General features: G+C 28.3%; 2 protein-coding genes across 4 annotated transcripts; both read left to right on the top strand.

Moving 5' to 3' along the window:
• Positions 1-14,176: 14,176 nt before the first annotated feature.
• On the top strand, positions 14,177-91,432 carry LOC111638395 (PAN2-PAN3 deadenylation complex catalytic subunit PAN2-like). Its single transcript, XM_023384099.1, has 34 exons — positions 14,177-14,420; positions 16,560-16,807; positions 22,975-23,144; positions 26,019-26,217; positions 29,236-29,354; positions 29,617-29,761; positions 29,837-29,975; positions 30,058-30,134; positions 31,788-31,912; positions 36,100-36,274; positions 40,479-40,546; positions 43,639-43,808; positions 56,734-56,894; positions 56,973-57,101; positions 57,174-57,323; positions 60,327-60,379; positions 63,901-64,052; positions 65,403-65,509; positions 65,577-65,675; positions 65,768-65,904; positions 65,988-66,093; positions 66,163-66,360; positions 66,451-66,541; positions 66,626-66,783; positions 66,859-66,944; positions 67,007-67,064; positions 67,344-67,523; positions 69,363-69,456; positions 76,800-76,957; positions 77,033-77,118; positions 77,181-77,238; positions 77,518-77,697; positions 80,107-80,200; positions 91,181-91,432. The coding sequence occupies exons 2-34, from the start codon at positions 16,589-16,591 to the stop codon at positions 91,351-91,353; spliced, it is 4,314 nt and encodes a 1,437-aa protein (XP_023239867.1). The 5' UTR covers positions 14,177-14,420; positions 16,560-16,588; the 3' UTR covers positions 91,354-91,432.
• A 1,101-nt stretch (positions 91,433-92,533) lies between these two features.
• LOC111638394 (dopamine D2-like receptor) lies at positions 92,534-109,149 on the top strand. Of its 3 annotated transcripts, XM_023384096.1 has the most exons (7): positions 92,534-93,208; positions 93,294-93,459; positions 94,342-94,494; positions 97,901-98,783; positions 100,183-100,309; positions 106,685-106,759; positions 106,939-109,149. In XM_023384096.1, the coding sequence occupies exons 4-7, from the start codon at positions 97,944-97,946 to the stop codon at positions 107,373-107,375; spliced, it is 1,479 nt and encodes a 492-aa protein (XP_023239864.1). In that variant the 5' UTR covers positions 92,534-93,208; positions 93,294-93,459; positions 94,342-94,494; positions 97,901-97,943; the 3' UTR covers positions 107,376-109,149. The 3 variants fall into 3 exon arrangements, with proteins under 3 accessions (XP_023239864.1, XP_023239863.1, XP_023239865.1); XM_023384095.1 differs by having other exon boundaries at positions 92,534-93,459; XM_023384097.1 differs by lacking the exons at positions 92,534-93,208; positions 93,294-93,459 and adding an exon at positions 93,744-93,967.
• The last annotated feature ends 7,038 nt before the right edge of the window (positions 109,150-116,187 follow it).

Consider the following 116,187-nt stretch of genomic DNA (forward strand, 5'->3'; position numbering starts at 1 on the left):
TTTAAAATTTGTTTCAAAGAAACCCATAAAAATATTTAAAAATAATGAATTTCAAGGCGAGAAGTACTGTACCTCGTTTTTTATAAAAATTATTCTTTGTAGACGATTCAAAAATTTTCGTGACGTGACGTCAGACCATCGACGTTTATGACGTCAGAAGAGGGTTTAGGAAGGTCGAGTCGAGATTAAACAAGTTATTAAGTTAAGAAAAGATTGAAGATTGGGTGGAGTGGTGTAAAGTTATCAATCTGTATAATTATCATATCAATATAAAAGGTAGTATCGTTTATAGCATGAACTGGTTTTAAAAGTGTTTTTAATCAAACGGACTCTCACACAAGTGTCTTTTATATGACAAATGCTAACAATTGTAAATGGTTTTCAAACGTAAAATGTAATTTATATACAGATATCTCAAGAACGTTTTTAATTTAAGATAACATACTTGACAGACAGTTTGAATAGTTTTGACTACACAGAGGTTGACAAAAGTTTTGACAGATTGTTGAAGATATTTTGTGTGTTAAAATATTATCTAAAAACTATTTTGTTCTTTTAGTACATCTTGAAAATTTCAAAAATATAAAGCATTTTTATTGTTGAGTAGTGTAATTTTTATAATTAAAGTGAATGAACTTTTAACAAAAAATGAACATTAAACATTGGATTCAGTTATTTTGATTCAAGATAATTTTTATTTGAAATGTCTTCAATTGAAAATATTTCAATTATATTCGTTATATTTTAATTAACAACAAATTAAATTAATAAATGAAATAATTTAATTTAATTAATTCTAAGTTTTTAATGTATTTTAGAACATTATATTTGAAATTTAACAATTGAATTTATAAAAAAAACAAAAAAGTTTTTTCTAACAAATTAATTCACTAAAGCAGAAAATATTTTTCCTCAATTTTTATATTTTATTACAGAATTATTCAATTTTATAATAAATAAGCTTATTTAAAAACAATTCAGTTTTATAAATTTGATAATATAAATTAATAATTATAAAATTTAAAATTGCATTCAACACAATAGGACATAGTTGTTTAGCTTTGTGTGAGAAAGGGATAAACTTTTATTCTTCTATTGTTTCTTTGTACAGTGTGCAGAACTCTACCCGACATACACATATAATAATTTTCGCACTGTGAGAACTTATCCGTATTCTAATAATAGAACATTTTATAATTTTGCTTAACATAATAAAGTTCTTCGAAGTTATTTTATGTACAGACAGGTGTATATATTTTTAATAATTATTTTTCTTTACATAATTATTTGGGTGTGGATGCTTTTTTTCTGGTTCAGAATTCTAACAATAACGAAATAATGCCACATAAATATCCCGTCCTTGTTTCATTGTAGAAAAAAAAAGAACATTCTTTTCATAAAAACATAACAAAATTATTATCGTCATAATATTTAATTATAAAATAATTATATTTATGATTAAATGGCATATAAAAAGCTTCATCTTTTAAGTTTTGCTTGTTTTATTGTTAGATTTGGCCATTAAAATATTTTTCATTATTAATTAAAATAATAAAAGAAAAATTTATTTTATTTAAAACTCACTAACTGGATTATAAGCTCAAATATTTGTAGAAAGGTAACAAGATTATAACTTAATAATAATAATATAAAATGAAATTAAACACAGTAAATTAATTCCATTATATAATTAAACTTTTATAATAGAATTTAAAGAGAAATAAACAAAGTTGGAAGTAATTTGTTTATCAAATAATAATGAATGAATACTTTGAGTCAAAATGATATATCAAAATTGACAAACATATTCTATACTTAATGATAGCATAACTAGGCTACATCAATATTGGGGAAAAGGGTACACAACTGCATTAAATACTATGGATGTAATTTATGGATAAAGGGTAGACTCTTGGATATTGTATATACAGTATCTAAGTGAGTTGTCAAATACAAATCTTTTTCCTGCACTTAGTTCATTTTTCTTAATTTATTTAAAATGAGTAATACTAGTATGTATAGTATATACTGTATATATATATAGTCTATATATACATACACAAATCCTTTAAAATTTTATTTTAAGTATAGAGTATATTTATCAATTTTGATATATAATTTATAAATTTTGACTTTTTAGTATAATTACTTTAAGTTATACATATCTACGTATATTCAGAAATCATTTTAAAACTTACATCCACTTTAAATGTTGGTTGTATTTACAAATAAATCAGCAACGAGTTGCTCAACTTTCCAGGCAACATTTAAAATTTTAGTGGCGCCATCTGTTATCATATTTTATTTGAAAACATTTTTGCATTTTTAACTATTATAAAATGATAAAAAGTTTAATTTTGTGGGTAGGATGAGTTTTATAATATATATATATATTATATATGCCTGTATACACAAAGGANTCCTCGACTTTTAACCACCAAACTTTAATAGCATCAGTCTCTCTATAAACAAACCTCCGTGCAAAATTTCAGAAATTTTTGTTAAAAGATACAGGAGTTATTAGGCTTCAAAGAGAGTGAACAAAATCGTGCCCCACATACATACACTAACACGCACATACACGCACTAACATCCATACATACAGAAATTATCTCCGAATTTTTTTGCATTTCTCGACATTTCAAAGTGTCCTAAGTCCAAAAATGTAAAAATCTGGAGGGTCATTTTTTGCCGGATTGCCATACTTTCCCTCTGTTATAACAGTTGGGAAAGTAAAAGACCTACGAGGTATCATCAAACGTACAGTACAGTCTGATCGCAAGGAAGATAGTAAAATTTATTAATTTGAGAAGTTAACAAAACTTAATTTACAAAATTAAAATTTACAAGTTCAGAGGAAACACTAAATTAGAGTAAAATTGTCTTCACAGTTCGTTCCCTCTGGATTGCGTAATGTAGCCTTCCTGAGACTACATTATGCAATCCTGAGATATGAAAAGGAATGAATTGTAAAGACACTTTTACTGTAATTTAGTGTTTCTTCTGAACTTGTAAATTTTAATTATTGTCGTCCTAAAGTTTAATAATTATTACAAAATAAATTTAAAAGTATAAAAACTGATTAAGTCATTATACTCTTGTATACACAAAATAAAGATTTTTCAAACATTGATCAAGAATTAANGTAGAGAAAAGTTACTGGTTGCAACAAGGTTGACCATTTTTAAATGTAAATGTGTTGTTTTCTCTTATAAATATATTATTATCAAATTGATAATTCTTGTATTTTGTTTAAAATAATATTAACATAAAACATCGTAAATTCGGTCATATAAAGTAGCATTATTTACAATAGGATCTAATTAAAAACAAAACATGATTTTATGATTAATACCCCATAAAAAAGTTTTGTAATTTTAGTAACCTGAATATATTTTACACGTGTGTAATTACATGCTTAACATGCTTTTTAAAAAGATTTGAAAATTAAAATTTAAAATGTCTAATGAACCTAATTTATTAATAATATACACGAACTTCTAAAAAAATTACGTAACATGCATCAATAATCTAAGCATACACTCATTTTCAAAGAAATGACTGAAGGCTATTCACTAGTTCTTGTTATTAACTATTGCTTGGTAATTACTGTAGGTATATCACATTCGAAAATATATTTTATGAACTAAAATTTTCAATATGATTTTATTCATGTCGAAAAATCCCAAAATTTTTTGAGAAGTCCATCCGGATATGTCTGGCCCATTCCATACCACTTGGCTGCATGATGAAGTTGGCAATGGACAACCTTCCATTACTAATCCGGCATAACAAGTTATTCTCATATTAGTGTTAATACTTTTTAAGCTTCTTATATAATACTGTACTCAGTATTAACACCTATATTTTTCATTATAATTTACTTTATGCTACTGTTTTAATTTACATTTAAGTTACTGTTATAGTAAATCATTATATATATAATTTTTCAGTAAATCTATTATGTTTTTCTTATACAATAAAACATCATATTGTAAAATGAAAATGATTTCTAAGTATCAACTGTTGATAGAGGTGTATCTATATATATAACCCATTCAACAGGTGTCCGTCCTTCCTTCCGTCCGTCCGTCCCGTAACCGTTTGATAACCGACACTAGAGGCGCCCCTATCGTGTGTCATATTTCAAACATTCAAATTAAATTAACAATTTTAATTATTATTTAAATCAACAATATAAATTATTATTATTCATTTGGCCAATAAATTATTATTTGGTCAATATAACAATATAAATAATTCAGTATATTTGTAATAGGAATTTATTATTGTCACGGAATGCCTGTAATGTTCACTAGGGGGCGAATAACGAAAAACCGGATAGATTTGAACCGCTACGATAAAACGATAAGTGAAATAGTTAAGCTAATATTTTAATATAATAATAGAAACCTTTCATGGCACGACCAAAGAAATACGCCACTGTGGGGGAACGTAAAGCTGCCACTGCTGCGAGACAAAGGGAGAGACGTGCGCAGGAAACATTACAGAGAATAGCACAATCAACACGTGGAGGCTTGCAGAATGAAACTCATGAGCTCAGATCTGCAATGTTGCACAGGCAGGCAGAAGCAAAACGACACAGAAGACAAAATGTCACAACAAGGCAAATTGATTCCAAATAATTATACTTTTTTTTACCAACAATGTTGTGTATACAGAAGTTTTATGATGGGATAAATGATGGAATACAGAACACAGCTAAAGAATATCTTCAGTCTGTAATACAGAAATACTATTTGCTGTGTATTGATCTGTTAACATTACTTTTTAACATGAACATTTGTATATATTTATACTTGATTTTTTAATCATATTAATTCTATTTATTTGAACAATTTTGAGTAAAGAATAGATTCACTTTCTCATGTACAAATACTGTTGGCTGTTTGTGTATTGATATTTTAAGTTTAGTTTCTAAGATGAAGAATTGTATACATTTATATATATTAACTGCATCAAACTTTTAAACATTAAGCGCACACAACTTTCATATATTAAGTGCATTAAACATGCCTCAGGAATTTGTAATGCTGCTGGAACGCCTACTAGGGGGCGTCCCGGGCTACTAGTAGGCTATAACCTCAATGCAACGATGGATTTAGCCAATAGCCTATTCTTATATCTTTTCTATACAACATTATTCTTTAGTAAAGTTTTGTACCCAAAATTTTTAAAACTAAGCTTTAAAATTGTTCAAGTAATAACTTTCTTTTTTGTTCCGAGAATTTGTGACAACCATTCTTGAACTGTTGATAAGTCCAATTTGTTTAATGAGTGTCGGTTCCTGAACTTCTAAATTTTTAATGATTTCACTAAGAAAATCCAGCAACGAATTACTTAACTTTCCCGGCAACATTTAAAATTGCATGTGTCGCGCTCTGTTTTGCTATTTTTTTTTTTTAAATTTTTTATTTTTAATTATTATAAAATGGCAAAAAACTTAATTTTGAGGGTAGGGATGGATTTTAAAAAATTGTAAATGCTAATAACAAGTAAAATAATCATTACCGACTCTACTTGAGATATGACACACAACTCCTTTATCTTCCAACCCCGTAGACCTTGACGGCCAGATAGCCGAGCGGTCGAGGTGGCGGCCTATCGCTCTGGGAGACCCGGGATCGAAAAATCTTCAGGAATTTTTCGGGGTGATCCGTCCGCACATGTCAGGGCCCCGTTCTTCACCACCCAGCAGCCCATTGTGGGCCTGACCGAACTCATAATGGGCTTGCTTAAAAGAGACCTTCTTAGCGCCCACAGGGCGGAAAGCGTTTTAAAAAACCCGTAGACCCTTAATCACCAAAATTTAATTGCATGAATCGTCCCCTAATATACAAACTCCCTGCAAAATTTTTCAGAAATTTTTGACAAAAGCACTGGAATTATTAAGCTTAAAGAGGATGAACGAAATCTTGCCCACCACACAAAACTCCAATTTTTTGCATTTATAGACGTTTCAAGGTCCCCTGAGTCCAAAAATGTAAAATTCTTGGAGGGTTAATTTTTTAGCCGATCCCCTACTTTCTTTCTGTTATATACAGTAAGTTACTGTAAAAGTCCAGTAAATCCGGGCATTTACCGGTATTGACTTGTTAAAGTCTGGAATCTTTGATAAAATGTTTACATTTCGAACTTTTATCAAAAGATACTCTTACTGGTAAATGTCCGAATTTATCGTCAACTCGAGTGAAAAATGTATTCATGTGTATCTGTTGTTTTGTAATATACTTAAAAATATAAATATAAAACTAAAAAACTTTTTTATTTTGTTTATTACAATATATTTTAGGTTTTTTTTACTTATATGGCTGTTGGGTTTCGCCTTCCGGTTAACAAATCTAGTGGCCATTGGCGAAAAATACTCCGATGTGTCGAGCTTTGGTTATAATAAACACTAGGTCATAGTAAAATAGGAAAAAAATTTATAATTTCAAACAAATTTATACGAACGATAATTGTTGTAGTGGTAGAGAAAAGTTACTGGTTGCAACAAGGTTGACCATTATGGCATTTAGAACTGCGCAACAAAAAAGATGATTTAGGCTGTGTACACACTAGGCGTTTTTAAACGAGCGTTTAGCGGAGCGTGCGCACTGGCTCGGTTTGGAAATGGATGTGGAAGTGATTGCTTGTGTGTGGCTCCTCTATCGTCGCTATAAAAGACGACGGCAGAGGCAAAGAGAATTTTGGGTGCACCCAATATTACGAGATAGACTGACGCATGAAATGTTTGCGACGTTGTATCCAAAACTAAGACAAAATAAATTCAAGTTTTTTAATTCTTTTAAAATATCTATAAAATCCTTTGACGATGGTTGGTCNAAAATGGCGGCGTAAATCTAGAAGCGCCCGTAAAGCGCCGGGAAATCGCGCGATCGCATGTACGGTAACATGGCAGCACATATATCTCAAAGCGCTCGGCTAACGCCCGCAAAACGCGCGTTTTAACAAAAATCTATAAACGCGCGCTTAGCCAAAAGCGCGCATTTGAGTCTGTACGGCTACATAGGTTCTCTACATAGGTTCTCTACATAGGTACTCTTGGTTCTTTTAAACGCGCGTTGAAAAACGCCTAGTGTGTACAGGCTCTTACACAACCATTTTTTTTTTTTTTTGTTGAACACATTTTTAAACACTTGTTCTTTTTGAACCCTTTGCCTCCAACAAAAGCTGGTTTGCGAAAACTTCCCGTACACTAACTTGTTTTCCTAATTCTTCGATGCTGATAAAATTTTCTTTACACGATGTAAAGTGGTTCCTATAAAAAAAAAGTCTATTTATCGTAACTTGGCACCTATTATAAACAAAGATTTTGTCGTATTAATCCGCCGGAGATTTTCATTGGTCAAATCACAATAGGAAATGGGTAGACACGTGTTGACCAGTTAAGCCCTTTTCTCGTGTTAATTAAAGTAGGTCAGAGTGGTCACAACGATTTAAAAATTACCGAGATAATACTTAGAAAAGTTATTATAGCCTACTTTAACATTTTTACGTAGCTGTTTAAATTATTTCCATCGTTTAAATATAGTTTTTCAAAAATTATTATTAAATATATATTACAGGTAACCCCGTATAACACGGGAGTTACGTTCCAAAAACTTGCCGTGTTATGCGAATCCGTGTTATACGGGAGTTACCTGTATTAAGATTTACACAAAACATATTTATAATTATGTAATTGAACATACTTCAGAATTTTTATCTACACAACTACTGTATTTTATTAAATACTGTAGATATAAAACAAAACAAAAAAAAAAATTCTCCGGCAATCCTTAAAAATCATACGCAAATCTCTGAAGGAAAACGTTACTGTAATGTATGAATTAATCTTTGTGATATTTATATAATTAAAAATTTTTTAAAATAATTATAGTGTAAACTTACCTTATTAATCATCTGTACCATAAGATAGTTGCAGAAAGTATGTAATCATTTATATCGCTTTCGTCACTACTTGTGTTCGACTGAATAATCATTTTTTCTACAACAGTTTCCGAAATCTCATTAAGTTTTGGCATTCATTGTTCTTTTTCTATATGTTCGATACATTTTCGATACATTTTGAAATAATGATAGTTATTGGAATGAATGGAAAACGAAACCAAAACATCATAGTGTGCATGACCGAAAACGTTTATTTTTAGTGATTCAGAGTGTGTAAATATTCATTAAAATAGCAATTTAACAAATATGAAATAATTACATTTATAATCATTGCTAAGTGACTAGAATTTCATTAATGATTTTATAAATAACGAAGAACTATTTTCTGCGGACGAATGAGAATGCAACGCGGTTTCTAATTGATGGACTTGGGTTTAAACCAATAAACAAAGGAAGGTGTGTCTTAGTTTGTTTACAATAGGTGCCAAGTTACGATAAATAGACTTGTATGATGACTTCAGTTTTCCGACCTTAGTGCTAAGCTGATAAAATTCATCATTTTCAATATTTATGACAACAGTTATTATTGATTTTCGATCGATCTTTGCTCGGTATAAGATACATCCAATACTTTGATTTTTATATCCTGTCCAAATGACGGTTTTTGAATTTTGTTACAAGAGGCTGTTTTTATTTTCTTCTCTTGTATTTCGACGCCTTTTTTTGGCAGTCTTTCGAAACAGCATCATTTTTTAGACCTGTTAGAAGATGTCGGAGTCACGCCAAAGCTCTCAAAAGATAAAGGTGGGTGGGCTTCTCAGTTTCAACTAGTGTAAAATGCTGCCTCCTTGCTGCTTTGTCTGCTCCAACTGTATTTTCTTGCTGAACTCCTGCGGCTTTATTCTCTGCTAAAATTTTACTTTCTATCTGCGTTCCTCAATTTTTCAGAGTTTAACTTTTTTCCATATGTTCAGTTTCTACGTTGTTCAGTTTCACCACAGGACATTACTACAACGTTGTTCAGGAATTCACAAAAAGAACTTCACCTATAGATAAAGAACATGATAACCAGAGCATTTTTAGTGATAGAAGTAATATTGCAATCATGAGCAAACATGCTTTTATTGTCAGAAAGTTACAGCGAATAAAATCTTATGTATAATTCACATTACATATTCTGCCCAATTTTTGAGGTTACATTCTTTATTATTCATTTCTTAGGTTACATTCTTTGTGGGCTTTTTGTTGTTTTTCAAATAAAATTTATGTTCCTGTAATTCATTTTTATTTATGTGCAATGTGTATGAAATGAAATTTGATAACATGCAAAAAAAATTCTAAGAAGATATTTTATATAGTTTATTTCATTACTTTCGTTGATTTCTTAGGTCCGTAACCAATATTCCATATATACAATGTATTTTTTACACGATTTTTTTACACGTAATTTCCGGGAACCAATCTATCGTGTAAAAACAGAATTGGGTGTGTATATATATATATATATATTGATATTTAAGTGTAAATAAAAGATATATATACATACTGTATATCTTTTCTTTACACTTTAAATTTCTCCGTAGTCTATCTATGGAGATTTCAGCGTAAATATTACTAGAGACGGTGAGATAGCAGTCCGCCATGAATCGAGGTCAAAATACAAGATGTCCGTTCAGTGAGGTCATCGCTTAGACACTGCAGTGCAACTTTAATAATAGATCTCGTAAACTGGTATTTTGCGTTCAATGATAATGTTGCAATTATAAACAAAATTTTGAATAATTTATTTATTTAAGCAGTTTCAGAGGTCGTTTTTATCATTGTACGTTTTCGTTATGAGTCTATTAGAATAGTGAGTAAAAGTGTATTTTGCATATTCAATATGAGTCTATGCTATTTTGCTTTTTAAAAAAATTTGTCCATCTGTACGTTTTAAGATCATATTGGATTCTTGGGCAAATTCGTGGCGATGCAACACAAAGGAATGAAGAATGGCATCAATATTCTTTACTCTAAGGAAGATATTTGTAGACTCTGTACTAAGACTAGTGAAATTAGTGTTATCAGTTGTAAGCTTCTGCAGGAAGCTTAGGTCTACAACTGATACAAAGATTTACGGACTTCTTACAGAAAAGTTCAACAAAATGAATCTAAACGATCAAAATTAGAAACAAAGTAGCAAAAAGTAGCATAAGATTTATTCCGAAGGGTTCTAGACTCAAATCCGGTAAAAATATGTTATCAGGAGTCTCTGAGCAGAAAAAAAATAACAATTGCTATCAAAACCAATTTCTAGTTATTCGTTTATAATAACACAAATTTCGATTTTAATCTAATATTAAAAACTAATGATGCAATTCGAATATTCGGTTACTATTCGGTATTCGGCTTATTCGGCCTATGTTCGCTATTCGGCCGAATAGCGAATACCTAAAAAAGGAGTAAGAAATAACAAAAACACAGTAAATTAATCATTTTGGTAACTTTTATTAATGCTGAACATACATTTCAAGTTCGAGAAAGCGCAATTTTTTGCTTATTTATGTAAAAGATCAAAGGAAAAGTAATATAACTAAGTTATTTTTTTAAGAGATCAAAAAAAGGTAACTAATCAAATGAAAACTACCCACTTATTATGTAGTTTAGTCATCTATATACTCGTATAGGCTATAAAAGAACAAATCCTGATAGGATAATTAACGCAGAGCCAAAACTACTGGTGCTAGAAACTTAAAAATTTGAGGGTGTATTCCTTTTGTAAAATTTATGCGTGTTAAGAAAAGATTTTACGAAATTCAACTCTAAAGGAGTGAAAAGGATAAAAAATTTGTATGAAAATTTTTACTGCGTAGGCACATTAGATCGAAACTTAGGTCATAAAATGGGGAAAAAAATAATTAATGATCTGTAAAGCGTTTTTATGAAATCATCCCTTATTATAAACTTGAAAATTAAATTAACTTTTTTGTTTCATTGTAAAAAGTTATTCATCATAACTGAAGTTCCAGACAGCTTGGTAGCCTAAACGGCCCCAGACTTTCGCCCGTGCACGCTGAGTGAGTTTCATTACAAGCGTTTGGCTTTCCGAAATCTATGAGAACAATTATTTGGCATTGGCGCCAATAAGCTGCCTCGACTTGTTTGATTATGTTATCAACTCAATTTCATATTTATTTTCACATTTTCACTTTGTGATCCTTCTCTGTTCTTTTTCCGTTATTTACACGTGTAGGTCATTTCATTGTTATCACATTTGATATCATCATTTATCACATACTGCCATGACGCTCATGTCTGTCCGCTACAACTATCAAGAATTAACGCGACTGGCGAAGCGTAGTGACAGCGGGCCAATAGAGAACAGAGTGCGCGATCTTTGCCATAACGCGGTTTGCGCGCCAATTTTAGTACATGCGTTAATCAAGCCTAATAGTTTAGCTGAATATTCGGTATTCGGCCTGAGGCCGAATATACTATTCGTTGCATCACTATTAATTAAAAACATTTAAGATAACTGGATGTTGGCGAGATTAAATGGATTAAAAGTGGCTTGTGTATTTGGAGAATTTGACAATGCTTTGATTAACAAATAAAAGTCCTTTTTCGTTTTAATGTGTGATTTAGAGGCTTCACTAGTCTCTCATTTCTATTCAATTAACAGCTTATTAGCGATAACCATAAATTTTGTGGTATTTTCTGGTTATAGTTACATATTGTGAATATTTTATTCGTAATTTCTATTAGTTAAAAATGAAAATAAGTTAAATTTTTAGATTACTTATAAATGAACGATTGTTTTCCATACGCATCGTCAGCCTTTTCGCTTGATCCGAAGAGTAAAATAGCACGTTTATTATTTCTTTATGGTACTGTCAACGTTGTTGAACTCGTTATAAATTAAATAAAATAATAGTAATGAGTGTGGTTTAAAATATAGTTTGGTTTTGTTATGGCAACGCAACAAAATTCAGCGGTCTGCCTAGGGAGATCTTTCTAAGGAAAACTAGCCCCTATTTAGGCGTTACAGACGCAGACTCCACGTGGCCAGCCCATCTGAGCGAGGCGCGAACCCACGACCGAACTCCCAGTGTTCAGGGAACGAAGACCGCTTGGCCACTTATGGGCCTAAATCAGAGTTAAAAAACATTTATTTGTGAAATGGTGTTGAATTACAAACTTTACATCTTATATTAAAAAATTAAGAAACAAATAAATATTATTAATAAAAAGAATTCAATTTTGTGGGCCCTTGGCACTTAGGGCCCACAGCTTAAGCTCTATTAGTTCCTATGTAAATCCGTCCCAGGATACATGATAAAATCCGGAAAACTCTACCTGGTCAACCCGTTGGTCGGGGACAAACCTCAAGGACTATATACTAGTTTAAAGTCCTTGGACAAACCTGCTACCAGTGTGCAGTAATTTTATCCACTCGGGCACTGGTGACCCGTTTCTTTTTATTTTTTATACTATAAATTATTATTTTACATATAAATTGACTAATTATTGAATATAAAATAGAACGATATTTGAAAATCGTCCTAAACGAATTTTCAATATTCGAATGTTCCAAAAATAGAAAAAATAAGTTAATGTAAGAGTAGACCTGAATTTGATCTATAAAGCAGTTCGAAAACATTTGTCCAATTATTAAATTTGTGCTGAAAAGTGGAAAGGTTGTTTGCATGATATTGTTTGATTATTTTTCTAATTTGAATTTCTTTTTTTTTATATGAGTATTTTTTAGACTTTTTACTAATCATATACTGTATGCAGTATAACAAATTAAGATTTTTTTTAACGAGTTAACGGGATGCCAGTTGTAACTTTAATTTGATGCGACAAAACCATCGTCCGCGAGGCCGGATGGCCCTAAGCGTCAAGGTGGCAGCCCACCTTGACAGGTCAAATAATCCCCAGGAATTTTTCGGGGAGGTGGTCTGTTCGGATACGTCGGGCCCCGTCCCTCACCACCCGGTCGCTCCATTGTGGGCCTGGCCGAATCCATAATGAGCCTACTATAAGAGGTCCTCTTAGTGCTCACAGGTCGGAAAGAGTATTAAAAAAAAAACATCGTCCGCGTCGCTCTGCGACTGTACCAGCTTCGAGTAGTCCATTTTGACTGTTTATGGAGTACAGTACTTGATGTTAAAACGTTTTAGGGGATGTGGGGACTAGCCAAGTTTTTAAGTTTAGAAATTCAAAGTGGGCACCTTTGTAGCTTGACAGATGTCAAAAAGAAACAATTTTCCAAGTGTTTTCCAGAATCTGAGACGTTGTTACAGAAACTTCTGTAAATCGTTCAAATCCGGAATTTTTCTATGATACATACAGTTTTTAATAAAGTTTCATAAAAAAATTCCAATGGTGTTACGTCTGTAGATCTAATTAGCCAGGCAGTTGGGCCTCCTCCGTCAATCTAACGTTCAGGAAAGTCTCTATCATCAAACTTCCATCGAAATGAAAGTGTGATGGAGCGTCATCTTGCCGAAATGTAAAAGTTAATGAAATTTTTGAAATAGTAAAGATCTGCAACATGTTAAGGTAAGTATGTCCTATCACTATGAGGTCTATTTAAAAAATGGCCAGATGATACCATTTTTGCGCATTCTTAACCGCTACATTGACTTTTAGTGGTTTTCTTTCATTTTCGATCAAAGATAAATAGATTTTGTTAGCTAGAATTCTCAGTATTCCAAATAAAAGTCAATTGTGTCTGTTAATTTTCCCACATAAATAAAAGATTAATTCATCATTTACGAACAACAGCTTAAGATAATTGGGATTGTCCGATCATCTCGGCAACAAAATCAGCACAGATTTCCTATCGGCCGCGATTAGTTTGCAAAAATACAATTAGTGGTCCTTTTTCCTTTTTAACTTTTTTCGCCCTGTGGAGGTACTAAGAAGGCCTCTTTTAGCAAGCCCATTATAAATTCGGCCATGCTCACAATGGGGCAACCGGGTGATGAGAGACGGGGCCCGGCGTATCCGGAGGTACCACCCTCGAAAAATTCCTGGGCATTATTTGACCCGTCCGGATTCCATCCCGTCTCCCAGAGCGGTAGGTTCCCACCTTGACCTCCCAGCCATGGTCAGAGTCGGTAGATTAACTGGTCTTTCGACTAATAGTTCAAACTTAGCTAGAGACAATATTTGCCGCTAGTCGGCGCCACTGTTAGCAGGAGATCGTTGTTCTTGCTAGGTATATACTGAAGTCAGTGANTTTCATTTAATATCATTTTCGAAATATAATAATCTCGACCTCGGAACAAAACTGCCGATAGGTGACATTTTCGGTACGAACTCAAAATTGTTTTTCTTGTGTTAATAAACATAGCGATTGGAATATGTTTTCGACATCACCTTTAACTAATTCAATGTTAAGAAATTGCAACTAAAAACAATCAGCTGGATAGAAAAATGAAACGGTGGAAACAATATTTTCATCGCGATTATATCTTTATTACGTGCTTTGTTAATAAAAACAATAATGATTTTTAATGGTAAGATCCTAAGATTCACATGTTTTGCTACAATATAAAATTGTCATATAAATTAAACACGTGTTTAATCACGTGTAAATATGTTAGTTTCAGAATATGTTCATGTATATATTGATAACTAGGGCATTGCTTTTATCTCAATCAAACAGATGAAATCAAACAATCTCAAGTTTTAAGTAAATTAAACATTATTGATTTAAATGTAAATAATATCAAATAGCTTTATTTTGATTTTTTAAAATTGTTGCATATGTTTTTAATTGTCCTTCAACAAGATCACTACTGACATACAGTGTAATTCATTAAATCTTTAAATAGAGCAGCAAGAATGGGTTTGCATTTGGTTTGCCTATTAACCAAATGCAAACCCATTCTTGCTTAATTGATTAATTGAGAGAATGAAATGCAACTTATATACAATAATAAATTATAAGTTAATTAAAACATATTTAGATATATCCATTTTGTAATAAATAACATTTGTAATTAAGTATAAGTGGATAAGCATATTTAAAAACTTTAATAATTTATTGTTGAGATATATTTATAAATTTAGAAGTTCCATATTTGAACATTCTTTGTTTTTGCATTTTGCATGCTTTGATATTTGCAGCTATTTTCTGCACTTGTAAAGCTTAAATTCATTTATTTGCAGGACTAACAAAAGTAATGAAACAATGGCTAAACAGATAATTATTTGATTTTTAATGTTTTTATCTTAAACTTATTCTGCTGCTAATTTTGTTGCTAATCATTTGATTGCATTAGTAAATAATATCTTGGTAGTTTCTTGAATTATTTTAGATAGGAATCTATGCAGCGAGTAAGGTTGTTTTATATTATTGATAGTATGCATTGAAATGTCAGCATTATGCTTTATGAAAAGTTTTTTTTATCCTAATAAATCAACAATGTCATCTAAATAAAAAGAACTCTAGTGAAAAAGTATTAGAAAGGCCAAGGAAAGTGAAGATCATTTATAAAAAAGTGCTAGATCATTTAGTTCATAGGGAGGGAAATTCAGTAGATATTGTTTATTCTTTCATTATCAATGAATCTATTGTGAGATACATACGAACAGAGAGAAAAAGTTTTAAAATACAGTAGCAAATTATTTTTAAGTGAAAATGTGTTTTTATTTTATAATCATACATTTTTTTTCCCTTAATTCTTTAGCCTTATTTTGATTTCTTTTTTCCTAACTTTATTCAATGTATTTCTCATTTCTATATTTGTAGTTTCTATATTCACATCAGTTTTAGAGAACATAGTGTTTGTAAATATGGAACTTATGTTATAAATTCAAGTGATTATGAAGTTAATGTATGATTTAAATATACAATACATAAACAATATATTAATTTCATTATCATTTTTATTTATCTAAAGTAAATAATTGTAATAAAGATTACTATAATAAAGTGAAATAATTTCTCAGTATATCATGTTGAAAAATTCTAATGATAAAATTTAAATAATGAATACAAAATAAACTATTCAGAGAACTAACCCAGCTGTTATCTCAGTTATTAGTAATAACTTATTACTGTTTATTTGAAATTCAAATTATGATTATCTATAGCATGTTCTATTTTGAAAATTAATAATATATTTGAAAAAAAAAAAACAGATTTTTTAAGTTTTTTAGTTATTTGATGTTGCTGAAACTTAAAAAAATTTCATGCAGGTGAATTAGTTTTTTGTAGTGAGAAAATTGTTCTCCATTATATGTTTGTTATAAAAATGCCACATAAAGATAAATTTAAGAATTGTAATATATACAGAAGTTAAGTGGAAAAATGGTATAAATAATAAAAATACTGCAAACATGTATTTTTGCCATAATTTCTTTATTTGCCATTTTTCATTTATATTATTAAATACTTAAATAACTGGTATTTTTTCTTAGAAAATCAAAAATTAGTTTACTTTATAATCATAATCATACTTATAAAAATGATGTAATTAGTTAATCTTATTTTTCCTTACAATAAGTATAGAAGCTTTACTTATTTTATATGATTTATCTTTTTAATAAAATTTTGTAGATTATTAAAAATTATTCTGCATTTTTACTATAATGTAAAAATTTTCTTATACAATTTCATTTATCAGTTTTAATTTCTTTTCTTTATATAGTGGTGAATTTGATGCAATATGTAAACTAAATGGAGTATTCTACAATTGAAAGTATGGAACTGTCAAGGTCACAACTTGAAACATATTCTGAAAAACCCTCTTTACCCCAGTATTCGACTGGTAGTTTAGCTCTTGGTCAGGAGTACAGCCATCTTCATAGTATTCTTGCAGATGGTGGAAATCAGTTTGGTGTATCATCACTTACATTTGATTTACAAGAAGATCTTCTTTGGATGGGAAATCAAGGAGTAATTATATTTTTGTTTTTTTATTTGTATAAAATTTATTTTATTTTAATTTGTTCAATGTTAATTTTTTTTCATTGTGTTAGAAATGCATTATTTAAAAATTTCTCTGTAGTTAGTCTTTAATATTTTAGAAAATAGCTATGAGCTATGCTAAATCATATTATTGAATACTAATACTAATGCTAACTATACTAATGCATATTAAACTATACTATTACACATAAATGCATGCATATGTATACTTAAACATAAATATATATATATTTATACTGTACTAATTTAATGAAGCTAGTGGTGCAGAATATATCTAATTTCACAAACAAGGTTTAGGGGAAATTAAAGCAGACTCAAGGAAATTTTCAGTAGAAAATTAATATTATGGCAATAGCTGCTAAAATGTTGTTGTAAAATGGAGCAGAGTCTTGGCTAAGTCTGTACACAATAATTGGGAATATCAAATGCAGGAAAGCATGTGTTTTAAAAGTGAATTGAAAGTTGCTTGCTTTGTTTTTAATCAGTTCAGTCACTTGTTACATTGCTGTCTACTTACATAGTTATGTACTTGCAGTAAGGAAAGTCAGTCTCCTTATTGAGCAGCAGTTTTGATTTTTACAAGAAACCAAAATAGTGTGTCTTGATTAAATAGCTAAATAGAAGTTATCATCATTTTGTAAATATTATTTTCCTTTATTTATCATCATTTTATATTTCATAAAGAAACCAAAATAGTGTGTCTTGATTAAATAGCTAAATAGTATTTATCATCATTTTGTAAATATTGGTAAAATATATATAAATATAAATATGATTAAGTCTTACCAGGTACGAGTTATACGTTATGAACTATGATTTACAAGTTATTTCCAACTTAAAAAAGGAAATGTCTTGGAACAACATATTAATAGTTTATCAATGTTAATATTTTTATGTCAGAAGCAGTTAACAAATCATATCAAAGAAAAGCAGTTCTTTGAAACAATTGTTTTAAAGAACTTTTATATCTTTTTGTTTTAATTTATTCAATGTATAACATAATGTATCTTTAATTTTATGTAATTGTCATCTTTGTTTTTGTATATCTTTGTTAATTTTGAGGTAGATATCAACTGTCCTTTAAGGCTGTGTACACACTAGGTGTTTTTAAACGCGCGTTAAACGCTTGTCGAACACCGAGCTAACGCGCGTTAGCGTTTAGCAGAGCGTGCACACTNTTTTTATATATATTTAATATTTGATATATTAATTTATGTTTAGTGTTTGACAGCAAATTATCCAGTAGGCCTATTTATTTGAATGATTGAATTTTCCAAACTATAATAATTATTAATTCATTTATAAATTGTTTTATCTTGTCTGCTAGTGTTTAATAATTTTTGTGGAAAATTTTTGATCCTGAAAATGTTCTGCACCTCTGAATTCAACTAACAATAACTATTTTATTTTGTTATTCTAAATCCAATTTTTGGAAATCATCCAATCTTTGAAAATAGATAAAAATTGAAATTATAAACACATAGATCAAAGTAATTTTAAGCATAAAAAGTACTATTATTTCAAATGTATAAATGTAAATTGTTCAAAACCTTATTTTCTGCTGGGTATATTATCAAGTATTGTAATTGTAAGAAATTTTCGTGTCGATTAATACTACTTAATTTCTTTTTAAATAAGAGAAGCTTGTTTGCCTCACTTGATGCCTCCTCTTTTACAGAATATAATAATAAAGCAGCGCTGCATTGATTCTTCTTTTAATAGAACAGTTACATTTCCAATTAGAAGCAATGTTATTTAACCTCTGTAATAGAACGTTAAAAAAAATTTAATAAGTTTAAAATCAATTTTTTTTAGTTTTACTACATTGTTACTAACTGGTTAACAAATTAATAAACAATATATAGGTGGAAACTATTTTTATATTGTTTACATGTAGATAGAAACTATGTTTTTGAGAATTCAGTAACAGGAAATCTTTTTAGATCTTGAAATTTATCTTCAACCATAACTTGAAAATGTTTTTTGGATTAACAGCAGAACTTAATTTTCCAGAAAGATGGAGCTTTGGCCCATTTTGGGTAATATAACAATGACTAAATTGGAAATTCAGCAATAACTGGTTCAGACATGCAGAGACAGTTACATGACCTCTGAGATCTCCAGACATTTTTCAGACTTTGACCCTTTTATGGGACAATTAAAATACCTCATATATGCTGAAATCTCTCAAAACTTAGACAAGTTAAAAGTTAAAATTACATTTGCAATCACGTAAATTCTCCAAAATGTTAATCAACAGTAGGCAAAGTTTCTCCCAGTGAATTGAACAATGCATTGCATGTGATAGAAGCCTGACTAAGTAGCTAAATTTTTTTAAATAACATTATTTCTTCCTTTCATTTTAAATAAATTTCAGTTTCTTTTACTTAAATATTAGTGTTTCAAGTAAAAACACACATATGTCAGTTTAACTGAAATTGATATAATTTGTATTATTTTGTGTAATTTTGTTAATTTACATAAATTATTTTTGTGAAAATTAAAGTCTTTTGTCTTTGGTTTGCAAAAATATTAAGAAAAATGTTATAAAGTAGTAATTAAAATAGATCATTAAATTTCAATATGCAAAATGTTTGATTGAGAAAAAGAACAATTTTTACCTGACATTGCTAATGTTGAGCGTCAGTGAACATTTGTTTATTTCATTACGTTTTATACTGTTTATGCATTTTATTATATTTATTTCAAAATTTCTTGTATGTTTCTGTTCTACTTATGGTATCTACCAATTGTAAAGTGATAAAGGTTAAAACCTTTTATCACTTTATGATTGAGTTTTATTGGATGTCTGAAGAGGGGAGGTGTTATGGAAACTTGGACTAACTAGGATAAGAGGAGAAGAAGGAGTAAAAATTTCAAGAAAAATGACATAATTTATGGACAGTCTCTTAGGACCATGTTCCTACTCACCCAAAAGACTTCTATTTTACAGGAATAGTGTTGATGCCAAAACAATGGAAGAAATGTCAGCATGTGGAGGGGAACCCTAGAGAAAGAAACATGAATTGGTGGCATATAGAGTTCCACTGCCATTACTAAAATTCTAAATAAAGGTTGAATTGTCCTTGTATATACAGTATTGATAAATATCAAACCAATTTTCAAATAATAAAAAAATTGATAAAAAAATTGGTTAACTGATTTAAGTTTAAAATCTGTTCATGTAACCTAACAGATACCTGTCATTCTCAGCCAGAATTTTTGCAAATTATGGGTTTCTATGAACTATAAAATGTATTCTTCATTTTCTTACAGATGCTATTTTTGAGTCAATTTGTGCAACCAGACCTATTTATTTATAACTAGCTAAGAATAGCTATCCAGCAATTGAGTTGTATCATTAGATCCAATGTTGTCAAGCTCCATATCCTTAAGAATTATAGTGGTGATTGGATATATATATGTATATATGTATGTATATATATATATATATATACAGTAGAGCCTCGATTATTCGACTCAATTGGGGACTGGGGTTGGTCGGATAATTGAAAAGTCGGGTAAGCGAAAAGTATGAAAAAATCCATTATTAGTGTAGTATATTATTATATCCCATGTAATTAGTATATTAATATATCGCTATTAACCTACTTCATGTTGAATTTTCATCGATGTTAAGCCTAACAAAAATTTTTTAAAATAATAATTGTCGCTATTGTATTGTTAAAAATTAGAAAATTAAGCCTCGTTTAAATACTGGCTCCCTTTCGTGGTCGAATACGTGTTGCCAGCTAAAACACGTAAAAATAATATTAAAGTAGCCAAGACATAGCCAAATATTGTAGCGCCACATCACTAGCGGACATTTGAAATTTGCCGACTAGGACGGTCGGTTAACCGAGGTGTCGGTTAATCGGGGTTCGGATAATTGAGGCTCTACTGTATATATAATTTGTTTTAAAAATTTCTATAAATTTTAAAACAAAATATTAATATATCCAAATTACGCGTTGTCACATGTCCAATGATATTGTGCTAAGTAGGGTTTCTCAAACGGGATCCCGGTTGTTTTTAACCCAGGAAATATCCCGGGAAATTTTTCTTATCCCAGGAAATCTCGCAAATTTTTTAAAAATTCACTTTTCTCTTATTTTGTGTAAAGGTTGAGAAAATTTTGCAAATAGAAAGTATAATTAACTCATAAAATGTCAGAATACATTTGTATTTATTAATTTTAAATCTACTTATTAGTTTTTTTAATTTTTGCTTGTTATGGCATTTCACAAATGGTCAATAATCAATACATAGCTTATTTGTGTCAGGACTCTCAATATTCTTTACCTGTAAAATCTGGAATAATTGTGCATACACTGTCTTAATTTTTAACCATGCTCAGTAGCTTCAATAACTGCATAATGCCAAGTTGTGCAAATTGGGCAAGGATACAAACGAGTACAAAGTCTGCAAGCATGAAGTTTTTCTTCATAACCTGATTATTAAAGACAAACAAACTGCCAAATTATTGGGCTATGATGTTTCTATTGAAGCAGTCGAGGTAGACAAATCAAGAATACTAGAGTGCAAAAGAAGTACTACAATGTCAAAAACAAAGTAGAAATCTTTCAGGATACAGGTGAAAAAACACATAACATCTGTCTTCTCTTAAATGCATTAAACACGATTCCAATCACATCAATTGAATTGGAAAAGTCATTCTCAGTAGCAAGACTTTTCATTATTAAAATAAGAAGTAGATTGAGTGATTGGAGTATTGACCATCTTTGCTTTTTAAAATCTTATTATAAAAATTTACAATAATATTTTGTGTTATGTTTTATTTAAAAAACAAAAAATAATTATATCATTTGATTTCATGATATAATTATTTTGGGATATAATTTTGTCCCAGGATTTTCCGGGATACCGGGAACAGTTCACTTGTATCCCGGAATCCCAGGAAATGAGAAACCCTAGTGCCAAGATTTTTCTTGGTAGAGAGAACAGGGTTTATGATTTTTTAGAGTTTTTGTAGATTATAAAGAATATTAGAAAATTTCCAAACTTTTAGGTATTCAAATCAATATTCATCATACAGTTATAAATCAAGACTCTACTATATTTTAAAAAAATTTTAGTTTATTTTGGCATCTTTTAATCTTTAATAGTAAATCATTAAATAGTAAATAGCAAATCAGAAGCATACAGTAATGTGCATTGGTACAAAATATTTAGCAGTCTGTAACATTCAGATTGCATATAACATGAACTTTTTTGAAAGTATAAAAACATTCAATAATCTGGTACAGGTATACCTCGCCTTACGTCGGTAATTGGTTCCAGGAAAACGACTTAAGTCGAATTTACTTGTCTCCGAATCTACTTGTCACTGGACTAAACCATAAATTACTATTCCCAGTTCTGTATTTTATTTATTAATGCATTTTTAATAATATATGGTTAATAAGAATCTATTTTAAGCTTACAAACAAATAAATTTTAGTTTTTAATAGAGTACAGAAAAAAGTAATCTAAATTTACGAATGCATGTACTGTACTGTAAATACAGTACATACTTGTAAATGTATATATTTTAATATCATTTTATGTGCTTTAAATGCTTTTCTAGTGATATTACGACTTCAATATTTGTGGAGGACGGACGTAAAGTCGAATAAAATGACTTAAACTTGATTTTTATTTTTCCGTATACTTTTTTGACAAACGACGTATAATCGGGAACGACGTAACTCGAAACGACGTAAGTCGAGGTATAACTGTATTTTCTAAAGTCCAGCATCAACAAATTTACTGTACATGAAATATTTGGTTTGCAAACTGTAACTTTTTAAAAGTTACAGTTTGCAAATTAAACAGCTAGAGTTTTAGGGCTATTCTTAGGCATAGTTAAATTAAATTAAATTTATTAATATAATATCATTAACTATGGTCTAAAAATAGACTATAGCTGTTTGTTTATTTATTAGGCTGTCATTTCTATTTGTTATATATATATATATTAATGTTTTCTTTGAAAAATTAAGAGTAAAGAAAAAATAGCTCAGTTTTTACGATTTTAAATTGTAAATTGTAAATCTAAAAGTTTCATAAAGCAATAAATTTATTCTCTTTGAAAAAGTATAGTATATTAACTGTTGTTTTAATTTTACAAATAGGGGCATATAACATCTTATTATGGATCAGCACTGCAAAAATATACATCATTTCAAGTTCATACAACTAACGAAATACGTGAAATGATAACAGTTGATACTGGTATTTTATCTCTAACATGTAATTATATGAGATTGTCATCAAGAAGAGGTTTAGCAATTTTTGGACATAGGTAATAATAATTTTTAATTAATTAATTAATAATTAATAATAATAATAATAATAATAATAATAATAATAATAACTGTCTTGCCAGTCATCACATTACTGTGGTGAGAGAGCTTGATAATTCTGATGAACGACAGAGCTTTGTTGGATGAAGCATCTGTTCCTGGTAGAGTTGCCCATGTCGGTGAGGTCTGTGGGGAAGGAATGAAGCCAAGAGTGGCTGAACTCACATCTGTGGAATTTATCGGGATAACAAGATCCAAGTATAATACTAACTCAGATGTCATCTGGGTTAACAAGGTCCTTGTAACAATCACACTCATGAGTTAGGTTGAGGCTTACATTTGAAACATATGTCACAGTCTTCTTTGGTTACCAATGATGAAAGCATTGGTCCAAGTATGGCTACTGTAATATCCACATCAGTTGTGGGAAATCAGCCTAACTTTGATATTTCTGAGACAATCTAGCCACAGACCACTAAGGCAAGTAAATCACACCAATAGATGAAATGAACAAGTTTATCATCTGTACTTGTTACATCATCACAAAACTCAAAAAGACATAACAGCATACAGAGGGTGATTTGCTAATTGTGACTCACTTTTTCACTTAGTTTCTTTCACGAAGCACCTGTTGATGAATTGTCTTTTTCTGCTTGATGTGTTCTCCATCTTGTTGACTCAAAGCATGACATTGCCGTTTCCATGATTTGAAGACCTGCTTGTAAGTTTCGATTGATACTGATGACCATTCCTGTTAAATTACTTTCCAAACTCCATCTAATGTTGTACCCGTACAAAAAAAGAGACATTGCTTCGGGAAGCCAAATCCATGGGGCTGATGTCAAGTGCTTTTTTGGTGGGTATGTCCTCTGCAGGAATGTGGTTCATTTCACTGTCAGCCTTCAACTTCTGGAGATAAGCAGTTGTATATATATCTGTGACTAGACACTTTGTCATGGTGAAGAGTCACTTTGGCTTCTTCTCCAGGATACAGCTTTGGAATCTCACATTCTAAATATGGTTTAAAAATGTTCTCTACATAGTAATTAGTGTTAACTTTTCCAGTTTTTGACACTCTGAAAAGATAAAGTGTTCCCTGGCCCATCATTCCTCCAACAATCATAAATTCTTCAGGCCATCTTTCATGACATTTGACAAGACATTCTTCTGGCACTTCCTGTCTGCATGTACAGAATTTTTTGAGTTTCATTGCAATCAAAGTATATATACACTTCATCTAGGGTGGCCATGTACTGACTTTTTCCTCCAGCCAGATGCTTCTCATAGAGCTTCCTTACATTAGTCTTTCAGTTCTGTTTGTGCACAGATGCATTTTTTCTTTGTAGCTGCTTGTAGATCTTCATGTATAATGGTGTTAACTGTGAACTGAGATATATCCAGATGTTTTGTTTTGCTTTGGTCCTCTGGCTAGGTGGATATTTTTTTTTTAATCATTTCCTTAACTTTCCTTATCTTATCCTTACTGCAAGATTTGCGAGCCCTTGGGAATATTGGGTGTAACTCACCAGAAGATAGAAACTCTTTTGTATCCATTTTACTGATCGTTTTTCATCTACTTGTATCATTTCTAAGTCTTCTCCTCTTTACTCATTGAGTATATTTAATGACACTTAAAAGAATCGAGTTAATGAGTTATTCAATGTGATGAACACTTGCTTGTCGCTTTTTCATTTTTTTACCAAGAACTCTGATAAATGTAGACTGGAAAACTTTAATTTCATTCTTCTTAAGGGATTTTTTGACAGTGAGGGATGAAAGATCTTCTTCGTAAAGAAGTTTGATGTGCATGTCAACTTCGCTAGCAACTGCTGCCTCCATTTTTAGAAAAATCAAACTCAAACATTCTTAGAATGCAAAGAAAAGTGACATCTACCAGTTTTCAAAATTTGATTTATATTCAACAAGTAGAACAAAAGATATATGATCATGAATTTTGAGTCATAATTAGCAAATCACCCTCTGTACAGACAACAGTTACATCACATGTTTTCATAACAATATTCTCATCTCACAGTCACTGTACAAAGGGTTGTTGATCAAAAAATAACAATTATACATAACAACCTTATTCCACAAACAGCATTAGAACATATCAAACAACAAATTGCAGAACAATTACATCAACATACAAATTTTTCCAACATCAACAACAATCACATAATCCTTTAAGATCATCAAGATGCATGCACTGACAATATCATTGTTACCACCATTATTATCTCTGATGCTGACAATATCAACATTTCTTCATTTCCAGAAATAGATTCAGGTTTAATTCATACTCTCTCTCTCTTCTTTTACAGAAAGAACTCATTAAATATGCAGGCACTGACTCTGTACAAAAGCCATGCATTCCCAAAATTAACACTTCTAAACTAGTAGGAAAAACATTACATTATGTGAACACTTACATATTACTAGATTGCACTCTTTCTATTTCTAGACTCTCAGACATTTATACATTAGTCTAAGAAGGTGCAGTCACAGTAGTGACCTACCATGGACTAAAACTGCATCCACAGACAGAAACACAAATCAAAAACACTTCAGAAGTCTGCCTGGCAAAGAAGAATAGAAACACAAATAAACAATATTAAACAGCAACTAAGCAGGCTGATACAATATGCTCAGTAACAACACACGATTAAACTTACACACTGGTCATCTGGACATAGTTTAACACATAAATAACATAGACACCATTAAGCAGTCATGGGCACTAAACAAATAAATGTATATACTATAGTATAGTTTAATACATTTCTTTTAAAATATTTAATAATTGAAAATTAATACATGAATGTGATTTTATTGATATTAAGCTATTCGTTAAATGTGATAATTATTTTTAGTTCTGAACATATGCAAGATATGCAATGTATGGTCTTGATGCCATCTGGAAATCTTTTGGTTGGAGGGCATCAGCCATTTATGGTAGAATTTGATCTAAATCTAATGGAAGAAACTGGAACAATTGAAGTGGGAAATAATGGTTGTGTTATTATGCGACGTCATCCACGCTTTTTATGTTGTGGTGATACAAGTGGAAAGGTAACTATAATTTATTCATTAATTTATTGTTTAATGACGATTTGAAGAATATTTTGAAATATAAAAATTGCTTTAAAATTTTATTTTGTAGACCATATGTGTATATATTATTACACACACACACTATTCCTGTGACAATAGTTTCAGACTATCTGTTAAAAAGCCATGCTGTTTCAGGGTGTATAGACTCATCACAATGAGACAATAATGTCCCAGTGATGAGTCTACAATAGATAATGCATACCCTTCATTAGCATCTTATCCTCATCATGCTTCTCTTCATTTTTACTAAGAAAGAACTTTAGTAACAAATTCATTTTTAGCATTTCAGACCTCATCACAAAATAGCAATTATACTTAGTAAGAAATATTTCCTTGAAAATAAACTCCAGTTGGTTGAAAGATACAAAAATCCTGTGAAAAATAAACATTTTCCATGATTCCTCCTAACTACTATATTCTATTCTAATAAAAGACAAGAGGGGCTATCTGCAATTTAGTGCAAACTTTACCCCGGTATGAATAGGAAGGAAGAGTAAAAGAAAGTAAGAGTTAGAGAGCAGAGGAAATAAAGGAAGATAGGAAAGTGTGAAATAAGCAACCATAAGGCCCCCACAGGACCCCATGGGCGCCCGCATCGCCTTTATTAAAACAATATTTACAGAGGAATACAAATAGTTAACAGTAACATTTTTACATACAGATGCAATTAACAGAAGNAAAAATAAACATTTTCCATGATTCCTCCTAACTACTATATCAAAAATCCCACAAGGTGACAGCATTGATTCTAGTAACTGGTCACATGCTAATGAGAACAGGTTCCTTAAGGATTTCTTGTTGCTGCGGCAGTGAAATTGCATTATGTCGTCACCTGTAACTGACCTCACTATATAGTCTGCAGACAATACATAAAATTTTGAAATGAATAATTTGAAGAGCACTTCATGGATTATCTATAAGGGTAGCCTGTTGCTGCAGGATATCTAGATTTAAATTTGTATTTGTTAAGTTTGATATACAATTAAACAAAATTGTAACACGTGTTAGGTGTGTGTATGTTATCAAGTATTGATATACAGTCCACAGAATTGTCACACATGTTAGGTGGGTTGATGTAATCGTATCCCTAAGAATATGGAGTGAGATTGTCCAGCCTAGAGAGGGAGAAATTATGCACTTTCTTTTGGCCTGGAGTCAGTGCTGACTGGGGTGCTGACAAGTGTGCTTATCAGAGTGTATAGCTGTGTGGCTGGTCAAGAACCAGTTTTGTGATTATAAATTAATTGTCAGGTGCCTGAATTTTGCTCGCTTGTTTGAGAAATTAAAGTTCAAATTGTGTTGTTATGTTGTAAAGGAACTGTGTACTGTTTTTAGACTGTGTAAATGGGAACATTTTACATCACAGTATTTTTTTAAGAAATGGAATTTTTCTAGGGATAGAGTATAATAATCAAGGCATATACAAAGTTTTTTTTTATTCTGCACTATACTGAATATTTTAAAATATTATATTAATATATTGTATTATTAATAATGATAAATTTTTGGCTTTCTTAAATAAGCAGTAATTTTTAAAAATATAGATCACTAACAGGTTACAAAGAAATGCAATATGAAAACTGTGGCTGAAATTTAGGTAATTGGAAACGTTAATAATATAATTACAATATTTATTTTAAGTGAATATTTGAGTTTATTTTTGAGGAATATTTCTTACTAGGCAAATATAATTGGTATTTTGCAGTGAGGTCTGAAATATAATGAAGTTGTTACAAAAATTATTTTGTTAGTAAACATTAAGAGGTGCATGATGAGGATAGGATACATATCTAAATATTTATTATGAAAATTAAAAGGAAAAAAATTGTAGTTTTAAATGAATTATTATTAATTTGATAATTGAAGACATAAATGGATGAAGATGCTATACCAAAAATTATTCAAAATTCAATTGACGTTCATAGATTAAAGATGTAATGTAATCATCTCTCACATGTCACCATCAAGGAGAAAATAAATGACCTGTACTGTGACACTATTTTTTGGATATAGTTATGTCGAAAAATTACATAATAAAAACTTAACATCAATTTATTTAAAACTTTGATTTTGTAACATCATCATCATCCACTCATGTCTTCAATTATTAATTTATGATTAACAAGTTATATTATTAAAAACAAATATTAAGAAAAATATTAATAAATGTATAAATTTATTCTTAATGAAAATAAAGGGAAAATATGAATAAGTTTAAAGATGTAATTTTTATTCAGAATATATTTTTATTTATTTATGTAACTAAAATTTTGCATGTTCATTTATGTTAAAATTTTCTCTTGATTAATGGTCTACCATTTTAATTACATTAATCTTTTTAATATATAAAAATAATCAATCTAATTTACCTTTCTTTTTTTGGAAGGGGTGTTAATATGGAGTTTTCGGCACAATTAGACACTGTACTCTAAATAACTTTGTTTTGATCACTAGGCGACCAAAGAGCCAGCCTTATAGAATGGCCAATACACACGCAGGGGAAATAATGCCTTCTGGGAGTACTTTTATGGGAAACTGGCCTCTATTCAGGCATCATCAATGTGGAGAAAACTTGGGAAACTCCATGCTGTCTAGTTTCTGAACACTGTGAGCACTGTGCAAACCCATGCCCGAACTCCCAGTGTTCAGAGACTAGTCCACTCAAACTGTGGGGAGGAAGTTTGCTCGGCCACTAGTGGGCCAATTTACCTTAATTTAATACTCTTTACCTTTTATTTTCTTATTAGAATACAATTTTTTGTTGTTGTTTATTTTTAATTCATTCTATTTAGTTTGAATATTTTAAAGTTAATACATTTTTAAATAAATGGATTGTTCTTATTTTATGAAATGACATCTTTGTTATACTACTATATACAGTGTGTAAAGTATATACTTACATAAATACATGTATGACTGATATATTATTATTTGTTTTCTATATTAATATGATTTTTTAAAAACCATTATTTTCAGATTACATTACGTGATCCAAATTCTTTGTCTGTAGAACATACACTAGATGCACATTCTGGGATGCTATCTGATTTTGATGTACATGGTAATCTTCTTGTAACATGTGGTTTTTCTAGCAGGTAATTTTGTTTTAAATTATATTCAGTATTTAGCTTGTTTATATGAAATTCTATTTTTAAAAATTTATTAAATTATAATTATCCAAATATTTTTTATAATTTGACACTATACTGCATGAAAAATTTATTTTTATAAAAAAAAACAGTTATTATTTATTTTGTAATAAAAGTAATTCTTTATATTTTTATTAATATGACATTGTTTTATTATCTTAAATAATTCTACATTTTAGTAATTTATAAATTTACATTTTTATTATAGACATGGTAATTTGACTGTTGATCGATTTTTAATGGTTTATGATTTAAGAGTTATGCGTAGTATGACACCTATTCAACTTATGTTTCCTCCATTACTTTTACGATTTGTTCCTGCTTTCACATCTCGTATTTGTGTTGTTTCTCAGGTAATTAAGAACTATTTAGCAAAGAGTTTCTCTTGATAAAGATGAATGTTTATATTAAAAATTTATTTCATTTAGAGTGGACAGTTTCAATTATTGGACACAGGTAATAATAATCAGTCTCCTTACATACATCATGTAGAAAATGGATGTGAAGCCATCCTCACATTTGATACTTCATCATCTGGTCAAGCTCTTGCCCTTGGTGATGCTGCTGGTATTTATTCATTCACTTTTATATAAAAACAAAATCTGTGTCAAATACTTATTTATTTTAATTATATTAATTAATTAATTAGGCTATATCCATTTTTATGGAGCTAGTAATGAAGTGAACTTCAATGCTTATAGTCGACCCACTGAATTTCCTGATTCGGTAAGAATATTCAAGTTCTTTCTTCATGTTAATTAATTGTTTGTAATTGTAAAATATATGGTTTTCTATTAGCTTTGAATTCTTTTTAATAAATTCAAATTTATTTTATTTGATATGTTTAAATTTAACATATTAGTTTTACTAATAAAAACCAAGCAAAAATTAGTTTCTTTGTTTTTAGTGATTTGATTATAAGAACTACCTGAATTATTACTTGAAATATTTCAGAGATTTCTTATTTTTACTTTCCTGGCTGTTATATATAACAGGGAAAGTATGGAGATTGGTCAAAAAATGACCTCCCAAGATTTTTACATTTTTGGATTCAGGACACCTTGAAATGTCAAGAAATGCAAAAAAAAAAAAAGAAAAATATTTGGGTAATTTCTGTATGTGGGGGGGTTACATGATTTTGTTCACCCAGTTTCAAGCTTAATAACTCCTGTGCTTTTTGTCAAAAATTTCTGAAATTTTTCAGGGATGTTTGTTTATTAGGGGAATTGATGCTACTAAATTTTGATGGTTAAAGATTGAGGGGTGGGGAGATAATGGGGGTCATGTGTATCTCTAGTAGGGTCAGACTTAATAAAGATTTTACTCATTATTAGCATTTACAATTTTTTATAAAACACATCTCTATTCTCAAAATTAAGCTTTTTGCCATTTTATAATAATTAAAAATATAAACATTTTATAATAATGAAATATAACAGATGGTGCCATATACACAGTTTTAAATGTTTTCAGAAAAGTTGAGCAACTTGTTGGATTTTTTAAATTAAGTTTTCTGGAATGATTAAATTTTTTTGAATATTAAAAAAATTAGAAAAACTAGATTATTTAATCAATATTAAAATTAATTAAATGTACATTGTATTATTGTAAATTTGAACATTTTATACAGTTTTTTTCTTTTTTACTCAATGAAATTACTTTGTCTTGTCATTAATTGAAAAATAACTATATTTTTTATTCATTTGGCTTTTAAACTCAAAATAAATGCATAAATATCTATTTAATATAAAATTATTTCTATTTATGTATATTGCATTCAAAAAATTTATAAATTATACATTTTAGAGTACAAATTGTAACTAACTTCATATAGTTAATACTATACACAAACACTACAGAAGTGATTTGTATTGATTAAAATTAATTAGTATGATATTGTTACTTATTCTTAAATATTTAAATTTAAATAATTTTAGTACCATATATATACACTATATGTATTTATTGTAATTTATAAATTTTTTTTTTAAATAAGAAAAATTTTATTGTTTTATGACTGTCACTAATACATTTTGTACAAATTTATAAATGATTTTAATTTGAAAATCTACAATTTTATGAATTTACAAACAAAAATTTATACAAAGAAATATGTAATTTTCAATGATGCATTTTAAATTTATTAGTGAATTAAATAATAAATATCAAAGATTAGTCATGTTTGCAAATCTTGTGAAATGATTTGTAGTGATTAAATATTAAAAATATGGTTTCATGAAATTTGATTAGAATGTGAGACAAAAGAGAAACCTAGATAATATACTAAAATTTACTCTAAAAATTGACATCAAAGATACTCATGAATATTAAATTAATAATAATAGATTTATAAACAATAAATATTTTAAAAATTTTTAGGTTGAACCACATCCACCTATTGATATAAATGATGAAGTGACTCCATTGTCTACCATTCCAATGCCTCATTGTACAGGAAAATTGCTCTCAGATTGGCCAGAAGAATTTATGAAAGTTCATTACAGGTTTGTTTTAAATTATTTTCTTCATTTTAAAATGTAAATTTTGTATTTAGGATAACAACTGATATAAATTATTTATTAGAAGTTTTTTTATTATAGCAGATATACTTTAAGAAATTTGTAAGGAATATTTGATATTAAAGTTGTTAGTTATAGAACTTTTTCTGTAAATATTTTATAAATTAGAGAACCATAACAACAATTATCTTTTCTTCTGATGGGATTCCTAAGTTTATCCTAGAACCAATTAACTGTATTCAAATATACATTTTGTAAATGAAAGACTATTAATAAATGAGTTGCATTCTAACTGTAAACTGCAGTACATAAATCATTATAGTTTTAGTTTATTTTTGCTTAAATGGCTCTGGTTTTGATTAAGATTAATGCTTTGTATGTTATTTTTTTAAATACCATTTTTGCATATGTTACACTTTGTATATTATTTATTTAATTTTTTAACAAAATCATTTATTATTTATTAGAATGAGTTAATTTGTCATTAGAAATAAAATTAATTATAAAATATAGATTGATCTCACTAGACTTCTATAATTTAAAATATAGAATAATAGAATATAAAATATAAAATATAGAAGATCTATATCTTATATTGAATATATGAATATATTAATTTTGATTAAAATCAACATATTTAGTGATTAAATTAAATATATTAAAATCTGAAGTATGAAAAGAATAAATAAAAATTTTTGTTTCTCAAATATTTTATTTTTATTTTATCAGATAAATGTATAACATTGCTTTTTTAATAGCTTTTATGACAGATATTTTTTGAACTCGTATGTATTTATATATGTTATGAATTTTTCTATGAAGATTTCATATGATAATTTAAAATGCTTATTAATAATAAGGAACATATCATATACAGAAATCCTTGTTTAAAATTTGTTTTTTTGTTTTAACCTAAAATTGTTATATATTTCTACTTTTATAATTGGTTCTTTACAAGTTTAGACTGGAATTTCATGTTAAAAATTAAGTAAATTAAAGAATTAAGTAGATCTTGAGATGGTTTTGAACTATAACAGAATTTGTCAAACTCACCATTTTTAGTTGATCAGACAACATTAATAATTAACTATAACAATAACAAAATAATGGATTTTAAGATAAATAATCATAGCTCTCTCTTCCTCTCTATGTATATGTATGTATGTACGTAAGTTTTATTTATTACATTTCATTTCAAACAGTTTACTTAAATTATTGTATACAGTAATTTAAAAATACATTACTGGAAACATCTGGAAACCTGATAATTATTTCAGTTTATGTCTAATTTATTTTTCTATTAAAAGCAAACTTTATTTATATTAAGAATTATTATTTTGTGTTTACTTATATCATGTTTGGATTTTAAGAAATTTGTGATTTTTTTTTATTTTTAGGAAAAAACATAATGTTAAATAAGTTAAAAAAGTCCAAAATCAACTGAGATTAAATGCTTTTTTGAGACCAAATATCTTATTAGATCAAATGTACTTTTTAAAAATAACAAACTTAAATTAATTTGAAGAAAGAATACTTTTTAACATTTTGTGTTAGATTTCAAATACAGTTTTTAAGAATTTAGAACAAAAAATACAGCAAAGAAAGGATTTCAACATACAAATTTTATTATTCATATTTCAGGCTGCATATATAAAAAGTCAAGAACTTCAACAGGTTCTCAATAGCAGAGGAATACTGAACCCTGCCTGAACTTTGTAAAAGTATCTATAATAATAGATTTCAGTTTGGCATAATCATTTTGGCATAAAGTGATTAAAGTTATCATGAATGTAGCCAGCTCTTTTAGATATCCATTTAATTTAGTTTGGAACATTTTGTGAAAGATATAAGCAAGATATCAACTGATGATTAAAAATATATATCAAATTATCAAGTAACAAGAATTGATGGAGCAAACTTAATCCATATGTTAAAAGAACTAAAGCAGACAGTATTGCATTAATAGTAAGGTTAAACCTGTTAATTTAGAGTTCTGGTTATATATGACTTATTCAGAAATAGAAACAATCTAAATAAAAAAAAAACAAAGAAGTTACATTTATAAAATTTCTGTTGACATCATAGAATGAATAAATCATGCAATTTATTGGAAATGTGGTCTGCATCTTTAGTAGGAGAATAAAGGAATATAGATTGATGATCAAAACAGAGAAGATTGATACAGCAATAAAAGAAAAATGCATGAATGTGGATTATATAATTATATGCTTATAGTACTGAGATCTGAAAATATTTTTGGAATAAAAGTAATTACATTAAATTTTTTATTCATATAACATTCTTTGTTCTTAGAGGTTTCATGTAATGATAAAATTTCATTATGCTTAATTTTTTGTTTGTTTTTAGCTTTTTAACTTTATTTATTATATTCTGTTTTAAATTCTTAAAAAAATGTATTTAGAAATCTGATCCAAAATGTTAAAAATATTCTTCATTTAAATCAGTATGTTTGTTACTTTAAAATGTTTTAAAGAATGTTTTATCTAATGATGAGACATTTAGTTTTTAAAAATATTTAATTTCAGTTCATTTTTAACTTCTCTAATATATTTAACATTATGTTATTGTCCTGATGATAACTGTGGAATAAGTACAGTAATTAGTAAAAATATTTTTTTTCTAATTACTACTATCTTTCTAAATTTATTTTACTTATTTATTTAACTAATTACCTCTCTTGTATCAACTAAATCTTTATATTTCTAAACAAGTGAAAATAAATCACAAGTTTACATTTCTATCAACATGTAAACATATTTTAATGAATATTTTTTCTTTATAATTTCTTGATTACTATATTAATTTGGCTATATTTTGTAACTTCAAACTTAATGCATTTTAATATTGCTTAATGTTATGAAATTTTTTTTTATAGTTAAATTGTTAAATATTTTGTTAGATTTGATATAATTTCTGATTAAATAAGTAATTTGAAATTATATTAAGCTTATAAAATATTGCACACTTTTATTGAATTTTAATGATAAATTTATACTGTTACTTAAAAACTAATTTCTTTTATTCTTTATACTGTACTAGCTTACCCGTCGCGCATTGCTGCGATCTCAGAAGAAAGGAAATTCAAGCAAACTCGTTATGATAAAATTAAATTTACATTTTATCATTTTTATTGAAACTTATTATTATTATTCATTTTCATCGGGAAAACATTTCAAAGTGTCGTTTCATTTCTATTTATTTATTGGAGTACTTGTAGATACTCGATATTTTTTGTTTTTCCGTCTGGTGCACGAATAAATCAGGTTTTCCGACGCGTGAGCGGGCCTCGTACAATTGTCCATGCAATAAGCACGGATTCTCCAAATTTAGCCCATACACTCGCAGCGATTGTCAGAAGTGCAATATTCCCCATTTTTATATATATATTTTTTAATCCTTTATAATTTTAATTATTTAATTGCTCCTTCCTTTCTTCCTTGGCACATTGTGAAATTTCTGAGAGTTGGATAATAAACCGTTTTATCGTAATTTGTCTTTTTAAATTATTTTGAGTTGATATTAAAATTTGGAAAAGGGGATCCTTAGATCGGTAAAATAGGCGAATTTCCTCCTACAACTTCGGTTGTTGTTCGGGATACAGTTAAGATTTTAACAAAGTTAGAGCGAATACGTAATTAGCAAAAAAAATTGAAATAAAGTGATTAAACAAAAATTATTACAAATATCGTAGATAACAGTTCACAAATGCATGTATAGAGATATTTTTTGAAGGGGGGGAAATGGTCTTCGCAATTTGAAATCGATCGAACACACTGTGCATGAATGCTCGTGTAAACGCACACCATCTATCATAGGGTAAATGCCACAAACCTTTGCCGGAGTATATTAAACAACTTCCCAAAGTTTCACGGCAATCGGATAAACGGTGTGGTAATGCATAAAGGACAGACAGACACACACACACACACACACACACATTCATTTTTATATATATAGATTATTTAAGTTAATTTAACTTAGCATTGAAACTCATAAAAAATTATGCAATATTTATGCTTGATCTAATAAAAACTATATATTTTTAACTTACTGTGATGTTAATTTTTATATTAATACCATTTCAACTTTTAAAAAGTAATGAAATTGATTGGTTGATATTCATTAATTTTCTAATCAAATACTATTTTCAGATGTACTCCTGCTATTGATCCCCAAATTCTTGGTACTGTAAGAATGGTAGGACCAATAGGTTATGCTCCAAATCCTGGTATTTTTCTTCGCAATCAAGTGCCTTATCCATTGGATAATAGGGGGCCAGGTGCTCATCGTGACATAGCACGTGAGTCCCCCAGAACCACTGGTCAGTAAGTTATGACAAAACTTCAGCTGCATGCATTTTAGCATTTCATGGTGCATGAGTTATTGTGATGTAAAATATGTGTATGATAGATAATGCATGCAAGCTTTCAGTCATTCAAGAAAAAGAGAAAGAAACAAGATCATAAGAATTATAGAAGATATTTCCATATGATTTTCAGTTTTGTTACAACTTGTTTTGATTCAGTGGATTTTTTATTATTTTATTTTCTTTCCTATTTTATAAGTATTATTTAAAGTTTATCAAATTGATAAAAAAAATTGTAAAATTTTAATTTTTGAAGTACTTTTATTTTGTTTCTTTTATATATATTTTTCAAAAATTTGTTTATTTTTTGTAATCTTCATAAAGTTAATATATTATTAACTTAGTTAATTTTATTAAAAAGTTTCATTTGATAATTTAGAAAAATATTTATAAAAATTTTTGTTTATATTATTATGTGTTTGTAATTAATACAGATAATTCTGAGAAAATATAATTAAATTAATATACTTTAATAAAACAGATTTTTATTTATGATTTTAATTTTTATAGATTCATATATTTATAAATAATAATAATAATAATAATAATAATAATAATGTTTATTGATTTAAATTTAAATTTCTTACAATGGGGACTATTTGATTAAATCATGTTAATAAATGTACATACAATCCATAAAATAAATTAACGGAGAAATTCCAAAGATTTAGAGAAAAAGGAAAAAAACTTAAATAAGGTGATTTTTGACATGACCTCGTTCTTCAAAAAATCACATCTGAACTCGTCTCCTAATATAGCACTTTTTAGTTGATATGTCACCTGACAGGATTCAAACAAATGAGTCAGAAGATTTCCTTCCTCTTTAGCACCACAATAACTACAGCACCCTTCACTGAATATATTTATTCTATAGCCTTTAAACAAAATCCGAAATTTATTTAATCTGAGTTGCATAATGAGACTTTTTGTGAGAAAATTAGTCTCACAATTCAAGTAACTTGCTGTACACCAGACCAAGCGTGATTCAAACAGATTAACTCGTTTAGCTGATATGGAAGACATATCCCAGTTCCACAACTGATCTGACTTAGTTTGAATTAGTGCATTTAAATGGGTTCTCAACAAAGAAGCTGAATGAGATAAAAATAAAAAGGAATAACCCAAGCCATCAAAAATATTTTTAACTGAAGCTGGCCAACTTTTCTTACCAGGTTTAACTGCTGTTAGCAATAGATTATATGTTATTCGACGCAAATCACATGAGGGTAACTCCATGACTTTTGACCAGAACAAAACAATAACCTTCACAAATTTCAGTTCCAAAGGAGGTCTTCCCAATTCAAGACGAACTGCAGAACTTGAAACTGAACGTTCTATTTTAAAAAGTCTCTTAAAATATTTCATCTGTACTTTTTCTATTTTAGACAGAAATTCCAAAACCCAAACAGGGAATAAATAAGACAATCTGGAACCAATAAAAGCATCAAAAAGCCTAAACATACTACTCATAGAGCTTAGCCTCATACGTTTTTGTAGAATAAGAATGTAGCCTGTCTTTTTCTGTATATCTTCAACCATTAAGTTAAAATGATAATTAAATGCACCTGACGAAGAAAAATGCATTCCTAAGTATTTAATATATGTAACAAATTCAATTTCAATATTATTCACAAATATCTTATCAGATTTCAGTAATCTACCTTTATTGCGAAAAACCATTCCCTTCATTTTTTGTAAATTAACTGTGAGGTCATTTCTTTCTGCATAATTAACCAGCAAAGAAAGTTTTCGCTGTAAACCCGTCTTTGAATCTGCCAACAAAATTAAATCATCTGCATACATTAGACAATGCAGGTCGACAAAATCTCCAAGTGCAAAACCTGAAGTTTCTGAAGTAGAAAACAATTGCGATAAAATGTTTATAAATAATATAAACAGCAGAGGACTTAAAGGCTCACCCTGTGGCAAGCCTCCACCAGAAATAACACCCTTAGTAGTTGATGAATTACCGCTCACATGATACCTTGAATTACATAATAAGTTTTTAAGTAGCTTAATAAACGAAGTTGAAAGTACTAATGAATATAACTTTTCCCACAAAATATTAAGATTAATTCTATCAAATGCCTTTTCCAGATCCACAAATATCGAATAAATTTTACGTCTTTTCCTTGACAGAACATACTGTATTAACCTGTTAAGAATGAAGACATTATACATAGTTCCTTTTCCTTGAACAAATGCTCCCTGAAACTGAGAGATAATATTGAATTCCATTATCTATTGACTCAACCGATCTGCCAAAATTCCGGTAAACAGCTTTCTAAAGGTGTTTAGCAATGCAATTGGACGATAATTCTGAGGCTTTAATTTATCCCCTTTCTTGTAGATCATTTTCAACAACACATTTCTCCAATGCTCAGGAAATTTCATTGTTTCCTTAATCTTATTAAATAATGTAAGTAGTTCTAAACACACCTCATCACGTAAGTAAATAATAAATTCATTTTTTATACCGTCCATGCCAGGAGCTGATTTTCTTTTAAGTTTACTGATTGAAGTTTTTAACTCCAATAATGAGATTGGAGCATCCAAAATAGGAGAAGTATTTTCATGATCAAACTCAAGAATTGAATCAGAAATTGGATGACAAAAATCATGCACCAAAAAACATTCCCAGTCTTGAAGAGAAATTTGACTGTCGGGTTTTTTCTTCTTACTAAATCTGTTAACAATAGACCAAAACTGTCTAGAAGATCGTGTATTTTGCAGCTGTCTACTAATATTTGACCAATAATTCTTTTTCTTTATCCTACACAATGATCGAAAGGCAGCCCTATAACCACAATAATCCATCAAATCATCTTTACTACGAGATGTCCGGAACCTCCTCAACATCTTATTCTTCAGTCTCTTCACTATTCTACAATCACTATCAAACCAAACTGAAGACGGCATTTTCATCATTCCTGAATATGATACCATTCTACATTGTTTAGCTGATGTCCTGATCAAATCCAAAATTTCAGAATACCTATCCTCCATTCCATCACTTAGGACGACATTTGCATATCCGAACAAAACTGTTTCAGAATATAAACTGGATCTATCCTCTATCCAAATTAATCGTTTTTTCCTATCAATCAAATTAACTTGTCTATCCTCGTCAATATCAATTAAAATTTCAAAATTTTCCACATGATGATCGGACATGTAGTCATCAGAAACAACAAAATTACATAGACTCCCCACCAAACATTTGTTCAATATCACCAAATCAATTACTGAAGCACCCAATCCAGATGTATAAGTAAAGTCCGCTGGTGAATCAAAAGGATAACGACCATTTATTATATATAAATTATAGGATTTCACCAGATCAATAAGCAAATTCCCTCTTTTATTACAAATTTTGTCATTTGATAGTCGAATGTTCAAAATCACATCATTACCACTAATAGTATCCATAATCAAACCAATTCATGCATTAAAATCACCCATCAACAGAAGATCATAATCTGATATATAATCAGAAATTAAATCGTCCAATCTTGCAATTAATTGTTCAAAAATAGGTATATGAAGATAAACCAATATAATTATCATTTCACGCACTCTCTCACTTTGTCTCCGATTAAATCTCACTTTAATGACCATCATATGTTGCCATGACAAAAGCAAGTTTACTTCTCCCAGGTCACCATTTATACTCAAGAGTAACCCCCCGAAGGTCTACCTCTCCCCATAGTTTTAGTGGCCAGTACCTCAAAAACTTTAAATTTACAGTTAGTACTTTTAACTCTCGAACATAAAGAAACTGTAGACCAAGTCTCGGTCAATCCCAAAATATCAGTTCTAGAAATATGTTCAACAAAATCAATGTCATTCAGATTAGTCAGAAAGGCACCCTGAGAGTTCCATGCTGAAACCTTTAATTCAACTGTACACTTCCTTGAATCGGAGAGGGAACGGTTTGAGAGTCTACCACATGGTTTTCCACTAAAAAATCGAGTTTCAGTAATTCTCCTCTAGCCAAATCATAAGTAAATCTCTCAGAGGCAACCTGTAAAACATCAGCCAACAATCGAACTCGCCTGCCTTCCAACCTATAAGCATGTAGGAATGGCAAAAGCTTTTTCCGTCTCAATCTTGAGCGCCAGCATAAATCATCAAAAATTTGTATATTTTTTAATGCGTCATTAGCTCTTATCTTTCCAAGATCAGCAAAAATCAATTTCTTGTCTGCAAATGATTGCAACTCCACCAAAATTGTATCTGATTGATTAAATTTCACTACTTTAACCATTGGAATAGGTCTTGATTCACCTGTCAATGTATAAAACAGGTTTTGCACATTCCTATTCAAATCAGAACCATCATCAGTCAAACCTTTAATTAATTAAGACATTCTTCTTTCTCATTTCATTCGACACCTTGTCCAAAGAATGCAAAATCAAACTGTTTTCCCGTTGCAAATCATCTTTAAATTTAGAAAACTCTCTAGTTTGACTTCCAACTGAGTTAAACGCCGATCATGATCATTATGTAAATTAGCCAACCAATCTATCTTTGTAACAACCTCATTTAACGTCGAAAAAAGCTTATCAAATCGGTCTTCCAAATAAGAAATAACCTCCCTAGGAATAGACTTACTTGACTCTGACTTTGAAGGGAAGAAATCTTCCAATCTCGCCGTTTTCAATGAAGGTTCACTCGGAGATCAATGTCGTTTTGCTGTGGATGCCGATGATTGAATCTGTGAATGTGGCGGAGTGTGACCAACTGGACTGGGATTTAATTCTATCCCACCCAAAAATAACAACAACTCAAACACCTTAATCCAAAACTCGATATTTTCCATAATTTAGACTTAAAAGAAACACACCTATTTATAAATAATAAATCATAAAAACATCTTTTCTTAAATTTTATGTTCAATACTGTGAATATTATGAAATACATTACACTGTAAAATAAGTAAGGTAATTTTAATACACATCAAAATATAATAATAGTTTTCAAAATACTGAATAAAAAATTTATCTTTTAAATAAATTTTTAACAAATATTCATTTACATTCTGAATCTAAGAAATATTTTAATTTTTATGAATTTTAATTTGGTATGATTTTGATTACAATCACAATAGTTTATATAAAAGTTATCAAAGTTAATAATTATTATTCACAAGAAACTGAATAGATAAGTAAGTGTATGTATGTGAAAATATGCTATATGTATATAGCTATGACCATATACAGTGTATATTATATCATAAATAATTTTATAAGTGAAATAATAATAGAAAACATTTAAAAGAAGGTTCTGATTGTATTTAAAATAAAACATGGGTGTAAATGTAATAAATTAGGCATACATTTAAAGAAGTCAACTATAAAAGTAATAAAAATTGTAAAACTTAAACATATGTTTTGTTTTGAAAACTTATATTATATGTGTTATTTTCCATATTTTTAAGTAGAAATTTTTTTAAAAATTGACTAATTTAAAATAAAATATAATTTAAAAATATGAGCTTGCAAATTTACACTATTTAATTAATTAATTAATTAATTAAGTAACTAATTTAGGAGTTTATCATTAAAAGTTTAATTTCTTCTAACTTAAATTAAAATTCACAAATGAATTATTGATAACATTAATGCTAATTGAAAAGAATCATTCATACAAATTTTGATTATAATTTGAGGTTTGACTTATTCTTGTAACTTAGTTATAAATTAGTAATAAAGGAGATACACTAAGTTAAAATATATACGTAGTATGATCCAAAAGTTTGGGGACTTGGCTTAAAATTCCTTACCTTAAAAAGTTTATATTGCCGATGCATAACCACCTTTAAAGTAATCACCTTGGGCAATGATACACTTTTGCCAGCGCTCATATAACTTCTGGAAGCACTGCTGGAAGCCATTTTTTGAAACCTCCCGTAAGGCCTCCTGCGATGCTGCTCTCACCTCATCTGATGACACAAAACGGCGTCCCTGCAAATGCTTTTTCATTGATGGAAACAAATAAAAATCACACGGGGCTAAGTCCGGTGAATAGGCGGGGTGTGGAAGCACATTAATTTGAGTTTTGATGAGAAACTGTGTGACCATTTGGAACCAATGTACAGATGTGTTGTCATGCAGAAGGTACCAACCAGTCTCCACTTTGCCAGATCTGTGGCCATTTACTACGAATGAATTCCCTCAAATGACATAAAATGTCTAGATAATGCTGCTTGTTTACTGTTCTGCCTTTGGGAATAAATTCTGAATGAACAATTCCTTGAGAATCAAAAAACACCTTCATCATGACTTTTCCTTTGCTCAGTGCATGTTAAGATCTTCTGTTAAAATACGCTGGCAACTAGTTTTTGATAAGTGAGTAGCCACAGTGATTTTTTCAAGGGTTTGGCGACGATCTTTGCGAACACATTGAGAGACCAACTCAACATTTTCCTCGTTCTGTGAAGTTGCTTATTGCAATAACATGATACAAGTATGTTAATATATCTTAAAATTTAATAAATGAATAATTATGAATAAAAATATAATATTTATATTTGTATGGTAAAATCACCGTACACCTTTCTTAGCAATTTTAAAGTCTCCATAGGTGTTTTACCTAAACGCTGACAAAATTTAATGTTACAGCACTGTTCTTGAAACTTCATTTTTATTATGTCGCAAAACAAAGGTAACTATCTCCAAAAGAAAACAACAGCGTTTGCGGTTTAATCACATGACATGGACAAAACCAACCTGAACACGTAGGAAAGGTTTGATAGAATCAATTTCATACACTGTAACTTCAAATACTTGCTTTTGTTGTCAAACATTACTGCAGTCCCTGAACTTTTGGTTNTCGTTATGATAAAATTAAATTTACATTTTATCATTTTTATTGAAACTTATTATTATTATTCATTTTCATCGGGAAAACATTTCAAAGTGTCGTTTCATTTCTATTTATTTATTGGAGTACTTGTAGATACTCGATATTTTTTGTTTTTCCGTCTGGTGCACGAATAAATCAGGTTTTCCGACGCGTGAGCGGGCCTCGTACAATTGTCCATGCAATAAGCACGGATTCTCCAAATTTAGCCCATACACTCGCAGCGATTGTCAGAAGTGCAATATTCCCCATTTTTATATATATAGATTATTTAAGTTAATTTAACTTAGCATTGAAACTCATAAAAAATTATGCAATATTTATGCTTGATCTAATAAAAACTATATATTTTTAACTTACTGTGATGTTAATTTTTATATTAATACCATTTCAACTTTTAAAAAGTAATGAAATTGATTGGTTGATATTCATTAATTTTCTAATCAAATACTATTTTCAGATGTACTCCTGCTATTGATCCCCAAATTCTTGGTACTGTAAGAATGGTAGGACCAATAGGTTATGCTCCAAATCCTGGTATTTTTCTTCGCAATCAAGTGCCTTATCCATTGGATAATAGGGGGCCAGGTGCTCATCGTGACATAGCACGTGAGTCCCCCAGAACCACTGGTCAGTAAGTTATGACAAAACTTCAGCTGCATGCATTTTAGCATTTCATGGTGCATGAGTTATTGTGATGTAAAATATGTGTATGATAGATAATGCATGCAAGCTTTCAGTCATTCAAGAAAAAGAGAAAGAAACAAGATCATAAGAATTATAGAAGATATTTCCATATGATTTTCAGTTTTGTTACAACTTGTTTTGATTCAGTGGATTTTTTATTATTTTATTTTCTTTCCTATTTTATAAGTATTATTTAAAGTTTATCAAATTGATAAAAAAAATTGTAAAATTTTAATTTTTGAAGTACTTTTATTTTGTTTCTTTTATATATATTTTTCAAAAATTTGTTTATTTTTTGTAATCTTCATAAAGTTAATATATTATTAACTTAGTTAATTTTATTAAAAAGTTTCATTTGATAATTTAGAAAAATATTTATAAAAATTTTTGTTTATATTATTATGTGTTTGTAATTAATACAGATAATTCTGAGAAAATATAATTAAATTAATATACTTTAATAAAACAGATTTTTATTTATGATTTTAATTTTTATAGATTCATATATTTATAAATAATAATAATAATAATAATAATAATAATAATGTTTATTGATTTAAATTTAAATTTCTTACAATGGGGACATTTAATTGAATAATGTTAATAATATACATACAATCCATGTTAATAAATTATCGGAGAAATTCCAAAGATTTAGAGAAAAAGGAAAAAATCTTAAATAAGGTAATTTTTGACATAACCTCCTTCTTCAAAAAATCATATCTGAACTCCGCTCCTAATACAGCACTTTTTAGTTGATATGTCACTTGACAGGATTCAAACAAATGAGTCAGAAGATTTTCTTCCACTTTAACACCACAAAAACTACAGCACCCTTCACTGAATATATTTATCCGATAGCCTTTAAACAAAATTCGAAATTTATTTAATCTGAGTTGCATAATGAGGCTTTTTGTGGGAAAATTAGTCTCACAATTCAAGTAATTTGCTGTACACCAGACCAAGCGTGATTCAAACAAGTTACCTCTTTTAGCTGTTATAGAAGACATATCCTGACTCCACAACTGATCAGACCTAGTTTGAATTAATGCATTTAGATGGGTTCTCAACAAAGAAACTGAACGGGTCAAATACAGAAAAGAATAACCCAAGCCATCAAATATATTTTTAACTGAAGCTGGCCAACTTTTCTTACCAGGCTTAACTGCTGTTAACAATAGATCATATATTATTCGACACAAATCACATGAGTGTAACTCCATGACTTTTGACCAGAACAAAACAATAACCTTCACAAATTTCAGTTCTAAAGGAGGTCTTTCCAATTCAAGACGAACTGCAGAACTTGAAACTGAACGTTCTATTTTAAAAAGTCTCTTAAAATATTTCATCTGTACTTTTTCTATTTTAGACAGAAATTCCAAAACCCAAACAGGGAATAAATAAGACAATCTGGAACCAATAAAAGCATCAAAAAGCCTAAACATACTACTCATAGAGCTTAGCCTCATACGTTTTTGTAGAATAAGAATGTAGCCTGTCTTTTTCTGTATATCTTCAACCATTAAGTTAAAATGATAATTAAATGCACCTGACGAAGAAAAATGCATTCCTAAGTATTTAATATATGTAACAAATTCAATTTCAATATTATTCACAAATATCTTATCAGATTTCAGTAATCTACCTTTATTGCGAAAAACCATTCCCTTCATTTTTTGTAAATTAACTGTGAGGTCATTTCTTTCTGCATAATTAACCAGCAAAGAAAGTTTTCGCTGTAAACCCGTCTTTGAATCTGCCAACAAAATTAAATCATCTGCATACATTAGACAATGCAGGTCGACAAAATCTCCAAGTGCAAAACCTGAAGTTTCTGAAGTAGAAAACAATTGCGATAAAATGTTTATAAATAATATAAACAGCAGAGGACTTAAAGGCTCACCCTGTGGCAAGCCTCCACCAGAAATAACACCCTTAGTAGTTGATGAATTACCGCTCACATGATACCTTGAATTACATAATAAGTTTTTAAGTAGCTTAATAAACGAAGTTGAAAGTACTAATGAATATAACTTTTCCCACAAAATATTAAGATTAATTCTATCAAATGCCTTTTCCAGATCCACAAATATCGAATAAATTTTACGTCTTTTCCTTGACAGAACATACTGTATTAACCTGTTAAGAATGAAGACATTATACATAGTTCCTTTTCCTTGAACAAATGCTCCCTGAAACTGAGAGATAATATTGAATTCCATTATCTATTGACTCAACCGATCTGCCAAAATTCCGGTAAACAGCTTTCTAAAGGTGTTTAGCAATGCAATTGGACGATAATTCTGAGGCTTTAATTTATCCCCTTTCTTGTAGATCATTTTCAACAACACATTTCTCCAATGCTCAGGAAATTTCATTGTTTCCTTAATCTTATTAAATAATGTAAGTAGTTCTAAACACACCTCATCACGTAAGTAAATAATAAATTCATTTTTTATACCGTCCATGCCAGGAGCTGATTTTCTTTTAAGTTTACTGATTGAAGTTTTTAACTCCAATAATGAGATTGGAGCATCCAAAATAGGAGAAGTATTTTCATGATCAAACTCAAGAATTGAATCAGAAATTGGATGACAAAAATCATGCACCAAAAAACATTCCCAGTCTTGAAGAGAAATTTGACTGTCGGGTTTTTTCTTCTTACTAAATCTGTTAACAATAGACCAAAACTGTCTAGAAGATCGTGTATTTTGCAGCTGTCTACTAATATTTGACCAATAATTCTTTTTCTTTATCCTACACAATGATCGAAAGGCAGCCCTATAACCACAATAATCCATCAAATCATCTTTACTACGAGATGTCCGGAACCTCCTCAACATCTTATTCTTCAGTCTCTTCACTGTTCTACAATCACTATCAAACCAAACTGAAGACGGCATTTTCATCATTCCTGAATATGATACCATTCTACATTGTTTAGCTGATGTCCTGATCAAATCCAAAATTTCAGAATACCTATCCTCCATTCCATCACTTAGGACGACATTTGCATATCCGAACAAAACTGTTTCAGAATATAAACTGGATCTATCCTCTATCCAAATTAATCGTTTTTTCCTATCAATCAAATTAACTTGTCTATCCTCGTCAATATCAATTAAAATTTCAAAATTTTCCACATGATGATCGGACATGTAGTCATCAGAAACAACAAAATTACATAGACTCCCCACCAAACATTTGTTCAATATCACCAAATCAATTACTGAAGCACCCAATCCAGATGTATAAGTAAAGTCCGCTGGTGAATCAAAAGGATAACGACCATTTATTATATATAAATTATAGGATTTCACCAGATCAATAAGCAAATTCCCTCTTTTATTACAAATTTTGTCATTTGATAGTCGAATGTTCAAAATCACATCATTACCACTAATAGTATCCATAATCAAACCAATTCATGCATTAAAATCACCCATCAACAGAAGATCATAATCTGATATATAATCAGAAATTAAATCGTCCAATCTTGCAATTAATTGTTCAAAAATAGGTATATGAAGATAAACCAATATAATTATCATTTCACGCACTCTCTCACTTTGTCTCCGATTAAATCTCACTTTAATGACCATCATATGTTGCCATGACAAAAGCAAGTTTACTTCTCCCAGGTCACCATTTATACTCAAGAGTAACCCCCCGAAGGTCTACCTCTCCCCATAGTTTTAGTGGCCAGTACCTCAAAAACTTTAAATTTACAGTTAGTACTTTTAACTCTCGAACATAAAGAAACTGTAGACCAAGTCTCGGTCAATCCCAAAATATCAGTTCTAGAAATATGTTCAACAAAATCAATGTCATTCAGATTAGTCAGAAAGGCACCCTGAGAGTTCCATGCTGAAACCTTTAATTCAACTGTACACTTCCTTGAATCGGAGAGGGAACGGTTTGAGAGTCTACCACATGGTTTTCCACTAAAAAATCGAGTTTCAGTAATTCTCCTCTAGCCAAATCATAAGTAAATCTCTCAGAGGCAACCTGTAAAACATCAGCCAACAATCAAACTCGCCTGCCTTCCAACCTATAAGCATGTAGGAATGGCAAAAGCTTTTTCCGTCTCAATCTTGAGCGCCAGCATAAATCATCAAAAATTTGTATATTTTTTAATGCGTCATTAGCTCTTATCTTTCCAAGATCAGCAAAAATCAATTTCTTGTCTGCAAATGATTGCAACTCCACCAAAATTGTATCTGATTGATTAAATTTCACTACTTTAACCATTGGAATAGGTCTTGATTCACCTGTCAATGTATAAAACAGGTTTTGCACATTCCTATTCAAATCAGAACCATCATCAGTCAAACCTTTAATTAATTAAGACATTCTTCTTTCTCATTTCATTCGACACCTTGTCCAAAGAATGCAAAATCAAACTGTTTTCCCGTTGCAAATCATCTTTAAATTTAGAAAACTCTCTAGTTTGACTTCCAACTGAGTTAAACGCCGATCATGATCATTATGTAAATTAGCCAACCAATCTATCTTTGTAACAACCTCATTTAACGTCGAAAAAAGCTTATCAAATCGGTCATCCAAATAAGAAATAACCTCCCTAGGAATAGACTTACTTGACTCTGACTTTGAAGGGAAGAAATCTTCCAATCTCGCCGTTTTCAATGAAGGTTCACTCGGAGATCAATGTCGTTTTGCTGTGGATGCCGATGATTGAATCTGTGAATGTGGCGGAGTGTGACCAACTGGACTGGGATTTAATTCTATCCCACCCAAAAATAACAACAACTCAAACACCTTAATCCAAAACTCGATATTTTCCATAATTTAGACTTAAAAGAAACACACCTATTTATAAATAATAAATCATAAAAACATCTTTTCTTAAATTTTATGTTCAATACTGTGAATATTATGAAATACATTACACTGTAAAATAAGTAAGGTAATTTTAATACACATCAAAATATAATAATAGTTTTCAAAATACTGAATAAAAAATTTATCTTTTAAATAAATTTTTAACAAATATTCATTTACATTCTGAATCTAAGAAATATTTTAATTTTTATGAATTTTAATTTGGTATGATTTTGATTACAATCACAATAGTTTATATAAAAGTTATCAAAGTTAATAATTATTATTCACAAGAAACTGAATAGATAAGTAAGTGTATGTATGTGAAAATATGCTATATGTATATAGCTATGACCATATACAGTGTATATTATATCATAAATAATTTTATAAGTGAAATAATAATAGAAAACATTTAAAAGAAGGTTCTGATTGTATTTAAAATAAAACATGGGTGTAAATGTAATAAATTAGGCATACATTTAAAGAAGTCAACTATAAAAGTAATAAAAATTGTAAAACTTAAACATATGTTTTGTTTTGAAAACTTATATTATATGTGTTATTTTCCATATTTTTAAGTAGAAATTTTTTTAAAAATTGACTAATTTAAAATAAAATATAATTTAAAAATATGAGCTTGCAAATTTACACTATTTAATTAATTAATTAATTAATTAAGTAACTAATTTAGGAGTTTATCATTAAAAGTTTAATTTCTTCTAACTTAAATTAAAATTCACAAATGAATTATTGATAACATTAATGCTAATTGAAAAGAATCATTCATACAAATTTTGATTATAATTTGAGGTTTGACTTATTCTTGTAACTTAGTTATAAATTAGTAATAAAGGAGATACACTAAGTTAAAATATCTACGTAGTATGATCCAAAAGTTTGGGGACTTGGCTTAAAATTCCTTACCTTAAAAAGTTTATATTGCCGATGCATAACCACCTTTAAAGTAATCACCTTGGGCAATGATACACTTTTGCCAGCGCTCATATAACTTCTGGAAGCACTGCTGGAAGCCATTTTTTGAAACCTCCCGTAAGGCCTCCTGCGATGNTTTTCAAAATTTTTGAGGCTTTATAAAGTCACCATACAGTCAACCCCTAATATATCGACTTCCTATACAGGGTTCAGAGGAATGTTTATACATTTCTATAACTTTTAAATCACCTATTGTAGTACCATGGACGTAATTGGCACCTATAGGAAAGTGACCATGCACAGTTCATTGAACACAATTTTAACAATCCTAGTGGCAAAATTAGGAACTAACTCAGAAACTAACAGAGATAAGCAAAAAAAATCCAATTATCAAATGAAAGAATGTGTTTATTTAGTACAAAATGATACTTGGTTTAGCAGAAATGCTTACAGGAAAGAGAAGAAAACATTAAGAATGCATCCATGGAAAACTTGATTCCCAGTGCCTAGCCTTTAACAGCAGCAGAAAAGCAGTTACAATTGCAATTGTGCAGTAAATGATTGGTTGGATGACATTCTTTTAAATGCATTGCCATGCATATTGTTTCAACATGATGATTGGCTTGTTCACAAAGCTTCTGTGTATATTTAAATATTACTATTCTAGAACAAAAACTCAAAATGAAAGAATGCTGGACTTTTATGACCACATTTTTCATTTTAAAACAAGTTGAATATGTTTTTCCTATAGCCTCTTGCAGTGGAATTAAACCTAGAAACCTAGTTAAAGTTTCCTTTCTTTTGTGAGTTAAAAATTGAACTAACATACACAAGTTTTTTTGCATCAAAATGGCAATATATTCATTTACAATGATGGTTTATTTATTGTTTTTGAAATTATTAATGAGAGCAGCTTTCAGAGTAGGTGAAATGATGTTTTTGATCAAGTATGCACATCTAGTTGTATGTAACTTAATGTACTTAAATGTACTTCAATGCTCATGTTCTACTATGATTTCATTTAGTGGTCAATTATAAGTATTGCACAATGATAAGTCGTGCTCATAGCAATTTGCAACTCTACTTCCTTAACTCTGTCATTATCTTTCCTGTTAGTCATTCTTACATTAAGTTCCTTCTGACGTTGTGATGAAATTTTCTGCTTATGTTACTCTGATTTTTCAGGAGTTGTGAAGCTACTAACCTCTGATACAATGTTGCAGAGGTACAGTTTATAGTAAGCAGCATCAGATCCATTAGCAGCCTTTTGGATCCATGCAAATGTTTTTCCTGTTTGCTTTGGTACTTATGACAGCTATCATAAGCTTTACATCTCTTTGAAAACAACTAAGGGAATAATAATTGATTTTTAAAAACAGCCAAAGTGAAGTTGTTCTCAGTTGATTTCCTGTCATTATCAGTTAGCACATTGTTGTGGCACAGACAGTAAGCACTTTCTTGTGACAGTTATCTTCCTCAGATACTTGGTGGCACAAATTTCACCAAATCTAACAAACTGAAAAATATTTTTCTTAAAGGAATGATATGTAATTTTTTGTCATGCAAGAAATGTCAAAATGCTAAATGAAATTTTTAATTCCAGCCAACTTTAAATGCCAGATATCTGAAATCTGATATAAAAAATGTCAATTTGCATATTGTTCAAAATGAAGCTTTCCCAAATCCAGAAGTGTATTGTCTCTGACAGTGCACATTTTGAATACTGTGTAGAGTAGACTACAGTATTTGGAAAGTTAGTTGTACCTGCATTGCACAAACTTTGTGTCACATATGTATCATTTTGTGCATAAATGTTTATTACTTTCTTAGTGTTTTATGTTCTTTCTTTAAGTATTTCTGCTCAACCAAATATCATTTTGTACTAAATTGAACAATGCTCTTTCATTTTGTAATGGAACTTTTTTATGTATCTCTGTTAGTTTTCTTTAGCTCCATATTTTGCCATTAGTGGTGCTAAAATTACATTCAATGGACTATGCATGGTCACTTTCATATAGGTGCTAATTATTTCTGTGGTCTTATGACAGATGATTTAGAAGTTATAGGGTATGTACAGACTTCCTTTTAAACTCTGTATATATAGCATCATTCCTAAATTGTCACCAAATACTTGTGAATAGATTTTTTTCCATAAATGTTAAATTAAAGATTCCTTCAGTATGTCTGAATCACTGAATGCAAGATTTTGCATTACACATGATATTCTTTTCATTGCATCATGTGAAATTTAAACTCTTAAATTCATAGACACCATTACTATACATAATTTATATTGTTTGATTTAGCATCACACTCAATTTAGTGACAGTTTTAGAAGTGAACAAATGGTGGCACTAAATTATATACTGAAATAAAAATCAATTGATAAAAGCTTAATTTTATTATAAATTTTTTCAGAACTGTAATGGATGGCAATGTCCAATCTTTCCTAAGCCAGTTATTTGGAGCTCAGCTGATAAGTCGTAATCATTGTAGATGTGGAGAAGAAACAGTGCAAGAATCCACAACTTTGCTTTGTTCTTTGGTGTATCCCGATTGTATGCCTGCAGGTAAAATATACAAATTTTAAAATAATAAATGGTACTATGATAATTAGAAGAAATTGATAAGTTTCTTTAATTTAATTTTGATATACAGTAGGGCCTTGTAATATGCAACAAATATATTCCAAGATCTTTTATGTATATGGAAATTTGTGTAAAATAGAGAATTCTCATTAATTATTAAGTATTATCTGCACAGTAGAACTCTGATTATCCAAACACCGATTAATGTCCAATTATCTGAACTACCACTTGCTCTTTTTTCTCTCTCTTACTGACATCACATTGCAATTTTTTATTTTACATGACTGCAATTCTCTTATGTTTGTTGTGAATGTGACTGAAAATGTCTGCTAACTCACAGAAATGAAAACATGTTGTTCTTACCATTGCAGAAAAAAATTGAGATCATAAATGCATTGAAAAAAGAGAACCTTGGAAATGTATTGCTGAAAAATATGATGTGGGAGCAGCTAGTGTTTTGAACATTAATGAAAATGATGACACAATCCTGCAGTTCACTTCTATCCTGGAAAGTGAGGATGACTGTTCTAGCAGAAAGACAATGAAAAAAGTGAATGAAGCTAGTATTATGCTATTTAATAATAAATAGCATAATACTGTAAATCATAAAAAAACAACTTTAAAAATCTTGGGAACAGACTTTTCACTTTTGTTACTAAATCTAAAATTTTAATTTTTTTATTAAAGTAGGCACTTTATGGCTTTTTTTGTCTTTATCAGAGCTACCATCATCATTACCCTTACATTTTAGAGCCATGATTGCAAAGTATTTAGTTTAAATGAAACAATGAGCAGCAAGCACTGATATCACATTGACACGATGTGTTACATGCAAGAACTCTAGACAAATGAAAATTATAGTACACACAATAATTTTCATTTGTCTTAAAATGTATTTAAGACAATTTAAATTCTTCATAAAAAATATTTTATGTTGAAAATAATAATTACTGTTATTAACTTAAAAATTTCCAAATAGATTATTTTAATTCAGTTAAAAACAAATGATATATTTTAAGTATTTTTAATGAAATGTCATGACTAGGAAATGAGTGCAGAACTTGAAATATGGTAGTAGTATATTAGTAGTGTAGTAGTATATTAGTATATTTTATAAAAATATAACACATTTTCATGAACATGGGTTGATGGAATCTAGTTAATTGGTACATATACTTAAAATCTGTATCTGATATTTATGTGAAAGACACTTTGATTTATTCTTTCTTGATAAAATTTGATTATTGGTGAAGATTAGTAGTTTTGATACTGAACAAAAATAAAACAAAAATGTAATTTTATTTGATACTTAGTAAAACTATCAATTGTAGGTAAATCTCCTATACAATTTAATTTCCATCAAATTTTGAAAAAGAGCCTCCTAGTAGAACAAAATATGCCTGCTTGGTGTGAAAAATGTGAAAAATATCAAGTGATGGTATGGTATAAAATAAATTTTTTTATAAAATAATATCTTGTAAGTGTAATAATACTAAATTTTATAGCAACAAAGAAAGAAGCTAAAAACTCTTCCAGATATTTTGGTTATTAGTTGTGGACTTGATAATCAACAAGATTTAAATTTTTGGAAAACACAAATGGATGTAAGATAATATTTTTATATTTTTATTGAATTATATAAAAATCTGATTTTTTAATATATAATATTTATTATTTTTCATTATTAAATGAATAGTTATTGAATAATATGGAAGGAAGTAACACATTAAAAACATTACCAGATATTCCTTTCACACGTAAGCCTTGCCGATATGGAAACAGCTGTAATAGAGCTGACTGCAAATTTCTCCATGATAAAGAACAAAATACTAGGTAAATTATCATTACTAGTTGATTTCAGAGATAATATTTTGATTCTCACAAAAATTAAGTTAATATTTTGAAATTTTATTTAGTTCTACACAACAGCAACCTGTTACATCTTGGCTACCTTCATCTTTGAGAATTAAACTTGATGAAGAAAATGATGATATTATTGTAGAGAACATTTCAGATTTAATGGTTAGAAAAATTTATTTCACTTCTATTGCTGTAAAAAAATATGTATAATTTAATTTCATTTGTTTATAGGATCAAAGTGAAGATTCAGAGAATAAAACAAATTGTTTACTTGACGATGATTATGAATTAATTGCAGTTGTAAATGTGATTAATGATCCAAAAGAATATCGGGATAACATAATCAGTTGTATTAAGGTAAATAATGATCAGAAAGGAATTCAACAATGGTATTTGTTCAATGATTTCAGTATTACACCAATTACAGAGGTATATTTGTTTTCATAAAATAATAATTTTAAGTTATAATAATTATTTTTTATTCTAANACTATCTCCAAAAGAAAACAACAGCGTTTGCGGTTTAATCACATGACATGGACAAAACCAACCTGAACACGTAGGAAAGGTTTGATAGAATCAATTTCATACACTGTAACTTCAAATACTTGCTTTTGTTGTCAAACATTACTGCAGTCCCTGAACTTTTGGTTTGTACCATGTATAATAAAAAATGAATAGATATGACTGTATTTAATGGTAAAAATTCTTTCAAAAATATGAACTATCATATAAGTAATTACTATGAAAATAATAATAGTCTAACATATATTATCAATATATATGTTACTAATTTCATAAATATTAGTCAATGACAAAAATAAATTATAATTAACAAATTATTTTTATAGAAATGAGTATAGCAATTTAAATATAATTATTACAATGATTTCAAATACTATCTTGAAATACAGTAATATTTATACCTTTGCAAAAAATTCTTATATTGATAATCAATAATTTAATTTTTGTTATCAGTTTGAGATAATGAAGAAAGAAATCAGAATTCAAACATTTCAACAAATATTGAAATAATAATGTTAGTTTTTATGAATGTTTTTTTCTTCTAGTTAGAGATATATTTGAAAAATCAGATACAAAATAAAATGAGGATATATAACAACTTATTTAGTATTGACAAAATTATAATTTGTAAAAATACAGAGGGTGATAAGTTAATTCTGACTCATATAAAAATCTTTGTAACTTTCCTTTAAAAATGTTAGAGATATGATAATGCAGTTTTTAGCAGATGCTGGTCAGTCATGCACAGTTTCATGTAATTCATTATTATGTTTATTGTTTGAAATTGACAGTGATGAATAGGTTTATAACAGAAATGCTGGTAAAATTACTTTCCAGGCAAGGAATGTCATCTCAGATTATTGAGAGAAAACTAAAAAAATGAAAAATTGAATGAATGATAAAAAATGAAATTTTATGTTTTCAGAGTACAATTATCAGAATAATTGGGAATATGACAAACAAGTGACAAGCTATAGTAGAAAGATGTTTCTAAGCCCATTTTTCCACAAATCTTCAATGTGCACACCAGAGACATAATCTAGAAAGTTAAGAGGTTGATAGAGAAAGCAAATCCTGTAAGCCAACTGCAACTGATCCATTGCAAAATAACTAAGAACCTGTCAATCTATAGTCCGTACAGTAATTTATAAACATTTGTGAGCAACGCTTGTCAAAAAGACCAACATACATAAACTTACCCTGGTTCACAAGAAAAATATGAAGATAAACACCAAAAAATTGTATGGATGCCATCGTACTGGGAATAGGTACAAATTTATGGCACCCTTGATGAAGAAATATCTATCTGCACAACTACAATAGAGTTAGAAAAATATTGTACATTCAACAATGCTAGCATTGTTGAATGTACAATATTTTTCTAAGCAATGAAAGAGTGGCTTGCAAAATAGCATGAAAGTTGGTCTATTGGATTTATGGTTGTATGGGGGAATGACTGAAAGAAGACCTCTACTAATAGTCAGGATAGCAAAAAAATGTAAAGATGAAGTTATATTTGCACAAGGAAATTCCAAACCTTTATCCTGGAGAGGAGGCAAAAATATGGTGGACACACTAAGTCAAAAAATCATGTTGCAAAATTTACAACTGTCTATCTTCAGGAGTTGAAAAACAGAGGGAGGGCCTAGTTTCTAAAAATGACATTGTAGTAAATCTCCTAATATAAGTCCAGTAGACTTCTTTGGCTTTGACTATCTTATTTCTTCATAAAGCATCAACATTGCAAAGTCTTTAGAAAGTTTTATGGGAGAAGTGGTCAAAAGTTACTCCAGAAATGCATACAAAAGTGTTCAATTCTTAGAAAAGGAGATACAGAGCTCTTAGAAAAATGCAGATCATATTAAGCAGACCAAAGGAATTCACCATAGATATTGCACAAAATAAAAATATAAATAAACTGAGTCAGTTAACTTATCACCATGTGTATTTTAAGTAGAAACTGTTAAAATTAAGTTTAAATTTAAATAGTCTGAGAACTATAAATTGACTAATTCACTTCTTAAGTTTCTATATGAAATGAGGATTTTAGTACTGATTTAATTTCACTTTACACTCATATCAAATTATATTAACATATTTTATTTTGTTGTTCAGGAGATGACACAAATGAGATTGTGCCCCAACGTTATCTTAAGTTAGAAGTAAAATATTCAAGAACAGGTACTGAAGACATGGATTATAGTCGATATAATAGAACAGGATTTTCAGGACTGGAGCCTTATCCTCCTAATGCTTATTGCAATAACATGATACAAGTATGTTAATATATCTTAAAATTTAATAAATGAATAATTATGAATAAAAATATAATATTTATATTTGTATAATTTCAGGTATTATATTTTATACAACCCTTAAAATGTGCTCTCTTATCTCATATATGTCAAAGAGAATTTTGCTTATCTTGTGAATTAGGATTTTTATTTCATATGCTTGATACTGCTCAAGGATCACCATGTCAGGTAAAAATGTTTCTGTATTTCATTTTATTTCTTTGTTTCTAGATTGACTCATTTACCTTTTACATAAAATAGGCTAGCAACTTTTTGAGAGCATTTCGTACAATTCCTGAAGCTTCTGCACTTGGACTTATTTTGTCAGATTTATCAGAAGCACGAAGAAAAACAAACATTCCTCAACTAGTTCAAAGTTGGACAAGATTTTTATTGCAGCAAATCCATACGGTATATTTATAATGAAATTGGTTAATAATGTATAGTTTATAGTAATAAAAGTAATAACATCATAGTTTAAAAGTTAGTTATTTATTTCAAGATTTATTGACTATTTTTTTTTTAAATATAAAAGTTTATTATTGTAATTAAAAAATTTTCTTATGTAAATAAAATACATTAGTCTACCATTAGTCACTAATTCACTCATTCATTGACTCACTATCATCAAATATTTGAGTAAAAGCAAAGCTTTATCGAAAAAACAAAAATAAAAATGCAGAAGAGATAACAATATGTTACCATAAAAATCTGAAATCTCAAAAAGAAGAATAAAATAAAATATTTTGTGTACTATAAAGTGTCAAAGTTTAATCCTCAACATCTCATACTACTGAGCACTTGATTTTAATGTTTTTAGAGATGTTTGTTATTATTAATTCGCTCTGCATTATTTTCAATTATAACATTTTCTTTTGTCTTATCATTGATGATGATTAAATTTTTAAGTATTATTTACAATTTAACTAATACATATAAAATTAATATTGTTTACAAAGAATTATAAATTGTGACAAAGATTTGGACAGCATCATAAAATGACACAAAACAGCAGGATTTAAATATCATAGGTTGTCCGGAACAGAATTTTTTTGCATTTTCATTTGATTTGATTTTTTGCTTAAAATTTGCTAATTGTTTTAATATGTCAGTAACAAATTTAAAACCATTATTCTACTAAAAATTAAATTATTTCTGCTTTTTCTTTATCTTGGTATTCATTATAGAATACATATTTCATTTTAAAATAAAATATTACAGTTTACATTAAATCTTTTAATTAAATGTATATGAAACACTTTCAATAACTGGTGATATACATAATAACATCATGCTATCATGATATTTATTTCAGTTATGTAAGATAAGTGATACCATAATAAATAAAAAATAAGATATTGAAAATAATCTTTCAATAAAAATTTCTTTAGATAAACAAACTTAATAAATTTTCTGTAAATATGATCAAAAAGTTTTCAGACTCGTTCAATTAATTAATTTGAAACTATGCTCTCAGGACAAATCTGAATAATTTTTGACTTCTTTATGTCATATACACACAATTGCATTGCTGTAGTTTGGTTTTTTTTCTGCCATGAAAAACGGTCATCTTGAATATGTTAAAGTTATTCAATAGTCTTAGTTAATATAGATTTAAACAAGCAGTGTGTGTGCATGTGTGTGTGCATGCACATAAAGTTTTATATGAAACACTAAAAAGCTCTTATAGAAATATTTGAGGTAATGAAAAACATTTTTTGGAAATGAAGCTCAAAGTAAACCAATTGTATTCAAATAAAACAAGCAATTTAAAAAGGCCATATGTCTATTGATGATGATCAATTGTCTAGATTATCTTTCAATTGCAGTTATGCCTGAATTAATCATGATCACAGTTGATATAACCAAAACAAAAATAACAAACAAAAATCAGATAGTGTTAGAAATATTTATGTAAAAAGTAAAATGAAATTATATTGAATTGTTATCAAACCTAATTGTTGTCCATAACAACACTTTCCATATTGTACCTACTATTCAATAATGGTAAACAGAAAATATTTTAACAATGGTTTGACAACCATCCATATGTCAGATTTGTCTCCAGCAGATATTTTTCTTGATTTTCAGATTTTAGAATAGTTAAAAGACTCTTATTTTCTTTCAGTTGAAGATATTCAAAGCTTTTAATGAAATCTCTTTCCAGAGAATAAATTTCATTAGAGGTTTTGAATACAAGAATAACAAAATACAAAAGCAATATAAAAAATCTTATTTCATTAGCTGAAAAAAGGAGGTTGTATGATATATAATTTCAGAAGAAAATAGTTTGAAGATAACAATATTAATGTTTAGTTAATTTTTTGTGTTTTTATCCCATTAATCTGGGAATTTATTGATTTCATATACAGTATATTGCATTTTCATTATATTTGCTCTTTAAAATCACTTATTTATTTACTTATATTGAATTTCATTATGTAGTCTGTTAAATTTTATTTTAAGGTATTTTATATATATTTTATTATTTGACATATTCTGATATGATATATTCAGATACATTCATTTATACGGTATTTGTAAGTGAAAGCAAATTATTTTTATGAACTTTGATTCCATTTTTATAGAATGATTTTCAGTAGTAATTTTTAAAAACATATTTCTAAATAAGAATTTGTTTTCTGTCAGGAATTAATACAGGTAACCCCCGTATAATACGGGAGTTACGTTCCAAAAAATTGCCGTGTTATGCGCATCCGTATTATACGAAACAAAGAACTAGTGCGAAAAGGGGGGTTAGGTTCCAAAAATTAAAAAACATGTTGTTAAATCCTTATTTAAATCGGATTTATTCATTTTTTTCATAGTTAAAATACTGATTTATTATTTAAGTAAATATTTTACCAGAGTATTATTCATTTTATATGATGATCTCAGCACGAGCATCATCAACTGGTAACAGTTTGTGGGTGCATTCGTTAATAGCAGTCACTCTGCAACGGGAGTTCGCTGCTGTTTGTAGGCATTTAGGAACGACGGTGAAAGAAAGATGGTGGCGCCCGCACTATCGATAGTATCGTGTGGAGGAATCTATAATTCTAAAATGAGCTTTTAGAGGCAAAAGTAGGGTCCCAATTGTAAAATTTAACCATTAAATGGATTATTTGTTGAAAGAGCATTCAAAGTAGACACAAAAACAATTAGAATGTTCGCGCGGAGGTATAAAAGAATGCACCCTTTATTAAATTTCATGTTGTACGAGGGTTTTACCCAATTCCTGAACTATGTTAGAGTGAACCCGTGCTATAAAAGCACCGTGTTATACAGGGGATGTTCCCAATTTGCGAACCGTGTTATAAAAGTGCCGTGTTATATGGGGGTTACCTGTAATTAAAAAGTTTAATTTTAATTCATAATAATGATGAAGCAATAATTTAATTTTGATTGTTTAAGGAGACGCTGGAAATGGTTGGAAATGAAAATAATCAAAATGAAGAAAAATCAGAGTAAGATTTGATTATGTCTAAAATATATTAATCTCTGTCTTTTACATTTAATTCTGTTTAAAAAGTTTAATGTCCATCTGTAACTAGAAATATATTAAATCTTATATGTCTGATTTGATTTTATTTATAATTATGTTTGTAACTTTATTCTTTAACATTTGTTATAGTAGAATTTGTTTAGGTTTTAATTAATCTACCTGTTTTACTTATTATGAAATAAAATTATATTATTTCAAAAATTACATCTAAACTCATAAAATATAAAAGTAAAATTTTAGCAAAAATTAATAATAATTTAATTTGCAAATTTTTAGGAAAATTTATATAAAAAACAATAGACTTCAAATTTTTAACTTAGCATTGTGGTATACAAAATCAAATAACTGAAAGTTATATCTTTAGACTAGGTAAAAAATTTTTAAACTATAGTTAAGCATACAGATTCTAGCTGTTTGGTTTTGATTTACGTGTAATTTAGGTTATAGTTTAAATTTCTAATAATAAAATAGCTTCTTTAATTCAGTAGTCAACATATTTTGTCAGTATTATTTTCACTTTTCTATTCAGTCACCTTCAATTATACAAAATATATTAAACAATAATTTTCAAAATTGTTTGATGCTTTCGAAATATAATTTATCATTTTAGAAAAATAATAGTATACAGTAGTAATAACTGTAGTGTTTTATTAAATGTTCCAAATGTTAAGTTATATTAAATTTTCTTTTTTTTTTTAAAAATTTGAAATTACTAATATGCTGAAAACCATTGTTCTGAACATTTTGTTATGATTTGTGTAATGATGTAATTTTATTTCTTATATATAAATGAAAGCATTTCATGTTTTTATCAAAATTCAATCTCTTGTAATTTAATTGTAATTATATTTGTATTTTTTAAAGATATTATTACAGATTATAATGTAATTTTTTTTTAAATTCATTATAACAACAAAATCAAAGCAAATTTGTTAGATAATTTATAAACTGGTAGATTTTTTCATAGAATATTAAAATTTGTAATTATCTGTAATTTTTATTTTACTTTTTTTCTTTTACAGAAAAACAAATATATATAAACAATAGAAAAATAGAATTTTCTTTATTTTTTGAATTTTCTAAAATACTATATTATTGAAAGTTTTCATATTGTTTTAATTTTAAAATTAATATTTTTTATATTAAAATATTACATAGAATGTAAACTAGAATAGAATAAAGTAATATTTAATTATTTTATTTTTCAAAATTTTTGAGGCTTTATAAAGTCACCATACAGTCAACCCCTAATATATCGACTTCCTATACAGGGTTCAGAGGAATGTTTATACATTTCTATAACTTTTAAATCACCTATTGTAGTACCATGGATGTAATTGGCACCTATAGGAAAGTGACCATGCACAGTTCATTGAACACAATTTTAACAATCCTAGTGGCAAAATTAGGAACTAACTCAGAAACTAACAGAGATAAGCAAAAAAAATCCAATTATCAAATGAAAGAATGTGTTTATTTAGTACAAAATGATACTTGGTTTAGCAGAAATGCTTACAGGAAAGAGAAGAAAACATTAAGAATGCATCCATGGAAAACTTGATTCCCAGTGCCTAGCCTTTAACAGCAGCAGAAAAGCAGTTACAATTGCAATTGTGCAGTAAATGATTGGTTGGATGACATTCTTTTAAATGCATTGCCATGCATATTGTTTCAACATGATGATTGGCTTGTTCACAAAGCTTCTGTGTATATTTAAATATTACTATTCTAGAACAAAAACTCAAAATGAAAGAATGCTGGACTTTTATGACCACATTTTTCATTTTAAAACAAGTTGAATATGTTTTTCCTATAGCCTCTTGCAGTGGAATTAAACCTAGAAACCTAGTTAAAGTTTCCTTTCTTTTGTGAGTTAAAAATTGAACTAACATACACAAGTTTTTTTGCATCAAAATGGCAATATATTCATTTACAATGATGGTTTATTTATTGTTTTTGAAATTATTAATGAGAGCAGCTTTCAGAGTAGGTGAAATGATGTTTTTGATCAAGTATGCACATCTAGTTGTATGTAACTTAATGTACTTAAATGTACTTCAATGCTCATGTTCTACTATGATTTCATTTAGTGGTCAATTATAAGTATTGCACAATGATAAGTCGTGCTCATAGCAATTTGCAACTCTACTTCCTTAACTCTGTCATTATCTTTCCTGTTAGTCATTCTTACATTAAGTTCCTTCTGACGTTGTGATGAAATTTTCTGCTTATGTTACTCTGATTTTTCAGGAGTTGTGAAGCTACTAACCTCTGATACAATGTTGCAGAGGTACAGTTTATAGTAAGCAGCATCAGATCCATTAGCAGCCTTTTGGATCCATGCAAATGTTTTTCCTGTTTGCTTTGGTACTTATGACAGCTATCATAAGCTTTACATCTCTTTGAAAACAACTAAGGGAATAATAATTGATTTTTAAAAACAGCCAAAGTGAAGTTGTTCTCAGTTGATTTCCTGTCATTATCAGTTAGCACATTGTTGTGGCACAGACAGTAAGCACTTTCTTGTGACAGTTATCTTCCTCAGATACTTGGTGGCACAAATTTCACCAAATCTAACAAACTGAAAAATATTTTTCTTAAAGGAATGATATGTAATTTTTTGTCATGCAAGAAATGTCAAAATGCTAAATGAAATTTTTAATTCCAGCCAACTTTAAATGCCAGATATCTGAAATCTGATATAAAAAATGTCAATTTGCATATTGTTCAAAATGAAGCTTTCCCAAATCCAGAAGTGTATTGTCTCTGACAGTGCACATTTTGAATACTGTGTAGAGTAGACTACAGTATTTGGAAAGTTAGTTGTACCTGCATTGCACAAACTTTGTGTCACATATGTATCATTTTGTGCATAAATGTTTATTACTTTCTTAGTGTTTTATGTTCTTTCTTTAAGTATTTCTGCTCAACCAAATATCATTCTGTACTAAATTGAACAATGCTCTTTCATTTTGTAATGGAACTTTTTTATGTATCTCTGTTAGTTTTCTTTAGCTCCATATTTTGCCATTAGTGGTGCTAAAATTACATTCAATGGACTATGCATGGTCACTTTCATATAGGTGCTAATTATTTCTGTGGTCTTATGACAGATGATTTAGAAGTTATAGGGTATGTACAGACTTCCTTTTAAACTCTGTATATATAGCATCATTCCTAAATTGTCACCAAATACTTGTGAATAGATTTTTTTCCATAAATGTTAAATTAAAGATTCCTTCAGTATGTCTGAATCACTGAATGCAAGATTTTGCATTACACATGATATTCTTTTCATTGCATCATGTGAAATTTAAACTTTTAAATTCATAGACACCATTACTATACATAATTTATATTGTTTGATTTAGCATCACACTCAATTTAGTGACAGTTTTAGAAGTGAACAAATGGTGGCACTAAATTATATACTGAAATAAAAATCAATTGATAAAAGCTTAATTTTATTATAAATTTTTTCAGAACTGTAATGGATGGCAATGTCCAATCTTTCCTAAGCCAGTTATTTGGAGCTCAGCTGATAAGTCGTAATCATTGTAGATGTGGAGAAGAAACAGTGCAAGAATCCACAACTTTGCTTTGTTCTTTGGTGTATCCCGATTGTATGCCTGCAGGTAAAATATACAAATTTTAAAATAATAAATGGTACTATGATAATTAGAAGAAATTGATAAGTTTCTTTAATTTAATTTTGATATACAGTAGGGCCTTGTAATATGCAACAAATATATTCCAAGATCTTTTATGTATATGGAAATTTGTGTAAAATAGAGAATTCTCATTAATTATTAAGTATTATCTGCACAGTAGAACTCTAATTATCCAAACACCGATTAATGTCCAATTATCTGAACTACCACTTGCTCTTTTTTCTCTCTCTTACTGACATCACATTGCAATTTTTTATTTTACATGACTGCAATTCTCTTATGTTTGTTGTGAATGTGACTGAAAATGTCTGCTAACTCACAGAAATGAAAACATGTTGTTCTTACCATTGCAGAAAAAAATTGAGATCATAAATGCATTGAAAAAAGAGAACCTTGGAAATGTATTGCTGAAAAATATGATGTGGGAGCAGCTAGTGTTTTGAACATTAATGAAAATGATGACACAATCCTGCAGTTCACTTCTATCCTGGAAAGTGAGGATGACTGTTCTAGCAGAAAGACAATGAAAAAAGTGAATGAAGCTAGTATTATGCTATTTAATAATAAATAGCATAATACTGTAAATCATAAAAAAAACAACTTTAAAAATCTTGGGAACAGACTTTTCACTTTTGTTACTAAATTTAAAATTTTAATTTTTTTATTAAAGTAGGCACTTTATGGCTTTTTTTGTCTTTATCAGAGCTACCATCATCATTACCCTTACATTTTAGAGCCATGATTGCAAAGTATTTAGTTTAAATGAAACAATGAGCAGCAAGCACTGATATCACATTGACACGATGTGTTACATGCAAGAACTCTAGACAAATGAAAATTATAGTACACACAATAATTTTCATTTGTCTTAAAATGTATTTAAGACAATTTAAATTCTTCATAAAAAATATTTTATGTTGAAAATAATAATTACTGTTATTAACTTAAAAATTTCCAAATAGATTATTTTAATTCAGTTAAAAACAAATGATATATTTTAAGTATTTTTAATGAAATGTCATGACTAGGAAATGAGTGCAGAACTTGAAATATGGTAGTAGTATATTAGTAGTGTAGTAGTATATTAGTATATTTTATAAAAATATAACACATTTTCATGAACATGGGTTGATGGAATCTAGTTAATTGGTACATATACTTAAAATCTGTATCTGATATTTATGTGAAAGACACTTTGATTTATTCTTTCTTGATAAAATTTGATTATTGGTGAAGATTAGTAGTTTTGATACTGAACAAAAATAAAACAAAAATGTAATTTTATTTGATACTTAGTAAAACTATCAATTGTAGGTAAATCTCCTATACAATTTAATTTCCATCAAATTTTGAAAAAGAGCCTCCTAGTAGAACAAAATATGCCTGCTTGGTGTGAAAAATGTGAAAAATATCAAGTGATGGTATGGTATAAAATAAATTTTTTTATAAAATAATATCTTGTAAGTGTAATAATACTAAATTTTATAGCAACAAAGAAAGAAGCTAAAAACTCTTCCAGATATTTTGGTTATTAGTTGTGGACTTGATAATCAACAAGATTTAAATTTTTGGAAAACACAAATGGATGTAAGATAATATTTTTATATTTTTATTGAATTATATAAAAATCTGATTTTTTAATATATAATATTTATTATTTTTCATTATTAAATGAATAGTTATTGAATAATATGGAAGGAAGTAACACATTAAAAACATTACCAGATATTCCTTTCACACGTAAGCCTTGCCGATATGGAAACAGCTGTAATAGAGCTGACTGCAAATTTCTCCATGATAAAGAACAAAATACTAGGTAAATTATCATTACTAGTTGATTTCAGAGATAATATTTTGATTCTCACAAAAATTAAGTTAATATTTTGAAATTTTATTTAGTTCTACACAACAGCAACCTGTTACATCTTGGCTACCTTCATCTTTGAGAATTAAACTTGATGAAGAAAATGATGATATTATTGTAGAGAACATTTCAGATTTAATGGTTAGAAAAATTTATTTCACTTCTATTGCTGTAAAAAAATATGTATAATTTAATTTCATTTGTTTATAGGATCAAAGTGAAGATTCAGAGAATAAAACAAATTGTTTACTTGACGATGATTATGAATTAATTGCAGTTGTAAATGTGATTAATGATCCAAAAGAATATCGGGATAACATAATCAGTTGTATTAAGGTAAATAATGATCAGAAAGGAATTCAACAATGGTATTTGTTCAATGATTTCAGTATTACACCAATTACAGAGGTATATTTGTTTTCATAAAATAATAATTTTAAGTTATAATAATTATTTTTTATGCTAATTAATTTTGTTTTTATTTGCATACTTTTTTAGCAAGAAGCACTATTTATAAATTTAGAATGGAAGTTACCTTGTGTTCTTTATTATAGTTGTTGCAATGTTAGTAAAAAACATTCGTGTGAAGGTATTAATGTTTTTATAGTCAATGAAATTTATTCAATAGTATAAGCAATTCTAATAGTATAATATGTTTTAATAATTTAATCAGTTAGGAATCCAATCTCAGAGCAAGTGTTTCGAGAAGATGTATCATTAGCTGCAAGGGGTGGACAGTCTCACATAATGTTCACTCCTTTGAAACCTGATGAAATGCCAAAGGCTGGCCAAATAGTTGCTATGGATGCTGAATTTGTTACTCTTAATCAGGTTTAAATTTTAAATTTTTATGTTTTATTCTGAAATTAAATAATTAACATAAAAATAATTTATATTATATGCTAGGAAGAAGCAGAAATTCGTAGTGACGGAACAAGATCTACTATAAGACCATCACAGTTATCCGTAGCTAGAATTTCATGTGTTCGTGGGTAAGATAAATACTTAAAAAATGCTTCAATAAATTCATTTATTGCATATGATTCTATTTTAGGGATGGTTCGTTACAAGGTGTTCCATTTATTGATGATTATATTTCAACTCAAGAACAGGTCAGTTAAAAATTATATTATTTTATGTATTTTAAACTAATAATAGAAGGCCTCAATTAAACTGATTAAAAATGTAAAAGAATAAAACTTCAATTATACATCAGAAAGTGAGAACAATAATAATATTTTTTTAAATTTAGAAATAAAGAAATATAATATGATCCTTTAAATATTTGAAGTTTTGTTTCTTATCCAATTTATTTTATTAGTGGATCATACAATTATCCATAATGATTTTTCTTTCAATTCTTAAATGTTTTGTTTTCACTTTCTAAATAGGTTGTTGATTATTTGACTAAGTTCTCTGGGATTCAGCCTGGAGATTTAGATGTAACACTCTCTTCTAAACATCTAACTACTTTAAAAGCTACTTATCAGAAATTGAGATTTCTTGTGGATATAGGAGTAAAGTTTGTTGGTCATGGATTGAAAACTGATTTTCGTGTAATTAATTTAGTGGTAAGTCATTCTTCTTAATGACAAATATTAAATAAAATCCTTTGACATAATTTTCTATCACCTGGAATATGACATAGCACAGCAGTCATAAACAACAAAATTGTGAAAAGAAATATACTAGAAATAAAATTTATTTTTAGATAAATTAGGTACAAATATTAAACAAATTATTTCCATAAGAATGAAGCTTTTTTGTACAAGAAATAAAAATTTAACAGGAAATTTTTATCCTCACCTTGAAGACAAAATTTTACAGTTGTGTCATTGTATATAATTTTCCAATCAAGCAGTATATCTTCCTCTAAGAGGAAATCCTGATTCAAATTTGCATATTAAAGTAACTAGGTGAATGAAAATAAAGTATTTCTGGTAAACTTTCTTAATTTATGTTTCAAATCTTTCAAGTCATGGGCCATAAAAAGAAACTATGTAATGATATGAAAAAATAAATTATTATAATGTTACAAGAGGGAAAATTGAAGTGAGAAGTTGCTAAATTTTCAGTTGTTCTTAGAGCAAAATATCTAATCTTTGAAAAAACACAATACCACAGATGTTATTTTGTGTACATTGGTCATAGAAAGACAACTAAGAGAGATGATAAAAAATCTATAAAATATTTGCCTAAGAAATTGTAAAAATACTGCAAAACAAATGAATAATGAGTGGATGAAGAGGTACATTCAATTTTTTGACAGAACAGTACAGCATCAACTTTAAGAAATGAAGTTTAAGTTTTGCAAAGGTAAAACTAAGAACTACTAATGGCTGTACAACTGAGAAACCATGTTGTGTAGGCTAAAGAACATAAAGACTGAATAGTAGAGGAGGACAAATCAAGAATTTGTACAGGAACTGGTGACTGTGGAGACAAATTTGTATGGAGACATGCATCAGAAAAATTTAATGAATGTCTACTGAAGTCTGTTAAATTTCCTACAAGTTTGATAGTTTGGAGTTGCATGTCCTAGGAAGGTAGTGGTAACCTATGTGTAACAAAAGCCAGGATTAATGCTCAGGTTTATATAGAAATAATTCAGCACTCTTTCATACCATCAGATAATCACTTTGGTGATTTCAACGACTGGTGATTTGAAGCAATGCTATTTTCACTGAGCAAGAGCAGTAAAGGATTTGATACAGAAAAACAAATCAGGTATTTAAAGTGACCTGCTAACAGTCTGGATATAAATCCTATCAAAAACTTTGGTGAAAATTTATTTAAAAAACTCCTCACTTCAAAGGCACCAAATAAGGAGGAAAGAGTACTTCAATTAGAGTGAGTTGGCAAGAAATTGATAAAGATTATTGTCAAAGCCTGATACAATCAATGCCAAAACATATAATGGCTGTTATATGTAACAAAATTTCTTAGAAAATAAAATTTTCTAGGAAATCAACTATTATTAGAAATATTTTTAATTGAATAGTATTTTTTACTGTTATAAACATAAATAATAATTTATATATGGATTTTCTATTTATTGATAAATAGAGATTTTTATCTTTCCTATTAAATTTTAAGTACATTATTATTTATTGAACATGATTGGAAATTATACCCTCAGAGTGACAGCTATAAAATTTTGTCTTTAAGGTGAGGATAAAAACTTCATGTTAAATTTTTATTTCTTGTACAAAAAAGCTTCATTCTTATAGAAATAATTTACTTTTAATGTTTGTACTTAATTTATCTTAAAAATAAATTTTATTCCTAGCATATTTTTTTTCAATTTTGTTGTTTATAGCTGTTGTGCTTTGTATATTCCACGTGATTGCAAAATTATGTCAAGGAGTAGTAATTTCTTTTGGAAAGCTATAAAATATAATTATTTATAGGTTCCTTCTCATCAGATAGTCGACACAGTTTTATTATTTCATTTGCCAAATAAACGAATGGTATCATTGAGATTCTTAGCTTGGCATTTTTTAGGTAAGTTTGATCTCTTGTAGTCTATATTAATATTGTAATACATGCATTAGTATTGAATTAATTAATTGAATTAAATATAAAAGAGAAAAAACATTTCATTAATTAATTGCTCAAATATCAATGTTCAACTTTCTTCTTTAAAAATTTCATCTTAATGGAAGTTGAATTAATGGATGAATAACACCAGTTTAATAAATATTTATCAGATATCACATTAAACATTACTGACATTAGAAATATTTCTGTTTATTCATTGAAAATTTTTTAGATTGAAACATAATTTTGTAAATAAAATTTTCTAGGAAATCAACTATTATTAGAAATATTTTTAATTGAACAGTATTTTTTACTGTTATAAACATAAATAATAATCTATATATGGATTTTCTATTTATTGATAAATAGAGATTTTTATCTTTGTTGATTTTTTAATAGCAACTGTTTTATCTAAAATATAAAAATTACTTTTTTTGATAGAAAAAATATTTTTCTCAAATATAATTGTTTTGTAAATAGAGAAACTAAATTAAAAATTTTTTGAATTGATTTCTCCTGTAAAATATAAATTTAATATCTTAATATTATAAAATTTTTACTTTTTTTTAATATTTGACATACCAGAAATGATATAATATTTCACAATGATTCTATTTTTAAATTTGATATAGAATTTCACTTAATTTGTATTAAGCTACATACAAAATTGTTTATTATTAAAACTGAATGTCATAGTAATTTTAGTTATTTATAATTTAACTTTTAATGGATGAAATTATTTACCTTTATTTAATAAATTTAAAACATGAGAAACAAATTTCAAAAGTTGTAAATTCATTAAACAATTCATAAAGATAAAAAAAATCATTAAAATGTATCAAAGATTAGCCATTCTGGCATTTTCTGTTTCTGCATTCCATAGTCATGATCATATTAAAAATAGTAATGGCATTGAATTTTTTATTTTAGATTATTGTCACTTTTAAAATATAATTTGTCAGTTGAAGCCAAATTACATTTGAAGCTAGTGTATTTTGAATTGTTTCAATACAAATTACAGTTAATGTATAAAAACAATTCTGAAAGATTAAATTTACATAAAAATTCATAGACAAAAAATGGCTAAATAGCTTAAAATAAGTGTTTGATGTAACTGTAGTCTTGAAACTTTTCAAAAGATTTCTTTGTCTTTGTGAATCATTTAATAAATTTAGATATTTAATCAGTTAAAAATTTCACTTAATATATATATATTTATTCTGAAGATACTTTTTAAATAACAAAAGACTAAACCATATATCTAGATCTAAATATTTTATATTTGTGTTAAAAATTATCAAATTAAAGTCAACATATAAAGAACTTGTTTAGAAAGCTCTATTTAATCTTCATTTTTTTTTTTAAGCAAAAATACATTTAAATTTAATAATATACCATGTTCAGTTATTATATGCTATTAATAAACTAAATCTTTGCAAAATTTAAAATTTATTTTATAAATTTGTTTAAATATATTTCTGATTTTTACACTGTATTATCATATTTTTATTTATCTTCTTTACAAATTCTATTATTTTTGAGAAACTGTAATGTAATCTTTGATGATAAATTTTTAAGTATTCAATTAAAAAAATTATTTTTAAATCTTATAATGTGGTTTTGAAATATTGATGTAAATTTCATAAAATTCTTTTAAAAATCATATCTAAATCTTTCTTACATAATTTAGCTATTTTTCATCCTTTATGTAACTGTCACACTATATTAAAAAAAAAGAAAGAAAATCAATATTTATGAATCATAGTTATGATATGACAATATGGAATTATAGCACCAGAATAAATAAAATATTAAACAAAGAAAGCATTATAAATTTTGAATTGTTTAACAATTCAAAATTTATAATGCTCTCTTTGTTCAATATTTTTAAAAAGAATTATTAAACAATAATTGTTTTAAAAAAATATTTAATATTAAAAAGAGTAATTTAATTTATCATCAGACAATTTTAGTTCATAAAAAGTAGAATAAGTTTATGTAATTTTAAGTTAATTAGTTCAGTTTTAAATATTCTTATAAAAGTACCATAGTAACAATATAAAGAATAAAAACAAATTAAATTTGGAACAAAAGATGACAAAACAATACTTAAAAATAATGTAGAAAGAATATTAATTTACTAATGACATATAGGGGAGACCGGGGCAACTTTGGCATGCGGGGCAAGTTTGTCAAGCGCTTTTTTTTAAAAACAAATTAAAAGGAGACTTTGGTTATAGGTTAGGCAGTTGAGTTTTATTGGTGGCTTGTTGAGTGTAGTGTTTTTATTGTTCTCCAACAAGCGTAGTTGAATTATCAAGCAAATTTTCATTTTCGTTCAATTCCATATAATATTTTTTTTCCATTTATATTGAATTGGCAGGTTTTGTTATAATTCCATGATAACGAAAGTTACTTTTCCTGTTAGAAGGATGTAACTTCAACTTATTCACGTGGCCAGATCGTGGCTTGGCATTCTGTTCTCAGGGTTGTACTTAATGTTTCGAAATCATGACTAGCGGGGTAAGATCGGCAACATAAAGCCACATTAGAAGCAAAGGATAAAAATCAAACAGATGATAAATGAAAACATGTTTGCATTTGTTATTCATGTATATATGTCTTTGAACTTGCATTTCGTTGTAATAATATTAAATGGGTGTTGGATTTGTATTTCTTTGTTTTAATAGTGAATTCCAACTTATACATTGTTAATAACATAATTTTATATACGTGCCTATCTTGCCCCATTACTGTTGCCCCTATACCAGGGGCAACTTTAATAAAAATAATTAAAATAATTACAACTTTACAAAAAGAGAGAAGTTGCCGATCTTGCCCCTATACCCGGGGCAACTTCGTCAATTTCTCTCTTCTTGTAAAGTTGTAATTATTTTAATTATTTTTATTTCCAAACTGATTTTAACCAGTTCTATAGTAAGAAAACATTCCAATAGACAATATGCAAAGCTTTTTTTTCAGTTTACAGCAGTATTTATTACACAAAATTTAAGTAAAGCTTAACATGCCGATCTTGCCCCTATCCATCTCCCCTATCCATCTCCATCTACAGTATTGTACATTTGTGAAATTTACTTATTTTTCTGAATCTGTTTGTTCTATTTGATAAATATTGTTTTAAGTAGCTTAATCATTATAGACATCAATCTTTAGCTTCTTTATTATTTGGAAAGAAATATTTTATATAATCATAATATTATAAGACAGATTATAAAATATTGATGCTGTTATGCATAGAGAAATGGGACTGTTGACATGGGTATTGAAGAAATTTTTGAAAATACATTTCAATTCCCTAAATCCTAGGAAAAGAAGAATTACTAGTGGTATTTTTAGATATTTATTTATAAAAGTAAATCATAAATAAATTTTTTCTGGATAAATTGCAAATCATAAACCAACAGGAATCAATATAAATCACAATTTATCCTAATAAAAATATTAAATGTGCATCATTATACATTCTTTAAAGACATGTATAAGAAATTTGATATCATGATTGATCTGAAGTGACCAAGCTTTATTTATAAAGCAAGATTTAGTTAAAGCTTGGTTAAATATGAGAGCATTTTTCTGATTATTCAACCAGTTACATTTTCTACGTTTCCAATCATCACACCTAATCTACTTGCTTACTTCATCTCTCCCATCATTTTCCGTATTTATTATATAAATTAATATTTCATTTCATATTTAAAAATTTATAAAACTTTTAAAAAATAACAAAACTGAAATGTGGCTTTTCAAATATTGGAACAAAGTATTTTAAAATATTTTTGGATAACAACATTTAGCTGCTATAAATTCACGGAAATATTAGCCATTGAAGACTGTTTTATGTTTGTTTACGTGGAGCGTAAAAACGATTTTAACAATTTTGCGGAAAACATAAAAAAGGCTTAAATAAATAAAATATTGTTCGTTCCATTTAAACTTAAGGATATCTTCTAAACGCATCCCACTCCATCTCAGGTTTCTATAGCAACGTCTAATCGTTCGTTACACCAGCTGTTGTTTGCCATAAAAAATCGAAGTGAAACTCAGTAGGATAAATTGGATTGTAATATGAAGTTAACGAATAAACCATAATTCTGTCTGAAAGCTATCAAAATTGTCTCTGGCCTCACTTGTATCTTAAGTTATATATCCGCTGTCAAATTACGTACGTTTCGAACAAAATTGTTACAGATGAAGTCGATAATAAATGTAAATCAATCAATAAAACGTAAACTTACGTTGTGATAATATTTTGAGTCTGAGGGAGCAGAAAAAGAGGAACAATCCTAGTTTTGCTCATTAGGAAATGTCTCATCTCTCACCGATCTCTGATATCATCTGTGAGATCCCCTGTTGATTAAGAGCTTTTAAATAAATTAAATACAAATTGAAAGTAAAATTTTTACACACTTTTAACATCGTAATTTGGAAAATTATTGTTTTCATTTTGAATCTTTGACATTTATATATATATATATATTCACCAGTCTGTATATTAAGAACTCTGTTTTACTTGTTCCTCATCCAATTTACTACTTTGAAGAATAAAATCTACTTTAATCAAAAGTCTTGGAAAAATGTTGTTATTTCGGGTTGGATAGATGATAACACTGAATTGTTTTCGCATTTTTGTTTATAAGTTTTACAATCTTTTAAATATAAATTTATCTACAGAAACATCGCTTATAGTTTTTTTATATCTGATGATTAAAAACATACAACGGATATCTTTTATAAATTTTTATAAGATTTTCATCTTAAAATTGAAGCGCTGAGAGAATATAAAAATTATCATTTGTCTATTATTTTGATTTCGAATTGCTCCATTGTTTGATGTGGTAAAATAAAATGTTAAAATATAGAAATTTATAGTACGTTTTATGAATTTCACTTACATAAAAGTAAGTGAAATTCATAAAAGTAGAATTTCACTTACATAAAAGTAAGTGAAATTCTCATTGAAAACGGTGTTGGAATTAGCCTGATAAAAAAATTTACAAATTATAGAAATGTATATAATATATATTAGGGTTTTTAGTAAACAGTCGTGTAATAAGTGGATAAAATAATGCCTATGAAAGACAATAAACAGTAAACAGAGAGAAAATTGTTGTCTTCCAGTAAAAAATCGATGGCTCCATTTTAATTGATAAACATATTTTTGACGTATCTGAACGATATCTGGCTAATTTCAAGATGTCTGCGGCCCGTTAACATATGAACAAACCTTGAAAACAGTCTTAAAAATGAATGAGTTGTTGGTGTCAAAATTCGTAATTCATATTAAATTAAAGTCATAAAGATAAATTATATTGATTTTCTTAATGTTCGAAACCCGTAAACAGAATTTAACATTTATTTTTCGTCTTTGTATTTTCAGTTTCCATTCATTTATAAATGTCCTGGAGTTTAAAAATATTTTAGATGTGTTTTATTTTTAGAATGGATTAGGAAATTTATTTTGGAACCAAAAAATTAATTATTAAAAATAAAAATTCTTCTCTTTTTCTTTATTTATTGAGAAATGTTTATAATAAAGCTATATTATTTTATTGATATATTTGTGAATATTTAATTACCATATATCATGAATAAGATTACAAAATAACTGAAATACAACGTCATCCCGATTTACGAGTACTCGATACACGAGAATTCGATATAATGAATTTACCAAACAAGTTTACCAGACAAAATATTCGATTCAACGAGCACCCGATCGATGATTACAAAAACAAAATATAGGCATTCTAATCACGAATATGACCATGTGATGGGTGGCTTGTAGGTTTTAGTCTCTGTTTTTATTATTATTTTATTCAAGCCATACTTTTGTTTGCTATGAAGATACAACGTGAATGATATCAAGAAATAAGTGACTAACACCTGTGGATATTGCTATTCGTTCTAACGTAGTTGTGTAGTTTATTGAACTTTATTTCTATATAGCATGTCTTTACAACGGCGATTAGTTTTATTGATTAAAAAAACAAACTTACTTTACTCAATTTTGTTTTCTGCTTGCTTGTCGTCTTAACTAAGTTGTTTTCTTACCATTAAATGAAGAAATGCCTGGTAACTTGAGTTTGTTTGTTGTGTAGGCTTTTCTAATTACGTATGAGCTGCTTTTATCGGTGAATAACCTAATCAAACTTTTATTCATTTTATTTTATTTACAATCATTGGTTGATTGATAAATAGATGTTTTTCAGCACATTAATGTTATTTGAAGATCATGGATAGGGGTGAATAGCTTATGTTGGATCGAGGTTCAAACTTCTATCATAAGAAATAATGGAAAAACTTGTCTCTATTTACTGCGGACTACGCTGTAATTTTGTATACATTTACCTTAAAAATTTGTCCATACCATGAAAAAACTAAATTATATGTATCTGTTTTGAAACTGGTTTTATTAACTGTTCAAATTAATGAATAATTCAAGTTGTCAGCGTTTTTTAAAATTAAATTAATAGTTTAATCGTATATAGAGAAGAATGATAACATTTCAAAAGTGAGTAATTATACATCTACTTATTTAATTATAGGTAAAATTACTTAAATTTTATCAAATACAATAGCATTTAATCAGCACGGATTGTAATGAAAGTAATCAATCCTTTATATAAATTCCGATGCTACAATAAATTGTCGTAGCATTAGAATTAACATAGAGGATATAAAGATAGATTTATAAAATAAGACATAGTGCTTATATTAATATTTAAGCTATAAGAATAAAGCGAAAAAAATTGTTATAATTTCATTGAATTTTTATAGCAAGATATAGTGGAACCTAGCTTAACGAGCATAATTCGTTGCAAAATCTTACTCGTAATGCGAAACACTCGTTAAGCAAAACAGTTTTTCCCATATAAATTAATGTAAAATACGATAATGCGTTCCATGCCGAAAAAAATACTCAAATATTTTATGTACAGTATAACGTTTATTCAAAGAAAATTATACAATATACATTGTTAAGGACCCTAAATCATCATCATCTAGCGCGGAATGAACCAATCTGGAATGCGAATTCGATTTGCAGAAAACAAAAAAAATCACAATGTCTGATAAACAGGCCAAATTATATGCCAAATTCTTGGGCTATGTAAAGGCCATAATTAAATATTAATTAATTTGCCTAGAATTGGTAGGCAGTTATGTTGCCATTTTGTATTAAATTTAATAATTATAAGTAAATAATATTTAATTTAGATATTTTTAAATTTTTTTTTTAATTTTCNAAGCAATTCTAATAGTATAATATGTTTTAATAATTTAATCAGTTAGGAATCCAATCTCAGAGCAAGTGTTTCGAGAAGATGTATCATTAGCTGCAAGGGGTGGACAGTCTCACATAATGTTCACTCCTTTGAAACCTGATGAAATGCCAAAGGCTGGCCAAATAGTTGCTATGGATGCTGAATTTGTTACTCTTAATCAGGTTTAAATTTTAAATTTTTATGTTTTATTCTGAAATTAAATAATTAACATAAAAATAATTTATATTATATGCTAGGAAGAAGCAGAAATTCGTAGTGACGGAACAAGATCTACTATAAGACCATCACAGTTATCCGTAGCTAGAATTTCATGTGTTCGTGGGTAAGATAAATACTTAAAAAATGCTTCAATAAATTCATTTATTGCATATGATTCTATTTTAGGGATGGTTCGTTACAAGGTGTTCCATTTATTGATGATTATATTTCAACTCAAGAACAGGTCAGTTAAAAATTATATTATTTTATGTATTTTAAACTAATAATAGAAGGCCTCAATTAAACTGATTAAAAATGTAAAAGAATAAAACTTCAATTATACATCAGAAAGTGAGAACAATAATAATATTTTTTTAAATTTAGAAATAAAGAAATATAATATGATCCTTTAAATATTTGAAGTTTTGTTTCTTATCCAATTTATTTTATTAGTGGATCATACAATTATCCATAATGATTTTTCTTTCAATTCTTAAATGTTTTGTTTTCACTTTCTAAATAGGTTGTTGATTATTTGACTAAGTTCTCTGGGATTCAGCCTGGAGATTTAGATGTAACACTCTCTTCTAAACATCTAACTACTTTAAAAGCTACTTATCAGAAATTGAGATTTCTTGTGGATATAGGAGTAAAGTTTGTTGGTCATGGATTGAAAACTGATTTTCGTGTAATTAATTTAGTGGTAAGTCATTCTTCTTAATGACAAATATTAAATAAAATCCTTTGACATAATTTTCTATCACCTGGAATATGACATAGCACAGCAGTCATAAACAACAAAATTGTGAAAAGAAATATACTAGAAATAAAATTTATTTTTAGATAAATTAGGTACAAATATTAAACAAATTATTTCCATAAGAATGAAGCTTTTTTGTACAAGAAATAAAAATTTAACAGGAAATTTTTATCCTCACCTTGAAGACAAAATTTTACAGTTGTGTCATTGTATATAATTTTCCAATCAAGCAGTATATCTTCCTCTAAGAGGAAATCCTGATTCAAATTTGCATATTAAAGTAACTAGGTGAATGAAAATAAAGTATTTCTGGTAAACTTTCTTAATTTATGTTTCAAATCTTTCAAGTCATGGGCCATAAAAAGAAACTATGTAATGATATGAAAAAATAAATTATTATAATGTTACAAGAGGGAAAATTGAAGTGAGAAGTTGCTAAATTTTCAGTTGTTCTTAGAGCAAAATATCTAATCTTTGAAAAAACACAATACCACAGATGTTATTTTGTGTACATTGGTCATAGAAAGACAACTAAGAGAGATGATAAAAAATCTATAAAATATTTGCCTAAGAAATTGTAAAAATACTGCAAAACAAATGAATAATGAGTGGATGAAGAGGTACATTCAATTTTTTGACAGAACAGTACAGCATCAACTTTAAGAAATGAAGTTTAAGTTTTGCAAAGGTAAAACTAAGAACTACTAATGGCTGTACAACTGAGAAACCATGTTGTGTAGGCTAAAGAACATAAAGACTGAATAGTAGAGGAGGACAAATCAAGAATTTGTACAGGAACTGGTGACTGTGGAGACAAATTTGTATGGAGACATGCATCAGAAAAATTTAATGAATGTCTACTGAAGTCTGTTAAATTTCCTACAAGTTTGATAGTTTGGAGTTGCATGTCCTAGGAAGGTAGTGGTAACCTATGTGTAACAAAAGCCAGGATTAATGCTCAGGTTTATATAGAAATAATTCAGCACTCTTTCATACCATCAGATAATCACTTTGGTGATTTCAACGACTGGTGATTTGAAGCAATGCTATTTTCACTGAGCAAGAGCAGTAAAGGATTTGATACAGAAAAACAAATCAGGTATTTAAAGTGACCTGCTAACAGTCTGGATATAAATCCTATCAAAAACTTTGGTGAAAATTTATTTAAAAAACTCCTCACTTCAAAGGCACCAAATAAGGAGGAAAGAGTACTTCAATTAGAGTGAGTTGGCAAGAAATTGATAAAGATTATTGTCAAAGCCTGATACAATCAATGCCAAAACATATAATGGCTGTTATATGTAACAAAATTTCTTAGAAAATAAAATTTTCTAGGAAATCAACTATTATTAGAAATATTTTTAATTGAATAGTATTTTTTACTGTTATAAACATAAATAATAATTTATATATGGATTTTCTATTTATTGATAAATAGAGATTTTTATCTTTCCTATTAAATTTTAAGTACATTATTATTTATTGAACATGATTGGAAATTATACCCTCAGAGTGACAGCTATAAAATTTTGTCTTTAAGGTGAGGATAAAAACTTCATGTTAAATTTTTATTTCTTGTACAAAAAAGCTTCATTCTTATAGAAATAATTTACTTTTAATGTTTGTACTTAATTTATCTTAAAAATAAATTTTATTNTTCATAAAATTCTTTTAAAAATCATATCTAAATCTTTCTTACATAATTTAGCTATTTTTCATCCTTTATGTAACTGTCACACTATATTAAAAAAAAAGAAAGAAAATCAATATTTATGAATCATAGTTATGATATGACAATATGGAATTATAGCACCAGAATAAATAAAATATTAAACAAAGAAAGCATTATAAATTTTGAATTGTTTAACAATTCAAAATTTATAATGCTCTCTTTGTTCAATATTTTTAAAAAGAATTATTAAACAATAATTGTTTTAAAAAAATATTTAATATTAAAAAGAGTAATTTAATTTATCATCAGACAATTTTAGTTCATAAAAAGTAGAATAAGTTTATGTAATTTTAAGTTAATTAGTTCAGTTTTAAATATTCTTATAAATGATTGGAAATTATACCCTCAGAGTGACAGCTATAAAATTTTGTCTTTAAGGTGAGGATAAAAACTTCATGTTAAATTTTTATTTCTTGTACAAAAAAGCTTCATTCTTATAGAAATAATTTACTTTTAATGTTTGTACTTAATTTATCTTAAAAATAAATTTTATTCCTAGCATATTTTTTTTCAATTTTGTTGTTTATAGCTGTTGTGCTTTGTATATTCCACGTGATTGCAAAATTATGTCAAGGAGTAGTAATTTCTTTTGGAAAGCTATAAAATATAATTATTTATAGGTTCCTTCTCATCAGATAGTCGACACAGTTTTATTATTTCATTTGCCAAATAAACGAATGGTATCATTGAGATTCTTAGCTTGGCATTTTTTAGGTAAGTTTGATCTCTTGTAGTCTATATTAATATTGTAATACATGCATTAGTATTGAATTAATTAATTGAATTAAATATAAAAGAGAAAAAACATTTCATTAATTAATTGCTCAAATATCAATGTTCAACTTTCTTCTTTAAAAATTTCATCTTAATGGAAGTTGAATTAATGGATGAATAACACCAGTTTAATAAATATTTATCAGATATCACATTAAACATTACTGACATTAGAAATATTTCTGTTTATTCATTGAAAATTTTTTAGATTGAAACATAATTTTGTAAATAAAATTTTCTAGGAAATCAACTATTATTAGAAATATTTTTAATTGAACAGTATTTTTTACTGTTATAAACATAAATAATAATCTATATATGGATTTTCTATTTATTGATAAATAGAGATTTTTATCTTTGTTGATTTTTTAATAGCAACTGTTTTATCTAAAATATAAAAATTACTTTTTTTGATAGAAAAAATATTTTTCTCAAATATAATTGTTTTGTAAATAGAGAAACTAAATTAAAAATTTTTTGAATTGATTTCTCCTGTAAAATATAAATTTAATATCTTAATATTATAAAATTTTTACTTTTTTTTAATATTTGACATACCAGAAATGATATAATATTTCACAATGATTCTATTTTTAAATTTGATATAGAATTTCACTTAATTTGTATTAAGCTACATACAAAATTGTTTATTATTAAAACTGAATGTCATAGTAATTTTAGTTATTTATAATTTAACTTTTAATGGATGAAATTATTTACCTTTATTTAATAAATTTAAAACATGAGAAACAAATTTCAAAAGTTGTAAATTCATTAAACAATTCATAAAGATAAAAAAAATCATTAAAATGTATCAAAGATTAGCCATTCTGGCATTTTCTGTTTCTGCATTCCATAGTCATGATCATATTAAAAATAGTAATGGCATTGAATTTTTTATTTTAGATTATTGTCACTTTTAAAATATAATTTGTCAGTTGAAGCCAAATTACATTTGAAGCTAGTGTATTTTGAATTGTTTCAATACAAATTACAGTTAATGTATAAAAACAATTCTGAAAGATTAAATTTACATAAAAATTCATAGACAAAAAATGGCTAAATAGCTTAAAATAAGTGTTTGATGTAACTGTAGTCTTGAAACTTTTCAAAAGATTTCTTTGTCTTTGTGAATCATTTAATAAATTTAGATATTTAATCAGTTAAAAATTTCACTTAATATATATATATTTATTCTGAAGATACTTTTTAAATAACAAAAGACTAAACCATATATCTAGATCTAAATATTTTATATTTGTGTTAAAAATTATCAAATTAAAGTCAACATATAAAGAACTTGTTTAGAAAGCTCTATTTAATCTTCATTTTTTTTTTTAAGCAAAAATACATTTAAATTTAATAATATACCATGTTCAGTTATTATATGCTATTAATAAACTAAATCTTTGCAAAATTTAAAATTTATTTTATAAATTTGTTTAAATATATTTCTGATTTTTACACTGTATTATCATATTTTTATTTATCTTCTTTACAAATTCTATTATTTTTGAGAAACTGTAATGTAATCTTTGATGATAAATTTTTAAGTATTCAATTAAAAAAATTATTTTTAAATCTTATAATGTGGTTTTGAAATATTGATGTAAATTTCATAAAATTCTTTTAAAAATCATATCTAAATCTTTCTTACATAATTTAGCTATTTTTCATCCTTTATGTAACTGTCACACTATATTAAAAAAAAAGAAAGAAAATCAATATTTATGAATCATAGTTATGATATGACAATATGGAATTATAGCACCAGAATAAATAAAATATTAAACAAAGAAAGCATTATAAATTTTGAATTGTTTAACAATTCAAAATTTATAATGCTCTCTTTGTTCAATATTTTTAAAAAGAATTATTAAACAATAATTGTTTTAAAAAAATATTTAATATTAAAAAGAGTAATTTAATTTATCATCAGACAATTTTAGTTCATAAAAAGTAGAATAAGTTTATGTAATTTTAAGTTAATTAGTTCAGTTTTAAATATTCTTATAAAAGTACCATAGTAACAATATAAAGAATAAAAACAAATTAAATTTGGAACAAAAGATGACAAAACAATACTTAAAAATAATGTAGAAAGAATATTAATTTACTAATGACATATAGGGGAGACCGGGGCAACTTTGGCATGCGGGGCAAGTTTGTCAAGCGCTTTTTTTTAAAAACAAATTAAAAGGAGACTTTGGTTATAGGTTAGGCAGTTGAGTTTTATTGGTGGCTTGTTGAGTGTAGTGTTTTTATTGTTCTCCAACAAGCGTAGTTGAATTATCAAGCAAATTTTCATTTTCGTTCAATTCCATATAATATTTTTTTTCCATTTATATTGAATTGGCAGGTTTTGTTATAATTCCATGATAACGAAAGTTACTTTTCCTGTTAGAAGGATGTAACTTCAACTTATTCACGTGGCCAGATCGTGGCTTGGCATTCTGTTCTCAGGGTTGTACTTAATGTTTCGAAATCATGACTAGCGGGGTAAGATCGGCAACATAAAGCCACATTAGAAGCAAAGGATAAAAATCAAACAGATGATAAATGAAAACATGTTTGCATTTGTTATTCATGTATATATGTCTTTGAACTTGCATTTCGTTGTAATAATATTAAATGGGTGTTGGATTTGTATTTCTTTGTTTTAATAGTGAATTCCAACTTATACATTGTTAATAACATAATTTTATATACGTGCCTATCTTGCCCCATTACTGTTGCCCCTATACCAGGGGCAACTTTAATAAAAATAATTAAAATAATTACAACTTTACAAAAAGAGAGAAGTTGCCGATCTTGCCCCTATACCCGGGGCAACTTCGTCAATTTCTCTCTTCTTGTAAAGTTGTAATTATTTTAATTATTTTTATTTCCAAACTGATTTTAACCAGTTCTATAGTAAGAAAACATTCCAATAGACAATATGCAAAGCTTTTTTTTCAGTTTACAGCAGTATTTATTACACAAAATTTAAGTAAAGCTTAACATGCCGATCTTGCCCCTATCCATCTCCCCTATCCATCTCCATCTACAGTATTGTACATTTGTGAAATTTACTTATTTTTCTGAATCTGTTTGTTCTATTTGATAAATATTGTTTTAAGTAGCTTAATCATTATAGACATCAATCTTTAGCTTCTTTATTATTTGGAAAGAAATATTTTATATAATCATAATATTATAAGACAGATTATAAAATATTGATGCTGTTATGCATAGAGAAATGGGACTGTTGACATGGGTATTGAAGAAATTTTTGAAAATACATTTCAATTCCCTAAATCCTAGGAAAAGAAGAATTACTAGTGGTATTTTTAGATATTTATTTATAAAAGTAAATCATAAATAAATTTTTTCTGGATAAATTGCAAATCATAAACCAACAGGAATCAATATAAATCACAATTTATCCTAATAAAAATATTAAATGTGCATCATTATACATTCTTTAAAGACATGTATAAGAAATTTGATATCATGATTGATCTGAAGTGACCAAGCTTTATTTATAAAGCAAGATTTAGTTAAAGCTTGGTTAAATATGAGAGCATTTTTCTGATTATTCAACCAGTTACATTTTCTACGTTTCCAATCATCACACCTAATCTACTTGCTTACTTCATCTCTCCCATCATTTTCCGTATTTATTATATAAATTAATATTTCATTTCATATTTAAAAATTTATAAAACTTTTAAAAAATAACAAAACTGAAATGTGGCTTTTCAAATATTGGAACAAAGTATTTTAAAATATTTTTGGATAACAACATTTAGCTGCTATAAATTCACGGAAATATTAGCCATTGAAGACTGTTTTATGTTTGTTTACGTGGAGCGTAAAAACGATTTTAACAATTTTGCGGAAAACATAAAAAAGGCTTAAATAAATAAAATATTGTTCGTTCCATTTAAACTTAAGGATATCTTCTAAACGCATCCCACTCCATCTCAGGTTTCTATAGCAACGTCTAATCGTTCGTTACACCAGCTGTTGTTTGCCATAAAAAATCGAAGTGAAACTCAGTAGGATAAATTGGATTGTAATATGAAGTTAACGAATAAACCATAATTCTGTCTGAAAGCTATCAAAATTGTCTCTGGCCTCACTTGTATCTTAAGTTATATATCCGCTGTCAAATTACGTACGTTTCGAACAAAATTGTTACAGATGAAGTCGATAATAAATGTAAATCAATCAATAAAACGTAAACTTACGTTGTGATAATATTTTGAGTCTGAGGGAGCAGAAAAAGAGGAACAATCCTAGTTTTGCTCATTAGGAAATGTCTCATCTCTCACCGATCTCTGATATCATCTGTGAGATCCCCTGTTGATTAAGAGCTTTTAAATAAATTAAATACAAATTGAAAGTAAAATTTTTACACACTTTTAACATCGTAATTTGGAAAATTATTGTTTTCATTTTGAATCTTTGACATTTATATATATATATATATTCACCAGTCTGTATATTAAGAACTCTGTTTTACTTGTTCCTCATCCAATTTACTACTTTGAAGAATAAAATCTACTTTAATCAAAAGTCTTGGAAAAATGTTGTTATTTCGGGTTGGATAGATGATAACACTGAATTGTTTTCGCATTTTTGTTTATAAGTTTTACAATCTTTTAAATATAAATTTATCTACAGAAACATCGCTTATAGTTTTTTTATATCTGATGATTAAAAACATACAACGGATATCTTTTATAAATTTTTATAAGATTTTCATCTTAAAATTGAAGCGCTGAGAGAATATAAAAATTATCATTTGTCTATTATTTTGATTTCGAATTGCTCCATTGTTTGATGTGGTAAAATAAAATGTTAAAATATAGAAATTTATAGTACGTTTTATGAATTTCACTTACATAAAAGTAAGTGAAATTCATAAAAGTAGAATTTCACTTACATAAAAGTAAGTGAAATTCTCATTGAAAACGGTGTTGGAATTAGCCTGATAAAAAAATTTACAAATTATAGAAATGTATATAATATATATTAGGGTTTTTAGTAAACAGTCGTGTAATAAGTGGATAAAATAATGCCTATGAAAGACAATAAACAGTAAACAGAGAGAAAATTGTTGTCTTCCAGTAAAAAATCGATGGCTCCATTTTAATTGATAAACATATTTTTGACGTATCTGAACGATATCTGGCTAATTTCAAGATGTCTGCGGCCCGTTAACATATGAACAAACCTTGAAAACAGTCTTAAAAATGAATGAGTTGTTGGTGTCAAAATTCGTAATTCATATTAAATTAAAGTCATAAAGATAAATTATATTGATTTTCTTAATGTTCGAAACCCGTAAACAGAATTTAACATTTATTTTTCGTCTTTGTATTTTCAGTTTCCATTCATTTATAAATGTCCTGGAGTTTAAAAATATTTTAGATGTGTTTTATTTTTAGAATGGATTAGGAAATTTATTTTGGAACCAAAAAATTAATTATTAAAAATAAAAATTCTTCTCTTTTTCTTTATTTATTGAGAAATGTTTATAATAAAGCTATATTATTTTATTGATATATTTGTGAATATTTAATTACCATATATCATGAATAAGATTACAAAATAACTGAAATACAACGTCATCCCGATTTACGAGTACTCGATACACGAGAATTCGATATAATGAATTTACCAAACAAGTTTACCAGACAAAATATTCGATTCAACGAGCACCCGATCGATGATTACAAAAACAAAATATAGGCATTCTAATCACGAATATGACCATGTGATGGGTGGCTTGTAGGTTTTAGTCTCTGTTTTTATTATTATTTTATTCAAGCCATACTTTTGTTTGCTATGAAGATACAACGTGAATGATATCAAGAAATAAGTGACTAACACCTGTGGATATTGCTATTCGTTCTAACGTAGTTGTGTAGTTTATTGAACTTTATTTCTATATAGCATGTCTTTACAACGGCGATTAGTTTTATTGATTAAAAAAACAAACTTACTTTACTCAATTTTGTTTTCTGCTTGCTTGTCGTCTTAACTAAGTTGTTTTCTTACCATTAAATGAAGAAATGCCTGGTAACTTGAGTTTGTTTGTTGTGTAGGCTTTTCTAATTACGTATGAGCTGCTTTTATCGGTGAATAACCTAATCAAACTTTTATTCATTTTATTTTATTTACAATCATTGGTTGATTGATAAATAGATGTTTTTCAGCACATTAATGTTATTTGAAGATCATGGATAGGGGTGAATAGCTTATGTTGGATCGAGGTTCAAACTTCTATCATAAGAAATAATGGAAAAACTTGTCTCTATTTACTGCGGACTACGCTGTAATTTTGTATACATTTACCTTAAAAATTTGTCCATACCATGAAAAAACTAAATTATATGTATCTGTTTTGAAACTGGTTTTATTAACTGTTCAAATTAATGAATAATTCAAGTTGTCAGCGTTTTTTAAAATTAAATTAATAGTTTAATCGTATATAGAGAAGAATGATAACATTTCAAAAGTGAGTAATTATACATCTACTTATTTAATTATAGGTAAAATTACTTAAATTTTATCAAATACAATAGCATTTAATCAGCACGGATTGTAATGAAAGTAATCAATCCTTTATATAAATTCCGATGCTACAATAAATTGTCGTAGCATTAGAATTAACATAGAGGATATAAAGATAGATTTATAAAATAAGACATAGTGCTTATATTAATATTTAAGCTATAAGAATAAAGCGAAAAAAATTGTTATAATTTCATTGAATTTTTATAGCAAGATATAGTGGAACCTAGCTTAACGAGCATAATTCGTTGCAAAATCTTACTCGTAATGCGAAACACTCGTTAAGCAAAACAGTTTTTCCCATATAAATTAATGTAAAATACGATAATGCGTTCCATGCCGAAAAAAATACTCAAATATTTTATGTACAGTATAACGTTTATTCAAAGAAAATTATACAATATACATTGTTAAGGACCCTAAATCATCATCATCTAGCGCGGAATGAACCAATCTGGAATGCGAATTCGATTTGCAGAAAACAAAAAAAATCACAATGTCTGATAAACAGGCCAAATTATATGCCAAATTCTTGGGCTATGTAAAGGCCATAATTAAATATTAATTAATTTGCCTAGAATTGGTAGGCAGTTATGTTGCCATTTTGTATTAAATTTAATAATTATAAGTAAATAATATTTAATTTAGATATTTTTAAATTTTTTTTTTAATTTTCCGTCCTGTGGGCACTAAGGGGCCTATTTTTGCAAGCCCATTATGAGTTCGGCCAGGTCCCAATGAGGCGGCCGGGAGGTGAGGGACGGACCAACTCCCGAAAATTTCCTGAGGATTATTTGACCCGTTTGGATTCGATTCCGGGTCCTCCCAGAGCGGTGGGCTGACACCTTGACCACTCGGCCATCCGGCCTTTTCTAAAATTTAATCTGGAATTGGTCATTAAATTTAATACGAGATGGCAGCATAACTGCCATCTCGTATTAAATTATCGTACCTCTAGTCAAATTAATTAATTTCTAATATTAAGCTTCAAAGAGGGTGAACAAAACCGTGTTCCCCACACATTAACGGCCATACATACAGGGAAAAAAATCCCGAAGTTTTGCATTTTTCGCCGTTTCAAGATTCCCTGGATCTTGGAAGGAAGCCATATTATCCCCCTGTTATATACAGTATAACAGCCGGAAAGTTAAAAATGAAAAGCCAAAATAAAAAAGTGCTTCCGATACAATAAGTTTATTTTTTACTAGGGACTTTGGTTTTTAAGGTACTTTGAGGAATATAATGCCCTATTTGTTTTGACTATGCTCCATTTTGGCCTATTTCCTATTTGTAAGAGCATGACAATTACTTTTTTATGGCAATTACTTCGTCTATTAAGAGCGGGCTTGATCCTGAGGGATCGACCAAGCTAGACAAGAGATGAGAAACGAAGCTCGACCGTATTACTCCAAGGATTCGAACCCGGATTCCCTACGCGATAGGATAAGCACCAACAGCTGACTTACAAAAAGCTTAAATAAATGGAAGAAAACAATGTACAGTAACGTATCAAAAAGAACTTTCCCGATCTTGAGCATAGAATATTTAATAGTTTCAAATTTCTAATGGTATTTTTCTCTTTATTCGTAGCTTTTTCTTTAACCAAACCGATGACGTGCCAGATTCATCCACAATAATTATTCGATGTCGAATTATGAAAGTTTTAAGGTGAATTTAGTGCCTCTTATCTGCTACGTTTGATTTTGCCGAAGTGAATTGCTGTATATTTTAATTCGACTTGGATTAGTTAAAAAGATATATTGCTGTGAATATTTTAATTAAAAGTTTCGTTTAGATTTTGTGTTTTGAAAAAGGTTTAAGAGATATAACCTCAAAGTGTTTAGTAAAGATTTTATTATAGTTACGCAGCTTTGAAATCTACAGCGGTGATGCTTAATCTTTTATAAAACGAAAATTCCACGTGCTGTTTAATATCTAGAATATCTCCCAATATCCTTAACATAAATCCTAGTGAGAGTGTACGATTTGAATTCGAGAATAAGGCTAAGACTCATTGTAAATGTCGTGTAATTTCAGATAAGTTATTTGTCTAATTAAGAAATATTGGATGGAAATATGCAGAATGCTTACAAATAGTTAACTTTGTCTTTGCTTAAACAAATTAAAAGGTAATTTGTACAACGAAGATAAGAAGCAGTATTAATCCCTTGTGATAAATCTTTTATTTCTGTAAATTACTTTGATTAAATACTTTCGACTTCAGCAAAATTTCATTTTGTTCTGTAATTACACAAATTATAACTTACAAAAAGAAATTAAACGTTATATGTATTTTATTTTATTAATTTGGATAGTTCAATTTTATAATTGAAAAATGAAAGTTAAATAAGTCATATACTGTATACTAGTTAAAAATTTAGTCATTTTAGCCTACTATTGTTATGTTAATTACGAACTGTCGAGAGGATGAAATCGGAGAGAAATGGGTGTTCATGTTTCATAGTGGTCTGTATTTTCCGCAGGGCCCTACAATAGGATGACCATCCGTTCCCGATTTCCTGGGCGTCCCCGTTTTTGACCGTCTGTCCCTGGCAAGGAAGGGAGTCGTGCTCCCATTTTTTCATTTCCTTGTAGTTACTGTAATATTGTCGCTTCGAGTTTTTCCGCCAGAAGACGTGTCCATTTCTTCAGAGTTGCCAAGTAATTTTTTATGAAGTAACCAATTTTTTGAGAAAATGCCAAAAAGGAAACAAATTTTAAAACCGTCCCTCACCCATTCTGGGCCTGGCCGAGCCCGTAACGGGCTCGCTAAAAGAAGCCCTCTTAGTGCCCATGGGCGGAAAGAGTTTTAAAAAAAAAGTTGTTATACATGTAGGCTGTTACTGTGTACCCTAAAAGTGAAGATTAAAATGTGTCTCATCGACGAAAAAAAGGCACTGTGATTAAAAATAATCTTATTCCTCTTTAATATGAAACTTGAGGATCAAAGAGTTTTGAAAATTAATATAATTTTCAATAATTAAAATATCATTTATATCCTATTAATGGAATATTGATTAAGCGAAAGTAAAAACTTCGTCAGATCCCATATCATTTTTCAGTGGAGTCTACCAGTGGCAGAATGAACAATTGTAGTCGGTCGAGAGTAGTTTCTCCCCGACGGACTGGCCGCTGGACTTTTCCGTTTCACGTGGATAACACCTATATATGGATCAGTTTCCGTAGAAACTTCCCAAAAGGCACCTCTTTGGCAAATTGCCCATGTACTGCGTGCCTTATCCCAGGGCTTCTTAAACTTTTTTATTCACGACCCCATTTATGATTGTGAATTTTTCGCGACCCCAAAAAAATATAAAATAAAGATATATGCAAATTTGCAAAAACAATAATGGTGTACTACCACAGTTCACTCTTGTGTTACAATGGAAATGAGACAACTGAATACACTGAAAAGTGACAACACTACACTAGTTCACACTACAATCAGTGTTGTTGAATCGTCGTCTCGCTGCACCAGAAGTGACACAAAGCGCAACTCACGAAACCTATGATACAAAGCGTGCCATTTTCAAACTCTCACAAATTATTTTCAATATTTTGCATTAAAATCTCGCGACCCCAAGATTTCGCTAAGCGACCCCAAATGGGGTCACGACCCATAGTTTAAGAAGCCCTGCGGCTTATCCCATCAATCCATCCATCTTTCAGTGGATACAGTCGTTAATGTTACTACTACTGTACGCTAGTTCATAGTTATGCGCAGATAACAAGCATTTTGCTGCTTTTACTAGCTAAATTCAGTGGGATTGCTGAGTTTAGCTGTCCCACTGAGGATAGCTAAACTAGGCCCTCCTATAATGCAAACCCTAAGGACTTACTCCTCTGTTACTCCAGTATGTAAATGAAAGTATGAAACATACGGGTCAAAATACCTTTAATTTATGGACAATCTTGTTTATTTGTTAAATGTTATTACATGTTCTTACTGCTTGTTGATTTTCATCTTACTGTACGTTATTTGTGCGAAATTTATTACCGTACTTGTAATTAAATATAAATTATTATTTTATGATATACAGTATATATAATCATTGTTATTGTTTACATTATACTCGTACATATATAGGAGAGGGCATGGGAATATTTTTTACTTAGTGCCCTGGTCACACTTAATACAGTATTGATTGTAGCCTATATTTTTTCCTAGAGCACTAGAGAGTATGAAAAACTTGTGCAAATCAATCAAAGGGTTTAGAGAGTATAGGAAACAGACAAGCAGACATTCTATTTTATATATACAGTGTTGAGAGTTTTTTTGAATGGAAAATTATTTCTAGTGAGAAAACATTTATCATACGTATTTTCAACGATTCTTGACACATATATTTTTTTCAGATCTTAAAATACAGTCGGAAACTCACGATTCTGTCGAAGATGCCAAAACAGCTTTACAGTTATATAAGAAGTATCAACAACTGTATAACAAAGGAGAAATTCAAGAACGTTTAAAGGAACTTTACGAGATAGGAAGACTCTTACAATGGAAAGTACCTGGTACCAACGATTAACATTTGAAATTTAATAAATTTCACCTTAAAGACAGTTCTGCCTAGCAGAAAATTTAAAAAAGAAATACTTTTTTATTTACATTTAAGATATAAAGCACATATTGAAAAGAATGTAATAATAAAAAATAATTATTGGGGAAAAAATAAAATTTGGTAGATGAATAAGGAAAAATTGTCTTGTTTAACTCTTATTAAATCAAAAATTTAATTCGGGAAATCTGATCCATGGTAAAAGTTGCATCTCCAAGACTTTTATAGAAGTTAATCGACTTAATTAAGGTGATAGATGTTGGTCGAGTTTGATGGCTTCAAGTTTTAATCACGTTATTAACGTTTATTAACGTCAAATTAAACAAAATATTATTTTTATACACAATTTAATGCAAAATTACTTATTTTTTAACGTAGACAAAAGTTTCTCTTAATATAACATGACCATAACTAATTATGATGAAAAAGCATCCGATTATTACCTAAGATATCCATCTAATTATTATTAACTAGGATATTAGATTGTTACCTAAGGTTATTACATTTCGAATGACTAACCTAATAACCTTACTAAATTAATTCTTCCTTTTCAATAAAAATAGCATTATCAATTTAATAATCAGTCCAACATTTAACATAAAACCAAATACAGTCGACTTCACCTCCCGGCCACCTCTAAACGGCGGCCATTTTTTTAAACAGGCCATTCTTTTAGAAATGCGTACAAAATAACCTCCAGACAACGGACATTATGTTCCTGTCAATGGCGTTGTTCACGGGTTTGACTGTACTACTAAGTTACTCAATATTGCGACAACGTGCAACTTATTAAACGATATCAAAAATTGCGTTTTCAGGTGAACGTTCTTCGATTTAACGCTTTAAATAATATAAAAACGATATATTTTAAATAATTATATATTTATTATATTAATTAACATAAGATTGTGAAAGGAAAGATGAAGGAAGAATGCGGATACGTGCTGTACTTCTTGGAAACTTGAAAGATAATTTACGTGAAGTTCAGTGACAATCGATTTTGTATATTTCACCTTTTGCAACAATTATTTCCAAATCATTTGATAAAGATGTAGACTATAAAATTTCATTTTTATCAACTGATAATTCAAAAATGTTCGATAAGAAGCGAGTAATTTTTTTAAAAATATTATCTGACTGCAGCACGAAATATAATATTCGTGTAAAATAATTCTAGCAGCTAGACTTATCTTAGGCTTCGTCCATTACGTGTACAGTTTAAGGGGGGAGGTCGCGAAAAATATATCATTGTAAACGATAGAGAGTGAGGAGGATCGAGGTATTGCCTACGTAGACTTTTTTTTTAACATTAGTGACAGGAATTCGTTCTTATAAGCCTACTTACTAGTCAAGTGACTTTCAGAAAATATTTACAGAAATTTTTCATTTTTTCAATGTCGGGATCAGTAAACTATTGTACTGTACACGCAATTAAAGAGGAGAAGGAGATTTGCCAAAATACACAATGGGAGGGGATCAAAAGTGGCTGAAAAACTACACGTAATTAATAGACCGGTCCTTATACGAGCTGCAAATATTATCCTCACTAATTTGCAGCTAACTTTGCTAATATTCCAGTAGCAGAGTGTTGAAGTAAGAGAACAACGATCGAAATTTCCTACATCCAATCAGTGAATAATTCATGTCAAGTTCGTGCACGAGTCACACCCAAATATATTGAATAACAATCGTGATGAAAAAATTAGAATACAAGGTCAATAAAGCTATTAAGTAGATTTTTTCCTATCTTATTAATAAATAATAAACGTTTCAGGAATTTGTGAAGAGCGGGAGCCATTTATAGTTTGTTTGATTGTAAGCTAAAGTAAATATTTTTATGGAATTTTTAACGACTTTTTCCAAGTATGTTAAACCTACTCCTTTTCTAAATTCGATTCATTTTGTTAAAGAAATTAAAATATTTCGAGTCGAAACGTTTTCGAGCATTTACGGACGTGTGTTACGCAGCAACACGTAAGAAATAAAGAACCGAATTGGCGATAGCAGCGCTATTAGCGAGTATAAATAAAACTAAAGCGGTATTTTCAATCAAGAATTAGAGAAGCGTGCATGGAGGTAAGTTCGTCTCTTCCGTATATTTACAACTATTTTTCAAATATTTAAACACGTTAAATTGTTGTTTTTAGATTAATAGTGGCAAAAATTACTCCTAACAGGCCCTATATATTTTTTTTCGTCTTTTTTTTTAGAGTTTACAGTTTGTTCTAAACATTTTAAACGTTTTGCATTTAATTAACTAGTAAAACAATATAAATGACGCTTAAATTATATATTATTTTATATATAAAAATGTTAAACTATGTATTAAAATCAAGTTTAGAATGTAAGAAGTTTTCCTGTTTCATCAGAAGAAACTGGAAATGGTTTCTAACTTCCATTTCCTTCCATACATTGATGCTCTTCTTAGAAATAATATAACACAAAGCAAATTCAATATAACTGACAGTCGACATTTTTCCAGTTCTACTATACTGACGCTTTTTTTATCGCTAGTAATTGTTTAATTACTCAGATAATTCTCCGTTGACATAACGATAAAGTTAAGAGTGTGTTCTACTTTCTGGTATGTTTAATTATCATATTTTTGAAGGTAAACCGGTTCAAAATGCGCCAAATTTTACGGCATGGAGTGATAAATTCGCTTTTAATTAGTAGAGTTGTAAAGTTCGATATAATCTCTTTAACAATTTCAAACCAATTTTAACTTTTGTTTCTATGTATACGCTTAATTTTCTCATTTTACAATAAACTTAATCATTTCCTGCATGTTTACTTCCTTGAATAAAATGGAAAAATCCATTACGAATATTATGAAATAGATTTTGCTGAATGAAAGGGGGTTTTAAATTTAGGCAGAAGATATTGATTAGTTCTTTAGTAATTATGGAATTTTATATAGAGAGTAATTTTTATTAATCATTGTCTATTAATTTTTAGGTTAATGAATTATCTGTAGCTGTGTATCATCAGGAAGATTTGCTTCCTCTTTAAAAAGGAAGCATGGTACAATGATAAAACTTCCAGTATACTGAAAATTTAAAAAAAAATCAATAATTCAGGTCACGCATTTAAAATTAACAAGAAAATAATGTATGTATATTTCTATTGTATTTAAAATATTGTATAAACTTAATTATTGATAATTATTTAGTCTCGTCGCTATCGCGTGACAGTCGCGTCGCTTCACATGTAGGCTATACTATAATACATTATTTAAATTTTAAGAGTTCACGCAGTATTAACGATATATTTACTTTAGAAATTTTTTTAAATATGCAAATTTCTATATTTCAAAGCTTATTTTAATGGAAATAATTAATTTTAAGTACTGTAAATAGCGACGATTATAATTTGAATGCGACGCGATGCCGCCGCGGCTCGCAACGCTATTTATCTATTAAATCATTACTAAAGTGGAATGCGTTAATGGAATTTACATTATTAATACAGGTTAAATTTGTGAAAATGGCGTCGCTTCGTGCAGAGAAATTAAATTTTACGTTTTATTTTTATAACTAACGCAATGTAAATGATCTAAAAAACAAATTTATATTAACATAATTAAGATTAATATAATAGGTGCTTTACAAAGATAAATCAGACAGCTCATTGCGCGTTGCGAGATAACGAAAGCGAAGCGACGCGACCGTCGGCGCGTAGATACCCAATACACTAATTATCCAAAATGGAATATAGTAATGAAATTTGCATTATTTAATGCGGAATTAAATATCAAGTAATGGATAAAGGAACGATTTTATCTACGGAAAACTCTATACTTTTTACATATCTTGAAATGTTAATTAATTTAGGTAAAGCAAAAGTTTTACTTTTCCATAATGCAGTCTAACCTCCAGCAACGTCCAATTCTAAATGCAGCCAATTTTTCAGGAACATTTCTTTTTCAAATGCATACAAAAATCTCCAAACAACGGCCATTTTTTATTTTTATTTTTTTATCACTGGCCGTTGTTCAGAGGTTTTACTGTATACAAGGATACAGAGGTTGAAAGCACCTCCTAGTTAAAACAAAAAATGTATCAAAGAGAGGAAAATAAATAGAATATAATAGGAATTTTATTTTATTTATAAATGTACAAAGCAATCTTTATCGGCTTGCAAAGTTTCGTTAATTTTGCTTAACTAATACGGCAATAATTAATTTCAATCACTTCATTCAATTAATCCATTGTAAAAATCTCTGAAACAAATCCTGTCGGCACTATTGACTGTATATTAGAATTATGTAACGAATCAAGTTTAAAAAAAATTAAAATAATAAATTATATTTGCTATATGAAAGAATATCATTTATTGAAAAGTGTACGGCAAGGTTAGCTTAAGCAATTAGAAATGCTGTTCTAAACTCTCAAAATAGTATTTATTTATTTATCGTTTCAAAAAACGTAAAAAAATATCCAGATAATTATAAACACTTCTATCATTTGAAAACTTCCATCTGGAATTCATAACACGATGTGACATCTAACGTTCATTCGTTTTGTTCGAATAATACACTAATACATCAATTTGACGTCATTCTTACAATTTTCTTATGAGAAAATGTGATAATGACGTCAATTTGGCGTAAAAATGTACACTAGGCAAAACGAATGTTGTTTACTATTCACTGAATTAACCTTTTCTAATAATGCACTTGCAACACATTATTATCTTAATTACCTTATACATTGCACGAATTAGTAGATAATTTGAGAAACTTAACTTTTTCTCCCACAAGATAAATATTTGTAGAGATGTCAGTCAAACCTCTTTGTTTTCAATATTGCCTTTAATAATGTGTACTTAAGATTATGTATTTAACTCTTCTATTATAAATGAATTAACTGATTTTGTTCTTGAATCATTTATTTTTTAAAAATAATAATTATTGACTTAAATCGTTTAAATGTTATTATTAATTTAAACATATCACAATTTTAAATATTTAAAACGATGCAATAACTTCGGTAAAGAAGAAGAAATCGGATTTCGTTTCCCAACTTCTTCAGAATGTTTGAAATTTACAAAAAGTTATGCAATTAATTTTAGAAATTTTCTTAAATATGGTTATGCACAATCTGACTATTAGAGAATTTCGAATAGTTATCACTTAGTTATTATAATATAAAACTATTGAACACTGGTAGTTGATAGCGGGTTCGGGCCTGATCAACAGGCTGGCCACGTGGAGTTTCCCGGGTTTTCTTCAGGTGTCTAACACCTAAATAGGAATAAAAAGTTCTCCCAGGAAGCACTACTCCCTTGACAGATCGCGTATGTGTTGCATTGCTTTATCCCATCAATCCTATTTATGATAATAACTTTTAAATGTTTTTCCCAGCGAAATAAGTTTTGATAAAATAGGGAAGAAAATAATTCATTTTCATTAACAATTTATCAATATTTCTGGATTGTGGAAGATTGAATTGTTATTGATGGGATAGGACAGTGAAACACATTAACTATCTGCCTGGAATGATTCCTTCCGGAAAGACTTTCCTAAAGGAAACGGGTCCCTATTTAGGTGCTAGACACGTGGAGAAAACCCGAAAAACTCCATGTGCCAATTTGTTGATCAGGCGCGAACCAACGACTACTCTACACCCCGGTGGAATTGTGAAAGATAAAGACTGCGTTGAATTTTTATTCTGAAAGTTGATGCAATGCTGATTGTTAATTCTGATAGTTGTAGATCTAATTATAGTCGACATTATGCAAGTTCAAATTACTTAAATTTATGTGTAAAGTATAAAAACATAGTCTACTATTCCGATCTTATATGATGCAATTGATAAATGAAAAGATATAATTACCAAAACACCGACCATTGATTTAACTGATAAGTTATAAGTGCTGTATTAATTAAATTATTAGCATAAAGAAGTATAGATAAATACTTTTACTGTTTTTTCATACCAGACAGATAACAATAAAACAATACAGTATAATCTATTCAGTACATATTTACCAATAAATAAATACGTTTTATTTACAGTAATTCATAAAAATATTTATTTTCGAATTTTAAAAGTCAAACATATATCAAAATATATGATGATATAGCAATAAAGTTATATTATCATATAGAATCTAATTCTTCTTCCTTAATATAGATTCGCTTAATTCTTGGAACAGAATATAACATTAACATACATATATATTTTAATTTTGATGGTTAATTTCCTAATAAACAAATAACACCAATGCATTTATTCCATTATTAACTTAGTAAATAAGATAGAGGTCTCATTATGGTCCACCAATTCCCCCCAGAAATGACTACGTTATCATCTAGACTAGGTGACAGTTTAATAATTTCAAAATAACAGTTCAAACTTGGTGGGCCATAATGAGACCCGTACCTTATAATAACATTATTTTTCAAGTTGTTTAGCAGACGCGATCAAGGAAGAAAGAAGCATTTACTTTTTTCTTTAATGTTTGATAACTGAGATATCGATTGTATTTTCCATTTAAATTCTCATTTTTTCAGGTAAATACGAAAATTCATATTTTCCGAAAAAAAAGACATCAACATGAAAAATACATCGTTACATCTAGATTGGACTGATTCTAACTCTACTTTTATGCACCATGGTTTTCCTGTGATTGTACCGTTATCGATCGTCATGGTAATCATCATTATATTAGCAATAGGTGGAAATATCATGGTTATTCTCACAATCTGCAGGCATCGAGGGATGAGGACTAGAACTAACATTTTCATTGTCAATTTAGCAGCGGCCGATATCCTTATTGCTGTTTTCAATATGCCTTTATCGTTGGTCACTCTTATAAGTGGCGATTGGGTGTTCGGTAAAGGCATGTGTCTATTCAATGGCTTTACCATGGCTCTTTTTCTCATTTGTTCCATTCACACTTTGATGTATATCAGTATACATAAATATATATCCATCACAAAGCCATTCAGTCGAGCAATGAATCCTCGAAGAATTAAGATAATGATTGCGGCTACATGGATCTGGTCATGTATCTGTGCCACAGCGCCTCTATTGGGGTTGAATCGCATAATTTACAAGAAAGGTTCATCCCAGTGTGGGCCCAGTTATCCAGATGACGTCGGCGATTATGCTCATTCTTTCATCATTACCACAACCAATTATATAATTCCATTAGGAGTCATGACTTTTTGTTATTTTCATATATTTCGTGAAATCCACGAACATATGAAGAGAATCCGAGAAACATCTAATATTAACTTGGAGAGTTCTGTTTCTCAACAGAAGAGGATATCAATCACCCTATTTTTTGTGTTAGCTTGCTTTTTAATATGCTGGACACCGTTTGTTTTGTATTCTACTTCTGTGGCCATCATGAAAAACAAATCAATGATGCCGCTCGTCATTAATCCTATAGTAAGTATAATACATTTTATATTCAATTTTCTGTATTTCGATTTATTACAGTTTTACAAAATCATCAAACTCACATAATATATTATAAAACGAGGAATGTGTTCTATAAAATCTGTAGGCTTCATCGGGTCCCTAGAATGGCAGGCTTCACCTACCGTTCTGGGGACCCGGGTTCGAATCCAGGCTAGCAACTCCTCGCTAATCTAATTCTTCATGAGCAATCTATCTTGGATATATCAGGTCCATCCCTCATCATTCGGCCGCTTCATTATGGGCCAAGCCCACGTTGGGCTTGATAAAAAGATCCTTAGTGCCCACAGGGAGTAGAGTCCAAAAGTGAACATAAATCTTGTAATGACCTGATATCGATAGAATTTTATTTCACATTTATTAAATAATTTTCAGCTCTTCAAATTTTTCTATGCTTCAGATTTGATAAGTATTTAAATGATCGCGACAATTCCCATTTCTTTTAATTCAGTGTTTCCTAACGTGGGGCCCACGCCCCGCAGGGGGGCAATTGGATTGTTATGGGGCAATTCGAAAATGGATTCATTCAGAGTTTAAGTTAACAGTATAGCCGCTGTATATGTTAGGAGGGACATAAGAATTTTAGGTGGGGCATAGCACAAAAAAGGTTGGGAAACACTGTTTTAATGTAATTCTTTTTCTACGAATAAATGTAATTTATTAAAACAAGAATAAAAATATAAAAAATATAACAAAAAAGAACAATACTTAATGCTTTTAAATTAGAAATTAAAAATACGTTATACAGAATATACAAGTATAATTGGATAAGCTAACAATACTTACTCCCTTGTGTTTCAAGCTATTGATCTCATTAGATTAACACTTACATTACACAAGTTGATCCAAGTTAATTAATATGTATAATGGTAACATGTTAATTTCTATTCACCGTATTCATTTGTATTATAAGCAACAGTTTCATGGTATGAGAATTCCTAGTTTGTATAATTTATTCAAATGAAAGTCCATTTTCATTAGTGTTTAAACCTATTATAAAAATTAATACTCAAATATTGTACTTTTTAATTTGAATAACAACGGAAACGCCTGAATTAGTTAATACTTTTTAATGATATTAAACAATTTGTGATGTTATTTAAACGTTTCTATTAAATATTAATGACTTTTTCTTTTACTATTTTGTACTTGTAGAAGTATATTTTCCCTGTTGAATTGCTGCGATTAATGAATTATTCATGCAAATATTCCCTGGTTCATTGATGTATAGGCTATATATATGCCTATATATACACTAATAGAATCAATCCAAAGTAATTTAAATGTATTGTTTACGACTATGTTTGAAAATCAACTCGATTAAAATTAACTTAAATAATCTACAATTAATTCTGTTTAACAATTTCAGGTTTATTGGTGCGGATACTTAAATTCTGCCTGTAATCCCATTATATATGCCTTCAGAAGTCCTTCATTCCGCCAAGGATATAAAGAAATAATGTGTGGCACTTATCAAGGTCCTATACTTAGTGCAGGTAGGGATTTTATTTTAAACACTCACATTTTCTAGCATAATGAAACTGAATGAAACTTATACCAAACAGGAAACTGTAAATTTATGATTTAATTAACTCTAATAGATATAAATTATGAGAAAATAGTTTACTATTCCATGAGGTTTACAACAACTCAAACCTTTTCAATCCTACAAGGAATAAAACCTGAACCTTTAACCTTAAAGTTCCATTTTTCTATTATTTATTCTGATATTTATTAAAGTTACGATATCTCTCGTGAAATTCTTACTAAATATGCACTATCATTACTTTCAATGTAACCCGAAAAGGGTTGAATTATCATCAAGCGAAAGCGTTTGCTAATTAATTAAAATATTTTATCACAAATACTTTCTATAAATGAGGAAATGAAACCAGTTTGCAGATTATATTTCTATCAATACTTTGTTTTTTGAAAAAAAATTTCCTTTTCAAGTAAATTTCTCTTTCATGATACAATTATCTAAAAATTTTATATCAAAATATTTAGGATTTTCCAATAGATTTAACTAGAAATTTTCCTATCTAGCAATTTCCTATAAAGGAATTTTCCATAAACTGAACGTTTACATACGTCCAATTTATATTCGTTAGACATTATATCTTAGAATCATTACTTTGAGTTAATTTCGAAGTTTGTTAAATCATAATTAATTTTCAGGAAATGATCCAAAAAAGTACAAAATTAGAAATTCATATAAATCAACAGATCCGAAAACCATTGCTAGAACTGACACATTGTAACTATACTCATTTCCTTTATTCCTGGAATTATAAAACGGAACAAGATTATAAAAAAAATGGGATTTCTTAGATGATGATTAGTTCTTAAAATTTTATCCTTTCATAGCAATTATGCAGTTTTAATAGATATAGATATTAATTAATAAAAATTAAATTAATTGGGAGAAATCAATTAATCAAATCTGTGCAATTACTCATTCTGTCCTTTATCAGTAATTGATTATTTTTGTTCTCTTTCTATAAAAAATTAACAGATAAAGAATTTATTATAAATATCTCATAATTATAGTTTTAAAAGTGTTCTTATATGCTGAATTTTCTTCTTATAAGCGAGATATCCATTCTGGTACTTAAAAAAAATTGAAGAATGAATCATTTTGAAAACGTTTTTCTTAAAGTTATTTATACGTTGTAAATTTTTATATTTAAAATCTAATTTTATACTTAAAAAGCTATGATTAGTTCATCGCCATTATAAACATTAGAAACCGTGAGAGACTACATCAATATTTGTTTTATCAGACTAAGAATGTTATTTCAATAATCTATATGTTTACTAATGCACGCAAGTTTCATTGATGGTATTAATATATACTGCTTCTTAGTTTATCAACGTTGAAATTAATAGCTTTCTAAATAATGTAGATTTTATAGAATAGCGTTAACTTTTCACGAAAATTTAATATTCTATCTAGATCAATGATACACTAAGTGTTCAGGAGTTTGTACATTTATGAATAGGATAAAATTATTTTAATAATATAAAATGATAGTCTACTATTTTGTAAACAAATTAAATATGTTCAAAACTAGAAATATTAAAGATAATTTTAAAAGGTTATTTTTAATTTTTTGGTGTCTCAAAATTGTTTTTATTATGATGTTCTGCGAAAATCAAATTTAATGAGAACAGTTTTGTAGATGATAAGCATTTGAATTCATTGAACTTTTAGAAGTCGTTTCGTAATTTATTTTTAAACTTATAACAACAAATAGTTAAATTTGTTTTAAATAATTTCATAAAGTAATTACGGCAATTAATTTCTAATACTTTTATAAAAGTTCAATTACGAAATGCAAAGCAATTGTTAGAAGCATTACGCGCAATGCTTAAAAATTAGAATTACAATTAATTGAAACGTTAAGTAAACAGTATAATGTTCAAAACTAAAAGAAAATCATATAAATTATATTAATTTTCTACATAAATATTTGTAATTTTAATATCTTATTTAAATGTAATATTCTGTAGTATTGCTTATATTTAATTATATTATTGTTAAAAACAATAAAGGAAATTTTAGTTTTTCTAACACTTCATACATGCATTTGTGAATATACTTGATGCCAAAAATATGTTATATTTATTATATAACATTTGAAACATACTTCTATATAACATACAATTATAATAATAATCAATCTTGTTAACTGGTGAATAGATTAAATTATAATAAGTCAAGCTTCAATAATATATTTCTGATTATATCAAGTTTTTATTACACATTTTTAAAAATAAATCACAGAACAGAATGAAAATCTGCAGAATTTTGGAAAATTAACATAACGATAATGTAAAAATATNTTTCTGATTATATCAAGTTTTTATTACACATTTTTAAAAATAAATCACAGAACAGAATGAAAATCTGCAGAATTTTGGAAAATTAACATAACGATAATGTAAAAATATTTTATTTCTCATTCAATCATTACACCAACCAAGGAAGAATATTAAATTATATCGATAATTAGTACTAATAATAATTTATTGCACATAGTAACAAGTTGCAAAACAAGAAGTTAATTAGAGAATATTTTAATAAATACAATCGCAAGCAGAGATTTTTTTAGTTTAATTAACCTTATAGAAACAATAGAGATTATCATTTTTGAAATCTCCATAGATTAAATGGAAATTAATTAAACAAGGTCAGAGCCATTCTTACTTTCAGTATGAATGCTATTTGTTCAATTAATAACAAAGAAGGATATATTATTGACGTCGTAAAATTCTTTTTATGAACTCTTAGAACAATGTGCAATAATTCCATATATTTCCATATGGTAGCCTACTAATAACTTTTGTCATTTTCATTAACAGGCATACTTATAGCAGTTATATCGTCTATTAATTAATGAAAATGGCAAAAGTTGATAGTATATTTAATTGTACAAGTAGGATATTAATATAGGATTGTTCAATTTTAAGAAAGACAATTAAATTTTATTATATATAATAATAATAAATTATGTAATGGTAATGAAATAAAACAGAGTATTACATGTATTAAGAAATGTTTCAAATCTGAAAATTGTTTAATACATCTATAATAATGTAAAAAAACTTGCAAAAACTTTAAATGTATTTGCAATAAATTTTTAAACTTTATTATTTTTTTATATTTTAATTTAAAAATTAAAAAATATTTTTTACATAATTTATATTATTTGTTTATTTATTTTTGAAGAAAAAATGAATGAAAAATATAGACATTTGACACACTAATTACTGTAACATACTTAAATGTTTTATTGTCGTTTAAATTATTTATGTAGTGATAATTATTACTTCATTAATAATTTACTCTAGTTAAAGTCAAAAATTAATTACGCAACTATAAACTTTTTAAAATCAAATAACAAAAGTCCTATTAATTTTGATCCTTTTAGATGCACGTAATGGAATTTTTCAAATTCGTCTCCAATTAAAGCAGCTCAAACATGCTCCTAACTTGCTTTGCCTTAAATAATTAAATGAATAATAATTTATTTATTGTGATAAATTTTTACAATTATTATTATTTTTTCGTTGTAATTCAATTAAAATTTCGTTGAAATTTTCTCAATATTTATTCTAAATAATTTCATATTTGCATTTGAAAAACATTCTAATAAGCTTTTAATTTTATAAATAATAGAATGATAAGTTCCTTTAGATACAAATGACAGTTGTATTTTATGTTAATTTTGTATTAATATTTTGGATTATTAAATATTAATATACGTGTCAACAAGTTACATAATTACATTAAATGATAAGGGAAAATAAACATTTAATTGTTTTCCTTCAATGAATCTTTTCATTGTTGTAATTATTTCTTATTATTTTAGCTTGAACAAACCTAAATTACAATTAAAGTATCTGTTATGTTAAATTACAATAAAGAAATTCAAATTGTATAAAAATAAGAATAAGAATATATTTTCATTCTTTTTATTGAGCCTCAACCTTAATTATTAGAAATTTGAACTTATGTAACATTCTGAAGAATAGCTGTTTATCTCAACAATAAATTTAATAGTTTTTTCATTCTTAACTCTTTTTGGTCTCTAGAAGAGGGCCTTCAGAGCGGTAGGATGACGCTTTAACCACTTTTATGCCATTTTTAATTGTATATTTACATCATAAAACAAAATTTTTACCGATCAGTTAGACGGATAGCCGCACCGTAGGTGTTCGATTTTTTAATTGAAGGATCCCGAATTGAATCCGGTCCAGATCTCAGGAAATATTCATAAATGAATCCGGTATATTCGTTCGTTTTCATACGTTAGTTTGTCGACCCCGTGACATGTTTAACCAACCGCAATGAATAAATTTCTACAATAGTATTCTAATACAAAAAAATAGGGGGAATAACCTTTAACATAAATATAATTTTTAAATTTAAAAAAAATCTATATCTTTCATATTTTCGTAATTATTTAAGGTTTGTTGTATGTAAACTATCAAAAATTATGATTTATAATCAATTATAATATGACTCGACGAAATATTTATTTTGTAATAATAAATTTTATTACATAACAACACTAAATTGCTGTGAAAAGTTGCATGGTAGGAAGAAACAGTATAAATAAATGTGTAATTTACGTATACATTTATAGTACATCGTTTATTAATAATGTTCGCAAGATTACTTGGTAGCATTCTGTTTTCCTGATTTTGGGTCAGAGGAGAATGATCTGGAATATGATTCATAGAACGTTCATTGATGACATAAAATTAAACAGACAACCGTCCGCTTATTTCATAATTTGCCAGACAACATCCGTATCGCGCTAAAAATTCTTCAACATAAAAATAAAAATAAAAATAAATGTCTGATCATCATTATTCAGTCGGTTCATTTATATTTTCTTAGGCCTCACCAGATTTTTATGCATAAATTTAGTGTTTGTTTTTGGAGAATATGTTTTCATAATTAAAAATAAATGGTTAGATAGTTAATTGATTAAGTTAAGAAATAAATATTTTTAAAAATTTATTATAGACTAATAAAATCTTTCAAGATAATTAATCTTAAGTAAATTATAATAAGTCAAGCTTCAATAATATATATTTTCTGATTATATCAAGTTTTTATTACACATTTTTAAAAATAAATCACAGAACAGAATGAAAATCTGCAGAATTTTGGAAAATTAACATAACGATAATGTAAAAATATTTTATTTCTCATTCAATCATTACACCAACCAAGGAAGAATATTAAATTATATCGATAATTAGTACTAATAATAATTTATTGCACATAGTAACAAGTTGCAAAACAAGAAGTTAATTAGAGAATATTTTAATAAATACAATCGCAAGCAGAGATTTTTTTAGTTTAATTAACCTTATAGAAACAATAGAGATTATCATTTTTGAAATCTCCATAGATTAAATGGAAATTAATTAAACAAGGTCAGAGCCATTCTTACTTTCAGTATGAATGCTATTTGTTCAATTAATAACAAAGAAGGATATATTATTGACGTCGTAAAATTCTTTTTATGAACTCTTAGAACAATGTGCAATAATTCCATATATTTCCATATGGTAGCCTACTAATAACTTTTGTCATTTTCATTAACAGGCATACTTATAGCAGTTATATCGTCTATTAATTAATGAAAATGGCAAAAGTTGATAGTATATTTAATTGTACAAGTAGGATATTAATATAGGATTGTTCAATTTTAAGANTGCAATAATTGAAAGCGAATGTGGACTTATAAATTAAAAAATTTTAATTACACATTTCTTTATCATATTAAAGAAAGATATAAACATTAATTTAACTAATTAATGTTCTATTTGGCGATTGTATATCTTACGGTCTCTCATCCACTTTACATACAATACGAAGAATTTTAATAAAGTAAAACATCTAACAAATAAAATTTTATACTCCATTACTAAATTGACTCTCTTAATACACGAGAGTAAAATATTCGATAATCTTTATGGTTAAGTGAAAAATACAATAAGCAACGTAGAACGTAGTCTGTTACGAAACATAAACGTTAAAGAAAGAACGATTAAAAATTTCATCATCGATAACTGCAGGATATTAGATTTTAATTATTTTTACGCATTTTATATAAACTTATTTTACATGTATTAGCCTACTTAGTATTTAAAGGAGAAAAATTTAATCTGAAAATTATTCTATCGCAATAATGGTACTTTATGTTCTTCGTTGAAATCTACCAAATTGTGCTCGATATTTAATTCACTCATAATTCTTTCGATTGGCACTTTGCGAAAATAAAATTTTAAATATCTTCCTCTAGAAACGGTGTAGTTGTACTTTAAAATATTCCCTTTTTTATTCACAGGAAGTTCCGTTCGTACGATGAGTTTCCGTTCACGTTCGTTACGAACTTCTAATAAATCTCATAGAACGTTTTCAGGTAAGTTTTCAACATTAATTTATTAGCTTCGTTCTCTGGAGAAAGTATACGTACTTTTTTCAATAGTGTAAATGATTCTTTTATCGATTTAAATAAATTACAAAAAGGTAAAATGTAATATTATAGAGTATTTGAGCACTTTTCTGAGAAAATAATTTTTAATAACTTTAATACTACAGACAGATTTACTTTGAGAAAATGGCGATCCAAGAAGAATAAAGATATTATACCAGCGAAAACGTTGCCAAACAGAAAACGTTTTCTGTCACAAACCTCGTGGATCAGTTTACCTTGTTTGCCAATGGGTTTGAAAAGAGTCATTACTACCAGCGTTAAAGAAAATAATGAAAAACGCAACAATCCACCGGAAAAATCACCAAATTTAGAAGAGGTTGTATCCAATAATCAACAGAAACTATCGCCAGTAGCAGAAAAAAGATTGTCAGTGTCGTGCCCTTCGTTAAAAGAAACAGAAAACAGAACACCAGTTCAAGAAAGTTCCGAAAATTGTACAGATGAAGACTTAAAAGAAGTCACACCGACGATAGGAAATGGCTCCGTTATAACGGAAAATACTGATGTGGAAATCAACATCTGTTCAGAGAGTACTTTTTAAACGTTTAATACCCGCATTCACAATCAAGAGTTTAGAGTTAGAAGTTAACCAATAAGTAAAACAAATAGCAATTGGATAACTTCTAACACAAGCTCTTGATCCTTGGTTGTGAATACGGCCTTTAAAATATTAATATTAAAATACAGGCACAAAAGGCAGTAATTTACAACAATTTTAGTAGTAAATGCTGTCATCTTTCTAGTCACGATATAAATAAAATTGATTTTAAACTGACATTGACGTACAACATGACAGAAACTCTTGTTATACTCTTTGTTGTTGAACTATTTTGAACGTGATCAGAGAACAAATTAAATACGGTCGTTGTTTAAATGAATACGAAGATTAACATATCAACGTTGAAGGAACGTTATTATTTAAAATCATCTGCACAATATTTTCAACATTTAAATTAAACAATAAAATTTCATTAAAAAATAATTTTAATATGTATCGGTATAAAAGTTGCAAAATTTAAATATAAATAACAAGCTTATTATGTAATTTAAATATTTTAAAAATTATAAATGCACAGTTGCGTGGCGTCACAGGTATAAAAGAAAGTACCTTTTTTTCATTAAAGTTGTACAAATATTTAAAAATTGAATTTAAAATACACTTCTTTTGAATGTTATAATTAAAATAGCCGATTTTAACAGTAAAAACCGAATATTCGTATGTATAATAAGTGAGAAAGGACACGATCTATTCGCATCACGTCGCGCCAACTGAAAAACATGTATACGCTAAATAAAATTTTATTTATTTAAACATAATCATACATGAAATTAAAGCGTAAATTTTTCAGATTAATGTTTATTCTATGTTAGATTGTTTGAATTAAATTGCCGCATAATAATTAGAGCTATGAAATGTAATTATTATAATTAACTGCGTCAGTCTGACCATACATATTTATTCCACTGCTTTGTAACGTAATATGTAACTGTAATACTATAAAATGTTGTGTGTACATACACAAATAAAATTGAAAAACAAAATATTTTATTAAATCTGTGTAATTTTAAGTAATTTTATCTTTATAAAAAGTATTATTTTACTTCACTAAGCTGATTGAAGTACTAATAGAGAACCATTTGTAGACTACTTAAATTGATAAGAGATAATTTAAAATCGAAACGATTATTTATCCATAACTTGTGTAAAAAGTGGAAGAAAATACGTAGACATATGCAGTGTATTTAATAAACATTAAAAATTTGTTACTAGAAAATTTAGGCATGTGAAACACTTCTTGAATGTGGTCGTCATGAAAGCTTTCATATTTAAAACTGTTAGAAATGTTTATCAAACGCTTCAATGATACGTATTAATATATATATCGACGATTATAAGAGCGAATACTAAGTGCCATATTTATCAAAGAATTATACATTTTATTTAATCCTAAAATCTACAAACACAGGTCAAGTGCGGCAAATAACGTTATGATTAATCAGAAGATAATTTTATAATTTATAATGTCCTAATCTCCAAAGCAGTTATTGTTAATTGATACTCTATACACCTTTACTATAAATTGAATTTATATTTATATTCTTAACAAAAGAAGCGTTATGAATTTTTAGTTTATCAAATTAATGAATTACAACCGTTTGGTAAAACTGCTTTGATGTTGTTCCGACGTCGAGTGGTCGCTATTTTCAAGTGTTTACAGTATTTTTACAGTTGAAAATCATTTCTGGTAGACTTGCAACTAAGCAAATATTTGAATTTGTTCATCCTTTAGATCTGGATAAATGTAAAATAGCAAAACGATTAATATTACTTTATTTTTAGGTTTAATTTTGTTTTAAAATATTGTTTTACATTCAAAGTTATTTTTTATAATTAAAAATGGTTATTGTTTTAAAATTCTTGCCACTAAACTGCAATATTTTCTACAAAATATGTTTATACCGAATACGTAACATTGACTAACATCTTTTACTGATCGGTTTTTATTTTATTTTATTTTCTGTAATTTAAAAATGATATTTTTAAAATAATTTGATCGAAAACAATATTTTCTGCATATTTATTATAAATGGTAAATGAAAAAGAAATTATTATCTAGTTGTTCTTACATTACTGTATTCTTCCTGAAATGGGTACACTATTATATTTTTTCTGCTTAAAAATGATGATATAGTATTTCATGATAATTTCACTTGACATACTTTCCTAATATAAAACTAAGGGTCACATGTATTTTTTAATATATTCTTAGTGAATGTAATAAGGATTTAGAGTATTTGATTTGTTGAGAAATTTTTAAAATGTCGTTCCGGTAATTTCGTCCTAGAATATTAGGAGAGATGGCACGCAACATATTACGCAAGCTTTTCCTGTATGTTATTTCGTAAAAATTTCTGAGATTCAAAAATCTTACTTTCTTTAAGAACTATCACTTATCTGCAGGACAGGTTTCAATCGAAAAGTAGGCATAAGAGACAAACATTTTTCACCCTCACTAATACATATCCTATAAATGAATGCGCTAAAGTGAAATCCGGAAAATGTGTACTAAGATTCATAGGAATGATAAACTTGTGCTTTCCAAAAAACAAAAAAAAGGAGAGATGAAGTGAGAACGAAGGAGAAATAGAAAAGAGATACAGATGAAATGTTAACATACAAGAAAATATTTATTTGACACGAGGTTTTATTTTCAGAATACATTATGTGATTTAAGAAACAATATATATAATCACTGAACAATATGATAAAAATTTTACTAATGAAAATAATACCTCGACGAACATAAAATATTGCCGAACAGCATATATTACAGCTTCGATAATCTCGGAAAAGACTGCATTAAATTTATTTTCGGTCTTTTCTAGGCAAAATCTTTGATCAATTCTGTTTATCCATGACAACAATTTGAAAATCTAAGGAAACAATTTACATTGAATATAGGGTGAAACGAAAATTAGAGATCTATGATTATACGACAGACAATTCACATTAACAGAATAAGTCCGTGTATTTTATAGTAATTATGGCCACTGAATATAACCAATGGAAACTTTTAAAGTTTGAAACTGTCATTTTGATGCCCGACCGATATGGTATCCTTACACCTACTTACCCGACATCGTTATTTAACTATATTCCAATTCTATCTCGTGGTTGAAATGTTTGAAATTCGTTAAAATGTTATCCAGATAAGCATATATAAGCTCCAAATCTAGATAAGCACATATAAAGCTTAACAAATAAGTGAACGTTCCACGTCCATTGATAAGAACGGCACAAATTTTGTCTTAACTCTGTACTGTAAATCTGCATTAATCTGCATTTGGAGACACATTATTTAATGTCTGGATTTTTCCCGTAGGCTTTGTACCAAATTTACCTTCACAAAACCATCTAGTAAGTCACGTACTTCATCCATAGTATTTTTTACTTATAGTATTTTTTACCATAGTAAATTTTTACTTTTCTAGCCTTTTTTTGGAACTGTTTGCTGGAAGTGGAAGTGGAACTGTTCGCTGTTTACAGCGAACAGTTCCACTTCTACATCCCTGCATTGTACAATTTCTTTCACTTTCTTTATAGCTTCAGAATCAGAATCGTCAAGACTTAAGATAAATTCTGATATCTTTCTGTAGTTCTCACAGTAGAAAACAGCTGTCTCAGTCCATAACCCATCTGGTGAATACAGGCTCTGGGGTAATGGTAATTCTGTGATTTCAGGTACAACTGAATTCTTGCTGGTGCTTTCTGTAACAGTTTTTTCATGTTTTAAATTAACTCATTTGCAATCGAGTATTTCAGTCGAACGGCTTCGCATACACCATGTATCAATCAGAAGTGAACTTGCCTGAAAAATAACATTGTACTGTGATTGGTTGGGGCTAGAAGACAGATTTTCGCGACAGCGTTGAATCTTTGAGTGCAGAATTCAGCAAAACTATTGTTTCCATTCTTTGCATTGGTTTAAACTTTAAAATACTTAAAATATTGCAAAATGGGTGCATGTTTTTCCTCCTACTATTCCAAAAAATGAATATCTATGCTAGTGTCGATTTATCATGCCCCATCATTTTATGAAATGAGTGTTGCACCCAAAATTCCAACCCTTAGTCATAAAAAGACAACTAAATTTTACTTGAGATCTTATATGAAAAGAATGTTTTTGATTATTGTTTCTGTTCATTTCATCAAAATAGCCCAGTCTGACGTAGTTTTATGCTTCTTTTATGCATCAAATCTCATTGTGAAGATAGCTTCAATTATGTTAACTTTGTAAATTTTGGTCTTAGTCCTATCCTTAAAAATACTTTAAGCGATACGATTACATGAGAAATTGAAATTTGAATTAATAGCTTGTTTTTTAAAATAGAAGTTTTGAGAGGACTTGCAAAAAGCAAGTCTTCTCAAAACAGATTCATTGCTTTGCGGCTCTCTCATAATGACGCGCAGCTGACTCTCCGAATGAAATTATTTATTGATAGAATTTTATTCCCATAATCAATTGGAAAAAAATGCATTTTGTGTTATAAAAACAAACATAAGCTGTTTTTACGTAATATATTATGTATGACATCTCTCCTGTTTAATTAAAATGGAAAATTAGTTCCATGTTTTTATCTATAAATAATTCCTGGTGGACAAAACAAATGCTTGTCACTTCTCGGTTCGCATAAAACAGATAAATATTCAGAATATAGCGTATCGCTATGTAACCTATTGATTTGCATATTAAATTGCCTATGATTCAATTGGATTGGATTAGTGGGATGAGGCAATGCAACACGTGGACGATCTGCCAAAGGAAAATGCTTACGGGGAGGACTTTTAATGGAAACGTATTCCTAATTATGTGTTAAATAATAAAATATAATTGCGATCACTTTTATTTTTCAACTACACTATGTTAATTTTTTAGAATTTTTAATAAAAAATTATGTATTAGTAAAATAAAGGCATGTACTTTTAAACACTAAAAAAGACAATAAAAGTGTTTTAAATAAATTAGTTTATTAACATTGACCGCACGCCATCTACAAACTTTTAGTGCCAATCTGAGTTTTTATTTTACCTTTACTCCATGACATCAAAACACTTTCCAATCATAACTTAGTGCGGATTAATGAATTTCTCGATAAACCTACCAACCAGGGCTGTTGTGGAGTCGGAGTCGTCAAAAATTCCCCCATTCCTACTCCTTTTTACTTTCCCAACTTGTTATGTATATAAAAAACGAAAAAGTATTTGAATCGTGTCACATTTGACCCTCCGAGTTTTTTGCAAATCTATAAGTTTGGAGATCTCTCGAACCCCGAAAAAAGGAAAAATTCGCGCGCGTATGTTGGCGTCTAATTTGTTTAATTTCTTTATTCTGTTCTGAAATATTAAACAATATTTCAGAATGAGTAAAGTTTAAGAAACAAAATTTGGCACAGTAGCATGTGTATAAAGGGCATTAATGCTATTAAATTTTGGTTCTCAATTAAAGGTTGACAGGGTAGAGACGTAGAAGAGGTCATGTGTCATATCTCCAGTGTAGTCGGACTTAATGAATATTTTATTCGTTGTTAGCATTCACAATCTTATAACATAATGTAACTAAGGAGGGATTTTTCGAAATTCCTCTCGCAGGGGGAGAGGGAGAGAGTTATGGATTACCCTAAAGAACTCCGTTTCTACTGTACTGTACTATTTTAGATGCGGTTTTTGCGCTTTTGCGAAAAATCGACCATACTTTTAGACCCATCTAAAAATTCTCTAATTAGTCTCGGAAGAGAGGGGGACCTAATTCTTGTACCCAGTGAAAAAGGGTAAGATCGGCTATAATCTAATAATCTTAATCTTCGTTATCGTTACTTTTTCCCCGAGCAACATCTGGCTCATCTGCTAGATTATTATTATTATTATTATTATTATTTTATAAAACTTGTCTCTACCCTCAAAATTAAGCTTGAGTTCTAATATGAGTACAGACAGAAAAGGAAATCTTAAAAAATATGAAGATGATATTTACTATGCATTGGAAAAAATAAATCACATTGACCACTCTTCAAATTTGGATGTTAAATCGGCAATAATGCACTATCCAGACATTAACATTGATTGTCACAGCATTGCCACCAACCAAGTTTTAGTAGAGCGTTTATTTTCCGCTCTTAAAATTATTAAATATGATTTAAGAGTTTCAGTGAATGCTGACTTAATATAAGTGATTTTTTTTGTAAGGTGTAATTCTGTTTATAACAGAGATGAAATATAATTAATCAACATGGCAAAATAAGCAACCTTTTTCTTTACCAGTCTAAATGTTATATTTCTTACTCTTGGCTTAGTTTAATGTATCTGTATACTTATATATTACCCAATATACTCGTATATTATATACATTTTTATTAAACTAATTTGTTTGTGTACGAATGTGTTTACTATTTTTATTCATACATGCTTACCAAATACCTACCATTGCCATCATCAAACAAGCCAATAAATGTGAATTTATATATTCAGTAGGTGTGTTAAATTTTAATGTTTAAATTAATTGTTTTTTAAAATCGTTTTATTTTGTATTTTAAAAAAATAATCAGAATCGTCGTCATTATTACTTTCCCGACTGTTATACATATAGGCCTATAACAAAGGAAAAGAATGACGATCAGTCAAAAAATGATTTTCCAGATTTTTACTCATTTGGACTCGGAAAGCCTTGAAACGTAGAGAAGTGCAGAAGCATTCTGGGTTTTTTCTGTACGCACGGATGTTAGAATGTGTACCAACCGATTTAGTTCAACCATTTTGAAGCTTAATAACTCCTGTGTTAAACCATCCGACTTCGATTCAAAATCGTGCCTCCCATACAGTCTAACATTCGTACATACAGGAAAAAAAACTTGAAACTTTTGCATATCTCGACATTTCGAGATGTCCTGAGTCCAAAAATGCAAAAATTTGGGGTGGGATCATATTTTGACTGATCGCTACACTTTTCCTCTGTTATACAAGTCCGCCCCTGGTCGGAGTCGGAATCGGAGTCGTGTAAAAATCTACCGACTCCACAGCCCTGCGTACCAACAAAAAGAAGCGTAAACTTGAATATCCGACTGTCGATAGGTCTAATTTTTTTTTCTCGAAGTCCAGGATATGCTGATTGCCATGAGTGGGTCGCCACTCCGTCACCGTTAATCCGAAGCCCCGTCAGTTGAATTTAGTCGGTCTTAAGAATACTAAATTGCCAACATGAGACCCGGATGCAAGATTGAAAGAAGCCATAGACAGAACCAGTAGAGGAGCCTCGTGGTACCAGGGAACTAGTACATGCGAATCATCTGTAGATGGACTCTGAAAACATTTGCTACATTGATGGTTTTTATATAAAACGCCAAATTTTAAACGAGTTCATTGATTGTATTTTATAATTGAATAAAACTGTCGATTTCATCAAGTTCCTGCTACTATCTTATTATTTTGTACATATGGGTATCTAAAAAGTATAACTATAATTTAAGGGGTATTTAAGTATAACTATATTAAGTATAACTATATATATATAAAGTATAATGGGTATTTAAGTATAACTATAATTTTTATTGTAATACTGTATATATTTACGATCTTATTAAAGTAATACCGTATTTCCCCAAAAATAAACCCTAGCGTGATTTTTCAGGATGCTCGTAATATAAGCCTTACCCCTAAAATTAGTCCCAGTTAAAATCGTCAGTCAGATGATCGTATTTAATACGTCCGTTGTAACACACGACGGACGTATTGAATTATAAAATAATAATATTAATATATAATTAAATAAAACTAATTATTATTATTAACATAAAACAAATGATTAATACTTAATTATAATTTATATTAATTATTTGTAAATACCCAAGCGAGCGCCTTTGGACGAGACATTCCTTGAAAATAAGACTTAATGCATCTTTTGGAGCAAAAATTAATAAAAAACCAGAAAATAAAAACTTATTTTCGGGGAAACACGGTAGTAATTTCAGAATTCAAAAATTTTTCTTTGTTCCTTCCTCCACTTACAGTTAGTACTGTAGTGTGTCTACTATATTATATTTAAAAGAACTTTTTGCTTCAATGAAGCATTATCAAATAACTTTTTAGACATTTAATCCTATTCTTGTTTATATATTACTTTAGTGAAAGTTTTCAACAACGAACATCTGCAGGAAATTGTAAAATATCTTTATTACTGGATGTAAAAGGATCCAAAATTTTGTGGTCCTTTTGGTCCGCTCAGATTCGTGTGATGGCATCTGTGACCCATCCCTCAATTTTAAGGAAACCTTTTTAACGTCTTAATTTCATTTCATTCACTCGAGTTTTTCCGATGTTCTTAACAGAGAAATTACATAAACTTCCTTTTCATTTAATTTCATTACATCGACTTTTGCCTTCAGCGTTGAGTTTCTGACATAAAAATGTATTAAAGATTTAGCATCTACTGCTTGAAAGCAAAATACAGAATATTCAATAAGTCGCGTAATCCAAGGAAAAAGATAGTAGTATGAGACCTGGCTGTCTTCTCTATAGGTGAGCCAATGTACTGGTATTGGTATTGGTATTAAAGATTAGAGGGCTGTCCTTATAAGCTGGACTCTACCCTTGTTTGAAGCAGAAGGAAGAAGTAGAAAGAGAAGAGATTAGAGGGAAGAGGAAATTAGGTAGAAAGGAAAGTGTGAAAGAAGCAACCAGGGGGCCCCCACGGGACCCCACGAGCGTCCGCACCGGGTCATTTATTTAACTTAAATAAATACAGAGATACAATATATACAATATTTACAAATATGTACAAGATGATAATAAGGATGACAAC

The sequence above is a fragment of the Centruroides sculpturatus genome, unplaced genomic scaffold (genome assembly GCF_000671375.1).
Source record: "Centruroides sculpturatus isolate CEXI.00-Female unplaced genomic scaffold, Cexi_2.0 scaffold1255, whole genome shotgun sequence".
Classification (NCBI taxonomy): Eukaryota; Metazoa; Arthropoda; class Arachnida; order Scorpiones; family Buthidae; genus Centruroides; species Centruroides sculpturatus.

What these genes read in the sequence shown, in the direction of transcription:
- LOC111638395 (XM_023384099.1), top strand. Translation starts at nt 16,589, where the DNA reads ATGGAGTATTCTACAATTGAAAGTATGGAACTGTCAAGGTCACAACTT. An exon ending in TTTGGATGGGAAATCAAGGA is followed by an intron (nt 16,808 to 22,974) that starts GTAATTATATTT and finishes TTTTACAAATAG; the next exon opens with GGGCATATAACATCTTATTA. An exon ending in AATTTGTTACTCTTAATCAG is followed by an intron (nt 76,958 to 77,032) that starts GTTTAAATTTTA and finishes ATTATATGCTAG; the next exon opens with GAAGAAGCAGAAATTCGTAG.
- LOC111638394 (XM_023384095.1), top strand. Translation starts at nt 97,944, where the DNA reads ATGAAAAATACATCGTTACATCTAGATTGGACTGATTCTAACTCTACT. An exon ending in CGCTCGTCATTAATCCTATA is followed by an intron (nt 98,784 to 100,182) that starts GTAAGTATAATA and finishes TAACAATTTCAG; the next exon opens with GTTTATTGGTGCGGATACTT. An exon ending in AGGTCCTATACTTAGTGCAG is followed by an intron (nt 100,310 to 106,684) that starts GTAGGGATTTTA and finishes TTTTATTCACAG; the next exon opens with GAAGTTCCGTTCGTACGATG.